We start from the raw sequence: 144,179 nt of genomic DNA on the forward strand, positions 1-144,179 counted from the left end.
AGTAGCAACCGACAGCCCCTGCCATACCGGTTTCCTCGCAAATCCTCATGGCCCCCTAATGATGCATTATGTTATGCATGACTCCTAAAGAAGGTTCACATTTGGGACTTTGCAGCTACAAATCTGGCAATGATACCTTGAGGGAACTGTTCTCTGAAACTGTTAGAATTATGTCTTAACCGGAGTCATATGTGAGCGGATTTGCAGATCTCTAGGTTGCTGTGCTATTGCTCACAATCACTGCTGGTGTTATTTGTTGCACATTATCCAAAACAAGAAACGCATGGAGGACGAACACGGAATTGAAGGTAGAATAGCAGGTTGCTAAGAAGATTAACATGGCATAGGTGAAAGATTACTGGGTTTTCAGTGCTTCTCTGGTTTGTTGTCTGTTGGGATAACAGTGACATCTTGTGGTTGTATAAGAGAACTGGCAGTACATTCTAATCCTGTGGTTTATTGTTGACTGTCTATGTAGGAAATGCTAAACAGATTCTATTTCTGTTAGTGTGAAAACAGTCAATCTGAATATTAAAATTAGACCACAGCAGGAAGAGTTTAAGAGTTTAAAGCTGTTTCTTTGGTACCAAAGGAGAATGATGCACCATGGTACACACCCACCAACTGCTCCAAATATTTGTTATTTTATGCAATTAAACTGTGGCTACATAATTAAGAGGGAAAATATTGAAATCAATCCACAATAGTTCACCAATCCAATCACACATTTGTGTACTAATGCTAGTAGGACAAATATGTGCAGACTAATGAAATGACAAGTTTGTAATCTGAAGCAGCAGAATGTAGATTTTTGATTGCTCTGTTGTAGTGGAGATGCAAACATGTCACATAAAAACTGACGGCTTTGACAAATAAGGGCTGTGCAGACTAAGATGCATTATTTTCAGACATTCAAATTCAACAACAGATTGCTATTTTTTTTTCTAATCAGCAAACAAGGGAGAAATCAACTGTTTCCCCCGTGCAGCATTTGAAAGCTTTTATCTAGCCAAATGCCTGAGGGAGAAACTGTCAGACACTTGTTTTGTTCATGAATAAAAATCTCCACTTCAAGTTATTTATATGAATACTTTAAGGATATTTCTCAAAAACTCAAAGATTATGAAGTCATTATAAATCCCCCTGTGGGCAGGGACCCAAAAAAAATGTTATGCTCATTTGTCTTTTCATTGTACATATCGTGTTCATTTGAATGTTTTTTATGCACAACTTACTGATGTGATACAAATAAGAATAAAATAATTAAAGAATATGGAACACATGAGTCAAAGACTGAGTGCTATCCTCTGTAATCAAGCTCCCTTTATGATAACAACCATTAAGAGGTGTATTGCACAACTCACCGCCCAGAAATCCTTTCAGAGCTTGCTCATTGCACCTTTGACACTGTTTCACACAGGAGACTCATAAACAAAGCAGACAGTCTGCAGCTAGGCCTTAAATAGTAAACTGGATTAGATAATGGCTGTGTAATAAGCAATACAGGGGGCAGTTAATGAAGCTTACCCTGTGGAGAAGGTGTCTAATGGGCTGACAGAAGGGTCAGTGCAGAATCACTGTTCTGTTCAGTATTTTCTTAGATAATGCAGCAGAGGGGTGAGATGGGAAGACATAACTTTTGCGGATGATGCCAACAAGCTAAATAGGAGTTTCCTCAGACCTTTGTTTCCATCTAGTCTTTAGGATAACTAAACAAACCCAGTTCTTAAATGAATAGTGTACAAGTGCAGTTCGTTAACATTTATCCTGGCTTTCTTGAGGTTCTGTGCAATTTATTAAGTTTCAAACAATTCAGTACTATCCTGACCTGAGGAAGAAGGTTCCAGCCTAAGAACAAAGTTAAGCAAAAAGGGGACAATTCTGTAACTAGGTGCCCACTTTCACAGGCTGTGACCTCATTCTGTAAGAACACTTTACTCATTTCCTGCCCGCAGTAGCTCAAGGAGGAGAAGCAGAATCTGGAGCCCAGGAAGCAACAGAAGTCTCCCCCCAGAGCAGTTATGACACAGGAGGACTTAACAGTAGTCAAATCTAAAACACTTTCACTGCAGAAAAGAGGGGGACAGGATTTATAGCTGGCTGGTGGCCAGAGCCCCCTCTATTAATGAAGCCTAAGACTCCAGAGAGATGCTTTATCCGGACAGCAATTACCAGCCTGAAAACGTCTCTCTCCACAGTAAGCAATGTTATTGTTTCTGAGCTTTAATCTGATTCTCAGCCTCTGGATCTGGCAGCTCAACTTAGGGTTTTGGAACAGCAGGTTAATGCTCTCCAACAAACAAATGTTCCATGCATATGGAATGTATGTCTGTGCAAAATAAAACGGAAGCTCTAGAGAGCTCTGCCTGGATGCCTAACCAGCACTTTATGTAGTCCATTTGCAAGACCATATGTACTTTTTACCCACAGACTTAGCACCAGTTCTCAAAGCAAATGTACCCATGTACATTAGTTTTCAGGCTTACTACAAGCATAAAGACTGTGCAGTCACTTGTACCAGGTTTTTCTGCAAGTAGAATTTTGCTGGAAAATGATGTGCAAAGTTTGGAAAATGCAACCTAGGCACTGTCTGTTTTCCACCAATCTAAACCCAACCCTGGGGATGCCTCTTTCTTGCCCGTCTAAATCTTTTCTTTTTTCCCCTTACTTAATCTTTTTACATCACCAATTGTATCTGATATCCTGGAATGACAATGCCATAACAGGACTCTGTAAGCCACATTGAGCCTGCAAATAGGTGGGAAAATGTGGGATACAAATGCAATAAATAAATAACCTTTTTTAAGTACCTCTAAGAGCTATACTAGGAATATAAGTTAAGATGACGTTTTCAAAATAGCTTTTTACACCATAAATGTATGAACAAGTTCTCTGGTATTGGGGGGGGGGGGGTCCCTGATATGCCTGTATGTACTCCCTCACCCCCCCCCCCCCCACAAACACACAAACATTCCCAATGTGCTTGTCAGTAATGTCCAGTCCTGCCCTAATCTGCAGAACGTACAGTATGCCCGGAAAAGAGAATCCCAAAGTCAGCTGGTTTGTGCTGGGAAATATTAATGGTTAAAGGCCTGATTTACTAAGCTCCACTAAGGATTTGCAGTTACTTTATGGTAATTTTGGCGATTAGCATGTGTTAACTGTTGGGTCCATCCCCAAGATTTTGACTGCAGTTAGCTACATGTGATAAAGTGGTCCTTGACTTAGATGCTTGGGGAGGCAACATTTCCCATGCACACCCATTTCCCAGCCCATTAAAACATGGCCTTTTTCCCAGATGCGGTAAAATGTGGCCCAGCGGGCGCCCAAAAGATGCACCCACACTACTGCAGGCCACTTTTTACCGTGGCTTTTGTAAAAGGACCCCTAAATCTGTTAGGACACCTTAGTAAAAATGTAGTAATTAGATGCTAGAGGAAATTAAGAGACCTTTTACCAAGCTGCACTAATAAATGAGCGTAGCACATCCTAACACAGGACTTTCCCGTGCGCTAAACTCATTTCTAGCACAGCTGTAAATTCAGCCTTTTTCAATTATTTAATTTTCTGGCCATGCACTAATGATGGTTAGTGAGCGGAGGAAAAAGCCTCAAAAAGCTCCCGGCTAAATGCCACGGGATCAGGGCTGCTTCATCATTGGCAAAAAACCTCTGTTGGATAATGTCACATTCCTCACCTCCGTAGCCGGTCTGACGTTCTCTTCGGCATCGCTGTGCTGGACTGACGCTTCTCTTGGTGGCGCGGTGCTTGCTCCGATGTTGCTGGTGTTGTCCGCCGTTCCCGCCAGTGCCGTGCGCACGCCAATGTCTTTCCTCCAGCACTCCAGCTTGCGGGCTACTCTGGGCCGTGGCCCCGCCTCCTTGCTCTGGGGGGATTGGCCTTTGGCCTCTGCAGGTGGCCTCCTGCTCTCCTTTCCTTCACTACTATTGGCCTATGACAGCTCTCCTCCCCAGCTGATTCCTGCTGACGTCAGACGCCAGCACTATTTCTGAGAAGCTCTTCCTCTGCTTCATTGCTTCGGCTTCTACTTTAGTAGGTGTTTCTAACTCTGTAGTCCGTTTCTTATCTACTGGTCCCTCACTGCTGACTTTGCTTGTACCTGGATTACCCTTTTGCCTGCCACCTGCCTACTGACTTGCCTGTACTTGGATTACTTTCTTGCCTGCCTGACTTTCGCCTGTGCCTGGATTACTCTCTTGCTTGCCGCCTGCCTACTGACTTTCGCCTCTACCTGGATCACTCTTTGCCTGCCGCCTGCCTACTGACTTGCCTGTACCTGGATTAATCTCTTGCCTGCCGCCTGCCTGCTGACTTTCGCCTGTACCTGGATTACTCTCTTGCCTGCCACCTGCCTACTGACTTTTGCCTGTGCCTGGATCATTCTTTGCCTGCCGCCTGCCTACTGACTTCCGCTTGTACCTGGATTACTCTCTTGACCTGCTGCCTGCCTGACCGATACATTCATCACCCCGCTTCCAGCTCCGTTCCGTAAGTCCTGCAGGCCGCCCGCACCTAGGGGCTCAACCTCTGGGGAACGGCGGTCAGCGCAGGTGAAACCCTGGGATGTCCAGCCGCCAAGCAGAGCCTGGTCTGAGTACCGGGCTCAACAGTGCTTTACTTGGTACAAGAACTCACAAGTCTGACAGCTAAGCATTATATAGAGAATCCTGTTGGTTTGTGGTTTCAATGAGAAGATTTTGATTCTCTTCCTCATTAGATATTTTGTTTTTACATGCACTAATGATAACATTAGCGAGTGGCCACTGAAAAAAAATAAGGGCCTTTTTGAACCCAACCACGCTAGCGATTCCAGCGCTGCAATAACGATGAAGCCCATTCAAAGTGAATGGGCTTTGTTGGTATTGCTGCGCAGGAATCACTAGTTTAGTTCGGTAAAAGAGGCCTTTAATGTGGAGCTCTTAGCATCTTTATTTAGGAGGTGCAAACCCCCAGATTATATATATAGCGTGCCTAGCATTCTGCTCTGAAATCCAAGCATATTCTGTAACAACGCGAGTAACTTAATTGGCTTAACAAGCCAATCAGCGTTGTTAACAGCACTTAACAAGCTCAAAACACTGCTGCAAGACTAATACTGGGGAAATCTCGCTTTGTTCCACCAGCTCAACCACTACGCTTTCAACTACACTGGCTCCCTGTCAAAGACCGTATTACATTTAAAATCTGCTCACTTACACACAAGATAATTTATGGAGATGCACCTGATTACATGCTCAATCTAATCGATCTACCATCTAGAAACGCCCTAAGAACTGCAAGGACCTACCTCAATCTACATTACCCCACCTGCCGGAATGTTAAATACAAGACCCTTTATGCTTTGTCCTTCCTCTACATCAGTCCAAAATCCTGGAATGTTCTGCCAAAACCACTTAAAGAGCTCATCGACCACCAACTGTTTAAGAAGTCCTTAAAAACATTCTTATTCGACAAGGCTTATTCCGCTGGCAACTCCGATGTTTAACCTCTCACGCTTGTTGGCTCTTCATCCCTGATATTTACCCCGTGTCGTCTCAGGTACCTTCCCCTCCTGTCACATTCCGATTCTGTGCCATCAATGTATTGTATTGTATCCTCTTAATTTAATGTAAGCCACATTGTGCCTGCTCATGTGGGAAAATGTGAGGTACAAGTGCACCAAATAAATAAATAAATAAATAATTAGCACTAATTGGCAATAATTAGAATATATGCGTACAACTCCCTAAGTGTATTCTGTAACGCACTGCGCCTAACTTTTAATACAAGCAGGCAAAAATGGGCATTCTCTCTTGTCAGTTCTACTGTGATCACTCTTGAATCTCTTTGGCCTGTGATTGATAGTCTGGAATAATGTTTTAACTGGTTGATTTAAGACATTGGAAGAACAACTAACTGGGTTGTGCAGAACCGTTTCAGATCATGCTCTTGCTAGTTCAGATTAAGGCAAACGATTTGATACTGTGGAGTTGTAAATAGAGAAACTAGAAAATGTGGCGGTAGCTTTAATTAAGGAAAATACATCTACTCAAAGGAAATAGGAAGCCTTTGAAAATCTGTCCAGAATTAAAAAATCTTCAATTTATAAACTTCTCGAGACAAACTGGGCTGAATGCTGAAGGCATGCTGAGGAAATACATGACTGAGATTTTAGGCATTTCATCTGACTACCTTTCTTCCACAACTAGAGTGTTTTATATTCCTGTATCTCCTAGAGGTGGAAGGGATGATATCAGTGTGGGATCGCCAGTGGCGATCCTAGGTCGGCTGCCACCTGGGACGGATCACTGCTGCGCACCCCCCCCCCAGGTGCAGCACGACAACCCCCCGGCGCAATGACACCCCCCCGGTGCATCAAGCCCCCCCCCCCAGCGCAATGACACCCCCCCCCCCGGGGTGCATTCTTGGCTGCTTGAGGGTGCAGAGAGCAGCCGCGCACCTGTCGGCTCCAATGGCTCCCTGCTCCCTCTGCCCCGGAACAGGAAGTAACCTGTTCCGGGGCAGAGGGAGCAGGGAACCAGCGGAGTGGGCTTACCGCTCGCTAAAAAGGAAGTACCGCTAGACTACTGCAGCGTGCAGTCATAACCGACGCTACAAAAATATATATTTTTTTGTAGCACCGGTGTGTACCCGGCGGTAATCAGGCAGTGCTGGGTTAGCGTGGGAGCCCTTACCACAACTTCAATGGGTGGCGGTAAGGGCTCCCCCCCCCCTCCGACCTGACCATGCAGCAAGTGCTTCACTTGCCGCATAGCCATTTCCTGAAAAAAAGACCTGCCTTATACCTGATGGCCCCATTTTGGTCACAGCTTCGTAAAAGGGGCTCAGAATTAAAAGCTTTATGGGGTGGCAGATAAAATGTGTCTAAAAATACACAAAAAAAGACAGAGCTAATTTTTATTGCTCAGATCCCATTTTCTTCTAAAGTTCCTATATAAATGTTTTATATAGTTTAATAACTATGGAAATGTGTTTTTTGAACCATTATAATTAGTTACTTTTCTTAGCAATAGGGAGAACTTGTCACCTGTTGAAGGTAATCCTCTGACAGTAATCCCTGCTTTTTCTACATAGAAAATCTGCTGAAATTGTTTGGAGCTGAGCAGCCCGTTTTATACTATGCCTTTTTTTCCTATTGTATTTAAACTCGTCCCCTCATTTTCCCCCTAATTCTATAAAGGTCACTCAAAATTGTGAATGCAAATTTGCACGCACACCCAATTTTAATTAGATTTCATCCACCAACTGCCTGTCTGCCCTCTCTCTCTCCCCCTTCCATCCACTGTCTGCCCTTTCTCTCTGCCCCTTCAATCCACCATTTGCCCTCCCCCTCCCATCCATCCAGGGTCTGTCCTCCCTCTCGCTCCCCCTTCAATCCAGGATCTGTTCCCTCTCTCTTTCTCTGCCCTCTCTTTTCGGCCCCCAGTTCCAGCCCCATTATCCCAAATGCCCCTAGTTCCAGAACCAGCCCACATCTCCCACCTGCCCCCACTTTTCAGCCCCCAGTTTCAGCCCCACTATCCCACCAGTCCCAAGCTTCAGCCCCCAGCCACTTCTCCCTGTCCCCTTTTCAGCCCCCAGTTGCAACCCCAGCCCTTTTTCCCACTAGTCCCGAGCTTCAGCCCCAGCCACTTCTCCCTGTCCCCTTTTCAGCCCCCAGTTCCAGTACTAGCCCCCTTATCCCACCTACCCTCCTTTTCAGCCCCCAGTTCCAGTCCCCTTCATCCACATGCCTTGCATTAGGGCCCCCCCTTTTCAGACCCAGACCCATTCTCCCACCTGCCCCAGGAATGCCCCATTCTCCCTCCTGCCCCCTTCTCAGACCCCAGTTCCAGCTCCAGGCCCCTTCTCCCATCTGAGCCCCTCCTCCCAGACCCAGTCCCCTTCTCCCATCTGAGGCCCCTCAGACTCAGTCCCAGTCCCCTTCTCCCATCTGAGCCCCCCCCCCCAGACCCAGTCACCTTCTCCCATCTGAGCCCCCCTCCCCAACCCAGTCCCTACCTGCCTACCAGCTCTGTCGACAGATGACCCTCTTCTCCTGCATCCGACACCCAGCCTTTTAAAAAAAATCTGTGAAGCGGCGGGGCAACGCATTGCCGCGTGTAAAAGAAGCAAATCGACTCATCGGCCCTTCCTTCACTGTGCTCCGCCCTCGCGGAAATAGGAAGTTACATCGGAGGGCGGGACACAGTGAGGGAAGGGCCAACACGAGGCAATTTGCTTCTTTTACACGCAGAGCAGATGCGAGGCGCTGCGCTGCACCGCCACTTCACAGATTTTTTTAAAAGGCTGGGTGCCAGGTGGCAGCAGAAGAGGGTTGTCTGCCGACGGAACTGGTAGGCAGGTAGGGACTGCGGCACCAGCGGAGCACCCCTTCACCTGCTGACACCCTGGGCGGACTGCCCCCACCGCCCCGCCCTTGGTACACCACTGCATCTGCAACCCCCTATACTTAAACACTATTTGATAAACAGTGCCTAACTTTAGGTGCAGCTTATAGAAAAGCGCTTAAGTGGGGGGTTTTTCTACGCTAAATTTTAAGGCGTGATTTATAGTTCACTCTTAACTGTAAGGAGCATTCCACACCTATTCTCCGCTAATGTTCCACTCAGTAATGCCCCCTAACCAAAAATCTATAATGAACTTACCGTGTGCTATTGGAGTTTTTAATGCAAAGGCAGGTTAGTGCATCTTTGCATTAGCTGTTACAGCATGTTAAACCACATGTTAACAGCTAATGCTGCTTAGTAAAAAGGCCCCATCAAACTGGAAGAAAAAAGGGTGGAAAATAGATACAAGGGAGAACACAGTAAAGACAAAAATTAAAGGGGTCGATATTCAATGTGGAAACTCAAACGACTGAAACCATTCTTCCCGAGGGATACATTCCGCAACCTGGTACAATCTATGGTAATAAGTCATGTAGATTACTGCAACGGAATCTATGCGGGATGTAAAGAACAAATCATAAAGAAACTTCAGACCGCCTAAAACACGGCAGCCAGGCTCATATTTGGAAAAACGCGATTTGAAAGCGTCAAACCCCTCCGAGAAAAACTGCACTGGCTCCCAATCAAAGAATGTATTGCTTTCAAAATCTGTACACTGGTTCATAAAATTATCTACGGCGAAGCCCCGGGGCATATGACATAGACCTGCCAACTAGAAACACAACAAAATCAGCACGAACATACCTGGATCTCCACTACCCAAACTGCAAAGGACTCAAATACAAATCGACTTATGCATCCAGCTTCTCCTACATAAGCACACAACTATGGAATGCATTACCCAAAGCCGTGAAAACAACGTATGACCACCTAAACTTCCGGAAATTACTAAAAACTAATCTGTTTGAAATGGCAAACCCTACCGACCCAACCTAAATACCTAAACCCTGCAACACAAGCGAAACCAAAGAGCGTATGGACAAAACGTAACTCCCCCTCTCTACGATCCACTATTGTGTCTTGTACACATGAACCTTATATACCATCACTTTGTAACTGTTAGACCGGAACTGGCGATCGCCAACTCGGTACTATGTAAGCCACATTGAGCCTGCAAATAGGTGGGAAAATGTGGGATACAAATGCAACAAATAAATAAGATATTCAGCTGGCAACACTTAACAATCCCACACACGTTTGAATTCCATTACCGTTTTCATCTTCACCACCTCCCGCAGGAGGACATTCCACATATCCATGGTCTTTCTTTGGTGTTTCTGGGACATAGTCCGTAGAAGTCCGCCCGGTTCTGTCCTTATGTTCCAACTGCTGGAGTTGCTGTCAAAATCCACTTCAGCCTATCCAAACCTGTCTTGTCATTTGCAGGATACAGACTGTGAAAGTCTGCCCTTCACTCTTGGTCCAAATTACTGGAGTCTCCGTTGAAGCCGTCTCCAGCCCATCCTAAACCGGATTGCTTTATGCAGCACTCAGCCCGTACAAGCCGGTGCAGCACCGGCCTTAGTTGATGCAGCCAGAGTTGCCATCTAAGCACCACTTATTTATTTATTTAGATTTTCCTCACACCTTCAGTAGTAGCTCAAGGTGAGTTACATTCAGGTACTCTGGATATTTCTCTGTCCCAGGAGGGCTCACAATCTAAGTTTGTATCTGAGGCAATGGAGGGTTAAGTGATTTGCCCAAGATCACAAGGAGCAGCAGTGGGACTTGAACCGGCCACCTCTGGATTGCAAGACCTGTGCTCTAACCACTAGGCCACTCCTCCACTAGCAACATTCCATCTAGAATCTCAAATAGAAGCAACATTCCAGAATCTCAAAAAGTGGCAACATTCCATGTAGAATCTTCAATAGTAGCAACATTCCATATATTTATTTAGATTTTGCTCACACCTATTTCAGTAGTAGCTCAAGGTGAGTTAAATTCAGGTACTTTGGATATTTCTCTGTCCCAGGAGGGCTCACAATCTAAGTTTGTACCTGAGGCAATAGAGGGTTAAGTGACTTGCCCAAGATCACAAGGAGCAGCGGTGGGATTTGAACCGGCCACCTCTGGATTGCAAGACCAGTGCTCTAACCACTAGGCTACTCCTCCACTCCTTGACATGCAAACACATATGCAACCTTTTAAATGTTGTTTTTTTAAATACAGTTGTTTTCTAATTATTTATTTATTTATGACATTTATAGCCCACATTATCCCAAAACAACTTTGAGTTCAATGTGGCTTACAATAAACAGTGTTGGATACATAACCAAGAATAATGCATAAAAAAGTAATTTGTTGTAATTAGAGATCCTCTGTGTTCATCCCACACCTTTTTGAATTCCGCCAGTTATTTTCTCCACCACCTCTGTCAGGAGGGCGTTATACCCAGAAATTCAATGCTGGGTCATGTCAGGGATTCAGTATTGAATTTCCAGGTTTGTGCAGCTGGAAAATCTAGGTAAGAGAAATATTCAGCACAACCAGCTATGGGTTATAGCATACAGCAGGGGCGTAGCTACTATGGGGCCCTGGACCTCCCTGCCGACGACCCTCTAAACCCCCCCCTCCCGCAGACAACCCGCCGTCGCTGTCTGCTACATTTGCTGGCGGGGAACCCCAACCCCCGCCAGCTGAAGTCTTCTTCCTTCGTTTTGTTTCTGAGTCTGATGTCCTGCACTTTGTACATGCAGGACGTCAGACTCAGAAACAGAACGAAGGAAGAAGAGGACCTCGGCTGGCGGGGGTTGGGGGTCCCCCGCAAGCAAAGGTAGGTGACAGCGATGGGAGGCGGGGGGGGTCAAAGTTGGTGGTGGTGGTTCTGGCGGGGGGGGGGGGGGGGGGTGTCGGCAATGGCGGCGGGAGGGGGTCGGTGGTGCCAGGGGGAGGGGGGGCTAAAATGTGCACCCTCACCTTGGGCTCTGGACCCCCCTCCCGCCGAAGTCTGCCTACGCCCGTGGCATACAGATAAGACTGACTTTTATATGGTCCATTTAAGCGGTTACCTTGACCAGTTAAATGCTAAATATCAGCACTTAACCAACCAAGTGCTGACTCCTTCCCTAAACACCACCAAAGTAGGCCGTTTCAAGATAGGTGCTAACTGGAGATTTTCAGCAGCACTAACCAGTTAAATCCCTCTGAAAATGACTGGTTAGCACCGAACAAGTGATTTAACCGGCGAGGAGCCATTTCTGGCTGGTTAAATCTCTTTGAACATTGACCCGAAAATGTTTATTGACATCTTATGAGGGCTTCATGCACCTTGGTGAAAGGGCCCCTAAAGTTTTACCTTAGGCAACGGAGAAGTGATTTGCCCAAGGTCAGATGCGGTTTGGATGTGTAAATATTCCTCTCGCACAGAAAAATGCCATAGCGCCCGCATTTTTCATACATATGTCCACCCGTGAGAGAATTATAAAAATCCAAATATAAGAATGTGTTATGAATCACCGAAGGCCGGTCCAGAAGACAAGACATTTTAAAATGAACTTTTATTACAACGAGCGGAGAGAAGCGAGAGGTTTTCTCTCTCATGAATCTCATTAACAATGGTGCTGCACCAGTGCACTGAAAATGAATGTAGCAGAAGCGAGCTGCTGACATTTGTTACAGGAGAAGCTAATGTAAAAAAATTACACAGCAGATCAGTTTCAAAGGGAAGGACTTGTTTTCGAGCTTTTTCCTGGCTATGCCTCAGGAGGCTTTCTTTGGGGGAGGGGGGGAGAGAGACTTGGTGTCTACGATGCAGAAAATAGGGCAACACCATACTAAGTGATTAATTTAAAAAGATACAAATATAATAGGTATGTTCAGGGCTGCCGAGAGACTGGGCCAGGCCCGGGGCAAGGCCGTCCCTGGGGCAAGGCCGTCCCTGGGGCCCCGCCCCTGCCACCCCATCCCCGAGGTCGCAGCCGCTCCCCCCTCCACCGCTTCCCCCCCCCTGAGGGCGCCGCCGCTCCCCCCTCCGACCGGCCCTCGCGGAAGTTACGTCACCCGGGGGCGGGACACAGGGAGGGAAGGAGGTCCGAAGGGAGGCGTTCTGCTGCCTGCAGCGCTGCTTTCATGGAGGTCAGACTGCGATTTCAATGCAGGGGGCAGACGGTTGATGACGGAGGGCGGGTGGGACTGCGGCGCTGGGCCCCCCTTGGAGGCCCGGGGAATTTTGTCCCCCCCCTGCCCCCCCTCTTGGTGGCTATGAATATGTCTACAGTGCTATAGCAGAATGGAGGACTAGACTAATGGTTAGTGCAGCAACCTTTGAACCAGTAATGCAGCTGCTTCGATTCCCCATGCAGCTCCTTGTGACTCTGGGCAAACCTCTTAATCCTGCATTGTAAAATGCTTTGATTGTAACCACAGAAAGGCAGTATATCAAATCCCTTTGCTATTGAATAAACACAATACTATATAAGGGGGATACGTGTTCAAAAAGAAGTCCCTCCCCCAAAGAGCTTACAGTTCTATAGAGTAATCCCAGAAATATAATGCCAATTGAATAATGGCATTAGGGCACACCTGTTATAGAGTACAAGCAAAAGCAGCCTTGGCACACCGAGTTGTAGGCATGACTGCTTACACCATGTCAATGGCAGGTATAATTTACTGTAATAAGTGCGCCTTGCAGCGCCCGCATCTCTTAGCATTCTATAAGATGTGTGTGTCGCTAGGCAGAACACCTATAACATGCTCGTGCTCTGCGCACAGGTACAGCTTGCAGCTGTGCATTAAAGGCTAGATTCTATATATGGTGCCGAAAAAAGGACTATTCAATTAGGCACGGTTTATAGAATAGCGCTTACACCCGGGACCTGCACCTAAGTTTAGGCGCGGCTATTTGCACCAACTAAAATGTGGCGCAAATGTACACGCTTACGTTAGGCGCGTATCCCTGTTTTTCTATGACCACGTACGTTAATTTTAGAAACGCCCCCTTTCCGCCCATGACCTTTCCCATTTCCGCTCCCCTTTTTTCGGATCCAGTGCTTAAATTTATATGTATAAAGTTCAATTAAAAAGACAATTATTGGCGCCAATTAGCTTTTCATTTTCAGTATTAGTAGCCATGTAATGCTGGGCAGACTTATACGGTCTGTGCCGGGGCTGGAGGTTGGGCGGCGGGGATAGTGCTGGGCAGACTTATACGGTCTGTGCCAGAGCCGGTGGTGGGAGGCAGGGATAGTGCTGGGCAGACTTATACGGTCTGTGCCAGAGCTGGTGGTGGGAGGTGGGGTTGGTGGTTGGGAGGCAGGGATTGGGCTGGACAGACTTATAAGGTCTGTGCCCGAAGAGGACAGTACAAATAAAAAAGTAGCACATATGAATTTATCTTCTTGGGCAGACTGGATGGACCGTGCAGGTCTTTTTCTGCCGTCATCTACTATGTTACTATGTTATGTTACTATGTGCTAATTTTCCCATTAGCATGTCAGCCTCCACCACGCGGCAATGTAGTTGCGCTAACCAGTTAGCACAGAGCACGCCCTCTCTCCACCCCCAGAAGCACCATGCACATATCCAAAGAGTACCACAGGACGCTTCAGTACACCCCACAGTGTAAGCCATTTTTTGCTGCAGTAAGAACGTGTTAACGCATACTGCATCTTAGTAAAAGGGCCCCCTAAGGCTGTTAACAAGTGTAATGTGACTTATGAAGATAAGGCACAATAAAGTCGTTAGTGTGTGACAACCATTAGTAAATGTATTTATTTGTTGCATTTGTATCCCACATTTTCCCACATATTTGTAGGCTCAATGTGGCTTACATAGTACCGGAAGGTGTTTGCCGGCTCCAGTGAGAACAGATACAAAGTGATAAAGTGGCAGGATAAAGTTCATGTGGCAAAGTCACATTTAGGGAAACGTGCAGCGGAGGAATTGAGTTATGTCCATTACGTACTTTAATTTTGCTGTGTCGCAGAGATCAGGCATTTAGGTTGGATCGGCAGGGTATGCCTTTTTGAATAGGTTAGTTTTTAGTGATTTCCGGAAGTTTAGGTTGTCATGCATTGTTTTCAAGGCTTTTGGTAATGTGTTCCAGAGTTGTGTGCTTTTGTAGGAAAAGCTGGATGCATAAGTTGATTTGTATTTTGAGGCCTTTGCAGCTTGGGTAGTGCAGATTTAGGTACGTTTGTGTTGATTTTGATGTGTTTCTAGTTGGTAAGTCGAATAAGTCTGTCATGTATCCAGGGGCTTCACCGTAGATTATTTTGTGAACCATGGTGCAGGTTTTAAAGGTAATGCGTTTTTTGATTGGGAGCCAGCGTAGGTTTTCGCGGAGGGGTTTTGCGCTTTCATATCGCGTTTTTCCAAATATAAGCATAGCTGCCGTGTTCTGAGTGGTCTGAAGCTTTTTTAAGGTCTGTTCCTTGCATCCCGCGTAAATTCCATTGCAGTAATCTAAGTGGCTTAGTACCATTGATTGTACCAGGTTGCAAAATGTATCCCACGGGAAGAATTGTTTCAGGCGTTTGAGTTTCCACATAGAGTGGAACATTTTCTTGGTTGTGGATGCCACTTGGTTCTCTAGCGTTAAGTTACGGTCTATTGTAACGTCAAGGATTTTCAGGCTATCTGAGATAGGAAGGGTGTAGTCTGGGGTGTTGATAGTTGTGGGGTTGTCCGCGCTGTGTTGGGATGAGGATGAGACAATGTGTTTTTTCTTTACTGAGTTATGACTCCATTCAGTCTCTGTTCTATTTGCCTTTCTGCCTCCTAACTCACCCCACCTCCTTTATTCTCCCCTCTACACCTGCCCATTGTGCTTTTTGGTTATAAGTATGAAGTTTATGCCTCAATCATTTCAAAGAAATTCCTGAAGCTGGGAATTTGCAAGGGAAATCCAAATAAATAAATATATAGATGGCTCCTTCCCAAGCTAAGGATACCTGAAAAGGCCTAAGGAGCCTCTGATAGCTGTAGCAGATACACAGCTTAACCTTGATTCTTACAACTGTTTGCTGTAATTTTAAAATTTTGTTTCATTACTGCGAGGGTACCACTGTGCTGTTCGTCAGCAACAAACTTTCCAAGGTGTTTTTTAAGACCACATTCATTTCGACCTTTTTTGACCTACTGGATGGTTTTATACTCCAAACTAAGCTTAAAGACTCCAGAAGAAGGCATTTTTTTGCCAAAACAAAGTACTGTGTCAAGTCTTCAACCACCAATAAACATTGCTTTTCTGAATCCTTGAAGTATCGTTGGTATGTCCATGGAAAGCCACTGTTGACTTCCCACTGTCTTTGTGTCTTGTGCTTCTTGTGGGATTCCAGTGTTCCTCCACTTCAGTGGACCTCCTTTTTGTCCTCCTGATACACTGTAAACATGTCCAAAATATCAAACATCAAATACTCTCATCATATTAAGTAGCTCTATGTTAACTTTAATAGCTGTCATTTAAGTAAAAACACACAAGGAGGAAAAAGCCTCAACAGCTATCTGTTTAGCAATCAAAAATTGGCTACAGTCCTATCACTGGCATCAAAAACCTCCCGTGTATTTTACTTTACTTCTTTCATTTCATTAAATTAAAAAAAACTAAAACCAGTCATGCCTCATGTAAGGACATCACTCTGAAGAAGCAAAAAAACTGTACTTAGCTTGTATCAGAGTTAGTCGTTCTGCATGTAGCTACTGCAACTGCCCAACGATGGTCAGCGTTCCATCCACCTGCTTCAGGGACGTGTGGGATATTCTGGAAAACATACAGCAAAACTTGGCTAAAGAATCATTTTTTAAAAAAAAAAAACACACACATTAATAAAGCATACGCTAACTAGTGCTATTATGCTCGGCAGTGGCGTAGCCAGTATGGGGCCACGGGGGCCTGGGCCCCTGTAGATTTGCCCCTGGACCCCCCTGCCGCCGACCCGCCCGACCCCCCCCCCTCCCACTGCCAACCCGCCATCACCTACCTTTGCTGGCGGGGGACCCCAACCCCCGCCAGCCGAGCTGAGGTCCTTCCCGATCCCGCGCAAGGCTTTGTTCTAGTCTGACGTCCTGCACATTGTACGTGCAGGACGTCAGACTCACAGAAACAGAACGAAGCCTTGCAGATCAGCCAGCGTCAGCCGAGGTCCTCTTCTTCCGGTGTAAGGCTTCGTTCTGTTTCTGTGACTCTGATGTCCTGCACGTACAACGTGCAGGACGTCAGACTCACAGAAACAGAACGAAGCCTTGCAGATCAGCCAGCGCCAGCCAAGGTCCTCTTCTTCTGGTGTAAGGCTTCGTTCTGTTTCTGTGACTCTGTGTCAGACTCACAGAAACAGAACGAAGCCTTGCATATCAGCCAGCGCCAGCCGAGGTCCTCTTCTTCTGGCGCAAGGCTTCGTTCTGTTTCGGTGACTCTGACGTCCTGCACGTACAACGTGCAGGACATCAGATTCACAGAAACAGAACGAAGCCTTGCAGATCAGCCAGCACCAGCCGAGGTCCTCTTCTTCCTGCGCAAGGCTTCGTTCTGTTTCTGTGAGTCTGACGTCCTGCACGTACAACATGCAGGACGTCAGACTAGAATGAAGCCTTGCATGGGATTGGGAAGAAGAGGACCTTGGCTCGGCTGGCGGGGGTTGGGGTCCCCCGCAGCAAAGGTAAGCGACAGCGGGTTGGCGGTGGGAGGGGTCGACGGCGGGGGGGAGGGGTCAAAGTTGGTGGCGGGGGGGGGGGTTGGCAATGGTGGGGGGGTTCAGCAATGGCAGGGGGGTTTCTCACTGCCAGTCAGCCCTGACAAAATGGCGCCCATTCCCGTGCTCTCCTGCATCAAACTGCGCACCAGTCCTGCTGGAGAGCTGAAAGTACCCAGCATATTCGGATGCTGGACCAAATCTGGATGTGCTGCCACTGACCATTTCCTCTGCGTTCTGTGGGATTCCTGACTTGCATGCACTGCAACACAGTGATGCCGGCCAGCAGGTCCCACAGTGGGACCACCACTTAACTTCCTCTGTGGGAGTCACCATTCACTCCAACAGTCACAAGCGCAACACAATATGGTGCCCACCACGCAGTGAGTCAGGATCCCTCCCCTACACCAAGTAGAACTTGCAGCCTTCCAAGTTAAACTTTAGTCAGACCTACCATTTCCGCCTGCCCCCCCCCCCCTTCCAAGATCACAGTCTCCACAAGTCTTACCCCATATGAGAAAGGATCAGGCCTGTCCCATGCTCTCCAGCAAACCTTCCTTCTCCTTTTTATTTTTTTTTAGGTTGTTTTTATGGAAAAGGAGAGCTCCACAGGAATCAGGGGAGAGGTGAAGGGAGAGAAGTAAATTCATGGGGCACCAGAGACAGCGATATGAAGACCTCCAGATATGATTCTGCAAATTCAAGCCACTTGCAGAGCTCAACTGAGGACCAGTTGACCAAATGAACCAGGATCAAATCACTCAGCTGAAAAGTATGTCCATCCACCGGCTGTAGATAAAAAATACTGAGGAGCTACACTGGATGCCAAGAGAGAGATGTCTCAGTTGTTTTCAGTTCTCTATCTCCACCTGTTTGTTGACAGACAACTAGCCCACAGGTTCTGGAATAGTGGGAAGCTATATATATATATATATATATTTCTCCGAGGACAAGCAGGCTGCTTGTTCTCACTGATGGGTGACGTCCACGGCAGCCCCTCCAATCGGAAACTTCACTAGCAAAGTCCTTTGCTAGCCCTCGCGCGCCCGCGCGCACCGCGCATGCGCGGCCGTCTTCCCGCCCGAAACCGGCTCGAGCCGGCCAGTCTTCTTTTGTCCGCACTCGGTACGGTCGTGTTTTCGCCGTGTCGAGCCCCGGAAAGTCGACCTCGCGCGTCCAATTTGTTTGAACGTGTTTTTTTCCTTCGGGAAAGCTTTGTCCTAGTCGGGAAGTGCTCCGGAAACCCCCCGCCGGGTTTCGTGTAAATCCTCCCCGTACTTCCAGCTTTTTTGCCCCGGTAAGTTTTCTTTCGTCGTCGGGGTAGGCCTCTTTTCGGCCTCGGTCGAGATTTTTTCTCTCCCTCTAAATTTGGTGCTTCAAATTTCGCCATTTCGGCTTTTGATTTCGCCGGCGTGATTTTTCCGCCCATGACATCGAAGCCTTCCAGCGGCTTCAAGAAGTGCACCCAGTGCGCCCGGGTTATCTCGCTCACTGATCGACACTCGTCGTGTCTTCAGTGTCTGGGGGCCGAGCACCGCCCTCAGAACTGCAGTCTGTGTTCCCTGCTTCAAAGGCGGACTCAGGTAGCGAGACTAGCCCAGTGGAACGTGTTGTTCTCGGGCTCTTCGTCGGCATCGGCACCGGGATCTTCGAGTGCATCGACGTCGTCAGCGTCCAGACCATCTTCCTCGGCCGCCCCTGCATCGAGTGCATCGAGGCATCGGGCCTCTGCATCGGCGCCGAGACATCGGATAGCTGCATCGACGTCGGTGGTACCAGGACCTCGTCTGCTGATGTCGTCGGACGGTGGTGCATCGGGTGGAGTGCAGGTGAGGGCTGTCCATTCCCCTGCTGGTGGCGGTGAGCCCTCGGGTGGGTCTCCGCCTACCCTGAGGGCTCCTGCGGTACAGCCCCCCCGAGATCGACCTTCTTCAGTCTCGGCCCCGAGGAAGCGACGAGTGGATTCGACGTCCTCCTCGTCGGTGCCGGGGAGCTCCGGTGACATGCTTCGGAAGAAATCGAAGAAGCATCGACACCGGTCTCCTCCCCGTGTCGGCACCGAGAGCTCTGGGTCGCCGAGGGATTCGGCACCCAGCAGGCATCGGCACCGAGAGGACCGCTCACCCTCTGTTCAGGAGGTGTCGATGCGCTCCGCTCTGGACAGCCCGGAACAGCCTCCACGCCCGGAACAGGTACTGACGTCGACGCCTGCATCGACCTCTCAGCCTTTCTCTGCAGCCGCTCTAAACGAGAGCCTCCGGGCCGTTCTCCCAGAGATTCTGGGAGAGCTGTTGCGCCCTACCCCTCCGGTACCGGCGGTGCTTGCGCCACCGGTACCGTCGAGCGTGGCGCCGGCTGGCCCATCGCCCAGGTTGAGGTCCCCGACGTCGGTACCGCGTGCGGTACCGACCGCGGCCACCTCCCAGGAAGGCTCCCCGACTACGTCGGCGGAGGGAGCTTCGCCGATGCGGGCGAGGGAGTCTACCTCTCGACGCCCCCATCGTGGACGGGGTTCCACGGAGTCGAGCAGGGCGAGGTTGCAGACACAGGTCCGTGAACTTGTGTCTGACACCGAGGGTGAGGCCTCGTGGGAGGAAGAGGAAGATCCCAGATATTTCTCTGACGAGGAGTCTGGGGGTCTTCCGTCTGATCCCACTCCCTCTCCTGAGAGACAGCTTTCTCCTCCCGAGAGTCTGTCTTTTGCCTCCTTTGTCCGGGAGATGTCTACGGCCATCCCCTTCCCGGTGGTTGTGGAGGACGAGCCCAGGGCTGAAATGTTTGAGCTCCTGGACTATCCTTCTCCACCTAAGGAAGCGTCCACTGTTCCCTTGCACCATGTCCTGAAGAAGACATTGCTTGCGAACTGGACCAAACCATTAACTAATCCCCACATTCCCAAGAAGATCGAGTCCCAGTACCGGATCCATGGGGACCCAGAGCTGATGCGCACTCAGTTGCCTCATGACTCTGGAGTTGTGGATTTGGCCCTAAAGAAGGCTAAGAGTTCTAGGGAACATGCTTCGGCGCCCCCGGGCAAGGACGCTAGAACCTTAGACTCCTTTGGGAGGAAGGCCTACCATTCCTCTATGCTCGTGTCCAAGATCCAGTCTTACCAGCTCTACACGAGCATACACATGCGGAATAATGTGCGGCAGTTGGCGGGCTTGGTTGATGCTCTTCCCCCTGAGCAAGCCAAGCCTTTTCAGGAGGTGGTCAGGCAGCTGAAGGCGTGCAGAAAATTCCTGGCCAGAGGAGTTTATGACACTTTTGATGTTGCGTCCAGGGCCGCTGCTCAAGGTGTGGTGATGCGCAGGCTCTCATGGCTGCGTGCCGCCGACCTGGAGAATAGAATCCAGCAGCGGATTACGGACTTGCCTTGCCGTGCGGATAACATTTTTGGCGAAAAAGTCGAGCAGGTGGTAGAGTCTCTCCACCAGCGGGACACCGCATTCGACAAGTTCGCCCGCCGGCAGCCTTCAGCTTCTACCTCTACAGGTAGACGATTTTTCGGGGGAAGGAAGACTGTTCCCTATACTTCTGGCAAGCGTAGGTACAATCCTCCTTCCCGACAGCCTGCGGCCCAGGCTAAGCCCCAGCGCGCTCGCTCTCGTCAGCAGCGTGCGAATCAGCAAGGCCCCGCGGCTCCCCAGCAAAAGCAAGGGGCGAGCTTTTGACTGGCTCCAGCAGAGCATAGCCGACATCCAAGTGTCAGTGCCGGGCGACCTGCCTCTCGGAGGGAGGTTGAAAGCTTTTCACCAAAGGTGGCCTCTTATAACCTCCGATCAGTGGGTTCTCCAAATAGTCCGGCAAGGATACACCCTCAATTTGGCCTCTCAACCTCCAAATTGTCCACCGGGAGCTCAGTCCTACAGCTTCCAGCACAAGCAGGTACTTGCAGAGGAACTCTCCGCCCTTCTCAGCGCCAATGCGGTCGAGCCCGTGCCATCCGGGCAAGAAGGGCTGGGGTTCTATTCCAGGTACTTCCTTGTGGAAAAGAAAACAGGGGGGATGCGTCCCATCCTAGACCTAAGGGCCCTGAACAAATATCTCGTAAAAGAAAAGTTCAGGATGCTTTCCCTGGGCACCCTTCTCCCCATGATTCAGCAAAACGATTGGCTATGCTCTCTGGACTTGAAGGATGCCTACACACACATCCCGATACTGCCAGCTCACAGACAGTATCTGCGATTTCAGCTGGGCGCACGCCACTTCCAGTACTGTGTGCTACCCTTTGGGCTCGCCTCTGCGCCCAGGGTGTTCACAAAGTGCCTAGCTGTGGTAGCAGCGGCGCTTCGCAGGCTGGGGGTGCACGTGTTCCCATATCTCGACGATTGGCTGGTGAAGAACACATCCGAGGCAGGAGCCCTGCAGTCCATGCAGATGACTATTCGCCTCCTGGAGCTACTGGGGTTTGTGATAAATTACCCAAAGTCCCATCTTCTCCCAGTGCAGAAAACTCGAATTCATCGGAGCCCTGCTGGATTCTCGGACGGCTCGCGCCTATCTCCCAGAGGCGAGGGCCAACAACTTGTTGTCCCTCGTCTCGCGGGTGCGAGCGTCCCAGCAGATCACAGCTCGGCAGATGTTGAGATTGCTGGGCCACATGGCCTCCACAGTTCATGTGACTCCCATGGCCCGCCTTCACATGAGATCTGCTCAATGGACCCTAGCCTCCCAGTGGTATCAGGCCGCCGGGGGTCTAGAGGACGTGATCCACCTGTCCACGAGTTTTCTCGAATCCCTGTATTGGTGGACGATTTGCTCCAATTTGACTCTGGGACGTCCCTTCCAAATTCCTCAGCCACAAAAAGTGCTGACCACGGATGCGTCTCTCCTGGGATGGGGAGCTCATGTCGATGGGCTTCACACCCAAGGAAGGTGGTCCCTCCAAGAAAGCGATCTACAGATCAATCTTCTGGAGTTGCGAGCGATCTGGAACGCTCTGAAGGCTTTCAGAGATCGGCTGTCCCACCAAATTATCCAAATTCAGACGCCCCCTGTGTCAGGAAGCCGTCAGCATGTGGCTCTGGGCTCGCCGTCAAGGCATGGTGCTCCAAGCCACATATCTGGCAGGCGTAAACAACAGTCTGGCCGACAGGTTGAGCAGGATTATGCAACCTCACGAGTGGTCGCTCAATTCCCGTGTGGTGCGACAGATCTTCCAGGCGTGGGGCACCCCCCTGGTGGATCTCTTCGCATCTCAAGTGAACCACAAGGTCCCTCAGTTCTGTTCCAGGCTTCAGGCCCACGGCAGACTGGCGTCGGATGCCTTCCTCCTGGATTGGGGGGAAGGTCTGCTGTATGCTTATCCTCCCATTCCTCTGGTGGGGAAGACTTTGTTGAAACTCAAGCAAGACCGAGGCACCATGATTCTGATTGCTCCCTTTTGGCCGCGTCAGATCTGGTTCCCTCTTCTTCTGGAGTTATCCTCCGAAGAACCGTGGAGATTGGAGTGTTTTCCGACCCTCATCACGCAGGACGAAGGGGCTCTGCTGCATCCCAACCTCCAGTCCCTGGCTCTCACGGCCTGGATGTTGAGGGCGTAGACTTTGCCTCTTTGGGTCTGCCAGAGGGTGTCTCCCGCATCTTGCTTGCTTCCAGGAAAGACTCCACTAAGAGAAGTTACTTCTTTCATTGGAGGAGGTTTGCCGTCTGGTGTGACAGCAAGGCCCTAGATCCTCGCTCTTGTCCTACACAGACCCTGCTTGAATACCTTCTCCACTTGTCTGAGTCTGGTCTGAAGACCAACTCCGTAAGGGTTCACCTTAGTGCAATCAGTGCATACCATTACCAAGTGGAAGGTAAGCCGATCTCAGGACAGCCTTTAGTTGTTCGCTTCATGAGAGGTTTGCTTTTGTCAAAGCCCCCTGTCAAGCCTCCTACAGTGTCATGGGATCTCAATGTCGTTCTCACCCAGCTGATGAAACCTCCTTTCGAGCCACTGAATTCCTGCCATCCGAAGTACTTGACCTGGAAGGTCATTTTCTTGGTGGCAGTTACCTCGGCTCGTAGAGTCAGTGAGCTTCAGGCCCTGGTAGCCCAGGCCCCTTACACCAAATTTCATCACAACAGAGTAGTCCTCCGCACTCACCCTAAGTTTCTGCCAAAGGTTGTGTCGGAGTTCCATCTGAACCAGTCAATTGTCTTGCCAACATTCTTTCCCCGTCCTCATTCCTGCCCTGCTGAACGTCAGCTGCACACATTGGACTGCAAGAGAGCATTGGCCTTCTATCTGGAGCGGACACAGCCCCACAGACAGTCCGCCCAATTGTTTGTTTCTTTGATCCCAACAAGAGGGGAGTGGCTGTAGGGAAACGCACCATATCCAATTGGCTAGCAGATTGCATTTCCTTCACTTACGCCCAGGCTGGGCTGGCTCTTGAGGGTCATGTCACGGCTCATAATGTTAGAGCCATGGCAGCGTCGGTAGCCCACTTGAAGTCAGCCACCATGGAGGAAATTTGCAAAGCTGCGACGTGGTCATCTGTCCACACATTCACATCTCATTACTGCCTGCAGCAGGATACCCGACGTGACAGTCGGTTCGGGCAGTCAGTTCTTCAGAACCTGTTTGGGCTTTAGGATCCAACTCCACCCCCCGAGGGCCCTGTTTGTTCTGTTCCAGGCTACACTCTCAGTTAGTTGGTAAATTTTTTAGGTCAATCTCAGTTATGTCCTCGCCGTTGCGAGGCCCAATTGACCAATGTTGTTGTTTTGAGTGAGCCTGGGGGCTAGGGATACCCCATCAGTGAGAACAAGCAGCCTGCTTGTCCTCGGAGAAAGCGAATGCTACATACCTGTAGAAGGTATTCTCCGAGGACAGCAGGCTGATTGTTCTCACAAACCCGCCCGCCTCCCCTTTGGAGTTGTGTCTTCCCTTGAAGTGTATTGTCTTGCTACATACTGGACTGGCCGGCTCGAGCCGGTTTCGGGCGGGAAGACGGCCGCGCATGCGCGGTGCGCGCGGGCGCGCGAGGGCTAGCAAAGGACTTTGCTAGTGAAGTTTCCGATTGGAGGGGCTGCCGTGGACGTCACCCATCAGTGAGAACAATCAGCCTGCTGTCCTCGGAGAATACCTTCTACAGGTATGTAGCATTCGCTATATAGCTTCCCACTATTCCAGAACCTGTGGGCTAGTTGTCTGTCAACAAACAGGTGGAGATAGAGAACTGAAAACAACTGAGACATATATATATATATATATATATATATTATATATATATGATATATATAATCAGCGTTTTGTGGCACAGGTACTATTATTGGGTATCTTTTCTGGTTGAATCAAATACATGCGGAGGAGTGGCCTAGTGGTTAGAGTGGTGGACTTTGGTCCTGGGGAACTGGGTTCGACTCCCACTGCAGGCACAGGCAGCTCCTTGTGACTCTGGGGAAGTCACTTAACCCTCCATTGCCCCAGGTACAAATAAGTACCTAAGCTGCATTGAGCCTGCCATGAGTGGGAAAGCGCAGCGTACAAAAAACAACAACAAAAACATACATTTGTACAGTTGAGGAAGAAAAGAACAAAAACAGAATGGAAGATCCAAAGTAGCCAAGGAGAGAAATGAAAAAGTACCAATGGAAGTAAAATTAAAAGCCCTAAATATAATATGAATGGCACAAAAGATTTTCCATTGGTAAAAAAAAAATAGTTTTAAGAAGAATCATTACAATGTACACAAACCAGATTACTGAAGCTCAAGTTTTGTCTTTGAAGCAAATATTGACTTTGGTTTCACCTTGATCAATATTTAGCTCAAATACCGATCTTGACACGCGTCTCAACAGAAGTCAGTGTTTGCTGAACGCCTCACAGGTGTACAGCTGAACTTGTTAAACATCTTATGAGGAACTGTTTTCTTCATAAACCCTTGTTGTTTATACTAAAACAAAATAGGGAATCAATTAAAAATAAGGTGGAGATTAAGCAGTTGTTTTCTTGTGATTCACCTATTTGTTAAAATCCTTTCACGAGCAGAACTGTATCAATAGCTAAGAAAACATACCTTTGTGCCAAGTAGCATTTCAAAGCTGCATGTAACAGTAACATTCACCCATATGTAATTCAAAGCATATACTATGCAGTAAGAACGTGTCTTTGGAGACATGAATTCAGTTCAGTAATGCACCATTAAAATTGCTGGGTCAATCTTCAGCTGCTGCAGTCAGTGGCTTTTTAAAATACTGGTTGTGGTGGTCAAAAAATCTGGATATTTAGCGGGTCGTTCACAAAAGATGTGTGCAATTTTACAGAATATCAGGGATTCATGCCCAACTTGCACACCAAGATTTACTAGTAATCAGGGCCGCCGAGAGAGGACAAACTTCCCCGGGCCTCCAAGGGGGGCCCGGCGCCGGGGCCAGGCCGCCGGCGCTGCAGTCCCCGGTCTCACCTGCCTGCCTCCTTGGCTCCGGGCCCCCTGCATTCGAAGCGGCAGTCACAGATCTCCTCTCTTCTGGCCTTCCCTCCCTGTGTCCTGCCCTCGCAGAAACCGGAAGTTACATCAGACAAGGGCGGGACACAGGGAGGGAAGGCCAGAAGAAAGGCGATCTGCGACTGCCGCTTCGAATGCAGGGGGCTCGGAGCCTTGGAGGCAGGCAGGTGAGACCGGGCACTGCAGTGGCGGGGAGAGCGACAGAGGGCGGCAGCGGCAGGGGGAGCGACAGGGGGCGGCAGCGGCGAGGGGGCGGAGGCGGGGCACCCTTGCCCCGGCCTAGTCTCTCAGCAGCCCTGCTAGTAATCATTTCTATAGCACTACTAGACATATGCAGTGCTGTACACATTATCTGCAGGTACTTTGTCCCTAGAGGGCTCATAATCTAAGTTTGGGTACCTGGGGCAATGCTTCTTCAATGATCTTCGGTTCAAGTTCCTCTGCGTGCGTCTGATGTCAGATGCATGCAGAGCAACTTGGACACAAAATCACTGAAGAAGCAACGCCTCGAAGGCCCGCATAGGACTTCGGCTGACGGGGGTTGGGGTCCCCCCGTCAGCATAGGTACTGGACGGCGGCGGGGGACGGTTTTCGCCAAGAAGGGGGGGGCTCGACTGGGTCGCGGAAAGGGGGGCATGAAAACGGAGGGACGGCAGAGTCTGGAACAGCGAGGGAGGGAGGGTGGGGGATGGCCTTGCTAGCGCCCGTTTCCTTCCCTTTTGAAACGGGCATTTTTTACTAGCTTTTTATGATTTTTAACCGTGAAAATGATCGCTCACCACTTGCCACACTGACAGGAATTGTCAGCAATATTCTTAGAAACAAATTGCTATACATTGCAAAATAAGATAGCAGATGTAAATTCTCAAAGTGGACATATTCCAAACACTAAAATGAAAATAAAATGATTTTTCTCTACCTTTGTTGTCTGGTGACTTTCTTTTTCTGATCATTGATAAATCTCTGACACTAAAGTTTATTAATTTCATTAAAGCAAAATATATTTTCACATATCACATACTCTTCCCTATCCAAGGAGAATCTTTTATATAAAAACAAACACCAAAAAAAAAACAATCAGATTTTCACTTACCAGCTCTTCTACACTACGTCAGCTAAACTTCCTCTGAAACTACTGTTGGAACCATCAGCCAATGAAATGGCTTTTAGCTGTAGCTATCGGGTTACCTGATAATTATGCAAACATCATTGCAGTCATGCCCTCCTCTCGGTGTACAAGCTCAGAGAAAAAAAAACAAAAACTTTGAACCACTTACAGATTTTAACAATTACACTATTTAGTTTTTATTTCTCCCCAGTCTCACTTGCACACATCCCTCCAAACCTGGCTGTTCTCTTTCATTTGAATGTTGTTCAAGCTCACCCTGAATGAGGAGTTCATCCCACACCAAAGACATAAATAGCACTGGTTGTATTCATTCAAACAACTTCAGCACAGCCTGCCTGCCTCAGTGAGCACTGTGGTCGAAGAGGGGAGGGCAGGGGAGAGAGGAGAATCACAGCTTCAGGTAAAACATTTTGCAAGTGAGCTGACCTCAGGAAATGGTAGGCGCATAGGCGGTCGGTGGCCCAACTGTTTGGGGAGGCTAAAGGGGGCGGGGTTAGGGATGGGGGCAGGGGCAGGGGCGGGGCTTACATCCATAATTGTCTGACAACATAGAAAAAAATAAGTCACAATGAATACCTTTTATTAAATTTAGATATTAAATATGTATCATATGTCAAAGAATAAAGTGGTTGCTCAAAGCATGTACTAACCACAATTGCTCAACTGCAAAACACTATGCACAAATTTGTGCAAAAACACACTCATAAACCTTACTGTACCATAACACTGGGCAGACCCTAATAAGCCAATATACCACCCATATGGAAAATGCAGACCGTCAACAATATGAAACAAGGGATCATAATATCATAATTCTCATGTAGAGCCACAAAACACCCTTTTAGGGTGGAAAGTGTTCACAATGAGCTCCTTTTATGTAGATCCTTCAAGAGGTAGTGTGTCATGATTTAGGCTCTAAAACCCTTTCTGATGATTTGGTGCCTCTTCAGTAAGGCCAATACACAATCTCTCCACTGCAAAACACTATACACAAACTTGTGCAAAAACACACTCATAACTTTACCAAACCATAACAGTACTAATTCCAAGGACAGGACAAGCTACAATCTTATGCATGGAAAAGAAGCACTGTAATTACACCGGGCTCTAAAACACCAGTGCACCACCTAGTGAAACAAAAAAAACACCAAAAAGGGCTGAAAATACTACACGCTAGCAGAATACTGCACCTTGATCACATGAAAAACACATGACACAACAGATTTGAAGGCAAAATACTGAACTGGAAAGTTACCTCAAGAAGTCAGACTCAGCATGCAGCAATACTAGAAAAATTGAAACTTACATGCAAAACATCACAGATGCACATTTCCAAAAGCTGACATATTCCAGTTAATAAATTCTGAATAAAATACTTTTTTCTACCTTTGTTGTCTGATCATTTAGTTTTTCTATTCGCTTTGGTCCCAGTGTCTTCTGTTTTATGCAGGGTCTTCTTTCTATTTGATATTTTTTCTCTCACCACGTCCACCATCCTCCTGTGTCCTTATGTGTCCTGTCTACCATCTGTAGCCCTGTCCCTATCCTTCAGTATCCCGATCCAGCTCTTAAATTCAACAGTTTCCCCTCCATCTATATCCAGCATTTCTCCTCACTCCCCTCCATCCCCATGTGCATATACTTCCCTTCCCTCCATCCATGTCCAGCAACTTCCTTCTTTCTCTCCTACCCTTCCATCCAGTGTCATCCCTCTTTCTCTCTCCATTCTTCCACCCATTACCCTCTCCCAATCCTTCCGTCCATTGTCTCCCTCTATCTCCCCTTCCTTCTAGACAGTTCTCTCTCTTGACCCTTTTCCATTCAGCATGTCCTCTCTCACCCCATCCTTCCAGTGTCTTTCCTCTGTCCCTCCCTACCAGTGTCTTCCCTCATTCTGCCCCCTCCTTCCAGCATTTTTCCTCTTTCTCCCTCCTTTCATCCAGCCAGCATTTCTCAGTCTGACAGCTAGGGTCTCCCCCAGTTTCTCCCCAGCAGCTTCTCTCTCTCTCTCTCTCTCCTGCCCATGTCCCCTCTTTCTCTCCCCATCTTTTTCTGGCTCTCCTCTGCTCTTTTCCATGGCCCCTCTTTCTCTCCCCATCTCTTTCTGGCTCTCCCCTGCTTTTTTTCCATGTCCCTGGCTCTCCTCTGCGCTTTTCCATGGCCCCGCTTTCTCTCCCCATCTCTTTCTGGCTCTCCCCTGCTTTTTTTCCATGTCCCTGGCTCTCCCCTGCTCTTTTCCATGGCACCTCTTTCTCTCCCCATATCTTTCTGGCTCTCCCCTGCTTTTTTCCATGTCCCTGGCTCTCCCCTGCTCTTTTCAACAGGCCCCTCTTTCTCTCCCTATCGTTCTCTGGCTCTCCACTGCTCTTGTCCATGCCCCCTGGCTCTCCCTCTCTCTCCTCCTACCGTTTCCAGCCAGTGGCCACATTCTCTTCTCTCCCTCCGGCCCGGGCCTCTTAACAGCAGCGCTTACAGAAGAAAAAAAAGAAGAACGGAGCCGCAGCAGCCTTCAGACATGCGCTGTCGGCTCTGCCGGTCCTCTGACCCCGGAACGGGAAATTGACGTCAGGGGCCAGAGACCGGCAGAGCCGACAGCGCATGTCTGAAGGCTGCTGCGGCCCCGCGCTTCTTTTTTTCTTATGTTATGCTGGCTGTGGGTGGAGAGTAGCGACGGCAGGTCTCGTTCCTGGCTGCCACTGCGCTACTCAACAGAAGATTTCGTCGAATCTTGTAGGCGTGGCCGCGGGGAAGTTCACAGCTGGGCTGGGGAGTCTTAGCCTCCCCAAGCCTCTTATACGGGGCGCCTATGGGTAGGCGCCCTCCAGAGGTCGGCGCCCCCCTGCGGTGCTTACCCGGCTTACCGTGTTAGCATGGCCCTGGGCATAAATACCTGAACTATAGAAAATAGAAGGAACCCCTTAACAATTAAACCAGGAAACCATAACATTAGAATACTACAATGAAAAAAGGAACAGTAAGCAAGACAATGAAGTGATAAGTTTATATTTTAAAGCGATTCCCCTGACCCAAAGGAACTACTATTTTTCTATTACAAACTACAAGAAAACAGGAATCTTGATAGAATCATGTTATTAAAGCTGCCATAGAGTCAGCACTTTTCTTCTTCCTGGTAGCATGGCATGGTTCACTGATCCATGCGACACTTGCATGAAGAAAAAGGGAGAGATACCTGTCCGCAGTGAAATGCATCCTTAATTCAAGCTATGGGTGACACGGAGGCAAGGGTAGGAGAGGAAGCAAGGATTTGGGACACTACTAACAAAATTTGGGGCACAGATACCATGCGTCCAGGCTCAGTGACACACCTAACAATTACAAATTAGAAAAGATAGATAAAATGATGATAAACTCCATTAGTAATCCAAGTATTTGCCCACAAGCAATGTCTATTGGATTCTAACAGTTTATTATAATACAGACAATACATTGGACTAGATCCAACAGCAATATAAAGCTAAAGAGACTAAGTTCTACACGAAGACTGTACAACAAAAGAGCAGAACTTTGGAGGTTAAGTACATAAGTATTGCCATACTGGGACAGACCAAAGGTCCATCAAGCCCAGCATCCTGTTTCCAACTGTGACCAATCCAGGTCACAAATACCTGGCAAGATCCCAAAAAAGTACAAAACATTCTATACTGCTTATCCCAGAAATAGTGGATTTTCCCCAAATCCATTTAATAATTGTCTATGGACTTTTTCTTTAGGAAGTCGTCCAAACCTTTTTTTTTTTAAACCTCATTAAGCTAACTGCCTTTATCACATTCTCTGGCAGGCAACGAATTCCAGAGTTTAATTACACGTTGAGTGAAGAAAACGTTTCTCTAATTCGTTTAAATTTACTACTTGGAAGCTTCATTCCATGCCCTCTAGTCCTAGTATTTTTGGAAAGAGTAAACAAACGATTCACGTCTACCCATTCCACTCCACTCATTATTTTATAGACGTCTATCATATCTCCCTTCAGCCGTTCTAAATCCAACAATCCCTTGGACTCAGGGCCGATCAGGGCCATTCCAGCGTCACACAGATCCGGTGATCCCATCAGCATTCCAAAGACCCAAGGATACAGCTGTAGCCAAAGATTTTGGCACCTATGACAGACCTTTAAATTGGAGCCATTCCAAACTACACATTAGCAATATAATACACCTCACCTTGGTCACACATGCAGAACACAGATAGAGCCTCACCACATACAGAATAAGTGAGCACAAATTAGAAACATAAATATAATGCAGCCAAAATTTGAACAGGAAACTCAACAATGCCAGACTGTACACAGTGCAAAACCACAGAAACAAAAAACAGAAATGCATTTATTTAGATTTTGCTCACATCTTATTCAGCAGTAGCTCACGGTGATTTACATTCAGGTACACTGGGTATTTCTCTGTTGCTGGAGGGCTCACAATCTAACCTCCCTGTTTACTAAAGCTTAGCTTGAGTTATCTGCAGCAGGGCCCGTTTTATTCCTATCGGCCCTGGTGCAGATAACTCAAGCTAAGCGTTAGTAAACAGCCCCCTAAGTTTATACCTGAGGCAATGGAGGGTTAGGTGGCTTGCCTAAAATCAGAAGGAACAGCAGTGGGATTTGAACTGGCCACCTCTGGAGGTCAAGACTGGTGCTCTACTACTACTACTTAACATTTCTAAAGCGCTACTAGGGTACGCAGCGCTGTACAATTTAACATAGAGGGACAGTCCCTGCTCAACGAGCTTACAATCTAAAAGACAAGTGAACAGTCAGTCCGAAAGGGGCAGTCAAATTGGGGCAGTCTGGATTTACTGAACGGTAAGAGTTAGGTGCCGAACGCAGCATTGAAGAGGTGGGCTTTAAGCAAAGACTTGAAGATGGGCAGGGAGAGGGCTTGGCGTAAGGGCTCAGGAAGGTTGTTCCAAGCATAGGGTGAGGCGAGGCAGAATGAGCGGAGCCTGGAGTTGGCGGTGGTGGAGAAGGGTACTGAGAGGAGGGATTTGTCCTGTGAACGGAGGTTTCGGGTGGGAACGTAAGGGGAGATGAGGGTAGAGAGGGGCGGCAGACTGAGTGCATTTGTAGGTAAGAAGGAGAAGCTTGAATTGAATGCGGTATCTGATAGGAAGCCAGTGAAGTGACCTGAGGAGAGGGGTGATATGAGTATATCTAACCACTAGGCTACTCCTCCACTTTTCCTGTATTAAGCAATATAGCGAAGATACTTACCTGTAGCAGGTATTCTCCGAGGACAGCAGGCTGATTGTTCTCACATGTGGGTCGACGTCCACTTCGGCCCAGGAAACGGCAAATTTTTCCCAGAAAAAAAAAAAAGTTTTGCCAGAGTCTTCTGGCATACGAAGAGCGTGCACCGCGCATGCGTGGACAACTTCCCGCCTGTCGCGCAAGCATGTCCCCTCAGTTAAATCAAAAAGCAAACAAATAAACTAACAACTATTCCAAAGTGGAGGTGGGCGGGTTTGTGAGAACAATCAGCCTGCTGTCCTCGGAGAATATCTGCTACAGGTAAGTAACCGCTTTCTCCGAGGACAAGCAGGCTGCTTGTTCTCACATGTGGGGTATCCTTAGCAACCAGCCTCACTCAAAACAATGAACATTGGTCAATTGGGCCTTGCAACAGCGAGGACATAACATAGATCTCTACCAGCCCTTGCTGGAGCAAACCCTGACCCTTGAGAAGTGGAAGCACGTCCTCCACCAGCAGATGCTGGAGATCCATACCAAGGTCTGCAAGCCAATCTGACACCATCAACAAGACCATATGAGGATGACGCACAATCCTGAGCAATAAGTGACCAATGAGAGGCCATGGAGGGAACATATAGAGAAGCTCCACTACCAGCCAAGGCTGTACGAGGGCATCTATCCCTGAGAGCCTGGTACGGCGACTGAAAAGGTACACTGAGAGAAAAGCCAGACAGACTGAATGAGTCCACATTTATAAGCTATAAAAATAATCCATTACCCCTGCTTAGCTGCTGGTTCTGAAGGCCGCTCAGCATGTAGTCTGCTCTACCACATGGCAAATGCACACAGGGCTGTCTGATTGCCCCGGCCTACCTCAGACCAGGGCTCCAACATCTCTGCTGACACTGGCTCAGAACCACCCTGTGTGACACGCCCCCAAACGCTGCTGACAATCCAACAATCCCGCTCTGCCCACTTTGCAAGGGAAGCCAATGGAAGGGTGCGATTTTCATGCCCCAAGCTTCCTTTGCATTCTATGTGACCGCATCGCCCGCACATACCTTACTACAGCCCTGCCCCGGTTCTCTCTAGGTGCACCTAGAGGGAAATTCTCTACTTACGGCCCCTTTTACCTAGCTGCAGCAAACGGGGGCAGCGCGGGCATCGGTGCGTGTTTTACACACGAACCAAGGCCCCCTTTTACCGCAGCTGGTAAAAGGGTAGTCTCGCCTTCCTGCAGGAAATGGCTGCATGGCAAGTAAAGCACTTGATGCGTGGCCATTTCGGAAGCAGCCCTTACCGTCACCCACTGAGGTGGTGGTAAGGGCTCCCGCGTTAACCCGGCAGATTACCACTGGGTATACTCCGGCGCTACAAAATAAATACTTTTTTTAGCACCAGAAATGACGGCACGCTAGGGGTGGGAAGTACTGCCGGGCTACTGTGGTAGCCCGGCAGTACTTCTGTATAGCGAGGATTACTGCTGCTTAGCCTGGGGTTAATATGTAGGTCATCAATGAATTTAAACCTAGAGCTTTTATACCTTTGGATGTTGTCTAGCAAATAAACAATGCGCTTGATTTTGCTGGCGGACATTGAGGCAAACCCTTCTAAAGTAACAAAATAGCCCAAAAATAAAATGCAACAAAAATAAAATCCCGTTTATTATACCCGCCTATTAAAGACATTTCTAGGCTGGTCATCATTAATAAAACCAAATAATACATGTGAAACACAGTAAAAATGCAGCTCTGAATGTAATACCTTCATCTTAGGCAGAACAAGCTAAAAAAAAAAAAACGGATCACATAGATTTCCATTGGAAAAGGCTTATTTCCGATCTGAGGAAATATTTTGCTCATTTCCGATCTGAGGAAGAAGGGCAACCTTCGAAAGCTAATCAAGAAATGTATTAAGTTATGTCCAATAAAAAAGGTATCATCTTATTTTCTTTTCCATGTTTTATTTGGTTCGATTTCTATAGATTCTACATGGAATGTTGCTATTCCACTAGCAACATTCCATGTAGAAGTCGGCCCTTGTAGATCACCAATGTGGCCGCGCAGGCTTCTGCTTCTGTGAGTCTGACGTCAGACTCACAGAAACAGAAGCCTGCGCAGCCTTCTACATGGAATGTTGCTAGTGGAATAGCAACATTCCATGTAGAATCTCCAATAGTAGCAACATTCCATGTAGAATCTCCAATGGTATCTATTTTACTGTCATAGTAATGCTTGAATGTTTTCACTTATATACACTGTCAGCTAGCACATTTGCTTATTTCCGATCTGAGGAAGAAGGGCAACCTTCGAAAGCTAATCAAGTAATGTATTAAGTTATGTCCCATAAAAAAGGTATCATCTTATTTTCTTTTCCATGTTTTATTTTGTTTGATTTCTATTGATAACCATTGGAAAAGGCAAAAGGTAAAAAAACGGATACAGCGGGATCCTCCCGGATTCGATGGGAACATTTTTCAAAGTTCATTTTTCTTTTGGTAGTCGTTTACATATGAACATTTTACATCTATCCTCCAAATTTTTTTTTGTTGTTGTTTTCTCTGTTGATGGTATTTTAACGCTGGAGATTATTGATTATTGTCCCTGACCTCCATGTATGAAAGCCGGATTTTCCGGATCTTAGGCCGTTGTGTAATGCAAGTTTATGACAAAATATTAGAAAGAAAAACCCCCGATCACAATTGTAGTGTCCAACCACCCAGTCCATGCCAACATTTACGCCCTAAAACTTTCTTTCCCTGTACAGTGCGCCTCAATATCCCGCAGGCAGGAGGAGGCCAATCCCAAATCGGTGTTCCTTAATGGGGGGGGGGGGGGGGGCAGACAGAGGCCTATATTGGATTATTTGTGCCCCGCCTCGCCCCCCCCCCTTTTTTTTTCTCCTTCCAAACCTGTGATAATGAATTTGATAACCGTGCTCGGAGAAGTCCAAAGAGATAGTCTCTGAACCACTGTGAACAGGAGAAAGGTTGCGGCCGATTTCCCACATGAACAGATCGGAAGCAACTTTACCCGTCCTCTCCGGACTTTTTTGCTTTAATAATTAATTATTGTTATTGTTCGGGGGCGGGAACGGCCCTTTTCTCTCATCCCCGAGATCATCGCAGCGGCGACTCGGCCTATTAGAGGCCAAGCAACTTTTGACGGATAGATCCTCGCCCAATGATGTGGCGGGATAGGGCGCGAGCGCGGTCACCGGGGACAGGCCCCGCCTCCTCTCCGTTCTTTCTTTCACCTCCGCCCAGTCGTCCCGTCCGGCAGCTGTGGTGATTGTGAACGGGACCGGGAGGTTGTGGTGTCCGGTGTGCGAATAAACTTCCAGGAGTTGAGCGAAGTTTTCGGGTTTTTTTAAGTTAAGTTTGGGATGTTCCGTCATACCTTTTCGTTCCAGGGGTGGTCGGGGTCGCGCGGGCTGCCGTTGGCCTCCTCGCGCCTCTATCTCTATTGTGGTGCCGGCGCGCGGCGGAAATAAAAGGCGGAGCGAGCGCGTAACAGGGGGGACACGAGACGAGGAGGTTCGGCCGGCGAAAGTTTTGCTGGAAGCCTCCTGGAGGGGGGGGGGCGAAGGGCAAAGAGGGGCTTCTCGTACTGTTTCACGGTTGGTCCACTTCAGCGACCTCCCCCTCCCCCAATTCTTTTTTTGCCGTCGCCCGATCGGAAGAATCTCTCGGGGTGTTGTCAGCCCCGCGGGCAGAGCTGACCTTGGGCCGGTGAGGGGAGTGCGTATCGGAAAGTTTGCGGGGGGGGAGGAGGTAGCCTAAGCCCCCACCTCTCTCTCCCTCCCTCCCCCGTCACTTGTCATTCTCTGTCCATGCGGGCGGCAGCTCCGTGAGGCGTCGTTTCGGTCCCCTCCGCCGTCATGTCCGCGGTGGTGCGGAGCCTGAGCCGCTGCCTCCTGCCCGCCGAAGCGGCCCGCGAGGGGGGCGACGGCAAGGAGAGGAGCCGCCACCTGGCCAGGGAGGCTCGGCGGCGCAGCCGGGAGATCGACGCGCTGCTGTCCCGGGAGAGGCGTGCCGTCCGCCGCCTGGTCAAGATCCTGCTGCTGGGGGCCGGCGAGAGCGGCAAGTCCACCTTCCTGAAGCAGATGAGGATCATCCACGGCAAGGAGTTCGACCGCGGCGCGCTGCTGGAGTTCAGGGACACCATTTTCGACAACATTATCAAGGTGAGGGTGGCCGCAGGTCAGGCAGTCCGCTGCAGCCCCGAAAAAACTAAATCGGTGCCTCTGGGCCACCTGGGTCCCCCCCCCCCCCTCTTCTCAACCTTTATCCCTGGAGGAAATGGGGGTGAGGGAATCCTTTCCTTTTGTCAAGGATCCTTGGGCATCTGAGCTATGTTGAGGTACTTCTGGGAATCTGCCACCTTAGTCCCTCCTTTACTCACAAGGGATATACTGCAGATATGTTCCTTGCCCCCCCCCCCCCCCCCACAAAAAAAAAAAAAAGACTTGCCGTTCTGATGCTATCCCAAAGCATCTCTCTCAACTTTTTAGCGTCTTATGCAGGTAATTTGTTTCTTTTAGGAAGTCAACTTTTGTTGCATTAGTTGAGAGAGCCTTTATTTAAAATAAGTGTTTACCTTTTAAAAAGTTCATAGATACAAAAAGTAATGATCGTGAACTTGGACTTGCCACTTAGCCTTCCATTGCCTCAGGTAAACATGTAAATTGTACGGGGGGAAATATAACTAGTGTACTTGAATGTGTAGTAACATACTAGATAGCAGATATAGGGGCTCATTTTCAAAGCACTTAGCCTTACAAAGTTCCATTGTAACCTATGGAACTTTGTAAGGCTAAGTGCTTTGAAAATACACCTCAAGGTAAACAGCATGTATTGCAATGTAACACATTTTCTTGATCTATCATTTTCAGGTCATAGACAGTAGTAGAAGTGTGCCCTTACGGAGTTTAAAGGGGGTTTGGACACATTCCTGAGGGAAAAGTCCATTGAACATTATTTAAAAAATATTTTTTTTTAGGGGGGGGGGGGGGGGGTTGCCAGGTTCTTAAAACCTGGATTGGCCGCTGTCAGAGACAGGATGCTGGGCTTGATGGACCATTGGTCTTTTCCCAGTATGGCGGTGCTTATGTACTGCTCTTATTTCCCAATTACTGGAGCTACTACTGAAAACAGAGGCATGCATTAAACATAAATCCCTTTTGTTTTGTTAGGGTAACAACAGTAGTTGGGAAGTAGGACCAGTGCTGGTTAATTAGTAGGGAGAGACAGAAATATAGAGGATCATTTTCAAAGCACCTAAGTATACCTTGAAGTGATACCTGTGTAGATTGCTGGATTCAACTCTGGCCTCCATGCTGGGCAGACTGGATGGATAGTACAGGTCTTTATCTACTGATATTTGCTATGTTATCATTATTGTAGCACTAATGGACGCAATCTATCAGCTCTGTATAATGGTGATAAGTGTTCAGGTACAATATGTCTTGGTCCAAAGAAGTTTGCAATCTTAAGTGGGCACCTGAAGCAAACAGAGAGAGAGAGAGTGACTTGCCCAAGGTCACAAGACCCCTAATTCTGTAAACTTGCATGCACAACTTTACGTGTTAGAGCAGTGTCAGTTAACATGTACAACTTGATGTAATTATTGGATTGTAATTGGCACTAGCAGTTGCTCACATAACTGCCCTTGGTCCAGATTTTACAAATTGTGCATTCAGAATCCATACTGTGCAACTGTAAGGGGTCATGGGTGGATCAGGGGCATACCTGGAAGTTATGCACACAGTTTCAGAATATTATGTTACATCAGCCTTTGAGCACTATCGTAGGTGCTCACACTTAAAATTAGGCGCATAACTTCTGACTTACCTCTCTGTTCTATAACAGTAATTCTGCACATAATAGTTGTTATAGAATCTGTGCTTAGCGCACATCATCCTAGTTCCTAACTTTAGGCGACCTGTAGAGGCTTACCCTCAAGGAGTGTTGATGGGATTCTGACCACTGACTCCCTTTGTTCTTAGCCTGTTGCTCTGACCATTAGGTTACTTCCACTCTGCTTCAGGGGTTCTCAACCCAGCTGGTCATGTTTTTTAGATTATCCACAGTGAATTTGAATGAGACAGATTTGCATGTGCTACCTTCCTTGTGTTCAGAATCTACTTAATGCATTATCATTGTGAATATCATGTTTTGGAAAGAAATAGAAGAGAAAAAAGTGGGTGAGTTGGAGTTTAAAGACTTTTTTATTTGTTATATTATAAACTGCTTTAATGTACAAGAGTACATCAAATTTTTATAATAAAAATGATTTATAAAAATAAACCTTTGGCATGTTATATGGAGGAAAGCAAAATACAAATACAATTTCACTTCCCCTCAGACTAACCAAGGGATATTTGCAATTCTATATAAATCATGTGACAATATAATTTTCCTTAGCATCCCTCCGGACTGGCCGAGAATGTGACTGATGGGTTGGGCACACCTTCCAGCAGGTGGAGACTGAGAAAACAACTGACTCTAGAGAGAGCCAGTAAGAGCCCTTGGCAACAAGAGAAAGATCCAGTAGTGTTGCCAGGTGGGCAGTTTTACCGGCCAATTGGGCGGTTTTCCGCGACCCGCCGCGGGAAATTTTTGCCCGCGGCGGGTTGCGGTTTTTTGGGCTTGTTTTGTGTCTTTTGGGCGGTTTTTTAAGCGTTTTTTTCAGCCACGGGGGGCGGGGTTAGTGATGTTCTGGGCGGGGGTGATGACGCGGGGGTGGGGTGTCAGGGGCGGGGTTTGAGTTTGGGCAGGATTTGGGCTCCTTTGGGTGGGAAAAAAAATTTCCACCTGGCAACCCTGCCAGCAGATGGAAGGTGGTGAGCCCTACAGTCTCATTCTTTATATTACACTAGTAAAGAAGGCCCGTTTCTCAGAGCAATGAAACGGGCGCTAGCTTGTTTTTTTTTTTTTTTGGGGGGGGGGGGTGACTCACATATGGAGAGCAGGAGCATGGCCATCCAAATGGATTTCTTCTGTCAGCGCTGTTCGTGTTGTCGGTGCTGCAGTATAAGTGAGCGGTTTTGTCTTCATTGCTGCTAGCGCTCCGTTTCGTCCAGTGTTAGTGCTCCGCCCTTGTCATCACGTAGTGACGCAAGGGCGGGGCACACACTGATGGGGAAAGTGGCTATCTCGACGCCTCAACTTCCGGTGGGGAAAGCTGATCTCGACGCTTCAACTTCCGGTGGTGGTTTCATTTAGAACGTTGGGGTTGTGAATTATATAGATAGATTCCTTATATATTTTCTATTTCTTGCTGTAATTCTTTTAGTTGGTTTTAATTTATTTCTTCTGTGCGTCTGTGTGTGTGTATATATATATATATATATATTTAAAAAAGCCTGTTATTTAGAGGCAGAGGCCCGTGGGGGTCTCTTAGTGACTCGGGGGTGTCAAACTCGGGTGGCCGGGTACCTCCCCCCATGTCCTCCCTGGTATTCTTTTAAACTGTGCTTGAGTAAAAGAGAGAGGAAATCTCAGCACAAAAATGCAGTTTCCTCAAGCTCTTCAGGGGAAGAGCTTGTGAGGCAGGGAGAGGCAGCCACGAGAAAAAAAAAAAAGACTAGCTTTGCTTTTTGGTTCTCTGTCCTTTGCTTTCTCTTTAAACAAGCAAGACAGCTTCTGTTTTCTCTCTGTGACAGTTTGCTGCTGTTTTTTCTGGCTCCTGTTTTGGTTCGCAGTTGGCTTAGGCAGACGCGATGGCAGAGAAGCTCTGCTGCTGTTCAGTCTGAGCAACAGGGAGTCGGCTTGAGCAGTGCTTGTAAGTTTTGCACCGCGGTAGATTCCTCGTCAGAGCAGGGGCTGTAAAAATGTTGGCGACGTTAGCGGGGGGGCTCCGATCTGGCAGTTTTAAGTGCAGTCGGGTCAGCCTTGCTGGCAGCACCGATTTCAGCATGAAACGCCGCCATTTTGTCTTCCCCTCTAAATGCTGCATCCCTGCCTGCTTTACCGGCCTCTCTACTGGTTCTGCCTCCTGTTTCTTCAGCAGGTGAAGGTGGCTTCCCGCCTGACTTTGTGGTAAAAATGTACTAAGCTTTTTTATTACACAAAGCTGCTCCAGGATAGGCTCCAGTAAAGAGGTCTCAGGAGGGCCAACCAGCGGCTGCTAAGCGGCCCAGGCAGTTTGAGGATTTAGAAGAAGATTTTTCTTCTGATTTGGACCAGGAAATGCCTAGGTGTTTCCGGAAGGTCATTTTCCTGAGGACCTCGGTCAGCTGGAAGATGGTGCGGAGCCTCTCCCTGCGGGGGAGGATCCTTCATTGCTGAGAATTTTTCATAAAGATGACCTGCAGGAGCTTATTTCTCAGGTTTCTACTATCTTGCGATTTGAGGAGCAGGAGACTCCAGTGATGGAGTCCAGAAAGGTATTCATAGGCCAGGTAAGACTTTTCCAATGCATCAGGATATTAGAGACATTCAGGCACAGTGGGAGGTGCCGGATTCTGCCTTTCATCTTGCCAGATGTATGCTCAGGCTTATCCTGTTCCGGAATCAGACAAGGATCTTTTACGCCCTCCAGTGGTGGATGCCGTAGTGTCTGCAGTCACTAAATGAAATACGGTTCCCGTGGATGGCGGGAAGGCTTTGAGGGATGTCCAGGATCGCTGTGTAGAATCCTTGTTAAAGAATAGTTTTGATGTTTCTGCTCTGGCAGTGCAGGCTGCTATCTGTGGTTCTGTAGTAGCGAGAGCCTGTTTTTGTTGGTCTAAAAAGGTCTTGGACCATTCTTCTGATGATTTTTCAGTGATAGATGCCAAAGTTGGAAATGGGTTCGGCCTTTTTGGCAGATGCTCTTTATGACTTGCTTCGGGCCTCTTCTATGGCTCTTTGTGTGACGGCCCATCGCTCTCTCTGGCTTTGTGGCTGGTCTGCGGATGCGGGCTCTAAGTCCAAGCTTAGTAAATTTCCTTTTAAGAGTTCTTTTCTCTTTGGCGATGAGTTGGATAAGCTGCTGCATAGCCTAGGTGAGGCTAAAGTTCCGAGGCTTCCTGAGGATCGTCCCAGTGGTCGTGGTGTTTTTTTCCGGTCGTGGTAGGGGCCGTGCTTTTCGGTATAGACCAAGCAGAGTAGTTCCGTTTCAACGATCCAAGTTTTTTTCAGAGGACCCTCTCCTTTTGGCAGAGGGGCGCCTCGGGCCGAGGTTACCAGAGGAGCTCCATTCCCCGTAGCTCCTAATTCGGAGATGGGAGGTCAGGCTGAGTTTTTCTCCCCTGAGTTTGTGCTTACTTTACACAAAGCCTTCATGCTGAAAAGAGCTCTGCCGCAGGTGTCTGATCTGCGTTGCTACTTGGTCTCCCTCCAACTGATGGTGGCCCGGGGCAGATGTCAGAAGTGGATGCCCCTGAGTGTTGGATGCACGCTAAGCATAGATGGGTAAATTCCCCGTCTGAGAGTGGCGCAACTCCCCCCCCCCCCCCCCCCCCCCCCCCCCCCCGTTGTCGGGCCTTGGGGACTCTGAGGGATCTGGCAGGCCTTCGTGGTCTGAGGAGCCAGAGGAAGGAACCGGTTTGCCACAGGATCTGGATGATCCCACTGCGGTTCGGATTTTCCACCGCGATGAGCTGCCAGCACTTATCTCTGATGTCTTACAGGCCCTCTCAATTGATGATCCTGTTCAAGGCGAGGCCTCCTCTGGTAATCCGAGGATGGCGAGTACTAAGAAGCCTGCTCGAGCCTTTCCTTTGCATGACTTCATCCAAGAGCTTTCTGCTCAATGGGCTGACCTTGAGGGGCCCTTGAAAGTGGCCAGGGCGATGGGGCATCTTTACCCTCTGAGTGAGGAGCACTTGGCCCGTTTTGGGATGCCTAAAGTGGATGCCTTAGTCACCGCTGTGACAAAAAAGACCACCCTCCCAGTAGAGGGGAGGGGTCGCCTTGAAGGACATTCAGGACCGGCGCCTGGAATCAGCGCTAAAACGGTCCTTTGAGATTTCAGGCCTAGCCTTAAGGGCGTCTGTTTGCAGTTCTTATGCTGCTTGAGCCTGCCTTTCTTGGTTACAACAGGCAGTGGAACAGCCCGTGAATGGTGTGGAGTCCCTTGCTGAGGTTGCACCGCTCATGGAGTCAGCCCTGTCATTTTTAGCTTGACGCCCTCTATGATCTGGTCAGAGCCTCGGCTAAACAGATGTCTGTGGTGGTGTCTACCCGCCGTCTTCTATGGCTACGGCATTAGGTGGCTGACATGGCCTCTAAGCAAAGGCTGGTGAAGTTGCCCTTTTAGGGACTTCTGTTTTTTGGAGAGGATTGTTAAAGACCTGGGGAATGCTAAACCCCAGCGGTTACCTGAGGATAGGTCGTGGCCTTCTTCCAAGTGTCAGGTGGGTCCCTCCTCCTCTAGACCTCACTTCCGTGAAGTTATAAGGTATCGCCCGGTGCGCTCTGCTGGGTTTACTCAATGTGCCCATTTTCAGCAGAGGAACTCCTTTCACTCGGACAAGCGATCCGCAGCGGCCGGTGCTAGGCCTGGAGTTCAAGGGCGACCCTCTCAATGATGGTGCGCCGGTCCACTCCTCCTTTACAGCTGTAGGAGGACGCCTTTCCCTCTTTCTAGAGGAGTGGACCAAGATTACCTCGGATCAGTGGGACCTGGACCTGATCAGAGAAGGTTACCAATTGGAATTAAATACCCCGGTGAGAGATGTGTTTTTGGAGTCCCGATGCGGTACTGCCGTCAAACAGGCGGCGGTAGAGGAGACCCTACAAGTCTTGTTGCACCTTGGGGCGGTGATCCCTGTGCCTCCTGCCGAACACGGCTGTGGTCGTTACTCCATTTACTTTGTGGTGCCGCAAAAAGGCGGGTCTTTTTGGCCCATTCTTGACTCAAAGGAATTTTCGCATGGAAACCCTGCGCTCCGTCATTGCGGCGGTACAGCCAGGAGAGTTCCTCACGTCTCTGGACCTAAAAGAAGCTTACTTGCACATACCTATTTGGCCCCCGCACCAACGGTTCCTCCGATTTGCAGTGGTGGGAAGACATTTCCAGTTTCGGGCCTTGCCTTTTGGCCTTGCCACAGCTCCCCGAACCTTTTCAAAGGTAATGGTGGTGGTAGCTGCCTTTCTCAGGCGAGAGGGTATCCAGGTTCATCCGTACCTAGACGACTGGCTCATCAGAGCGGACTCGGCAAAAGAGAGTCGTCATGTCACAGCCAGAGTGGTCTCAGTATTGCAATCTCTGGGCTGGGTCGTCAATATACCCAAAAGTCACCTGACTCCCTCTCAATCTCTAAAATATTTTAGGGGTCCTATTCAACATGGCCTCGGGGTTTGTTTATCTACCCGACCAAAGACGGTTCAAGCTTCAGAATCAGTTCCGTCTGCTCCTGAGGATGCCTTGCCCGCGAGCTTGGGACGTTGTCCAGCTGTTGGGATCGATGATGGCCACCTTAGAAGTGGTGCCATGGGCGAGAGCGCATATGAGACCTCTGCAGATTGCCCTGCTTCAACGATGGTCTCCGATGTCCCAGGATTATCAACACAGACTCACGTGGCTACCTGCGGCCCGACTCAGTATGGAGTGGTGGCTCTCAGACAGCATGCTGCGGTGTGGTGCCTGGTGGTAACGGATGCCAGCCTGAAGGGCTGGGGAGCACATTGCCAGGGAAGCTATGCCCAGGGTCTGTGGACACCCGAGGAAACTGGGTGGTCCATCAATCGCTTAGAACTGAGAGCGATATTTCAGGCACTTCTGGCCTTTCAGAAAACCCTGTAGGGACTGGCTGTCAGAGTTCTGTCGGACAACACGACAGCAGTGGCCTACATAAATCGACAAGGCGGCACTCAGTGCAGAGCACTGGCCGCGGAGGCCGCTCTAATTTGCCACTGGTCCGAACTACATCTGCAGCTTCTGTCAGCAGCTCATATAGCAGGTCAGAGCAATGTGCAAGCCGATTTTCTAAGCAGACATCAAATTGACCCAGTGGAGTGGGAACTGGCAGACAAAGTGTTCTTCAGATCTGTGTCAAATGGGGAAAGCCCGTAATGGATCTTATGGCGTCATTCACAAATGCCAAAGTCCTGTCCTTTTTCAGCAGACGGAGAGATCCTCGCTCGGCGGGGTTGGATGCCTTGGCTCAACCCTGGCCTCCTGTATGTGTTTCCTCCTTGGCCCTTAATAGGGCGGCTCCTCCTGCGAATTCGGCTACATCAAGGAGTGGTGATCCTCATTGCCCCGGATTGGCCCAGGTGGCCGTGGTATGCGGAACTCCGGCGGATGCTGATGGAGGCTCCCCTTCCTTTGCCTCTGGTTCCGAACCTGTTGACGCAGGGCCCGGTGACCATGGAGGATCCATGCCGCTTTGGTCTTACGGCATGGCTATTGAGAAGGCGCAATTGAGAGACAAGTGCTATTCTAACAGTCATCTCCACTCCCTTGCAGGCCCGCAAGCGTTCCACTTCCAATGCCAGCTCTTTCCAACCTGTTACAGTGAGGACTGGTTCAAATGGAGGATTTCTACCACTTTGCTCTTACGGCTTGGCTCTTGAGTGGGTGACGTTAAGATTTAAAGGTCATTCTCTGGAAGTTATTGGTACGCTCTTGCGGATGAAGAAGCGGTCTACTTCTGTGGCTTATGGCCGGGTGTGGAGGATTTTTGAATCCTGATGTGCGGAAAGAGCGGTGTCTTGTTTTATGCTTCCCTTCCGCAAATTTTAGTCTTTCTCCAGGACTGCCTTTCACAAGGGTTGGCGTACAATTCCTTATGGGTACAGGTGATGGCTCTGGCTTATTACAGAGGCCGTCTTCTTCATTCTAGTTTGGCATCACACCCAGATGTGGTTTGTTTTCTGAAAGGAGTGCACCATCTTTAACCACCGGTGTGTTCTCTGTGTCCATAGTGGAATGTCAATTTGGTATTGAAGGCGCTTCAGAAGGCGCCCTTCGAACTTTGAGGGTGCTTCAGAAGTCGCCCTTCGAGCCGTTAAAAGAAGTCTACTTTGAAGGATCTTACCTTGAAGGCTGTGTTCCTCGTTGCCATTGGTTTGGCACGCCGAATGTTGGAACTCCAGGCGTTGTCTCAGGAGCCATTTCTTTGGTTTTCCCTTGAAGGGGTTACGGTCCATACTGTGCCTTCCTTTTTGCCTAATGTGGTGACACCTTTTCATCTCAACCAGGCATTCTTGCTTGCCTTTCGGAGAGAGGCATATCCGAGGGATTTTTCTTTGCACCTTTTAGATGTGCGTCAAGTTCTTCTGTGTTACTTGGAGGTCACTAACGACTTTCGTAGATCAGATCACTTGTTTGTGTTTTTTTGCAGGTTCCCAGAAGGGGAAACGCAGCATCCAAAGCCACCATTGCCTGTAGGGTTAAGGAAACTATTGTGTCAGCATACTTGTTGGAGGGTGAACTGGTTCCTCTACACTTTCGGGTGTACTCTATTAGGGTGCTTGCATCTTCTTGGGTGGAGGTCCGCCTGCTTCCGGTGCTTGAGATTTGCAGGGCGGCAATGTGTTTGACACTTCGCATTACCGTCTGGATATGGCGCGGTGCTCTGATGCAGCCTTTGGGGCGATAGTGCTTTCTGTGGGGGCCTCTGGTTCCCACTCTACTTAAGGGACTGCTTTGCTACATCCCACAAGTCTCTGGATTCATCTGCTGCTGGCGTTAAGGAACAAGAAATTATGTTTTACCTGATAATTTTCTTTCCTTTAGATGCAGCAGGTGAATACAGAGGCCCATCCTGTTTGTCAGCTAAGTTTTCTGAACAGCCCACTTCTTTTGCCGTGGAGTGCTGTGGGAAGTTTTGCTGCTGTTCGAGAGTTATTGTTAGAGGTTTGTGGTGTTGCTGTTGATTTACATGTATTTTAATCCACTGGATTTGTTACCATGGGGGAGGAGAAAGTTCTTACAGTGTGTCGTCTGTTGTTTCCTTCTTCCTTACTAGTCCAATACTATCTGAGCTAGGAGCATGATGTCCCATGTACCACTTCAGTTCAGTGTTCTCTATGTTCACCTGCTAGTAGATGGACACAACCCACAAGTCTTTGGATTAATCTGCTGCATTTAGAGGAAAGAAAATTATCAGGTAAGACACAATGGGGCTCATTTTCAAAGCATTTAGCCTTACAAAGTTCCATAGTAACCTATGGAACTTTGTAAGGTTAAGTGCTTTGAAAATACACCTCAACGTCTTGTTGCCAGGATCAAAACTTGCTGCACTAACCATTAGGCCACTCCTCCTATTTGAGGTGCAGTCACACCATGAAGCAATACAAAGGCAGCATAATAATCTAATTTTTGTTTTCCATTCCCTTCCTAATAATTACTAATGTTCTATTTGCTTTATTAGCCTCTGCACAAAGGGTTTTATGTATCATCAACAATGGCACTTAGGACCTTTTCCTGGGCAGTAAGTCCTAATGTGAACCTTGTATCATATAGCTGTAGTTTGGGTTCCTCTTTCCTATAGCCATCACTTTGCACTTGCTCCCATTAAATGTTATCTGCCATTTGGATGCCCAATATCCCCAGTCTTGTAATGTTCTCCTGCGATTTAACAACTATGACTAACTTTGTGTCATCAGCAAATTTAATTACCTCACTAGTTATTTCCATTTCTGTCATTAAAAAATATGTTAAAAAGGAGGGGTTCCAGCACAGATCCCTGGGGAACCCCACTATCTACCTTTCTTCATTGAGAATACTGATCATTTTACCCTACTGTTTGTTTTCTTTCTTGTAACCAGTTCTTAATCCACAATACTACAATCTTCCTGCCCTGTGACTTTCTAATTTCTTCAGGAGTCCTTCATGAGATATTTAGGAATTTCAAAATGCATTTGACAGAGAATATCTATTGGCTCACTTTATCCTGAGTTTTATTCACCCCTTCAGAGAAATGTAACGGATTGAGGCAACATTTTCCTTGACTAAAATCCATATTGGCTTTGTTTTATTAATTCATGCCTATGTATATGCTCATTAATTTTGCTCTTTATAATAGTCTCTACCACTTTTTCCTGGCACTGAGCAAAACTCCCTTGCAGGATTCAAGACTATTGTTTTCCAGGTGAAGCAAAACTCCTACAAGATTCAAGATTATTGCCTTCCAGGTGAATCAGAGTAAAATGTGAAGAGGGTGTGCTTCTCTTCCTGTTCACAAAAGTTGGTCTCATTTGACCCCATTTCATTCTGCATATTCACAAACAGTGTACTTGTATCCCTCTTGGTGCTAATTCAAACTATGCTTACAGGTTCTTCCTTCGCAATGTGCTTCTTGGACCAAAATGTTGAGTGGCCATAGAGTTAAATCATTTCCACTAGCTTGTCATGTCATGCTCAGACTCAAACTTTCTTCTCAAAGGCCCCTGTCCCCACAAGCCTGTTTTAGTAATTACTGTACCCTCTGGGAGTTACTGGTATGAACCCAACTATACCTATGGCCTGCAGTGGCATTAGGTCATGCTTCTGCTATTTCAATTACATTTTTGGCAGCTAAAAAACCTCTGTGTTCACCTTATTTATGCCTCCTTGAAATCCTTTACTATTTTAACATGCACTACATACTCTGGTGTTTCATGCAGTGAATGGGAGAACGTCAAATAGGGTGGTGGGTTTAGTTTTCATAGTGTTGTTTTTTTATTTCTATCTGTGAGTCTATGCCTAGTTCTGCAACTTCTCTCTGGGGAATAATTCATTTCTTGATCATTACTTATCTTAGGTATTTTCCCTCTCTTGCCTCCTCTTCCAGAATATACTTATTTTGGCTCCTAACTCTCATTTTATATGGCTTAGACCCTGCAACATTTTCTGCTGATTTTTCTATGGGCCCCCTCCAACTTGTCTGTATTCTTTTGGCGGAATGGCTGTCTGAATTGGACACGGTATTCTGGATCCAGGGGTGGGCAGCCATGATCCTCAAGGGCCACAGCCCAATTTGTTTTTCAAGATTTACACAATGAATAGGCATGAGATTGATCTGCATATACTGTTTCCATTGTATGCAAGTAGATCTCATGCCTATTGTGCAAATCTTGAAAACCTGACTGGGCTGTGGCCATTGAGGATTGTGGTTGGCCATCTCTGCTCTAGATGCATCATCACTTTTCTACTTGCTTTGGGGTATCTTTAAATATTCTGTCTCCTAAAGTTGTCATGCAAACATAAGAATTGACAAGCTGGGTTTCACAGCCATTAGTGGGTACTTAGAGAAAATGTAGAAGAAATGATGCATTTCTTGCAATTGTGTTTTCAGAGTGCATTAACCCAGTGACATTCCTAACTTGAATAGGATGGTCTGTCTTCTATAAATTTGCCTAACCCCTTTATTTCTAATATATAGCTTGTCTCTACAACAACTTGAGATAATGAATTTCATATATTTCACTGACTGCAGAGTTGGTATTTCCTTGTTTTTAAAACTTGAGGTACGTTTCATCAGTTATACTCTAGTCCTTATTAGACAAACTGTTCCTCTTATTATTCTTGGCAAACTCTTTGTTTTTTCTTACCTCAATTACACCTCCCTTCAATCATCTTTTCAAAGTAAAAGGACAGTTTATGAACCTTTTCCTTGCATTGAAGTTGTTTCAGACCCTTCATCTTTGTTACTCTGTCTTTTTTTAGAGTAAATTTTGAGATGGTGACTGGAAGCACATGTTGAAGGGCTTTTTCATTATGATGTCTAAAAGCAAGAAGCTGCCAAAAGAATCGATCGGACCACTAGATGACAGAGGGGTAAAAGGGACACTCAGGGACGACAAGGCCACAGCAGAGAGATTAAATGAATTCTTTGCTTTGGTCTTCACCGAGGAAGATATAGGAGAGAGACCGGTTCCAGAAATGGTATTCAGTGCTGACGAGTCAGAGAAACTGAATCAAATTTCTGTAAACCTCGAAGATGTAATGGAACAATTTGAAAAATTGAAGCTTAGCAAATCACCTGGACAGGATGGTATGCATCCCAGAGTATTGATAGAATTGAAAAATGAACTTGCAGAACTAATGTTAATATGTAATTTATCTTTAAAATCAAGCTTGGTACCAGAATATTAGAGAGTGACCGATGTAATGCCGATTTTTATAAAGGGTTCTAAAGGTGATCTGGGAAATTAGTGAGCCTGACGTTGGGGCTGGGCAAAATGGTAGAGACTATTATAAAGAACAAAATTACAGATCATATTCAAAAGCATAGATTAATGAGACAAAGCCAATATGCATTTAGTGAAGGGAAATCTTGCCTCACCAATCTTTTACATTTCTTTGAAGGGGTGAAGAAACATGTGGCTAAAGGTGAGCCAGTCAATATTGTGTATCTGGATTTTCAAAAGGCATTTGACAAAGTAGCTCATGAAAGACTCCCTAGGAAATTGGAAAGCCATGGGATTGGAGGTAGTGGCCTATTGTGGATTAAAAACTGGTTAAAAGATAGAAAAAAGAGAGTAGGATTAAATGGTCAGTATTCTCAATGGAGAAGGGTTCATAGTGGGGTTCCGCAGGGGTCTGTACTGGGGCTGCTGCTGCTTTTTAACATATTTATAAATGATCTAGATATGGGAATGACTAGTGAGGTAATTAAATTTGCTGATGACACAAATGTATTCAAAGTTATTAAATTGCAAGGGTACTTCACAAGACTGGGAGACTGGGCATCCAAATGGCAGGTGACGTTTAAATGTGAACAAGTGTAGAGTGAAGCATGTGGGAAAGAGGAACCCGAATAGCTACGTGAGGCAAGGTTCCACATTGAGTCACTGACCAAGAAAAGGATCTAGGTGTCATCGTTGACGATACGTTGAAAAGCTCTGTTCAGTGTTGCGGCGGCAAAGAAAGCAAATAGAATGTTATGTATAATTAGAAATTGAAAACAAAAATTAAGATGTTATTGCCTTTGTTTCGCTCCATGGTGTGACCTCACCATGAATACTATGTGCAGTTCAGGTCTTTGCATCTCAAAAAAGATATAGTGGAATTGGAAAAGGTACAGAGAAGGGCGACAAAAATGATAAAGGGGATTGGTTGACTTCCTGTGAGGAAAGGCTGAAGTGGGTAGTCTCTTCAGCTTGGAAAAAGTTGGCTGAGGGAGGAGATATGATAGAGGTCTATATGCTTGAAGAATCATACTGGAATGGAAAAATTAAAACAAAATCATGCCATTCTCTTCGAATCAAATGGAAAATTTGTTTCAAAGAGAATGGTATGGTTTTGTTTTAATTTTTTTTTTGTTTTTAAGAAAATTCATGTGTGTGTGTGTGTATATATATATATATATATATATATAGATATATATAGATAGATAGAAGATTACCCCACCTCAAACATCAAATTATATGAATGTGTATTAAATTTATTTATTTGCTGCATTTGTATCCCACATTTTCCCACCTCTTTGCAGGCTCAATGTGGCTTACATTATGCCGCAATGACAGCTGTCATTAACGGTAAGAGAATAACAGAGTATTGTTACAATTAAGGTACTTTAGTTGTCAAGGGAATTGAGAGTAAAGAAATAGAACATATCAGATATGCATAATGTAATACAAAGTATAGTGTAAATAACAATATGATTAAAGTAATCAAATTAAGGAGATCAATATTGAATTAGTTCTGATGCAGATGTGATGTAAAATATTTATCATTTTGTGCTTCCTGCTGCCAGCAGTGTAAAATGTGAGGGGCTTTAAATTCTGGAGCCAGGATGCACCCACTTTGTTTTTGGATAGATTTTAAATCTTCTACCTCATATGGAACTACTGTTGATTAATCTTAATTGAGAAATAAACCAAGCCTACAGATTAGCATGCTAACCTCTAAACATCTGAATACAATGTATTAAATAGAGCACAACCGTACATGGAAGCAGTTAATATAATTTATAGTTCTAGGGTGAGTAAATGGTATGGGCCAGCATAAATTTAATTTTATGATGTCCAATCTGAGAGCTTCACCCAGCTGTTGAAAAAAAAAGAGTAAATTAAAACCACTTAGCTTTTTGAACATTATTTTTAATGCCTGACAACGGTTTTGTTTACAAATGTAAACTATATGTTGATTTTTTTTTCTTTTTTTTTTTTTATAATTAGGGTACAGACAAATGTTAGCAAGATAATCTTGGAAGCACGGGCAGATAAATGAGTTAAACTAAATTTAGTACCTTTTCAGAGAGAGAACATAATTCACTATAAAAGTTTTTCTATATTCACCAAATGAGGGAAAGATATTTTGAATCAGTTCATAAAATAAATAATCTCAGGGTTACAGGCAGGCCTGATTTATTTTTCTTATTTTATTTTTTGTATTACTAGAAGGCACAGAGCTTTTTGTCTATTAGTTTGCAGATTCTCAGATGAAAGGCAGTGGCCCCCACTTCTTGAGACTGCCTAGGGAAGACAGCACTGTTTACAATGTCGGTTGTATGCTGTATTTAAGGGAACAACTTTGCTTTTTAGATTGGATGTACTTGGGTTCCCTTTAAAATGGAGAGAAATTTTCCATTAGTAAATTCAGAGAGAAATGTCTTTAACCATTAATTCATGGGGCTTTCCTACGCTGATGTGTAAAATTGGTTTTCCTCTCTGACCCTAAAAATTTTATAGAGATTTATTTAACAATGAGTTTAGCTAAGTGATGGTTTGACTTTCGTCCATCTTGACTTGAGAATTTGAACTCCAGCTTTGGTGGTTTCTGGTTATGGTTCATGTCTTTGGGCTAAACAATTTTCTCCTTCGCTGCACTCAGCACAATTTAAGATTTTAACTGGACAAGCTCGTTTTGTAGATGCTGCGTACCAAACTTAAATCTCTTCATTTTGATGTTGCTGAATAGAATGAGTAATTTTAAATAGCATTTGCTTGATGTCAGGTGCAGCATTACTTCACCTTGCCTCAGGTAAGACTAGTGTTTGTTTTATTTCCAAACTTGGATGTAGATATAACTAGTATAAGAATGGCTGCTTTCTTTTAAATGGTGTTTTATTAAAAGTGAAGGCCATCTTTGCACAATAAAGAGCTCTGTGTACTAGATGAGAGAGAGAGAATTGCAAGCCAAGAACAATAGGTTCACTTCAACAAAAACAGTTCTTGCGATTTTTAAAGTGTTCCTTCTGGAAAGCGAATACCTTAAGAGACAGCTACCACCACGAGGTCATTTTTATATTTGATGTACTTTTCCTATTAAGGAATAAGTTTATTGATGGTGACAAACTAGTTGGCTATTGTGGCTAGCAGCAGTCTCTTGTGTCAGATTAATTAGAAATTGTACAGCCAGTGACATCACTGTATAAGCTATGGTGCTCCCTGGAACAATCCAGTATTTTTCTCTACTTTCCAGCAGCCTTGGCCGATAGTGGAGCCACTAGTCTTCCCACCTCTGCTGGGCTGCTTGTTGCTCAGGATTGCTCGCACCATCCTCATCTGGTCTTGCTGATGGTTATAGATTGACCTCGCAAACCTTGGTATGCAGATTGCGGTTCTCTGGTGTCTGCTAGTGGAAGACCCACTTCCCAAGTGCCAGGGTCTGCTCAGGCAAGGGCTGGTAGAGATAAAATATCCAGATCCTTTTTTTTTTTTTTTTAAAGCCTTATAGCAATTGAGAGGTGGTGACTAGAGAATCGTGGTCTTTCCACCATCGTGATTTCTACCCTGCTTTGCTCCAGAAAGTCCTCTACATTCCTGGCTTAAGTCAGAATTAGCGTGTGATTGAATACTAGTGCGGGGAACGATTCTTAGCTTCCTGGAGGGCTCAGGTTCCCGATGTGTTAGGTTTTCTGCATCAGGGCCTTTAGGCGCTTCATGGGTTTAGAAACTAGAATAATAGGATTGATTTTGCTTGCTTCAACTTTAAAAGAAAATTCATGTGTTTCCTTACAAATAGAAAGTTTAACTGAAGTCCTACTTTTTTGCCACAATCATTTTGCACACCTTGCACCTGAAAACCAGGGTTGTCAGATTTGGAGAGGAGGGGCAAGTGCAAAGGGGCAATGATGTTTAAAGCAGAAGAAAGAGTGATGTCCCAGAGGCTCTCAATAGGAAGATGAAAAGGGAACTCAGGCGAGAGAGAAGATGGACAAAAACTAGAAAAGATATAGGGCCCTGTTTACTAAGATGCACTAGCGTTTTTAGCATGCACTAAATGATAAAGACACCCATATATTCCTATTGTTGTCTTTACTTTAGCACGTGCTAAAAACGCTAGAGCGCCTTTAGCACTGTTTAATAAACGGGGCCCATAGTTTTTAACATCACAGTTCTGAAAAGGTTCTTGAGTGAGAATTGTTCTTAGATAAGTGCTTTTATTATGTTTAGTCTCCAATACATTACCTACAAAAGCAAATGGCCTAATCTTCATAGCTTTATCATTTTGAAATACTGAACACTTGAGCTTGCAGAGTGCTGTTATAGAGCAAATACCACAAATTGTTACTCTGTCTCTGTCTGCTGGCTGATGAGCACAACCCCACAGATTCTGGACTGGCCTGGTAGGACAAAAGGAAAGAAAATTAATGGGTAAGAATAACTGATTTTTTTTCCCCTAAAGGAGAAAAGCAAATGTTGCATATTATGCAGAAACACATCTGAGCTTATGCAGGGTATATATGATGGGGAAAATAACAGCAATTCAACATGATAGATCAACCAAATTTGGAAGTCTTACTATTTTGAAAATATAATTGTGAGACCAATGGTATGAGCTGATGCAGGAAGAAAGATTATTTGTGGGGGAAATAAAAGCAGAGTAAAATCACTATTCTAAAGGGTGGTGCTGTAGACATGCAAAATTCATGCAAATCACTGCATAGTAAATTGCTCCTGATTTAGTTTTTACTATTTCTGTAGTGCTAAATCTTTACACCAGCTCAATGCTGGTGTAAATATGTAGCACGGGAGCAAATGGTGATCTGAGCTGAAGTGCACCACTTAAGATCACCAGACACCACAAACATCGGTGGCCCATGTGCACCTCTTAAGTTGTGAGGCAGGAGTGATGCCCCTCCACATTCCCTTTGCTTGCCGTCATCATTGAGCTTTAATTTTCTCTTAAGGATTAATCTTTGTTTCCTAGTAGACTTTTGGTATGATCTGTTAAAATCATGAGTACTTACTTCTGAAGCTGGGGTTCTCTGAGGAAGTGATAATCTCTTTATTTAGCTGAAACCATTAGATTTCATTTGAAATATTGAATATGTAATGTTTGAATCATGGGACAAGAGTAGGAAATACATGACAAGACCCACTACCAGACAGGATTAAAAAAAAAAAAAAAAAAAAAAGGTTTTAGAAACAGTGTTACTGTGTGTGACAGATAAAATGGTGAGCTCAATATAAAACAGACAAGATAGAGTTCTGTAAATTGGAAAATGTTAGCATACGAGTATATGAAAAGCAATTTATATTCCATAAGAATTTTTTTTTGTAGTCACTAGTTTTGACTGGGAGGTAGCTGTGTCCTATAGAAGAACAGATCTTGTCCGTCCCCTTCCGTGCTGAACTTCTCACCCTGCAACAGATGGCATTTATGGTTAAAATACTAAAGGAGCACTGTTCTCATCCACTACAGTATAATGCTCCATGCTCTCAATGATTTTTGAAAAGGTGATGGTTGAAATTTTTTAAATGTAGTTACAGCTATCTGTCAGATGTCTCCAAAATGCAGCTGGAGATTTTTGATTCATGCATTTTTGTGGAAAGCTTTTGTATTTCAAATAGGAAGAGGTAATTGTTCCAAATTCTCCATCAAAAATTGATTCATATTTCCGTGTATTCTATGTGTCACCACATAGGTGGGTAACCCTTTTTGTGGCTTGGTTGTAAGAAAAACAGGACCGGGTGGGGTCGCCAAGGGGATTCTTCGGCGCCCTTTTTTTTTCCATTGTGGGTCGAGGACGTCCATGTGTTGGGCGCGCCCAGGTCCCGCCTTAGCTACGCCTCTGATGCGCCCCCTTGAGCTTTGGCCGTCCCTGCGGCGGAGGGCAGTTGGGACGCCCAGGGTCTGCTTTCGATTGTGCCGATTTGGATGACCCTGTGAGAGGGACGCACATCTTCCGATTTGTGTCGAAGGACGGGCGTCCTTCTCTTTCGAAAATGAGCCTCTATGTGGTTTACAATTTCTATTACAGGTACTTTGCACTGTCTCTCATGGGCTCACAATCTAAGTTATATATTAAACTGTAGTGATGGAGGGCTAAGTGACTTGCCCAGGGTCACACGGAACTGCAGAGGAAATTGAACCTGGTTCCCCAGGATCTCAACCTGTCAGCAGCAGGAATCGAACCCAGGCTTCCCAGGTCTGCAACCTGCTGTACTAACCATTAGGCCACTCCTCCACTCATGACCTTTGAAACCATTGGGCGTGATATTTCTGATGCCCTTCACATCACAAAGATTTTTAGCAATTGTTTGCTTTCCCCTCACATTATATGCTGTTTAAAAAATTACAATAAAAATAAAGAAGCCTATGAACTGTATTTTGGATGTAAAGTTGGCGATCAAGACAAAAGCTGTGCTCCAACTATTCTTTGGTCAATCATATGCAGTTAATTTATTGCATACGGTACACAACATGATTAATACGTTTCTGTGGCATTTCAGTTTAATTAACTATCAGGCCATGCAATAACTAGCTATTCATTAACTTCTCCTAGAAGCAATACATTAAAATAGAGCTAAATGACATCTTCCTTAGCGTTCCTCCGGATCGGCCCAGTGTGTAGCGCTGGGATCTGCACAAAGGAGTTCCACCAACTGAAACCAGTACACAAGTTGGACACAGATCCACAGTATTCTAGAACACGGTGTGCATCTTAAGGGAACACCCCTGACCTGCCCATGTCCGTCCCATCGTTTCACCCCTTCACAGATCCACGCTAAATTTAAGCAGTATTCTATAAGTGGGTGTGTAAGTATGTGTTTGCATGGGTCTGCCATTTTCTGCCCTGTTTCAGTACCTTGCATCCATTAGATTGCTTTTCCATGCTGAAAACTCGATGCAGAAGTAGTGCCTAAACTTGGGCGCCATATATAGAATTCCCCTGTTCATGTTTGAGTCATATGATCCTTTGTGCTTGCAGTTAGGTTTTTACTACACTCTCTTTTTTTTTTTTTTTTTTTTTGTAGTGATATTTATTGTTATTAGATGGAAGATAAAATGTTAGTCATGCCTTCACAATACCTTTCAGGTTTTATTTTTCCAGACAGTTTCTATACTGTACTGCTGAGGTTGTTTAAAGCCTGTGATTTCTCACTTTTTGCATGTGATCAAGTTTGACATGTTTTTTTTTAAACATCTGCTAAAGGAGAAATTGAAGTGAGATAATTGTAGCTAACTTGGATTTACAGTTAAAATGTCAAAGTGAGAGAAACACCTAGACAGTTTTACAGGACAGTAATGCCTGTGTGGGCTTAAATTTTAGTTGCATAGTTGCATAATTTCCATCTTTTTTTTTTTTTTTTTTTTAGATTCTTCTTTCACTTTAGGTTACTCAAGAAACCCTTGTCCATTTGGGCTGGAGGAGCTCTTAATACTGCTCCTAATGGCCAGTATTTGCAGCTTCCTTTCTTCCCTACTGGATTCAAGTGGGTTGTCTCTGGAGAATTTGCCTAACCCCAGCTGTCCTGAAGGAACAGACTTGGGGGCCCTTTTACTAAGCCATGTAGGCGCCTACGCGCACCCAACGTACGCCAGTTTGGAGTTACAGCCCGGCTACCATTTGACCCTTGTGGTGGTAATTTCATTTTTGACAAGCATGCACTACGCGTGCCAGAAAATAATTTTTATTTTCTGACGCACATCAAAAACCGGGTGTTAATCATCATTCTACATGCTTAGACGATTACCACATGGTTAACGCAAAGCTTTTAAAGAGGCCTTTTTTACAGGCGCTCTGAAAAATGGATCTGCGCATGCCCAAAACACATGCCTACACGAGCGCAGCCCTTTTTTCGGCGCACCTTAGTAAAAGGACCCCTAGATCCTAAATTGATTCTTAGTCTGATCTAGGACAGTCGTTCTGAGCTAGAAACGTGATTGCTAAGAGACGTCACACAGTCCACCCATTGAGTCCTGGCCAAGCAGGGGAGGCAATAGATGGTGCACAATTTTGGTGTCCCTTGCACCCCTGTGGCCCTGATCAATAGTGCTGCTCCAGCAGTGCCTGTTAACTTATTAGTGAATCAGTAAGCATTTGGCTTGGAATATTGAATTTGTTATAGTTCTAAGTTTAAGCAAGACTGTGAACAAATTATAGAAAACTAGTAAAAAAGGCCCATTTCTCACACAAATGAAATGGGCACTAGCAAGTTTATCATGTAATGGCGATTGTTTTTAAGGGAACCGTTAGGAGGCGAGTTGTGGTGTGAGTTCCACGCTCGCCCACTTCCCGTCACCCTGCTGGTTATGATGGAGTTTGAGCGGCACAGGAATCTACCTCGCAGCCATTCTGAGTTTGACATGGCGCTCATTAATGTGTACGGCGTACGGGCTCCGAGTTCTATGCCCTCCTCCCCCTCCCTCCCTCTCCTCCCCATCTCCTCCCCTCCCCTCTGAGTTCCAGGCCCCCGCCTCTCTCCCTCTCTCTCCAAGTGGCAGCATGACCTGCGCTGCCTACCCTCTTCTCCCAGTCCTCCGCCTGCCCCTTGCCTTTCTGCATGCCACCCAGCATTTAAAAACTCTTATCTCAGGGTCCAGCGGCAGCAGTGAAAGGCGAGCAGGCTCGGCGCTTCAGCCTGCCTTCCCTTCTCTCTCAGTTCTGCCTCTGGTCCCGCCCTCATTTTCCGTTTCTGCAAGGGCGGGACCAGAGGCAGAGCTGAGAGAGAAGGGAAGGCAATCTGAAGCGCCGACCCTGCTCGCCTTTCCCTGCTGCCGCCGGACTCCGAGGTAAGAACTTTTCAATTCTGGGCGGCACGCAGGAAGGAGTGGAGCAGGCAAAGGACTCGGAGAAGAGGGCGGGCAGCGCAGGTCAGGCTGGCTGGGAACTTCAGTTCCGGGACTTCGAGCAGGTCAAATATTGGGGGTGCTGGAGCACCCACGGAGTCGGTGCCTATGCTTCCATGTCCAGCAATTCTTCACTCCCCTCCATGTCCAGCGATTCTCCTCTTCCCTGCCATCTGTGTCCCGCGATTCTCTCCTCTACTGTTCTCCCGTCCCATCCATTCTCTCCCCCCCCCCCTTTGCGAGTCTCTCCTCCCCTCGATTTGTACCTGAATGTTCTCTGGCTGGCTGGCGCTGGCTTCCCTTCCCTCACTGTTCCGCCCTCTGACGTCATTACGTTTTGACGCGAGGGCGGGGCAATGAGTGCTTATGGATGTTACGAACCCAGGCATCCAGACGTAGAACATTGGAGGTGCAAATTATTATATAGGATGTAATGTGTAAATGCATTGTGTGTGCCTGATATCGTAAGTAATTTGATTTATTTAATACTAGTAAAAAAGGCCCGTTTCTGAAACCAATGAAACGGGCGCTAGCATGTGGCTTTTTTTTTTTTTTTTGTGTGTGTGTGTCACAGAGTTATTTTGTGTGAGGGTGTGGTGTGTGTGCAGGTTGTTGATGTGTGTCTTTTTTTTTTTTTTTTGTTTGTTTTGTTTTTTGCTTGGGGGTTGGGGGATGTGCTGTGCTGTCCTTGGTCGCTGCTGGCTGGGTCGCGGGTAATCCTTCCAGCTGGGCCGCAGCTTGTCCTGTTCGCCCACGTCCCAGATGGTGACGGGCACGTTGTTTTCCGGCTCCTCTGACTCCATGTCAAGCGATCCCAAATATAGTCTGTGCTATAGGCCCTCTGGCACTCTTCAGTACTGGCATTAGGCATTTAAAAATTCCCCCCCCCCCCCCCCCGTCTATTTTTGCACATACCCACAGCAGGAATATTCTTCTCTCGTTCCAGCGGTGGTTCTGTGCTCTCCGTGCTGCACAGATAATGAGCCATTATGCTGGGGAATGCTCCTCTCTTATTGTCACGTAGTTTCCTCTGGTTGGTCCATCTTACGTTGCCTAGTGTTGCCTGGGAACGGTGTTGTGATGGTCCATTGTGTTTCAGAATGTTGAGGGTGTTTTTTCTGATTGGTCCGTCATGCGAGGGCGGGGCAGAGAGACATGGTCAGTGTTGTGGTTTCACCACCATGAATCCATGAACCCTTCAGGGAGTGACTTCAGAACGTTGTCTTCAGAACGTTGAGGGTGAGTTTTATTATAGTAGATAATAAACATGTATCCTGTTACATTTTTTGGATTGCGTTTTGATTGTAATCCGTTGGATTGAGTTTTGATTGTAATGCGTTAATGCCTCATTAAAATGGTAATATGCAACCTTTTTTTTTTTGTTTTTATTCATTTTTCAAAATGAACAAGAGAACCAACCTTTACATGGTGGTATACCATGGCTCTTCAGCGTATGGCATCTTAAAATCGAAAAAGATGGGTCATGCCTTATAATGAGAAAAGAACTATCTTCCCTCCCATTCCCTAGGAGTATGCAATATTTTTAATGTTTGCAGACTACAAGCATATTGTAAAGCCAGATTCTTTATCTGAACATGCCAATAAGATATTCAGCCCCCTTTATCAAACCTATAGTAATAATTTGTGCCATTAATTTGTCTTTCTATTTCTTGGATATAGTCATTCCTGTTGAGGATGACTATACCACCCCCTTTGTCAACTGACTTAATAGCAATGCCCAGATTTCTGGACAGCGAGGAGAGGGCTTGATGTTCTTTTCCTCAAGTTGTAGTACAGTTTTTTTTTTTTTTTCTTTTCTAATTTCACAATGTCCTTTAAAACGCATTGTTGAAACGTATGTATAATAGGGTCAGGGGGACCTGGAGTCAACCACAATGAAGTATTTCTAACCATGGATAATTTGTAACTGTCTGGTAAACCGAAAGAGATCCACATGTCTGAAACACATTATACTGTGTTTAAGGAACAAAAATGAGGCCTTTGTATAACGCACTAACTTCAGAATCACCAAGTGCATAGTCTGATGAATTGAAAATTGGTAAATTTATCTCCAGCTGGTTCTTGGATAGTGACATGTCTTTCTCCCTCTCCCCCGCCCCTCCCCGAAATTCCATGTATCTCGTTTTTTATTTGTTTTTAACTGTTTTGTTTTGTATATTGCTATATGTTTATAGACCCCTGATACAGGCAATGTTGCCAAAACGTGACAAAGTCAAGCCCTTCTTCAGTAACGTTCAGTGTAGTGTACTCTTGGCTAGTCCTCCTTCTCTGGCCCATCTTTGCTTGCTTGTTTTGCTTCGTTGGGGAGGGGAGGGGGGTAACAAGGGCAGTTGCCTTGACCCCAAGCCTGTCAGAAGAAGTTCATGCTTTGGGATTCTCTCTCAACATTGCAGATTTTTCTTTTATGAGCATATGTTGTTTTTTTTTTTTGTTCATGTTTTACACTATAATGAATCGTACTGTCTTCTTTTTGTAGGGTACCAGGGTTCTGGTTGATGCACGAGATAAATTAGAAATTCCATGGCAGCACACAGAGAATGAGAAGCATGGAATGTTTCTTATGGGATTTGACAATAAAGAGAGGATGCCTGTGGATCCAGCCATGTTTCAGCTGTATGTACCAGCACTCCAGGCACTCTGGAGTGACTCGGGAATCAAAGAGGCTTTTAATCGCAGGAGTGAATTTCAACTGGTGAGTATTTAGTTAACCTTACCAAATTGTCCAAAGCTGCTTATAGTACTAGTTCACAAACATATATTGCAATAGTATACAATAACTGTAACAAACCCAATAATCTAAGCAGTACAAAGAACTGTATTAACATAAGATATATAAAAACTTCACATGGATTAATGGCCCACCAGAATAGATGAGATTAAACAAAATAGAAAATTCTCTCCTCACCCTCCTTTCTTTTTCTTTTTTTTTTTTTTTGTCATAGTTCCCTGCCATTACTTCCTTCTTGGAAGCTGAAAGAGGGAAGGGAAGAGATTTTAGATTAGGTCATACATATTTTTTCAAGTTTGTAGTTCAAGGCAAATTATATTCAGGTACAGTAGGTATTTTCCTGTCCCTACGGATTACATGTCTTGCTTGAGGTCACTAGGATCCATAATGGAGTTTGAATAAGGATTTCCTGATTTATTATCCTACTGCTTTAATTAGGATCGTCTTCCACTCCAGGGTGGATATAATCTGATGTTCCTCCATTTGTAGAACGATATTTGTGTAATACACCCAAGTACTATAAACAGACTGAAAGTGCCGCACACTGCCCGGTTACCACAGAGTTAGTGTGGTAGTTGGGCCCCCCCCCCCCCCCCCCCCCACACACACACACATGAAATAACCACGTATCAAGAGCTTTACTTGCTGCATGGCCATTTTCTGCAGGAAAGAAAGACTTCCTTTTTACCCACTGCAGTAAAAGGAGACTTCAGCACGCATGAAAACCACGTGCAGACGCCAGCCAGTGCAGGCCCCCTTTTAGGGATGCTAGTGAGTTATTTTGTTCTTGTATGATTTTAGTTATTTTCTGCTCGAAATATGGCACCAATTGGAGTGAGTTTGTGGGATAATCCTGCTCTTCTATGATTTTAGGATTTTTTTTCCAATTAGTCGATTGTTCATTGGATTTGTTTTTGATCCAGATTCTTTCTTCTACATTTATGTTTCATTAGTAGGAGATCTTTGGAGTGGAGGAGTGGCCCACTGGTTAGAGCACCGGTCTTGTAATCCAGAGGTGGCCGGTTCAAATCCCGCTACTGCTCCTTGTGATCTTGGGCAAGTCACTTAACCCTCCATTGCCTCAGGTACAAACTTAGATTGTGAGCCCTCCTGGGACAGAGACATATCCAGTGTACCTGAATGTAACTCACCTTGAGCTACTACTGAAAAAGGTGTGAGCAAAATCTAAATAAATAAATAAATTTGTTAAACCATGGAGATGACTTCTAGTTTGGTCGGGATTTGTTTGTAATTAGTGCAAGTTCGTCTAGAACAGTTTTGCAAGTGTCTTTCCATTGTTGAATTAGAGAAAACTAAGTTACCAAGTTGCTTATTTGACCAAAATTTTGAGGGTTCAATTTTACATCTGGTTTGGAAGGTATGTGATGTCTTAGTAGTCTTAGATGAATGGGTGGATTCTTATGTCTGCTGTAGTACTGAAGTCTAGATATTCCCTACGATCTTTCAGTTTTTCAAAATTACCAGGATCAAATGGGTATCTTTGAAGCACCAATGAAAACTTTTAGCTTTCTGTACTCCAACTATTAAGGAAATATTAAAAGGAGCATGGTCTGACCATATCCTGGGGTGTAATAGTGGTTCTTGTTTTCCAGATAATAGATTACCATCCTCCATCCACAAGTCAATCCTCAAACAAGTATCATGAGTGAGAGAATAGTAAGTGTAATCTTGTCGATCTCCATATATCAGTCAGGTGTCATTGATGCATAAAGTGAATCAATAAGGCTCTGTTAGCTACGCATACAGTACTGCTTTAGCTGAATTATCAAGCACTGTGTTTAGATTTCTCTCACAAGTTTGATATGTTTAGAGCTTCTGAATTCAACACATGAAGAGCCTTGGCACAAGCTAAACACTGGAAGCACTTCTTAGACGCCCAACTCTGGTATGTCCTGAATATATACATGGTGTAACAGACTCCTGATGCAGGCCAGTTGGGCCGAAACACAGCTGTGTCGAGTCATATTACCATATTACCATAATAAATCCATTCAGTTTTTTTACTATTGATGTGTCGTCTTTTTTTCTTTTTTCCTTTTTTTCTATTCGTCCATAGTTCTGGTTTTTGCAGTTCCTTCTATTAATTTTTTGTTTTTAATTTTTATTTTTATTCTTTATCTTCCACTGTTTCTTTTTTGTTTTTTGGATATTTTTTCTTATTTTTTTTCTTTTTTTGCGTCATCTTCGCTGTTTTTGATCACTGAATAGAGCTGGGTCAGATAAAATACTGAAGACTGCCTGAAGCATGAATGTCAGGAGGGGAACTTCGTAGCTTCTCTATTTCCAAAGAAATTCTCTTCCAATACAAGGCATGCTCATGAGCCTTCTGTCATTTGTCATCTTACAAGTTTGACACCACCAGTCTGGGAGTCTGCATTTGTCTATTGCCTTTGATATGATCTCAAAAGCATTATATTCTGCACTCCTTGCCTTGAAATACTACAAAATAGAATTTCATTTCACTTATTGCTTTTGTAAATAAGCACAAAGTGATGTACATCAAATAAAAATAATCTTATATGGTAGGAGCAGTGATGACAAAAAAAAAAAAATCAAGTAGCTACAACAAATTCATCACACAAAACAGTGTAAAGTATTCCGATCCTCTTAAGGAAGACATCCTGTTTAATGCTATGCAGTGGCGTAGTAAAGGAAGATGGCAGCCAGAATATGCGATTCACCCCTGCTGCCCCCACCCCCTACTGCTGCTGAAGTTGATGATAATATTTACAACCTTTGGAATCTTGTATGCACTCATGCACATACTTGGCCTGATATTCAGCACTAACTGACCAGGAATGGCTCTTGACTGGTTAAATAGTGCTTAGCCGGCTAAATGCTAATATTAAGTGCGAGACAGCTGGTTATCTCTGCTGAATATTAGTGCTTACTGAATAGTGGCTAGCCAGCTATATTGTGTATGTTAAAGCACAGGCCGGCTAAGTTTAGCAGGAAAATCAGACCATATAAATAGCAGTCCTATCTTTGCCTGCTATTAACTTAACCAGCCAGTACTGAATATTCACATAGCAACTTTCTTTAAATTAGTCCCTTTATTTTCTAACTGTATCTTTCTATATGCTTCATCGTTGCTTACACCCTTTGCTGTCTATTAAAATGTTTTATGTATTGTAATGTAGCATGCTATGCCATACTTTGTATACTTTGTACTGTTTGAATATTTTTACTGCTGAAATTGTCTATGTTTGACTTACTCTTGCTGTATACTGCCTTGAGTGAATTCCTGCAAAAATTCGATAAATATAGGCCCTAAATTTCCAAGTAAAGAGAGTACAACAGTCCAGGAGAAACATGAGACGTGTGAGATGTAAAAGTTGAAGGCACGTCGGGCTGACCTAAAATGGATACCTGGCAACAACAACACCCCAAACAGATTGCCCATTCTGTTTGGCTATTTGCAACTCATATTTGAGAATAGACTATTTTTTTATTTGATACAAACATATGCCAAGAGACTACAGTAGCAACAGGCCCTCAAATGTGGCCAGATCACGTGCTTGTCTGGCTTGTGATTTAAAGGATTCAAAACCAATAAGGGGACACTGTATTAGATACTAAACGATTCACTATTGAGCATTTTAGGAGCTATACCACTTGGCCCTCCAGGAAATTAAAAACTCTCTGGAATTAAATGATAATAGAACAGTGGAATTTGGAATAGCTTTGGGGCTGCCTTAACCCAGTAGTTAAGATGAAATTTATTATATTTGATGGGGAGAGGGGATGGGTAGGAGAAAAAAAAAAGGTAGAACTAGGAAGGTAGAAGAACAGCTTTTCAAAATAAAGATTTTGGAGAAGCAACACAAAAGGAATGGAACTGCAGAACCAAGAGGAGTTGGAGAAGACAATATAACTTCCAGTGCCTTAAGCAACGATATGAGTGAGGTAACAAGGCCAGCAAGTTTCTAGCGCATATGCTGAAAATAACCAGAAGTGACCGGGGGGGAGGTTAGCGAGAGAGATTTGGAGTCCTGGAAAAAAGCTAGGTTTTTGTTTCCCCCATTGCACAATATTTACTAGGGTTTATTTGGGGCAGAAGGGATGATAAAGGCATATTTAGAAGGAGCAGGCCTACCACAAATTGCAGAGTATGATAGGGAAAGATTAAACATTTACAAATCTAGAAATACTGAAGGCCATCTGGGTATTGGAAGAAAAGTCACCAGCACTTGGTGACCCTCTAGAGAAACTCTTAAATAACTTTAATGCAGGGAAGCAATATCCCATCAACAGTAAAAGAGGGCAGGGACTCCAAAAACTTCAGGTCATATCAACCTATTTCATTATTTAAGTTTATTAATCTTTGACAACAATTTTGGTGGATAAACTTGTAACAGTGGATCTGAAACTGAACCACCCAGATAGTTATAGTTTATTAAAAAGTTTGATATACTAATTCAAAACAAAGTGATCAAAGTAGTTAACAATTAAAAATACAATAAATTAAAGTTTTTAAAAAAGGAACGCCATTTCGAATAGGACAATACTCACACAAGAGAGAAGAATTATAACAACAAATAACAGCAAATAGTAACAACCAAGGTGCCCAGATCTGCGACAACAGGTCATGGGCCTGAAGACCAGCTGAAGTCTTCAGTAATTGCCTAAAAGAGAACTCAGACTTCCTTAGCGTCCCTCCGGACCGGACCAGGATTGGACTGATGGGTTGTGCTCGCCTACCAGCAGGTGGAGACTGAGAAAAAACTCTGACTCTAGAGAGCCAATAGGAGCCCTGGCCATGTGACCTTAGCCTCAGTATTTTCTCAGTCTCCCAGCAGGTAGGAAGTGAGCCCATTAGTCTCTCTTCTTTTCTCTTTAGATATTACAGATATTTGTGATAATTCTTCTGTGCCTGGAATCTTATTTAGAGGCTTGACAGGGTTTCCTTTCTCTTCTTTCTTTGACAGCCTCGGGGGTGTTAAACTCGGGTGTCTCGAGTCCACCCCCCTTCCTCCCCATCTCCCCGGCTTAGCAGGGAAGGGCCGTCCCTTTCTCTGGAAAGGTGTACCGTCTTTGGGAGAGGCAGCCACTTTTAACAGGTAGCTGCTTTAAAAGAATTAAATCAAATAAAAGGAAATTCAAAGAAGCAGCCTTTCTTTCCCCAGACTTCTAACGAGCAGGCAGCTCCAGTGTTTTATTATGATTGAGGGGTTATTAAAAAAAAAAAAAAAACAGAAGAAAATAATTCAGTGTCTGTGACTTTAAACAGCGATTTTTCTCGTCAGATTTAATTTCCTCCATTTTCTTGCGTTTTGGCAGCGGCAGTTTAAAGAAATGAAAAAAAAAAAAAGAAAGGTGCGAACTGCATAAGCGCGGCCACCTGTTTTTTCTGATATGGCTTAAAAGTTCAAACAGCTGCTGTCGGTCAGGCGCAGTTCACGCAGCCGGAACGTGTAAATTTTGCTCTCCCTTCAAGGTTTCTTCGGGTCCAGTGCTGCCTCCGGTTTTTTCGGGGCCTTTTTCGCCGGCTGTTGTTTCTTCGCCGTTCCACTGGGCTTCACTTGTTCGGAGGTGTTGGGCGCGCTGTCGACGATCACCACAGGGCCAGTGGCGCAAACGGCGGCCATTTTGTTTCTCCCTCCATCTTATCAGTCGGGGATCTCTCTGCTGAAGGTAAGGCTGCAGTTCATAGAGCAGTTCGGCTCCAAGATGTGTACACTTTTGTATGTGCTGAACGGCGTATTCTAAAATGCTCTTCACATCAGCAGGCAATATTTGATTGAAAGGGGGCTCCTTTCATATATGGATATATAACAAGCTTTTCTTCTTTTAAATTTCTATGTATCACGGGGCTGTTAACACTAGTTTTTTCTGGTGCTCAGTCATTTTTCATTGCCTGGTGGAAAATCTACATCTTATCATAATATTATAATTCATTTCAAGCATTTTCCTCAATAGCTGTAGTATTATACAGTGTTTTAAGAACTTTAGAAACTTTCTCTATAGGCATAGAGTAAATTTCTGTCTTTCTCATTCCCTGGTGAATAGGACTACATTGTCTAAGAGTCAATTGATTGGTACTTTGCAATTCTGACCATAATATCTTAGTTCCTTTCAAGCATTTTACTCCATGCCTATGATGTTATATAGTGTTTTAAGAACTTAACAGACACTCTCAATGGCTGTAGTGTTATACAGTGTTTTCTTTTTCCGACTTTAAGAAGCCTTCTCTAGAGGCATACAGTATATTGTTCAGATGCCATGGGGATATATCAGCTCTTTCATATTCTCTGAGGGACAGTCCTGTCTACCAAGCTCCCAGTCACTCAGCTGCCTTAGCAGGCATGCTTTATTCATGTCTTCCCTTCTTTTCCAACTGCCTTGAAGCCTCTCATATTTCATTTTAGCTTTCTTCTGGTTTTTACAGGACATATGGTCACTTAGAGAATAAAGTCATCCTTTCACTTAAAGATAGTGGACGGTCCTCAAACCATCTACTCGTGTTTGTCTCTACTCTATCAGTTCAGCATTGGCAGATTATAAACATCCTGGTTTGGTCCAGTATGCCTATACATACCATCTGCTATCTCTTCCTCTTCCTTAGAGACCTGATGTTATATCAAGCTTTCTTGAATTCAGATACAGTCTTGTCTACACTGCCTTCACCAAGTGGCTGTGGCACAACTTCACTTTTTTCGTTACAGGTAATTTCCAAGTTTGTCCTTTTTCATTTTCATTCTATGCGCCTTCACTCCAGAGTGTTCTTTCAATTGGAAGGGGATTCACTCACTTCCTGTGTATTTATACCATAGGTACATAAGTATGGTTATGCTGGGTAAGGCCTAAAGTCCATCAAGTCCAGCATTCATATCTAATGGGCATAGGTACATAAGTTTTGCCATTCTGGGGAAGCTCAAATGTCCACCTTTCTACAGCCAGAACAGCATTAAAGAAAAAAACAAAAACTCTCACGAGAGTATCGAACAGAAATCTCTGCTCCAAAAGCAAGGCTTTGCAGTAATTCTGCAAACTAACGCATACAATATTTGCCATGGCTGTTCACCACTAGGAACACCGGGGACCCTGGGCCTAGGTTCGGTGTTTTAACCTGAAACAAGCTCAACATTCATATCTATTGGGTGTGAGTCTGGTACTACTACTACTACTTAACATTTCTAGAGCGCTACTAGGGTTACGCAGCGCTGTACAAATTAACAAAGAAGGACGTTCCCTGCTCAAAGGAGCTTACAATCTACATCTCAGTGAGGGAGGACGCATGACCGTGGTACGTGGATTAGTGGTATGTGGATTAGGGAGATCCAAGAAATTACAGGCCGGTGAATCAGACGTTCATACTGGGACAATTTTTTTCTGTCCGGAGCGTACTACCATAGCTGGTGGACTCCTATATTCAGAACTTTCTATATTCAGAACTTACCCAACTATGGAACGCCATAGAGATAGGGTTGGAGTTTGTAGCCCTATTTAACTGGTGTCCTTGGTCACCCTTCCTCTTCTCCTCAGGATCCAGAGAATGGCTAGTTTTTTGCTTATGCATTAACCGGTCATTTTCAGCAGTACTCTCTCTTCCGTTCTTTTATAGATCTAAGAGGATGTTCATTGCGCTCTTAGGGTCATTTCATTCTTACCTAGACGACTGCCTAATTGGAGAAAGTCTTAGCAGCAGAGTTCTCGGGTCACGCACCGGGTGTTGCATTTCTTACAGTCTCTAGGTTGGGTGGTGATTGCTTTCTCTACCTCACCAGCTCTCCCTCCACTAGTCCGTTCCCCTCTCTCTCCTTCCCCTCATTCCCTTTCCTCCTTTCCTGAAGTTACTATTGAGGAAACTACACTTCTCCTTTCTTCCTCAAAATGTACCACCTGTTCCTCTGATCCCATTCCCACCCACCTTCTTAATGCCATCTCTCCTACTCTTATTCCTTTTATCTGTCACATTCTCAACCTCTCACTTTCCACTGCGACTGTCCCTGCTGCCTTTAAACATGCTGTGGTCACACCTCTCCTTAAGAAGCCTTCACTTGACCCTACTTGTCCCTCTAATTACCGACCCATCTCCCTCCTTCCTTTTCTCTCCAAATTACTTGAGCGTGCTGTTCACCGCCGCTGCCTTGATTTTCTCTCCTCACATGCTATTCTTGACCCATTACAATCTGGTTTTCGCCCTCTCCACTCAACCGAAACTGCGCTTACTAAAGTCTCCAATGACCTATTACTGGCTAAATCCAGAGGTCAATATTCCATCCTCATTCTTCTTGATCTTTCCGCTGCTTTTGACACTGTCGATCACAGCATACTTCTCGATACCCTGTCCTCACTTGGATTCCAGGGCTCTGTCCTTTCCTGGTTCTCTTCCTACCTCTCCCTCCGCACCTTTAGTGTTCACTCTGGTGGATCCTCTTCTACTTCTATCCCTCTGCCTGTCGGCATACCCCAGGGTTCTGTTCTTGGTCCCCTCCTCTTTTCTATCTACACTTCTTCCCTTGGTTCATTAATCTCATCCCATGGCTTTTCCTACCACCTCTATGCTGATGACTCCCAAATCTACCTTTCTACCCCTGATATCTCACCTTGCATCCAAACCAAAGTTTCAGCGTGCTTGTCTGACATTGCTGCCTGGATGTCTCAACGCCACCTGAAATTAAATATGACCAAAACCGAGCTTCTCATTTTCCCCCCCAAACCCACCTCCCCGCTCCCCCCGTTTTCTATTTCTGTTGATGGCTCTCTCATTCTCCCTGTCTCCTCAGCTCGAAACCTTGGTGTCATCTTTGACTCTTCTCTCTCCTTCTCTGCTCATATCCAGCAGACCGCCAAGACCTGTCGTTTCTTTCTTTACAACATCCGTAAAATCCGCCCCTTTCTTTCCGAGCACTCTACCAAAACCCTCATCCACACCCTTGTCACCTCTCGTTTAGACTACTGCAATCTGCTTCTTGCTGGCCTCCCACTTAGTCACCTCTCCCCTCTCCAGTCAGTTCAAAACTCTGCTGCCCGTCTCATCTTCCGCCAGGGTCGCTTTACTCATACTACCCCTCTCCTCAAGACCCTTCACTGGCTCCCTATCCGTTTTCGCATCCTGTTCAAACTTCTTCTACTAACCTATAAATGTACTCACTCTGCTGCTCCCCAGTATCTCTCCACACTCGTCCTTCCCTACACCCCTTCCCGTGCACTCCGCTCCATGGATAAATCCTTCTTATCTGTTCCCTTCTCCACTACTGCCAACTCCAGACTTCGCGCCTTCTGTCTCGCTGCACCCTACGCCTGGAATAAACTTCCTGAGCCCCTACGTCTTGCCCCATCCTTGGCCACCTTTAAATATAGACTGAAAACCCACCTCTTTAACATTGCTTTTGACTCGTAACCACTTGTAACCACTCGCCTCCACCTACCCTCCTCTCTTCCTTCCCGTTCACATTAATTGATTTGATTTGCTTACTTTATTTATTTTTTGTCTATTAGATTGTAAGCTCTTTGAGCAGGGACTGTCTTTCTTCTATGTTTGTACAGCGCTGCGTATGCCTTGTAGCGCTATAGAAATGCTAAATAGTAGTAGTAGTAGTAGTAGTCATTTGATCTCTCATTTGATCTCTCATCAGATATCTCTGATTTTCTCTTTGTTTAGTCAGGTTGGCGCACAGTCTTTTGTCTCCTCTGCAAACATCCCAGTTTATATTTTTCTTGGTGACCTTGGGCCTTCGGCCATTTCCTCGCTCTATTCTGCAGAATGCAATTTTACTCTCTAATGCCCAAGAAGGAATTTTCCTTCATACTATTGCGAATCTCAGGGTCATCAATCGCGCTATTTAAGTGTCATCTAGTTATCTCAAGAACCTTAGTTCTGTCATTGGGATGCTTCGTGCAGTACACTTTTTGGCAGAAGCTTTTTTGTATATATTTTTTTTTCTGGGGGACCTCAGCAATTCGTTTTACCTTCGGGTGAATTTTGTTTTCCCTACTGACAAACAAGGCGGAGAGAGCTATGTTGGGCAATGGGTTATGTCATCCGCCAAGGAGGAGTTAAGAGTATACTCTTGAGTTTGTACTCATTTTTTTCTTAGTTGTCACCCTGCATTTAGGTGAATGGACTCTCATTTTTTCAGCCTTACTTCCTCACTGCGACACTTCAGGGCTATCTCTTTTTGCCTTCAGGCTCATGAACATTTCTTGCTTCTTCCGTTCAGCAACAGTCTTGACGGAGACAGGGACAGATGCCAACGTCCAGCAGGGGTTTTTCAGCCTTCTTTATGCGTTTCTTCCATCATCTCACTAGGTGTTTACGCAGAACCAAGGCACCCTTCTACATCCGGACCCCCAGTCACTCAAACTTATGGCGTGGTTACTGGGTCTGCAACATCTTTGATATTTTCGCAGGAAGTACTTCAAGTTTTAATTGCTTCCAGACAGAAATCTACATTAAAGTCCTATGAATCAAAGTGGCGACGGTTCACTCTGTGGTACTCCTCTCGCCACTTCATTCCACAAACAGTATCCATTTTGCATGTTTTGGAATATCTTCTGCATCTTGCGAAATCTTGTCTGTCTTACTCATCCATTAGAGTTCATTTGGCAGCTCTATCAGTGATGCATGATACTGTTGACAACCGCACGCTTATGCAGCATCCACTGTCAAAGCGGTTTCTTAAAGGAGTCCTGCACCTGTACCTCCCGCTTCATCCACCAGCTAGGTGAACTAGGTGAACAGACTCTTAAAGTTCTGTTTTCTAGTAGCCATAACTTTTTCTATAAAGTTTTCCTCTTCAAGCAGTGTTTCCCAGTAGCCATTGCAGCAAGTAGATCTATGTGTGGAATACTTCTATGGTTGGTAACTTCTTTTCGGTCTGCTGTAGTTTAAAGTTTTCACCTTTCCCAATCGGTTTTTTCTTATTGGTTTTGTCCTTCTAGCCAGTAGGCGTAAAAGTTTTTCATTGTTTCTAACCCGCTATATCGCGAAGGATCAAGGAAATGAGAATGTCTATTTCTCTTCTCGCTGAGAGGGCAGTTCCACAGCGTATTACAACATATTCCACAACTTCAGAAGCGGGCTCTATTCTTACTACGGCGATTTTTGGTGCTCTCGGTGCACATTGGTAAGTTGGCAACTTAGTCCTAGTTTCATTTTATTTTGCTCATTGGGACACACTACATGTTAGTTGTCGCCAGGTGGCCTATGCAGCATGAACATTTCTCTGCAGTTTTCATAAGGTCCCTCCCTTCAGATTACTGCTTTGGTACTTCCCATCAGTCCAATCCTGGTCCGGTCCGGAGGGACGCTAAGGAAGGAGAAATTAGATCTTACCTGCTAATTTGCTTTCCTTTAGTCCCTCCGGACCGGACCAGGCCCCTCCCATGTTCTCTCTACTCTTTAGCTTCTTTTATTAAGTAGGAAGTGTATTCAGTAGGAAGTGTATTCATTCCTTTACGATTCGTGGAACAATACTATATATATACAGAACTTTACGTGGTCTATACCACTTCTCTGGTGGTTGCTGGTGAGCTCAATTGCTGGAATCTATCTATAAAACCTTAAATACGCCATACCACTTCTCTGGTGAGAGTTGTGGCTGAGCTCAGTTGCTGGAATATCTATAAAACCTTAAATATGATTTACCACTTTTCTGGTGAGAGTTGCTGGTAAGCTCAGTTGATGGAATATATATAAAATCTTAAGTGGGCCATACCACTTCTCTGGTTAGAGTTGCTGGTGAGCTATAAGACAAGTGAGCCATACCACTTCTCTGGTGAGAGTTGCGGGTGAGCTATATTATATGTGAGCCATACCACTTCTCTGGGGAGAGTTGCTGGTGAGCTATATTACATGTGAGCCATATCGCTTCTCTGGTGAGAGTTGCTGGTGAGCTATAGTACAAGTGAGCCATACCACTTCTCTAGTGAGAGTTGCTGGTGAGCTGTAATACATATCGGGCCATACCACTTCTCTGGTGAGAGTTGCTGGTGAGCTCTGATACTTGGCATTGCCGAGTGCTTTGTGGCTGCTAGGATTCCATACGGCACAGAAGGTCTTTCTTTCTTTCCTGCTTTGCTATTCAAATACTGAGGCTAAGGTCACATGGCCAGGGCTCCTATTGGCTCTCTAGAGTCAGAGTTTTTTCTCAGTCTCCACCTGCTGGTAGGCGAGCACAACCCATCAGTCCAATCCTGGTCCGGTCCGGAGGGACTAAAGGAAAGCAAATTAGCAGGTAAGATCTAATTTCTCCTTAATTGACCGGGAGGAGGGGAGAGATTGATAAAATAAAATGCTGAGGAACGTATGGTGGTAGTAGTATATTTTTATTGCTATGTTATTTTATTTTGTATGTGGTTTGTTTCTCACTTAGACTGTTCCAGATATAGCAGGCTATAAATAAAGTTTTATTATTGTTATCAGGAAAGCATGCACCAACATGTGCAAAGAAGAAAATAGCTCTGAATTGATCATAGTTTCTGAAGTCATGAATCCAAGTTTAATTGAGCGATTTGTGTGTCAAATGTCAGTTTTGAGTCGGATAATGCCATGGTATCAAAATGAACTTGGGATGGGTCTGTTGAAAAGAACAGGAGTAACAGAAGGATACCAGAGCGATAAGCAATGGAGAGCGTCAATCGCATAAACTCCTGATAATGGGCCCAAAAGTAGGAAGGCCAGGTTTATGCTCCTTGCAATTTATGCGAGGCAGCATTTGACAGAGTAGAGTGCTTTTATGATATAAATCTTTAAGAAAATTACTTTTGGCGACCAGGTTTGTTACATGTGTTGAGAAGCTATTATAGCACCCCAGAAGCCTATGTCAAGATAAATGTGGGTTTATTTGGAGAGTCTTCATCTAGGAAAGGGCACAAGACATGGCTGCCCCCTTTCCCCACTTTTATTTGCCTTATCCTTGGAACCTTTGGCAGAGAAATTAGATGGAATCTGGATTTAATGGGTGTTCTGATTTAAAGACAAATCCTATAAGATTGTCTTGTTTGTGGATGGTATCTTATGTTGGCATGGCCTAATATACCAGTGCTTTTGAACAAATGTAAGGTATAAGATACTTTAGCTGGCTTGCAAGTTAATGGAAATAGAACAGAGATCATAAATCTCTTTCTTTAATAGAGCAGGCAGTAGAGCAGCTGAAGCATAATTTCTTTAAGTAGGTTCAACACTGACTTCAAATTTCTAAAAGTAAAACTAACACTTTACTTTTTGTGCTGTTCAGGACAGTAGGGAGAAAGCAAGCAGGGGTGTATATTGCAGGGGGAGGGGGAGCCATGCAAATAGCTACTTCCACTGCTGTCTGCTACTCACATCAGGGTAATTTTTGCAAGTTCTTCATTGTGCATTTGCACAGAATTCCCCGTGGAGTGTTTGCTTGGATTTTTCTTTTTACTGACCTTTTCTGCAGAACAGACTGGCCAGTACATATGCTAAGGTGTACCCCAGGTCCTCTTCCAATTCATTCAGCTTTTCAAAACACAGTTCTCAGAAAATTTACAAATGGAGCAAGAGATCCCAGTGTTTACTACTACTATTTAACATTTCTAGAGCGCTACAAAGTGTACGCAGCGCTGTACAAACACAGAAGAAAGACAGTCCCTGCTCAAAGAGCTTACAATCTAATAGACAAAAAGTAAAGCATTTAAATGTAAAATATTTAAGCAGTCAAGCACAAGAGAACAGTCACAGAAGGACTGAAGATGTTGAAGGGTGGTCAGTGTGATTAGGTGTAACTCTGGTTGGAGTAGTGGGAGAAGGTGATAGAAGAATAGAAATGGGTGAGGTAAAAGTAATGAGTGGGTTGATAGGGAGGTTATATAAGACATGTCACTCTAGGGGTGGGTGGGACTAAGTCTAAAGCAGGAGAAGGTATTCTCTGCAGCCTATCTGTGAGATGGAAAATGCTCTCTGAAGCTGCTGCTATAAGTTGTTTAGTATTTCTTGTGTCAAAATAGCTTATAGGTTTTAGCGTAAGACTGAGTTTGGTAGCCGTGTTAGTCCACTCTTAAGGTTATCAATAGAAATCAAACAAAATAAAACATGGAAAAGAAAATAAGATGATACCTTTTTATTGGACATAACTTAATACATTTCTTGATTAGCTTTCGAAGGTTGCCCTTCTTCATCAGATCGGAAATAAGCAAATGTGCTAGCTGACAGTGTATATAAGTGAAAACATTCAAGCATTACTATGACAGTCTGACAGGGTGGGAGGATGGGGGTGGGTAGGAGGTATGCATGGGGACATCAAAGCATATCATTGATATTCTAACAGGATGGGTGTGGATAGGTGAGGGGTGGGGTGATCAACAGAGACATACAGCTTTATGGTTTATAATGGGCTAGGAACCCCAGATCCTTGTTAAGTCCTTTCTGTTGGGTGTTAAAATATTCAATCATTCTGACTTCAAAAGTCTTACGTTCTTGTATGGTAATTTTAAAGTTACCTTTCAGGATTCTCACTGTGACGTCACTGGTACAGTGTCCTGGTCCTGTAAAATGTTGACCAACAGGTGTGGGAACCCTACTGGCACCAGCATTGTTCATGTGATGTCTATGTAAATTGAATCTTGTCTTAAGCATCTGGCCTGTTTCTCCAATATAGCATCCTTCGTTACATTTTTTACACTAAATGATATATACCACATTGGAAGATGAGCAAGTGAAAGATCCCTTTATGTTGAATATCTTTCCTTTGTGGATGATTTTGGGATCCTGTGAAATATTTTGGCATAGTTTGCAACTGGATAAATTACAGGGAAGTGTGCCCTTCTGTTCCTTTTCAGTCTGTGATGGAAGTTTACTTCTGATTAGCTTGTGTTTTAAGTTGGGTGGCTGTCGGAAGGCCAGTACTGGTGGGGATGGGAATATCTCTTTCAGTAATTCATCCTCCTGGAGTATAGGTTGTAGATCTCTTATGATTTTCCTCAGTTTTTCCAGCTCTGGATTGTATGTCACTACAAGGGGGATTCTGTCTGTAGATTTTTTCTCCTTGTACTGTAGCAGATTCTCCCTGGGTGTTTTGAGGGAGGAGGCAATGTTCTTGGAGATTATTTTGGGGTTGTATCCTTTCTGTTTGAAGGATGCAGTCAGACTTTTAAGGTATCTTAAAAAAAAAAAAAAAGAAACTTAAGAGAATATTTCTCTTTGGGGATTGTACTTTAAAAGAGTTAAAACAAATAGAAGGAAATTACGAGAAGAAGCCCTTTTTTCTTTCCCCAGATTTTTCCTGGCAGTCAGCTCGGGTTGTGATTTATTATGCTTGAGGAGTTTTTTCTTTTCTAGTTCAGCTGTGCAAAAATAAATAAATAAATAAAAGATGGGAACAATTCAGTGTTTGAGACTTTAAAGGGCGATTTTTTTTTATTTTCACAATTATGTTCCTCCGTTCTCTGGCGTTTTAGCAGCTGTGAATTGAAAAAATAAAAAATGGCGCGAACCGCTTCGGCGCGCGCCCGCTCTTCTCCGATCGGTCTGAAAAGCTCAGGATGTGCTGCGCTGTCTATTAGCGTCGGAGGAGAGGCTAAAGCATGTTTTTGCTCGGCACCGGAGGGTAACTTTTTCGTCCTCTACCAGCGGCAGCGATTTCCTGCTTCTTCGTTTGCGGTCGCATTTCCTTTCATGTCCTCCGTGTTTTTTCTTCTTTGATCCTCGTTCTTTTACTTTTGGCGCGCTAGGTAGCCATGTTTGCCTCCAGCTGCAGTTTCCTTTACGAGGCAGCGTTTCTCCGGTTCGGTTTTGTTTTTCTCGGGAGTGTAGAAGGAAACGGAGATGTTGTTTCTGGGGTAGTCTGGGGATTTGCAGCAGACGGGTATTTCCCTCGGGTCTTTTCTTCTTTGGCCCAGGGTCTGGCCATGGGTCAGTGGCTGCTCCTCTATACTATATGTTACATAAAGACTCATGTAAGCTCTATGGAGCAGGGATTGTCTTTCTATGTAAGATGTTGTGCGCTGCGGGCATCTGGTACCGCTATACAAATGTTAATACTAATTATAATAATAATATTTTGCTTGTCCCTTATGTTCTTAATATCAGGTCACCCTTTAGGAGATACCTGTATGTTTTGGTGTCAATATCTTTTGCTTTTGTATTTGGTCAGTCTGTTTGATTTTTGTGTGTGAGTAGATAGCGCACAGTGAGGACCTCTTTCACAGTATTTTTGCCTTTTCTCATGTCAGGTATCTGATTTTTGTGGCAATTCAGGTAGCTGCACTTGCTGTAAAAAAAAAAAAAAAAACGGTGCAGGTGTGCATTCCGGATAACGCAAGTGCCCAGCTCATCAGGAGCGGTCCGAGTTCACCACTGGAAGGCAGACTGGGCATCATAATATTGGTAACGGTAGCCAGATTTAAAAAAAAAAAAAACCCCCACTGAGAATTTCCTTGCAGCAGTAGCAGTCACAGGCAGTTTTTTCTGCCTGGTATGGATTGTACTTGTTGGATGTATATTTTTTCTCATAACTTACTTTCTATGGGTACATGTTTAATTTGTTCAATTCTCACCTCTCTGGTTTCAGGGGAGGAAGTAAGATGTGGATGACACTATTTGCGCATGTAGCTATCTGCTCCTATGTGGCCAATAGTTTAGCACCTACCTTTATCAGGTGAGGCTTGGTAGTTCAGGACCCTTGTTTTTTCAGAAGGGCCTATATTTTCTCTGTTCAGTGGGGAAGGCTATTCCTTACTCTTGGTCCAGTTTCGTTTCCGGGTATGTTTACCGGCTACCTGTCACTATCACGGTACTGCAAGCTCTGTAAGAGACAAGTAGGAGTTTGTAGTTCAGGATTCGTGTTTCCACTTTCTACAGTTGAGGCGGAATCATTGCAGAGTTTTCGAGACGGTTATGCCTCTAGCTTTGTCAACTTTCTTTCAGCCGTCTTTCTAGAGTCTTCCTGTCCTCACTGCACTGGTAGTGCGGTAGGGGGCAATCTACAGCGGCTCTTGGACCCTCAGGATTTTGGATTTGTAATCCTCCTATTTTGTTTGTTGGCGGTTCTTGGATCTTCAAGTTTTTGACTTTGCAAGCAGCCTATTGTGTTTGTTTTCAAGGTACCGCGTTCTGCATGTCACATGTTTTTTCTATGGAGTCATTTGAATATGGCATACTGTTTTTAATATCCTTGGATCTGATGGCAACTTACCTACATATTCCTTTCAGAACCGCTTGCCAAAGGTTTTATGCGGTTTGAGATTCTGGGACACCATTTGTTTTTTTTTTTTGTTTTTTTCGCTTTCTTGCACTGCTGTTGTATCTCGCAACAGTCACTCCCACTGTTACCAAGCTTTTGGTAGTGGTGGCAGTAGTTCTTATGGAAGAGAGAATTCTACTTTCCAGTATCTACATGTCCGGCTCATCAGGAAAACTTTTTATCAAGCAAGTTGACCGGTCTTAGACTGAGCGGCTGGCTACTAAGGTGGGGCAGATTCAAATATAGTTCCTAGGTTGCGTTCTTTGTTTGACATTATATTCAGGTTACTGTCCATGACAGCGATTTGTTGGAGTTCTTTCCTAGGCTATGTTTTTCTTGACATTTTTCTGCTATTCTCTGTTCTGGTGTTTCAACCATAATGACCACTACCACCACAGTACTAAGGTTACCACACCTGTTACTAGTAGTAATGCTGGCTCATTCTTTGTAAAAGAACACGCTAAAGCATCCTTACTGCACGTATGTCTCTATAATATGCACAGTGGACATGTTTTATCGTTCCTTGGCAGTTTCCGTGGCGGGGGTGCCTGTTGGTTAGGCAGGCTACCCCATTTTCAGTGGGCAACTTGTCACTTCTTCAATATCTTCAAAATTTGAATAATTTCTTTACTTCTAGAGGCGTTTCTTTCTCTGTGAGAGTCTGTCGGACGATTCCTTGACAGCCTATGTATTTTCTCAAAGATCAATGTAGAGGCTACGATTCATATGGCAGAAGGCGACTTTATTAGCATGGGCAGTTTTTCGCCTTACTGTCGCTCTGTTTTTCATGTGGTTGGAGTTTAAAAAAAACAACGAGATTTATTAAGTGCATTTTTCTCTTTTGTTTCTCCCTAGTTTCAGAGGAATGGACTCTCACCTTATGAGCGTGGTCAGCTGATAGTTCCTTAGTGGGACGCTTCAGTTCTGCAACCTTTTGCTTTTGCTCTGTCCTCACAGGCTCCTTGCTTAGTCTCTCACTGAACTGTCTCGTCAGCGGCAGGGGTAGGTGTCCTATGGCAGCGGTAATCTTCTCTATCTCTTTCCTCCGTTTTTTCTCTGGAGTCGTCTTTTACAAGAGATAGAGACACACGGGGGCCCAGTAGATCTGGCAGCTCCATATTGGTCCTGAGATCCGGGATATGCGGATCTTTAGCGTCTTTCTTGGTGTCTATTCTACATCTTCCTGTTCGCAAGGCCCTGCTGTTCCACAGTCCCATCTTTCATTCAGAACAGGTTTGTTTTGGTCTTCTTCTTTGGTTTTTTTCTACGGCCTTGTTGAGCTAAGACAGGATTTGCTGCGTCAGTAATTGTAACTAGGCTGCAGTTGCATCGTCGGACTGCGTCTCTCTCTCTCTCTCTCTTCTTTACCTGCAGGTTGCAGCTGATTTTTCTTCTGGTTCCTTCTTTTCTGTCTTCCGGAAGGTCATGTTTTCATCTTTCTCAGTCAGTTTTTTCTTGCTGTTATGGGGTCTTCTTCGTGATCTTAAGATAACAACAGATTCAATGATTTCAACATTAACGGGGATCTTGCCAATTAAGGGAGCTGTTACATGATATTTCACAACTATTTCCCATTTTTCGGCGTTGGGATTGTCCTGTCCTTCTGTTACATGGTGTTTCACCACTATTGAACATTTTCGGCGCTGGGATAGTCCTTCTGTCCTTCTAGCCGATTGGTGTAACGGATTGGTCGTTTCTGCTTCACTATATTTCGCTGCATTAGGAAATTCAGACCTTCTAATTGTCTTCTCTCCAGGGGTACAGTTACAGTAATGAAATTCATTTCTCAACTAGATAATCGGTTGTCTCTTTGCAGAGGGATTTCTTTTGGGGGCCCTCAAAGTCCTTTGTATATTGAATGGTCCCTGTCGCCAGTAGGCGGTCTTGGCAACTCCAGTATTTCCTCAGGGTTTTCATAGGGTCCCTCCCGTAACATTACTGCTTTGGTACTTCCCATCAGTCAAATCCTGGTCCGGTCCGGAGGGACGCTAAGGAAGGAGAAATTAGATCTTACCTGCTAATTTGCTTTCCTTTAGTCCCTCCGGACCGGACCAGGCCCCTCCCAGGTTTCGTCTTTTGTTTTCAACAGAATAATAAATAAATAAAACAAACAAACCAGATGCTTCTATATATAGTGACCTTTAAGTGGGCCATGCCATGTCTCTGGTCGGAGTTGCTGGTAGGCTCAGTTGCTGGAATTTATATGTAGCTATAGGTATGTATGGGTTTATATATATAAAGAACTTTAAATAGGGTCTTACCTTTTTCTCTGCTGTGAGTTCCTGGTGAGTTATAATTCATGTGAGCCATCTGGTGGGAGTTGCTAGTAAGCTTTACTGCGAGAGGGACATACCTCTTCTCTAGTGAGAGTTGCTAGGGTGCTCAGTTGCTGGTATGTATATGTAAAACTTTAAGTGGTCTATACCACTGCTCTGGTGGGAGTTCATAGTGAGCTATAATACAACTGAGACATACCTTTTCTCTAGTGAGAATTGCTGGTATGCTATAATACAAGTGAGCCATTCCACTTCTCTGGTGAGAGTTGCTGGTAAACTATAATACAAGTAAGCCATACCACTTCTCTGGTGAGTCGCTGGTGAGCTCTAATAAAAAAAGGGGCCATACCACTTCTCTGGTGAGAGTTGCTGGTAAACTATAATACAAGTAAGCCATACCACTTCTCTGGTGAGTCGCTGGTGAGCTCTAATAAAAAAAGGGGCCATACCACTTCTCTGGTGAGAGTTGCTGGTGAGCTCGAATACAAAAAGGGGCCATACCACTTCTCTGGTTAGAGTTGCTGGTGAGCTCTAATACTTGGCATTGCCGAGTGCTTTGTGGCTGCTAGGATTCCATACGGCACAGAAGGTCGGTCTTTCCTGCTTTGTTAGTCAAATACTGAGGCTAAGGTCACATGACCAGAGCTCTTATTGGCTCTCTAGAGTCAGTTTTTTTCTCAGTCTCCACCTGCTGGAAGGCGAGCACAACCCATCAGTCAAATCCTGGTCCGGTCCGGTCCGGAGGGACTAAAGGAAAGCAAATTAGCAGGTAAGATCTAATTTCTCCATAGTAATGCTTGAATGTTTTCACTTATATACACTGTCAGCTAGCACATTTGCTTATTTCCGATCTGACGAAGAAGGGCAACCTTCGAAAGCTAATCAAGAAATGTATTAAGTTATGTCCAATAAAAAAGGTATCATCTTATTTTCTTTTCCATGTTTTATTTTGTTTGATTTCTATTGATAAGCGTAAGGCTGGAAATGAGAAGCTTTAGTAAAATGGTAGAAAATTTCTCAGTGTTCTGCATTGCTGTTGCAACTAATATAGCCGATCTCCCTTTTCTAATAGAAGCAGAACAGACAATCCAGGATGGTTAATAGTTCCTGTTGGAGTTCTGCAAAACTGTACAATGCAATACCTTTTTCTGTGCAAAATTCCTGAAGGGCTGGCTTATGTGAGTGTTTAACTGTCTGCTCATTCAGCCAACAGGAAGAGAAGCCAGTAGAACTGTCACTGTTTGAAGTGAGCGAGATGCCATAAGCATGTGGGGAGGATGAGTGGCTGATGCAGGTGCTGTCATCTTTCTGCACCACAGTGTTCATGAGTCTTTGAGAACCACACTGTACTTGAGGAACCCCCCATGGCTTTCGAGCTGAGTACCACAGGGTACAGGAAACAGATTGAGTAATAGGGACAGGGGATTCAGCTGACAGCTGGAAGATGTAGTGAGGATGGGGAGAGATAAAGGGGGAATTAGTATGAGGTAGGGATGAATTGGTGGAGGAGGAGAGAGATCAATAGAGATTTTCAAAACAGCTAATTTGGTCCTTTTTCATACTTAACTGGAACTATTCAACTCTTACATATATACAATGGGTTGCTCCTCGACAGTTGAGACGGTTCTCTGATTCTGGAGTAACCCTAAGCTTGTTAGTTACCCACTTGAGAGGCTGGTTTAATTCTGCTTCTTGATAGAAAAAGCAAATTTGCTTTCCTGTTCTCCGTGGAAAGCAAGATTAATCAGATGCACAATTCTGCTCACCTTATCAGGACCTGATTTCGAGCTTTAACTGAGGAGACTGCTGCAGCACATGAAGGACTGTGCATTATCAGAAATTTACATTGGTTCTGAGGTATTGAAGTTCTGAGGGAAATATATTGGTGGCTTATGCATGCATTTCTGGTCTCTTAGTTTCTTTCCTAATTAGAAATGTGTGTTTAATTTAGCAGGCATACAGAATAAAGGTTTGACAAAGGCAGGGCTCAGTAAATCTCTGGCACCAAATTCACCATGATACCTTTAAACCATGGCACATGGGGGGGGGGGGGGGGGGGAAATCTACCTTGCATCCAGTTTGGCTCTCATTAGGTTTAAGCCACATACTGCGTGAATATTCTGTGTAAACTAGTGAGATTTAAGACCGTAAGACTACAGAGTTTGGCCTAGAATTATAACTTCATTTGGGGTATTACAGCATTTACCATCTTTTGTTGGAATGGGGAGGTTGGAATATAAGTGGCCTTTTTTGGGGACTTCTGGTACACACTAATCATTGCTGTTTTGTTGAAATCCCCAGTTCCCAGATAGGAAGCATGACTCAGAGCTGCTGAACAACAGAAACATGTCCTGTTTAGGCTTCCTCTACTTTCCCAGTTGTCCTCTTGCGTCAGGCTTGTGACTCACAGAATGAGATAGGTTGGGAGATGTGATTTGCAAAACTGATGACTCATTTGATTGATAAAAAGTGTGTGCCTTTTTGATATGCAAAACATTTGGAATGAGTTTGATACTAAATCTGCATTTAGTAGGGTTTTTATGGTATCTTCATGTGGTTTTAGCAGACTTTCTGGCTTGTAAATGTTAAAATCCGTAAAAATCATAAATCACAATAAACTTGAAATCTTTAATATGAAAAATACATTTTAACAGAATTCCATGGTCTTAAATCTGGCGGAGGTTTGGTGCGATTTCATCGTGGGCGTGGAGGCGGGTGCGGACCAGCTCTGGATCACCCAGTGGGGTCCAGCACATTGTGGGTGGCTCGTTTGGCCCACTGACTGCGGGTATCTGTCTGGCTTCTTCAGCGCTGCGGGTTTCCCCCTGGCGTCGGCCTGCCGCTCAGTCGGTTGCTGGACGTTGTGGCGGCACTGTTGGGGGGTCTTCTTGGAAAGTGCTGTCCTGCTGATTCCAACTGCGAAAACGGCCTGATTTGACAGTTTGTTGGCTTCCACTTTTCAGCTGTTTATCGTTGAAGATGTCAGGGAGTGAGCGGGTCGTTGTGCCATGGGAGCAGGTGGACAAATAAAGGAGCGAATGTCAACTCCATTTCCATCATGCAAGGTCATCTTGGTGTGTCCAGTCCATTTACATCTCTTCCAGCCAAAAGAGGTTCAGCCTACTCCAAGGAATCAATATATAACCTGAAGTCCTTCCTAACAACATATCTACGGACCATTTTAGACTCTCTTATCCTTTCCCTATTTTTTTTTTCTTCTTCTTTCCCTGTTTCTTCTATTCTCTCTATTTTAATTGTAACCGTATCACCACTGATCTAGCGATAGCCTATATCAGTACATTGTAAGCCACTTTGATCCTGCAAAACTGGGGGGAAAACTTGGGGTATAAATGTGCAAAATAAATATCATTCAGAAGTTAAGTAATAAAAACTGAGAGCTTAAGAATAGCGTTTATTGTAAATCAGTGCTATATTACATTTTCAATATTCAGGTTCGGTAAAAGTAGTGCTGTCAGGTTATTTTAAGAAAATGATATCAGCTCAGCTTGAACTGAGGAGCTAGCAGTTCCAAAATGGTCTATAGTATTGTGAGAGAGCATTAATGATGGTATACTTGAATCAGAGTTCTTAATTCTCCTTTGAATTGAAACATTTTTGTTTGCACTTCAGAAAAATAGAATGGGCTGCAAGTTAAGCTTGTTGAAAATTGTCTGTTCAGCTGGCTGGTGATCCATTTTTTTGTGCATTCTCTGCTTACATTTAGTCTTATTTTAAAACTAAATGATTAAAAATTATGAAGACTTTAAGTTCTTGGAATGATTGTGTTCTCTGTTAGACAGGATGAATTGGTTACACAAATGAGTGACAATTGACAGTGTTAGTGCCATTGTATGATGTCACCCTACTTGTGTAGTATATTTTTCCTGCTGGCTGTGGAGACACACTAACCCCCCCCCCCCCCCCCCCCCTGGTAATTTAGTTTTCTGGTTCTTTTCTTTTCCCATCCAACACCCTATTTTAGGCTTTCTTTTCCCCTCCCTTCAAATGCTCTTCCTGCTGCTTTACTAGCTTTGTAAACAATTGCAGAAGCTCAGCCTCTTTTTCTGTTGATGTTATCTGTATTGTCCCTCTCGTGTATGCTTTCCCAGTATCCCACAGCATAGCAGTAGATGATTTACCATTATCATTCAGCTCCATGAAATTTCCCCAGGCCTTCACTAGTTTGTTTTACTGTTAGCTTTTATGTTAACCCAACTTCTGTTGTTTCAGGATACCCTCTCCTCTGTGCTCCAAATCCAGCTGCATCATCGCTAATGCATAAGACATACTAATAGTCCATTCGTGTTTTCTCCACCCCCCCCCCCCCCCCAATCTTTTCCTCACCAAAGGTAATCAGTAGTCCTATATTGTGAAAAGCGTGTATTCCTATGAATCATCAGCAGATGAATCTAGAAACTGATCTTCACTTCTTCACGGTGGTGGTGAGTGAGTTCTCTTTCCCTCTTTGGGCTGTTGGCGTTCGCGGCATCATCCTGGGAGCATGGAGTCTGAAGCAGTCAAGCGCTTCTCCCGCTATGGCAAGCGCTGTTTGGCAACGAGTCTCTGCTCTGTGGGATGCATGGAGGGCCTTTCTCTTTCCGGCGGTGCTACTGCAGTGGAGGCAGCATCTTGGATCCTACCACTGATTCACCAGCTGAGCGCACTGCAGCGAATTCTCAGGTTTTTGAGTCCTCATGCTCTGTCACGCTTTTGGAGTGCTGTTCTGGCATATTTTTTTTTTTGTCAGTGCCTTCTTTGCCTGCACCCAGGGGAACTTGGTGGGTGGGGGTCTTGCCCAGTTCTTTGTCTTTCTGGAGAGTTTTTCTCACAATTTCATTGTCCTTTTGCATCAGGCTTACTTTCTAAAGTGTGCCCTTCCCTCAGCCTTCCCTTCAGCCCTTGGGATTGCCTATGACTGATCCCTCGGGGGTCATGGATCACTTGTTGAACCTGCCCATGGATGATCTGGTGCAGAAGAGACTACATCTGACTTCTGTGTCCGAAGTGGGGTCGGTGACCCTGGCGTCTGCCTCCATTTCTCTGGCAGCCTGTTCAGGGGAATCCCTGCAGCCCTCTCATCTGGATGATTTTGAGGAGAGGGAGATTCCCCAGGAGGAGTCTGATGACCCTACAGCTGTCTGTATTTTCCATAGGGAGGAATTACCCTCTCTTATTTTGAGGGCCTTGGAGGCCATGAACATTTCGGATCCGGAGGCACAAGCTGCAGCCCTTGAAAGCCCTCTTGAGCCTTTCCTGTTTATGAGGCTATACAGGAGCTCATTACGGCTCAGTGGACTGACCCTGATTCGGGCTTGAAGGTGACGAGGGGCTATGGCACATCTTCATCCTGTGACGCCCTCTCAGTTGGAACTGTTTGCCTTGGCCAAAGTGGATGCTCTGGTGGCGGCAGTCACAAAAAAGACCACTATCCCAGAGAAGGGTGGTGTAGTCTTGAAGGATATGCAGGATAAGGAGACTGGAGGCTTCGCACAAGCTCTCCATTGATGTGTTGGCTCTGGCTTTGCAGACCTCTGTTTGTAGTTCTTATGTGGCCAGGGCATGCCTTAGCTGGCTTCAGCAAGCACTGGAGCAAAACAGCGGTTCCTCGTTGGCATTTCTCACTTCACAGTTAGAATCTGGGCTGGCCTTTTTGGCGGATTCCTTGTATGATTTGGTGCGGGTCTCAGCCAAGGAAATGGCCCTGGCAGTCACAGCCCATTGTCTTTTGTGGCTATGTCACTGGTTGACAGATATGGCATCCAAGCAGCTCCTCACCAAGTTGCCCTTTAGGGGTAATTTGCTTTTTGTGGAGGATCTCAATAAACTGGTTAAATATTTGGGCGATTTCAAGTCAGTGCTTCCCGGAGAATAAGGCGAAGACTGGCCTTTGGTCGGGGTTTGAGACCTTGGCTCCGGGACTTGAAGTACCATCTGGGCCGATCCTCCTCTGGATTCCAGCATTCTCATTTTCAGCCACGATCTTCCTTTCGGGGAGACTAGAAGTGACAGCTCAGCAGCCCGTCAGGGCGTGGCTGGACGATCCTCCCAATGATGAAGCGCTTGCCCGCTCTTTACCGCTTCTGGTAGGGGGTTGTCTGTCTCTCTGTTCTTTGACAAGTGGTCCAAGATTACCTCGGATCAGTGGGTCTTAGATATTGTCCGAGACAGTTGCAGGTTAGAATTTGCCTTGCCCTTCGCAGATTTGTTTTTGGAATTCTTCTGCAGAATGGCTTCCAAACAATCCACTGTCCAGACCATCTTGCAGTCGCTCTTACTCGGAGCCGTGGTGTTAGTGCCTCGCTCCGAGGAGTGACAAGGACGATTTTCCATTTACTTTGTTGTCCCTTGGAAAGGAGGCTCATTCTGCCCCATCTTGGATTTCAGAAAGGTGAATCAATTTCTAAGGGCTGGGCACTTCTGCATGGAAACCCTTCAGGTAGTCATAGCAACAGTGCAACTGGGAAAGTTCCTCACAGCGCTGGATCTCTAGGAGGCCTACTTGCATATCCCCATTTGGCCTCCTCATCAGTGGTTTCTTTGTTTTCCAGTGCTCGGCTGTCACTTTCAGTTCTGTGCCCTTCCCTTTGGCCTGGCCACAGCCCCCAGGACTTTCTCCAAAATCATGGTAGTGGTGGTGGCTTTTCTGCAGAAGGAGGGTATTTGTGTACACCTCTACCTTGACGACTGGCTGATTTGAGCGGCTTCTGAACGGGAGAGTCACCAGACCACCGATTGGGTGGTGTCCCTTCTGTAGCCCTCGGATGTCAGCAATGTTTCCTCTAAGGAGTGGACTGGTGTGTGCAAATTTAAGTTTTAAAAGACAGTTTTTGAGTGCCAGTATTAGCATGCATTTCTGTATATAGCACAAAAAAATAAAACATTTTTGTGAGCAACCATGTAAAATCTGTGAGCGACACTCCTAAAATATTTGAGCAATCGCTGATGTGCTCCGCTTAGAGGGAACATTGATTGTCAGCTTGGCGAAGTCATTTTGTCCCGACCCAGTCTTTGGAGTATCTGGGAGTGTGCTTCGACACGACTCAGGGCAAGGTGTTCTTGTCAGAAGCTTTGCGGCAGAAGCTCCAGATGCAGGTTTGCCGGCTTTTGGCAGGATTGTGTTCCGGTGCTTGGGTCTATGGCAGCCACTCTGGAGGTGGTTCTGTGGGCCACGGCTCTGCAGCACTAGTTGCTGAGCAGGTGGTCTCCAGTTTCTCTGGAGTATCACCGTCATCTACCTTTTATTTTTTTTATTGTGCTTTATTAACCACCTTTATGAAGAGATTCACTCAAGGCGGTGTACAGCAAGTACAGTTTAACATACATCTTACAATTTTGTTAACAGCATAACAATAGTAAAATAACCAAGAATAAACATAAATGCAATAAATGAGGTAAACTTGAAAACAGTAATTTGAAACCTAATAATAGAACTACCATGAAACAGTATCAAAAATATACACATTTAACAGCACTGGAATTCATATACCAGAGAGATAATACTAATGATCCACCTAATCGTGCATTAGAACATTTAAAGTTTGTTGTTTGCCCATTCCTGACTTGCAGTTAGGCAGACAGTCAGTTTACTCAGAGCTGTGAGTAGATCTTGTTCAATGGGTATGAGTAGTAGCACATCATCAGCATAGATACAGAATTTTGTAGTAGATGTATAATATTGTATTAGACTTGGGGAACCTGACTAGACACAATACAGCTTTTAAATGACTTCATTTTATTTAAGAACAATGGAGGTCTTTTACAAAGTGTTGATAAGCCCAATGCGGGCTTACTGCACGCTAAAACGGAACTACCAACGGCCCAACTTGGCTGCCGGTGGTAGTTCCGGCTGGAGCACGCACCATTTCTGGCGCGCCGTAAAAAAAAAAAGGTTTCTCCAGCGCGGCGCTAACTCTGAGGTAATCGGGTAATCAGGTGGCGGTAAGTGCTCCTGCTGCATGGCCACACTGTAAGGGTTATCTTACCACGTGACTTGGGGGGGGGAGGGGGGCTTTATCCTACAGCTTAGTAAAAGGACCCTAGTGTTGTTCAACACTCATATCACTCAGGTGGAAAGGTAACTTACTCCATAAACTTGACCAACTGCACCACCTTTAGCAGCAAGAATTGCAAAAAAAAATGCTTCCTGAAGCTTGCTGTCAGACTTTCACATTGTTGTTGAGGATTCTTAGCTCACTCTTCTTTGCAGAACTGCTTTAATTCAGGCACATTTGTAGGTTTTTCACTTTCAGGTCCTGGCACAGTATCTCTATTGGGTTCAAATCCAGACTTTTGACTAGGCCGGGCCAAAACCTTAATTTTGTTTTTCTTCAGCCATTCAGATGTAGACTTGCTTTTGTGGTTTGGATCACTGCCTTGCTACTTAACCCAATTATGCTTATAGAGCAGGCTTGCCAACCTATGGCGTGCAGGCCAGATCCCGGCCCACCAAGTGCTTTTTTTCTGGCCCTTGGAAACTTGGTAATTCTTATGGTGCTTACAGCAGGGATTCCTGCTTCCCCACCGCATTTCTGCTCTCTGTGGCTCAAGCTTGCAGAGATCCAAGTCACGGTGGGGATTCAGGAATCCCACTGTTTTCTTCTGCAGCCAAAGCCAAAGAAATTGCATGAATGCTGGGGGTGGGTACATGAGTGAGAGAAACTGGGTGAAGGTTGGTGGTGGGGTTACATAAGCGAAAGCAAGACTGGGGTAAAAGCTGGGGAGGGGATGATGCACTGTCATATTTTGCCACCATTTGACAAAATGTGGCAAAATACAACGGTGTGTGTTTTGACCCTCCAAATGTTACAAAATATAAATTGTGGCCCCTGATAGAATAAGATTCGACAAGCTTGTTCTAGAGGATATCCAAAGCAGGGGAGGGGGGGGGGGGGGGGGTTTTTCGGCTGAAAGTGAATCTGGGGACAAAATTTGCAGCTCAGTTTTAGTCAAAACCAAAACTGGCCACTGATTGCTGTTTAAAGATCAGATACTATTTAGTGTGACATATATATGCAATAATAGGGGAAACCAGGAAGGGGAAAATTTTTCAAATCACTGTACCCCTCAAATATATAAAAGCAGCGTGTATAAGGTGCCTCCTAAAGTTTGTTTCTGAAAGCCCTGATCCACCAGTGGCCACATAACTCTACCTGCTACTCATGACAACATTGCAGTCTTAATCATAACCTGTCCAATGCTTGTAAAGGAACACTCCTTCCAGCCGCACTTTATTCCCAGGGCTAATTGGCTAAAGGCTAGGGCAAAACAGTGGGAGAAGAAGAAAAGAGAGGATTCTACCTTGGAGAACAGCACTAATGATGGCCAACACATGGAGGTAGCTTGGAAATTCCTGGTAAGGATGTGCACAGGGGCTGGATTTGGATTTTTGGCCTTTGTTTCATTTTACACATTAATGATAAATGCTTTAATGTGCATTAAAGAACTTTTAATAAAAGGAAATCAACTTTAATAGGTTAGCACTCAAATTGATTTTGCACATAAGTAGAGAGGTGTGGTAGCCGTGTTAGTCCACACTCTTACAAATCAAGTGCATGCTAATGAATGCACATCACAAGTTTCTGCTTTCTGGAGCAGTATCAGCAGAAAGTGCAAGAAAAGAGATAGTAACATAGTAGATGACGGTAGAAAAAGACCTGCACGGTCCATCCAGGCTGCCCAACAAGAGATGGGAGAACTCTGCTCTGGCTGAGCACCCGAGATATAGCATGTGATGATGGCTAGTTATGGCAAGGAGACTGCAACTGCTGGCACTGCTATATGGATTCCTTGCACCCTATCTTGGTCTCTATTGTGGCTGACCCTGAAGAATGTGTTTGGTGCAGCTGAAACCATATGAGTACCGTTTAAAAAAAAAATCACTGGCTATACCAATTTTGTATATTGTGAGCTTACCACAACTGGCCTCAAATTTTAAAAATAGTTGTGCAGTGCTGGCCAGCTCAATCTCCTTAAATAGGATTCTCATGTCCAACAGATGTTAAGTTTTTGCTGAAGAACCTGGGAAGCTTTCTGTTGAAACAAGATGCCTTTTGAGAATTAGCACTGGTATTTCTCATTTCTTGCATGGTAAGCTGTTCTGGTTTAATTTACACTTTCCTTCTTATAGTAATGCTTGCACAGCCAGTTTCTTTTCAAAATAATTTTTCTTGCTAACTAAACTGCCTTATCTGAGTCCTGTATAATGTATCTTGTTCAATCTTTCTAGTAAGATGTTTAGTTGATTTTAGGATTTACAGTGGGGGAAATAAGTATTTGATCCCTTGCTGATTTTGTAAGTTTGCCCACTGACAAAGACATGAGCAGCCCATAATTGAAGGGTAGGTTATTGGTAACAGTGAGAGATAGCACATCACAAATTAAATCCGGAAAATCACATTGTGGAAAGTATATGAATTTATTTGCATTCTGCAGAGGGAAATAAGTATTTGATCCCCCACCAACCAGTAAGAGATCTGGCCCCTACAGACCAGGTAGATGCTCCAAATCAACTCGTTACCTGCATGACAGACAGCTGTCGGCAATGGTCACCTGTATGAAAGACACCTGTCCACAGACTCAGTGAATCAGTCAGACTCTAACCTCTACAAAATGGCCAAGAGCAAGGAGCTGTCTAAGGATGTCAGGGACAAGATCATACACCTGCACAAGGCTGGAATGGGCTACAAAACCATCAGTAAGACGCTGGGCGAGAAGGAGACAACTGTTGGTGCCATAGTAAGAAAATGGAAGAAGTACAAAATGACTGTCAATCGACAAAGATCTGGGGCTCCACGCAAAATCTCACCTCGTGGGGTATCCTTGATCATGAGGAAGGTTAGAAATCAGCCTACAACTACAAGGGGGGAACTTGTCAATGATCTCAAGGCAGCTGGGACCACTGTCACCACGAAAACCATTGGTAACACATTACGACATAACGGATTGCAATCCTGCAGTGCCCACAAGGTCCCCCTGCTCCGGAAGGCACATGTGACGGCCCGTCTGAAGTTTGCCAGTGAACACCTGGATGATGCCGAGAGTGATTGGGAGAAGGTGCTGTGGTCAGATGAGACAAAAATTGAGCTCTTTGGCATGAACTCAACTCGCCGTGTTTGGAGGAAGAGAAATGCTGCCTATGACCCAAAGAACACCGTCCCCACTGTCAAGCATGGAGGTGGAAATGTTATGTTTTGGGGGTGTTTCTCTGCTAAGGGCACAGGACTACTTCACCGCATCAATGGGAGAATGGATGGGGCCATGTACCGTACAATTCTGAGTGACAACCTCCTTCCCTCCGCCAGGGCCTTAAAAATGGGTCGTGGCTGGGTCTTCCAGCACGACAATGACCCAAAACATACAGCCAAGGCAACAAAGGAGTGGCTCAGGAAGAAGCACATTAGCGTCATGGAGTGGCCTAGCCAGTCACCAGACCTTAATCCCATTGAAAACTTATGGAGGGAGCTGAAGCTGCGAGTTGCCAAGCGACAGCCCAGAACTCTTAATGATTTAGAGATGATCTGCAAAGAGGAGTGGACCAAAATTCCTCCTGACATGTGTGCAAACATCATCATCAACTACAGAAGACGTCTGACCGCTGTGCTTGCCAACAAGGGTTTTGCCACCAAGTATTAGGTCTTGTTTGCCAGAGGGATTAAATACTTATTTCCCTCTGCAGAATGCAAATAAATTCATATACTTTCCACAATGTGATTTTCCGGATTTAATTTGTGATGTGCTATCTCTCACTGTTACCAATAACCTACCCTTCAATTATGGGCTGCTCATGTCTTTGTCAGTGGGCAAACTTACAAAATCAGCAAGGGATCAAATACTTATTTCCCCCACTGTATGAAGTAACTTTTGGTACACACTTCAGAAGGTGATGTATGACCAAGCTTATAAGCAGTTATGTTGGCATAAAAATAGATAAGACTAGATAGCAGACACGAATCCAGTTGTTATCAATCTTTGTGGTGGTGATCCCCTGTTTGCTGTTCCAAATATAATTGTGCGACCCCTGGAGGTGCAGAATAATTATGCACCTATGGAGATCCTATCCAGGTCATGACCACAAGCACAGGTGCAGTTTGGGAAGTTTTACACTAATGTGTTTAGGGATTAACTTCTGTATTTTGGATATAAATTTTTTTGAGCATGCATTCTTTTTATTAGTTTAGTTTTTCTTTTCTTATGGTCCATTCCAGATGAGTTGAAATAAGTGGGTTATGTCCCCAGCAGATGCAGACACGTAGGCTGGTGCAGCAGGATTGCTAAGCCTCAGGCATTGGTGTCCTGACTATCCTTCTCTGGCAAATGAGATGTTGAACATTTAGTGCCAGTTCCATTTAATGTTAATATGAGCAATTTTAAATTTACCAATTACCCCTGTTGGAAGATGGTGCAAATTAGAGGGCGACGGAAACAATTTTTGTAACGTTTTGGCCAAAACTGAATCTGCAGCCAAAATTGGCTGCCACTAGCTTGAATCAACATTAGGTCCTGGCTCTGCCCCCACTCTCTTCCCTTCCTTCCCCCAAAGAAGAGGAACCATCTGTGTTCATCCCTTCTCCTCCATGAACAGGAGAAACTGTCCCTCGCCCTCCAGGCTTACCTTATATCCTGGTGGCCTAGTTGGAGCAGGCACAATCCCCAGTTGATCCTGCCCATGCCATCTCGGTTATTAAAATGGTTGTCATGACCTTCAGCTGCAGTCTTGTCAGTAGCCAGTTTAAGATTGGAGCCAGTGTAGGAGAGGAGGGGAAGGATGAGGAGGAGAGGGGTTACAGGGCTCCTCTGGTTTGGAGAAAGAGGGGGACAACCCAAAGCTTGTTTAAGCCAAAAATTCATTGGCATTTTTTGGCCAAAACAAATTAAGGCCAAATACAGATTTTGGGCTGATTTCAGCACCAAAATCTAGTCAGCTTCTACTGCAAATCAGTCATCAGGGACAATGTCTGCTTTCTGCATGGGTTTTCTTGAAATAATTATGGTTGCAAAATGTTGTCATAACAGTAGGCACTAAACACCTTTTACAAATTCAGTCAACCAATCTAGTAGTCCTGTATTGCAGTAATGTCATTTCCTTTTCATCCTGCTAGATCAGTCCACATGGGATGAGCTATGTTCCTTTCCAGTTAGCAGATAGAGGTAGAACACAAAATTATTTCTCCCTTTTTAACAGAATTTGTGGAGTTCTAGAGAGATGGACTAGGCTGAACCACACGTGGGTGGTTCACATTGCTAATATAAATTTGGTAGTTCTCTCTCTTTTCCTTCTTGTACTAGACTTTGCCTATACCTTTTCTTGAGAAGAAATTGAAACTCTGCAGAGGAGGCTCTTTGCCTGTATTTGGAGACATAGGTCCACTACAGTATCTAGGAGGAGACCTGCCTTTCTAAAACGTGGGGGGGGGGGGGGGGGGGTTGGGTTTTCCACGGACGCACAGAGGAGCATGACGGCTGAAACAGATGTTGCTCCTGCTGTGGAAAGCAACATTTGGCATCAGGTGTCTGCCCTGTGGGATGCATGGATGGCCTCAGTAGCTCTAGCGGTATTTCTGCGGTGGAAGCACCACTTTCCCGTGCTTACATGCTGAGAGCACCATCTTGATACCGATATGCCAGCTGAGCAACATGTGGTGAGCTTCCCTATTTTTGAATTCTTCACGCCCTGTGACGCTTTAGGATCTCAGTTCAGACGGTTTCATTGCGGGGCTGACTCTGCCTGAGTCAGTTGGGGCTCCGGGAGTGATTTCTGGGTCATTGACCTCTGGGGGGGGGGGGGGGTTATTTCCCCAGAGTTTGTTCTCCTTTTATACCAGGCCTATCTACTGAAACATGCTCTTCCTCAGCCTTCTCGGTAGATGGGAATTTCTGTGGCTGACCCCTCAAAGGTCTTGGGGCAAATCTTGAACCCCTTTTAGAAGATCCCGCTTGAGGCAACGATTGACCTCCATGTCTGTGGTGGGGTTTATTAAGGAGGTTTATTAAATAGGAGTGGAAATGAGCCTATCTAGTCCCACTGTAAGCAAGGAAGCCAATTTAGTTAATCTGTTTCCACTCCCCTGCGCAGCCGTCATCTCTAGTACACTCAAACAAAGCAAGCAAACCTATGAGCTGCTGCATCCACGTTGTCTCGTTTTTTATTGTTGGTCCATCTGTAACAAGTCTAAAGCTGTTTCAATTGGATAAGCAGTGCCTTAAAAAGGTGGAGGACAAAAGATTATTATTTTTTTTTTAACTTATTGGACAGCTTTGTAATTTATTTGAAAGCTTCCCATATGTAGATATAAATATCATGAAATAATTGAATATCATTAAAACAGCTTAAAAATGTATTATAGTTGGTAGAAACCGTAATTTTAAACTCTGTATTTTGTGCTCATTTTTCTACACTAGAAACTAAATAAATAAATACACTGTATACAATACAGATGTCCAAATTTCAGTGGGGATAGATATCCTGTTTCCTGATGGGCTCATCTTAACTGTTGAAATCTGCCTTGGGAAGCCTGGTGTTATAAAGATGATGGAATATATTGAAATTAAATGGAAGTAGAATTAAACTGTCCTTTCATTGGGGCACATGGAATCACATCTTCATCTGTTTTGTAGAAGTTTACCTTTTAGATACACAAATAGATTTTTGAACATGTTTCAGGGGCAGTGGTTTTATAGGTCAAAATATAAATATTTTGTTTCATGCAGTTCTTTTGTTTAAATATAAATGGGTTATAAGCCCCTAATTCAGCCCATTGGTTTTCTTATATTTTGTTCTTGTGATAACTTATACCATGCCAAAACTGAAAACTCTTATCTCTAACTGGTCGATAATAAAAGGAGCTCATTGTGAACACTGTCCACCCTAAAAGGTTGTTTTGTTGCTGTACATGAATTGTGATATTGAATAAATAAGTGTACGTTTGTGTCCCTAGTTATGCATCCTAAGCTTATATAATCCTTTAAAAAAAAATCCAGTTAATATTTTAACTTATTAGTGGAGCATAACCACAGAGGCATGGTATGGTCACATTTTCAATATGGTAATACTAGGGGCCCAGCTAAGGAACAGGTTATTTTGAGTTAGTATTCACTGGACCAAACTTGCTTTCCTTGTGCCATCACTACCCAGCCAGGTAGGCAGTGTCTTGAAAGGTGGAGGATAAAAGTTTTTTTTTTTTTTTAACATTTATATCAAACATTATCCCAAGCAAAGTCGGGTTCAGTGTCTTACATTTGAAAATACAGTGAGACAGAATAATAGAATTCAGTTATATCATGGGAACAAATAGATGGATATGTCTGAAACATTTAACAAAATTGAGATTAGCATATATACCCAACTGGGCATTTAAAAGTTTGTCCTTTAATGATACCACATGTTCAGAAATCCATAGCCATTAGTATAGACAGTTATTCAAAGATTATCACAGGCACGCACCAGAACAGGCAGTCCATCACATTGCAAAAGTAAACAACAACTTCTACAGAGTACATCCAAAACTTAATTTTTATTTCCTTATTTCTGTTTTCCAAAATTTCAGACAGAAGATGTACAGTTTCGTATACTGCACAAGCCGGCATGTTTGAAAATATAGTGAGATTAATAAAAATGCTACCAGCAGTAAAGAACAACTTGGATGCAGCAGCTCATAGGTTTGCTTGCTTTGTTTTGAGTGTACGGGGACGACGGCTGCACGGGGAAGGGGGAAACTTAGACAAACCTAAATGGTTTCAGCATTTTTCACTTGGTCTCATGTCAAACCTCCTTGGGCCGGTGGACCCAGTTTCCCCCTCCCCTTCTCTGGCGGCCTGTTAGGAAAGTCTGTGTCCCTCTCGTCTGGATAACTTGGACGATGGGGAGACCTTCAGGAGGAGCCTGATGACCCTACGGCCGTTCGTATTTTTCATAGAGAGGAGTTGTCCTCTTATTTCGTGGGCTTAGGAAGCTATGAACATTTCTGATCCGAACATACAAGCTGCAGCTTTGGTGAATTTGAAGACGGCAAATATGTGGAAACCCTCCCAAGCTTTTCCTGTACATGAGGCCATTCAGGATCTTATTACGGCTCAATGGTCTGACCCTGATGGAGGTCTGAAAGTGGCGAAGGCTATGGCTCGTATCTATCCTGTGGCTCAGGCACAGACGGAACAGTTTGCCCTTCCTAAAGTGGATGCCCTGGTGGCAGTGGTTACTAAGACCAGCGTGCTTGTCTGACATTACTGCCAACTCCAGACTTCGCGCATTTTGTCTCGCTGCACCCTAAGCCTGGAATAAACTTCCTGAGCCCCTACGTCTTGCCCCATCCTTGGCCACCTTTAAATCTAGACTGAAAGCCCACCTCTTTAACATTGCTTTTGACTCGTAACCACTTGTAACCACTCTCCTCCACCTACCCTTCTCTCTTCCTTCCCGTTCACATTAATTGATTTGATTTGCTTACTTTATTTATTTTTTGTCTATTAGATTGTAAGCTCTTTGAGCAGGGACTGTCTTTCTTCTATGTTTGTGCAACGCTGCGTATGCCTTGTAGCGCTATAGAAATGCTAAAGAGTAGTAGGTGGGCTTTCAATCTAGATTTAAAGATGGTCAAGGATGGGGCAAGACGTAGGGGCTCAGGAAGTCTATTCCAGGCACAGGGCGCAGCAAGACAGAAGGAGCGAAGTCTGGAGTTGGCAGTAGTGGAGAAGGGAACAGATAAGAAGGATTTATCCAGGGAACGGAGTGCACGGGAAGGGGTGTAGGGAAGGACGAGTGTGGCGAGATACTGGGGAGCAGCAGAGTGAGTACATTTATAGGTTAGTAGAAGAAGTTTGAACAGGATGCGAAAACGGATAGGGAGCCAGTGAAGCGACTTGAGGAGAGGGGTAGTATGAGTAAAGCGACCCTGGCGGAAGACGAGACGGACAGCAGAGGTTTGAACCGACTGGAGAGGAGAGAGGTGACTAAGTGGGAGGCCAGCAAGAAGCAGATTGCAGTAATCCAAACGAGAGGTGACAAGGGTGTGGATGAGGGTTTTGGTAGAGTGCTCAGAAAGAAAGGGGCGGATTTTACGGATGTTGTAAAGAAACAAACGACAGGTCTTGGCGATCTGCTGGATATGAGCTGAGAAGGAGAGAGAAAAGTCAAAGATAACCCCAAGGTTTTGAGCTGAGGAGACAAGGAGAATGAGAGAGCCATCAACAGAAATAGAAAATGGGGGGCGCGGGGAGGTGGGTTTGGGGGAGGGAAATGAGAAGCTCGGTTTTGGTCATATTTAACTTCAGGTGGCATTGAGACATCCAGACAGCAATGTCAGACAAGCACACTGAAACTTTGGTTTGGATGCATCCCTATCTGTATGTTTGGCTGATTTGAGCAGCGTCAGAGCAGGAGAGTCACCTGGCCACCAGTCGAATGTTCCTGCTGCAGTCTCTTGGATGGATTATCAATTTTGTGAAAAGTCATGTTGTTCTGACCCAGTCTTTGGCATATCTGGGCGTGTGCTTCAACACAGCGCAGGGCATAGTTTTCTTGCAAGATGTCCAGTGGGAAAAGCTTCAGATGCAGATTCTCCGCCTGTTGGAGGTGGCGAGTCCCCACACTTAAGATTATGTTCAGGTACTGGGATCTATGGCGGCCACTCTGGCTGAGGGCTAACATGCGTTCTCTGCAGCACTTGTTGCTGAGCAGGTGGCCGCCAGTGTCTCTGGAATATCACTGTCTGCCTTGGTTTCCCCAGGCATGGCACAGTATGTAATGGTGGCTTCACGGCTCCACCTTACTGTGGGATATGCCTCTGGCCTCCCCGTCATGGGTGGTGGTAGTGATGGATGTCAATATGGCCATTTGGAGGGGGGAGGTGCATTGCCTCCATCGACATGCGCAGGGCTGTTGGACAGGGAAGGAGGCCGGATGGCCAATCAGTTAGAACTGCGTGCTGTGAACAGCGCTCTTCATGACTTTCAGGAGCTGTCGACAGGCAAGGCAGTTTGAGTTCTCTTGGACAACACGACTGCAGTGGCTAACATCAATCAGTAGGGTAGCACGCACATTATGGCGATGGCTGTGGAGGCTTGGAGTCTTTTGGAGTGGGTGGAGACTGATCTCCTTTGTCGGTGGCCCACATTGCGGGTCAGCTGAATGTTCAGGCAGACTTTCTCAGCTGCAATCTCCTGGATCAGGCGGAATGGGAGCTCTCGGATGCGGCTTTTTTCCGGATTTAGCAGATGTGTGGAACGCCAGAGGTCAACCTAATGACAATTTGCCAGGACGCCAAAGTTTCCCATTTCTTCAGCAGCCATCGGGAAGTCTGTTCCTTAGAGTTGGACGCTCACCTGCGGCCCTGGCTGGAGTCTATTCTGCTGTACGTTATTTTTCCTATTTGGCCCCTAATAGGGTTAGTTCTGCACAGAATTGGAAAGCACCAGGGAACAGTCATTCTGATTGTGTCGGTTTGGCCATGGCGCCCTTGGTATGCGGACTTGTTCTGTCTAGACTGCTTCTCTTCGGCTCCTATCTCTTGCATCAGGGTTCAGTACTGATGGCGGACCCCTTCTGCTTTTGTCCTAAGGCCTTGCTCTTGTGAGGTCGAGATTAAGGAAGAAGGGGTATTCAGACGCAGTCATTGCTACTCTTCTTCACACCAGGAAATGATTTTCTAAACGATCGTCTACTGCAGCGTATGCTCGGGTGTGATGCACCTTTTGAGGCTTGTTGTGCAGAACGTGCCTGGTCCCCCTTGCGGACGACGGTGTCCTAGCTCTTGGTCTTCCTGCAGGTGGGTTTGTAGAAGGGTTTGACATATAACTCTCTGCGAGTTCAGGTGGCTGAGCTTGCCTGTTTTCATGGGTGTGTCGGGCTTCTCCTTGGCAGCACATTCTGATGTGGTTCATTTTTGGCAGGGCGCTTTTCACCTATGCCCTCCGATTCATCATCCGTGCCTGCCTGACCTGGAATTTGAATTTTGGTTCTTAAAGCTCTTCAGCAGACACCGTTTGAACACTTGTGCAAGGCTTCCGACAAAGATCTTACTTTGAAGGCGGTTGTTTTGGTGGCTATGGCCTCTGCACGCCAGATTTTTGAGATTCAGGTGGTGTCATGTCGGGACCCTTTTCTCCAGTTTTCGGAATCGGGGGTTACATTTTATACGGTTACCCTTGTTTTTACCCAAGGTCCTTTCAACCTTTCATCTCAGTCAGTCTCTTTTTTTCTACCTTCTTTTTCCAGAGAAAATTACGTGGAGGATTTTGCAAGGCGGGTCCTCCTGTGTTATTTGCAGATGTCAAATGACTTTCGGTGTTCAGATCATCATCTTTTCGTGCTCCTTTCGGGGCCCCAACGGGGCAATGCAGTGTCCAAGGTGACTTTTGTGCATTAGCTCAAAGAAGCCTATATTTTGGAGGGCCAGACTTTCCCCTCCTGCATTGCAGGCTCATTCCACGTGAGTGCAGGCAGCCTCATGGGTAGAGCGGGTTTTCACCCCTCAGGAAATTTGTTGGGCAGCCACTTGGGCTTCCTTACATATGTTTTTGAAACATTACAGATTGGATGTGGCTGCTCACGCGGATGCCAGGTTTGGTGTGGTGGTGCTGTTTAAGGGAGTGGTGGCTTCCTACCCTGTTTAGGGGAGTGCTTTGGTACATCCCACCAGTTTTTGGATTCATCTGCTGCTAAGGAAGGTAAAATTATATCTTACCTGATAATTTTCATTCCTTTAGTTGCAGCAGACGGATCCAGGATCCCTCCCATTCAGCCGCGCTTTTTTTATTTGTTGGTTAATGGGTGTCTGTCTTGTCTGTGATTTTCTCAGGTTCAGTTTACAAAAAAAATTAAAGAGAACAAGCGTGTTCTTCAGAAAGTTTTAGATTTTCTACGTTTGTGAGGAAGGCTTCCAGTGTGTTCTGGTTCTGCTTTGTGATGCGACATGTACTGACTGACTGAGGGGCTAGTCGTCCAGGATCACTGTCTTGTGGACAGTATTCTGTATCTCTACCTGCTGGTAGATGGACACAACCCACCAATTTCTAGATTTATCTGCTGCAACTAAAGGAAAGAAAATTTATCAGGTAAGACGTTGCCATATGGCACTAACACTTAAGACATGGGAAAAGTTGTGCATATCAGCTTTGAATAAGAAAATTTTTTCTTTTCATGCAGCAGTTGCCTCCAGAGTTAGCTGCCCATTTTTAGATGTTGGGCAACAAAGGACTGAGTTCTGTTGCTCAGTTATTTGAGGGAAATGTGATGCTTAGTTTTGAAGCTCTACGGCTGTGGTCTTGGGCCCCAAGAATTATGTATGTGCATGTAGCTGCAGCGTTATTTTGACCCTATGAAATGCATGTGAGGATTTGGGTCAAAGCCAGGATTTCATTTGGAGAGTGCACTGTGGGAGAGGAGGCGGGGGAATTTGAGATATGGAAAACAGCCTTTTGGACTTCATGCTGTAGCAGGGGTGGGCAGCCTTGGTCCAGTGGAGGCAGTGCATGCAAATAGATCTCACGCATATTCATTGGGGAAATTCTGAAGACTGGGTTGTGGCCCTGACGAACTAGACAAATAGCTCAATGGGGAACTTAAGCTATTTATTGTAACGTTGGTCTCCGCTAACGAAGTGGAAAACAGATATAAGTTGATATGTAGATAGTACCTTACTCCAGTCAGATTAAATAAAATCTACAAATTTCAGATTACTGCTGAAGGCAGTATGAGCAGGTTGGCACATTGCTACATTTGATGGAGTTGACAAGGGGTGCAAAATTGTCTATGGTGTGTCTAAGAAATACTCCCAAAATGTTCATACAGTAGTACTTTGGGTATAGTAAGCTGAGCATATTTTTCCTAATATGTTGTATTACAAATGCTCAGTCCTGAACTGTTTGGTAAGCAAACATGTTTTCAGTGAGGGTGCATGGAGTGATTTGATGATGCTTGGGTTTCATACATTGCTTGGACCAAGGGTAACACTGGGATTCACCCAGAGTGATGGCATTACCTTTGTGTAAATAGAAGGTTATAGTTCACATCTCATTTCAAGGCTTCTACTACCTACTGTACTTGGTTGTAATTTGCCTTGAGCTACAACTGGGAAAAGGTGAGAGCTAAATTGAAAATCCCTTCCCCTTACCTTTTTTGTGGTGAAGGCTGTGGGGTTGGGAGGGAGGGAGGATGGACCAGGTTATTGTTCATCACTTTCACACAGACATTATTTTGGAGCATGAAATTAAAAAAAAAAATAGCTTAAAAAAAGGGGGTAGCATGCAGCTTTGAGGATTCTGCTACTTTACACTATTAAACAAGTGGAAAAACTGGGAGAGAAAAAAACTTAGCTTCTCAGTAGTAGTAGTTAAATCTTGACATTCCTTAGCGTCCCTCTAGACCAGCCCAGCTGAATTGATGGGTTGTGCATGCCTTCCAGCAAGTGGAGACTGTGAGAACATTGTTTCTTGAGAGAGCCAATATGAGCCCAGCTCAGCCTTATCAAATCTCAGTATTCTCAGTCTCCAACATGAAAGACTGTGAGCCCTTCAGTCTCCTTTCTTTACTTCATATTCTTATATATCAATTCTTTCCATTTATTCTCTCTGTGCACCGCAGGGGATTATTTGCTGGCTTGAGACTGAGACCCGTGAGGTTTTTCTTTTGCCTCAGTAGTGTACACTCGGGTAACTGGGTCCCTCCTCTCTCTTCACACTCTGTTGTTCGTTTTCTTTGCGGCGCTCTTCATCTCGGGCCCCCTGTCCGTCGACCGTGTCCTTCTTGGCATCTGAACCTTGTGCTTCGTTCTCTGCAGGCTCCTCTGTTCGAGCCCCTAAACAAGGTCTTGGAAAAGGATCTTACTTTTAAAACGGTGTTTTTGGTGGCCATTACTTCGGCTTGGCGGATATCAGAAATTCAAGCCTTTTCTTGCAGAGATTATTTTTTGCAGTTTTCTGAGGCTGGGGTATCTATTCGGACAGTGCTGTCGTTTTTGCCTAAAGAGGTCTGTTTTTCATCTCAGTCAGTTGCTTTGTCTTCCTTCGTTTCGAAGAGAAGATTATCCGGATGAATTTGCGTGCCTTCGCCTTTTGGATGTTCGGAGGGCGCTCTTCAGGTATTTGCAAGTTTCTAACAAATTTCAGCGCTCTGATCATCTTTTTGTCCTTTTTGTTGGGCCGAAGAGAGGAGAAGCTACCTCTAAGGCTTCTATTGCTCGGGAATTAAGGAGGCCATTGTGTCTGCATACATCTTACACGGTCGGTGGCCTCCGATGGATTTGAGAGCCCATTTGACTCTGGCGCAGGCGACCTCTTGGGCGAAGACGTCCATATTATCTCTGGATGAGATCTGTTGCGCAGCTACTTGTGCGCCCCGTCATACTTTTGTGAAGCATTACAGATTGGATGTAGCAACTCGAGAAGATGCGCGTTTCGGGGCAGAGGTGTTTTCAAGGGGAGCGTTGGCTTCCCGCCATACTTAGGGATTGCTTTGGTACATCCCACCAGTTCCTGGATTTATCTGCTGCTGGTGACAAGGAAGGTGTTTTCTTTCCTTTAGCCACAGCAGATGAATCAGCCGACTTTGTGATTTTTGTTTTCCCAAGCCTATTGTGGTCTTTTTCACTCTGTGTTCTCTTTTACAGAATTCAGACAGATAGGGGAGCACTGTGTGGATTTCAAGTCATTTGGCAAGAGAAATCTGTTTTGAGTTTTATTTGGTTCTCTGTTTTTCATAGTGAGGATGGTTATTGAGTTCTACTTGATGTTCTTCCTTTGCCTTGGTTACTGCTTGCGAACGATACATACTAACTGAGAAAGGGGCTGGCCTTCGGGCATCACTGCCTTCAGTTTATTTATCTGTATCTCCACCTGCTGGTAGACGGACTTAACCCACCAGTTCCTGGATTCATCTGCTGTGGCTAAAGGAAAGAAAATTATCAGGTAAGACATAATTTTACCTTCTTGCTCTCCCTTCTATTGTGTGTTTACCTGTTCATTTGGAGCACAGTTAGCTTGGTGGGCATGTCACATAAGCTGCATTGCTGTGGAGTCTCGGCTGACAGTGTTTGTAGGATCTGCACCACGTCAGAGAAGGAGCTTCTGACGGTTTCTGTTACCGCTGGGGTGAGTGGTCTTGATAGTTCCTCTGGCTCAGCGGTTTTGTCTGTGCCGGGTCACAGCGCTTCTCTGCTGCCATCCGTCACCACATAATGATAAGCAGGCCCAGCTACCGACTGTACCTTTGGGAGTGCAGGGAGGGCCCCCAGAGGGGGGGGTTTCCTTTCGGACTTCATTTTAGCAATGTATAAGGCATATTTATTGCGCCAGTCTTCTCCTCAGTCCTCCTTGTCAGCCGAACTTGTTAGGGGCCCTGTTCCTGGTGCTAAAAGATCAAGAATTTCCTGGGATGACCAGGAGGTTGAGGAAGGTATGGATTTGGAATCTCTAGGTGAGGGTGATAATTTTGTGCTTGACTCCACAAGATTTTGAGAAGGGAGAAGATTCCTTTTTGGGAGGGGCAGAAGATATGCCGGGGGAGATTCCTCAGTGTCCTGGAAGACTTGCAAGAATTGATTTCTCTGGTTGCAAGAGCCAGCTGCACGGTGGACCCTTTAGTTAAAAGGGAATATAAGTCCGGTAGGTCGTTCCCTATGCTCAAGATAGGGACATAGTGCAAGTGCAGTGGGATGTCCCTGACCCTCCCTTTAGGCTGGCTCGTTCTATGGTTCGCTTATACCAAGTTCCTGAACAGGACAAGGATTGGGTCAAGCCTCCAGTAGTGGATGCAGTGGTATCTGCAGTGACTAAGAAGAAACTTGGTAGATGGGGGGGGGGGGGGGGGGGTACAGCCCATAAGGACCCGCAGGACTGGAGGATAGAAACCTTTTTGAAGCATGCCTTTGATGATCCAGCCTTGGCAGTTCAGGCAGCAATCTCAGGAGCTCTCTTGGCCCAGGCGTGTTCCAGTGGTCGGAAAGGGTGTTGGATAGAGAGGTGAATGATTTCTCTTATTGATCAGGAAGTAGTAAAGATTGAAATGGGCTCGGCCTTTCTGTCTGATGCTCTGCGATTTGCTTTGGGCAACTGCAAAATCCAGGGCTTTAAGAGTGTTGGTTCGCAGAACTCTTTGGCTTTGAGGTTGGTCTGCAGATGCAGCCGTAAAGTTGAAACTAAGTTTCTCTTTCAAGGGTCTTTTCTGTTTGGAGAGGATTTAGACAAGCTAGTCAAACATTTAGGAGATACTAAAGTACCTTGGCTTCCGGAGGGCCATCCAAGGTCAGTTGGCCAGGGGTTTTCTTCGTTACGAGACGGGGCATGAAGCTAGATGTTTTTGAGCCTGCAGAGAGACCTTCTTTCAAAGGACCTGTTGTTTTCAGCGTAATCAGTCCTTTCGAGGTGGTTGGCATGGAGGCAAGGACTGTCCCTTTCCTTCCCAAGCTTCTGGTCATACGGCACAATGAAGGTTTGCGAGTCCAGGCTCCAGTACTGGTAGGTGGTTGATGAGGGAATTTTACTGGAGGTGGACCCAAATTACTTCAGATAAATGGGTTCTCAAAATTATTCGGGAAGGTTACGCTCTCAAGTTCACTCATGCTGCTGGAATCTCCCTGTTCTCTGCTGAAGGCTCTAGCAGTGAGAGACACACTAGCCAGATTGGTCGCGTTACGAGCAGTTTGTCCTGTGCCAGTTCAGGGCATGGGCAGATATTCCATCTATTTTGTGGTTCAGAAGAAGGAAGGTTCTTTTCGTCCTATTCTGGATCTTAAAAGAGTAAACAGGGCTCTTCAAGTGGCCCCATTTCAGATGGAGACCCTCAAGTCGGTCATCGTATCCATTTGCTCGGGAGAGTTCCTCACGGCTCTAGATCTCACAGAAGCTCATCTCTATATACCCATTCGCCAGGCGCATCAGCGCTTCCTCTGTTTCACTGAGTTAGGCCTTCACTGAGGAGTGGCCTAGTGGTTAGGGTGGTGGACTTTGGTCCTGGGGAACTGAGGAACTGAGTTCTATTCCCGGCACAGGCAGCTCCTTGTGACTCTGGGCAAGTCACTTAACCCTCCATTGCCTGCCGCATTGAGCCTGCCATGAGTGGGAAAGCGTGGGGTACAAATGTAACAAAAAATAAAATTAATTTTCAGTTTTCTGTACTGCCGTTCGATCTTGCCCCTGCTCAGACTTTCACCAAGGTGATGGTGGTAGATGTGGTGGCTCTGCACCAAAAAAGCATCTTGGTACATCCATACCTGGACAATTGGTTGATCCGAGCAAAATCGTATCAGGAGATACGTGTCAGGTTACAGCGCAGGTAGTCCAGTTCCTAGAATCTCTGATTTGGGTAACCAGTCCTCTCGAGCCATTTGGTGCCATCACATACTTTGGATTATCTAGGAGTGGCGTAGGTGTTTCTTCCAAAGATGCATAATCTCAGGATACATCTACAGTTGTCAATCTCCGCAGTCACCTGAGTCATCCTGCTTGGCTTTATCTTCAGGTTCTAGGGTCTATGGCGGTGATTATCGAAGCGGTACAGTGGGCCAGAGCTCACATGAGGAGTCTTCAGAATTCACTACTGTTCAGGTGATCCTCTCCCCCCAGAGAGATTCGTTGGAGGTCAGGTTACCTCTACTATGGGTGGTGCGGTTGACCAGTTTGGCAGAGGGACGGCTGCTGGACTCTCCTCAATGGATAGAAGTGACCATGGGTACCAGTCTCAAAGGCTGGGAAGCTCTGTGCTTAGATCAGCCGACACAAGGGCTGTGGTCGGAGGAGGAATCTAGTTGGTCCATCAGTCTGTTGGAGACCAGGGCGATTCGACTTGCACTGGTGCACTTTCGAGAGTTCATCAAGGGCAAAGCAGTGCGAGTATTGTCAGAGAATGCAATGGCAGTGGCCTACCTCAACTGGCAAGGTGGTACAAGGAGTCCCAGACTAGTGCAGGAGACCCAGACAATTATGCAGTGGGTGGAAAAGCATGTCCTGGATCTGTCAGCCTCTCATGTGGTGGCAGTCCTTAGTGTGAAGGTGGATTTCCTTAGTCGGCAGTCTCTAGATATGGGGGAATGGTCTCTCAACACTGAGGCGTTTGACTCTGTAGTTCAGTAGGGTTCCCCGGTGATGGACTTGATGGTGACTCGGCAGAATGCCAAAGTTGTGCATTTCTTTAGTCGCAGGAAGGAACAGACCTCGGAGGGATTAGACACGGGCCACCGGCTCTTCTGTATGTGTTTCCACCCTGGCTTTTACTCAGCAGAGTTATTCAAAGGGTGGAAAAACATGCGGGCCTGGTGATTCTGATACTCCCAATTGGCTGAGACAGCCTTGGTATGCCGATCTAAAGCGCCTTCTCGTAGAGCCAGGCCTTCTGTTTCTGGAGACAGTCGGACTTTTGTCCCAAGGGCCAGTATTCATTCTAAATCCAGCAAGATTTTATCTTACGGCTTGGCTCTTGAAAGAACTAGGTTGAGGAAGTGTGATTTACTTGGCGGAAGTCATAGGGACAATGTTATGCTACCACTCTACTTTGGTGTATATCTGGGTCTGGCGGATTTTTGAGGCCTGGAATGATGAGCGGGGAGTTTCTCCTTTACAGTGTTGAATTTCCTTCAGAATGGCCTGGATAAAGGTTTGGCCTTGGCTTCTCTGAAAGTTCAACTAGTGACTTTGGCATCCTTTCGAGGATGAGTGAAAGGTAGGTTCTGTGTCCGCCCCGGAGTTCTGCTTTTCCTTCGTGGTATCTTAATCTGGTACTCTTGACACTGGTTAAGGCTCCTTTTGAGCCGTTATCCTCTATATCTATCAAGGACCTTACCTTAAAGGCGTTGTTTCTCGTGGCAATTTTGTCTGCAAGGCAGGTGTCCAAGTTACAAGCTTTATCCTGTAGGGCACCTTTTTTGGAGTGCTTGCTGGACCGCGTAGTGTTGAGGGCTTATTGACTTTTCATATCAATCAGTCTCTGGTTCTGATGAAATTCTGGGGAAATTCGTAGGGTCGGAGGAGCAGAGATTTTTGCGTAAGCTAGATGTCCTTAGAGTGTTGGAGTATTTAAGGCGAACTGGGGACTTCATAAATCAGACCATCTGTGCTGCTTGGTGGTGGTCGTAGAGGTTTGGCGGCATCTAAAGCTACATTGGCTAGATGGATTCAAGAGGTCATTACTTTGGTGTATATTCTAAAGAACAGGCCTATTCCTGAGGGAATTAAGGCTCATTCTATGAGGGGAGAGGAGGCATCTTGGGTGGAGTTTTTCTTGGTTTCTCCGGTGGATATTTACAAGGTGGCCACGTGGTCCTCTTTGCATTCCTTTGTCAAACATTACAGAGTGGATGTTCAGGCACGTCGGGAAGCAATTTTTGATCAGTATGTGTTGACAGCGGGCCTGTTGGAGGTTCCTTCCTTAACGGACTTCTTTGTTTACTTCCCATCAGTTCAGCTGGGCCGGTCTGGAGGGACACTAAGGAAGATGAAATTAGGTCCTACCTGGCAATTTGCTTTCCTTTAGTCCCTCCATACTGGCCCAGCTCTCACCTTGGATAGCTGTAATTAGTTTGGCGGTTTGTTGGTTTTCTGGGGGGGGGGGGGGGGGGGGGGGGGGGGGCATAGTAGTAGTGTGACTCAAACCTTTAAAAAAAAAACAGTTTTTGTTCATGCACAAAGCTACATTCAGTTCTTACTTGGTGTTGGTCCATTGCCAGCAAGCTTATTGCTCTTTGTGTATGAGTGGCTGTCGAACCCAGCGGGGCACAGATGGTTTTCTCTCTTTCTTATGCTTTGTTACTGATATACTGAGGCTTGATAGGGCTGAGCTGGGCTCTTATTTGCTCTCTCAAGAAACATTGTTGTCAGTCTCCACCTGCTGGAAGGATTTTTGCATAGGTTGTCTAGGTAGAAAAAGGAACATCCAAATTTGAATGTTGTGTTTGGAAGAGTATTTTACAAAAAGCTTCCTGAACAAGGAGCCTTTGATAAATGAACATCAGAAAATTCTTGTAGTTTGCAGCTCTTCCAAAAGGAACAGCAATTTTACAAAGGAGCAAGTTCAAAAATGAATGGCATCATTCAAAGTTTTGAACATGTAAGTGCTGGTACTTGTGCACGTGAGCAACAATTTTGAAGCTACAAAACTCTGTGTTCTATTTTTCAGGTGGGTTTTAATGCTAGAGAGATTAACATGACTTGGGCAGGGGGGGTGGGGTGACAGCTATCTCTAAATCCTGGATCCAAATGAGCATTTGGTTGGTATCTGTGCACTGGAGCAGGTGTAAATGCTAACTATATGTGCTTTTTTTTCCCCAAAAAATACACTCATTTATCGTGCCTACCCAAACCACACCCAGAGTACATTCCTTTGAAAACTGCATGTAAAGAGTGGCTTTCTTTTTTTCTTTTTTTTTTTTTTTTTTCAATTTTGAATCTTTATTAAAGCTTAAGCCTACAAAATTTATGCAACAATATAACACTCATCAAAAAAAAAAATCACTGAAGAGCCGACAACAGTTAGTGAGCATTGTAATATCTATCAGTCCACATAACTATGAACCCCCCCTTTCCTCCCCCCCCCCAAACTAACCACTACAGAATGGGGGCTAGATGCACTAATCAATCGTTAGAGCCCTTCCCTTACCGATTCCCTTAGCGAATCGGTAAGGAACGGGTATGCATCAAGGAATAGGAATGCAAATGAGCTGCTCGTTGTAGCTCACTTGCATTCTCTATTCCATCGTTAAACAGTCAGCCAATCGGCCAGTGGAGCATGCGCAGAGCAGCCAAGCGTTATGCTGGCTGCTCTGCGCATGCCAAGGATGTCCTTTATGGACGTCCTTCACTATTAAAAAAAAAAAAAAAAAAAAAAAAAACTCCCTCTCAAAAGACGTTCTTTTTACAGGCTACAAGCTGTACAGTTCAGAGGCAAGAGAATAAAAACTAACCTGACAATACGAAGGAGCCTTCCAGCCCAGAAAATCAGGACGAGAGAGGGGACAAATCAAAACATTTTGGACGTCCCTCCTCCAGGTCTCTCTTAGCCAATCACAGCGCGTTTAGCTGATACTGGTAACAGCTTAACGCGCTGGGATTGGCTGAGAGAGACCTGGAGCTGATCAGCTATTACTTGTTCTGGAGTGCTGTTTTTTGTTATGCTGTTTTGATAAATGTTCAATAAAGACTTCATACAACTTAAAGTGGGAAAAAAAAATCCAAGTGCTCGTCTTTTTTTTTTTTTTACAAAACTATTAGTGGGATCACCACCTCTGGATTACAAGACCGGTGCTCTAACCACTCAGCTACAAGTCTACTTGCTTGGATGTCCCTCCCTTACTTCCGGGTCTCTCAGCTGAGTGAAGCATGGCCAAAAAGGACGTTTTTATTATTGGGGGGGGGGAGGGGAGGCTGCCCAAAATGTACGTTTTTATTTATTTTATTTTTTTAAGTGAAGCTTTATTTTAAAAAATCAAACAGGCTCCAATGCTGCAAACTCTTTTTTGGACATCATTCAACCCTGGAATAATAAAAACGTCCTTTTTGGCCGTGCTTCACTAAGCTGAGAGACCTGGAAGTAAGGGAGGGACATCCAAGCAAGTAGAGTTGTAGCCGAGTGGTTAGAGCACTGGTCTTGTAATCCAGAGGTGGTGGGTTCAAAATTTTTTTTCCACTTTTTTAAGTTGTATGAAGTCTTTTTATTGAACATTTATCAAAACAGCATCGGAGCCTGTTTGATTTTTTTTTTTTTTTTTAATATAGTGAAGAACGTCCATAAAGGACGCTCCTGACGAGCACTTGGCCGTTTTCGTCCCCAGTTTTTTTTTTTTTAACATTTTAATATATATATATATATATACTTTTTTACATTTTAATAATTTTTCCAATACCACGCAGCCCCAACGAGAGGTACAGACCTCTCATTAGATTTTCTAGCATTAAGACAATTGTAGTGCATCTCATTACAATAGGGTTTCTACATGATTTGCTCATCTGCATTCCGTTTTAGTTAGCTGCTACCGTCGTCGGAAAAAAGTGTTTAGTGCATGCCAGGGTTTACTACTTGCTTGTTAAGGGCTCACTAAGTTTAGTGCATCTGGCCCTGAGTAAGGAAGAGTCCAGATGAGAAGTCCATTGCCCATAAGGGTCCCAAATGCGAGAGTTGCGGGCGATTTACATTTGTAAACCTATTTTCAGGTGCAAATAACCACACAAGCTTCTAAAATGACTTCCTCATTGCATTTACGTGTATGATTTTTTTTTAAATATGGAACAGATTGAAGCTTTGCTGTTTTGAATCTTCTAGTGTATTTGTATCAAATATTAATAAGCATTCTTCATTTTCATAGGGTGAATCAGTGAAGTACTTCCTGGATAATTTGGACCGGATTGGGGAACTGGTGAGAATTATTTCCCTCTTTTTATGCAAGTGTTTTAACTATTTTGATGGTTGCTTTGAATACAGTGCTTTGAATTCCACCTGCATAGGATTTACTAAGAGTAAAAGTTTTGGGATTTTCTAGCATAGGCTTAACTTCTGTTTTTTCTTTAAAAACCTGAAAATAAGCTTTTATACATGTGTAGGCAATCTGGTTGATTTGATACTATAGCATTTAACTTTAGAAAAGGTGATTACGACAAAATGAGAAAAAAGGTGAAAAAAAGACTGAAAGGTGCAGCTCGCAGAGTAAAAAACTTGCATCAGGTGTGGATGCTGTTTAAAAACACTATCCTGGAGGTACAGGACAAATATATTCCGCGTATTAGAAAAAGGGGAAGAAAGACCAAACGTCAGCCGGCTTGGCTAAACAGGTAAAGGAAGTCATTAGAACCAAAAAACAATCATTCAGAAAGTGGAGAACCGACTGAAAGTAACAAGATAAAACATAAGGAGCTTAGTCGAGATCAGGTGGCGGGGCTGGTGGTTGGGAGGCAGGGATAGTGCTGGGCAGACTTATACGGTCTGTGCCAGAGCCAGTGGTGGGAGGCGGGGCTGGTGGTTGGGAGGCGGGGATAGTGCTGGGCAGACTTATACGGTCTGTGCCCTAAAGAGCACAGGTACAAATCAAAGTAGGGTATACACAAAAAGTAGCACATATGAGTTATCTTGTTGGGCAGACTGGATGGACCGTGCAGGTCTTTTTCTGCCGTCATCTACTATGTTACTATGAATGCCAAGCCATATGCAAAGCAGAGATAAGGAGGGCAAAAAAGGACTTTGAAAAAAAGTTAGCGTTAGAAGAGAAAATACATAGTAAAAATGTTTTTAGATACATTAAAAGCAGGAAGCCGGCTAAAGAATCGGTTGGGCCGCTGGACGAAAATGGTGTTAAAGGGGCGATCAGGGAAGACCGAGCCATAGCGGAGAAATTAAATGAATTCATTGCTTCGGTCTTCACCGAGGAGGATTTGGGAGGGACACCGATGCCGGAAAACATATTTGAAGCAGGCGAGTCGGAGAAACTAAATGAATTCTCTGTAAACTTGGAGAATGTCATGGGTCAGTTCTGCAAACTGAGGAGTAGTACATTGCCAGGACCTGATGGTATTCATCCCAGAGTATTAATAGAACTGAAAAATGAACTTGTAGAGCTACTGTTAGTAATATGCAATCTATCCCTAAAATCGAGTGTGGTACCGATCCGGGAAATTATAGACAGTGAGTCTGACGTCGGTACCGGGCAAAATGGTAGAGGCTATTATCAAGAATAAAATTACAGAGCATGTACAAAAACATGGGCTGATGAGACAAAGTCAGCACGGATTTAGTGAAGGGAAGTCTTGCCTCACCAATCTACTGCATTTTTTTGAGTGGGTGAACATACATGTGGACAATGGGGAGCCGGTGGATATTGTGTATCTGGATTTTCAAAAGGCGTTTGATAAAAGTGCCTCATGAAAGACTCCTGAGGAAACTGGAGAGTCATGGGATCGGAGGTAGAGTATTACTATGGATTAAGAGCTGGTTGAAAGATAGGAAGCAAAGAGTAGGGTTGAATGGTCAACCCCACTCTTTTCAGTGGAGAAGGGCAGTTAGTGGGGTCCCGCAGGGGTCTGTGTTGGGACCGCTGCTTTTTAACATATTTATAAATGACCTAGAGATGGGAGTAACTAGTGAGGTAATTAAATTCGCAGATGACACAAAATTATTCAGAGTCAAGTCGCAGGAGGATTGTGAAAGATTACAGGAGGACCTCGCGAGACTGGGGGATTGGGCGTCCAAGTGGCAGATGAAGTTCAATGTTGACAAGTGCAAAGTGATGCATGTGGGTAAGAGGAACCCGAATTACAGCTATGTCATGCATGGTTCCGCGTTAGGAGTTACGGACCTAGAAAGGGATCTGGGAGTCACCGTTGATAAGACATTAAAAACGTCTGCCCAGTGTGCTGCCGCGGCTAAGAAAGCACACAGAATGTTGAGTATTATTAGGAAAGGGATGGAAAACAAACACGAGGATGTTATAATGCCGTTGTATCGCTCCATGGTGCTACCGCACCTCGAGTATTGTGTCCAATTCTGGTCGCCGCATCTCAAAAAAGATATAAAGGAATTAGAAAAGGTGCAGAGAAGGGCGATGAAAATGATAAAGGGAATGGGAACGACTTCCCTATGAGGAAAGGCTGAGAAGGTTAGTGCTCTTCAGCTTGGAGAAAAGGCGGCTGAGGGGTGATATAATAGAAGTCTACAAGATAATGAGCGGAGTAGAGCGGACAGATGTGAAGCGTTTGTTTACACTTTCAAACAACAACAAAACCAGGGGACACAAGATGAAGCTAGAATATGGTAGATTTAAAACAAATAGGTTTTCTTTACTCAGCGTGTAGTTAGACTCTGGAACTCGTTGCCGGAGAATGTAGTTACAGCAGCTGGCCTTACGGAATTTAAAGGGGGTTTGGACAGATTCCTGAGGGAAAAGTCCATTGAACATTATTAATTTTTTTATTTTTATTTTTTTGGGGGGTGGGGGTGGGGGGGGTTGCCGGGTTCTTGAAGCCTGGATTGGCCGCTGTCGGAGACAGGATGCTGGGCTTGATGGACCCTTGATCTTTTCCCGGTATTGCGGTGCTTATGTACTTATGTAATGTAATTTAAAATGTCTTCATCTAGTGGAGGGTAATTTTTATAACAAGGTGCATAGGTTGTGAGCACAAAGGAACTATCCTTGGGATTCTATATATGGCACCTTAATTTCCGCGCAGAAATCAAAGCGTATTCTATAACGATACACATAACTTGGTTAACTAGCTAATCAATGCTGTTAATTGGATGTTAATAAACAACTATCAGCACTAAGATTTACGCGCACATCTCTCAAGGCGTATTCTATAATGTACCATTAAATTAAAGCATACTTTATAGAATACGCTTTGGTTTCCGCATGGAAGTCAAGGCGCGATATAATTCAGTAGCAGTAACACCTATATTAAAGGCAGGTTAAATATTGTGTATGTAAAACGCATATAAATTCTGACTGTGTTGCGCCCAAACCTTTCCCCTATGCATGCCTACTGTACAACCACATTCCGGCTTCCACAGTATACACTTTAAAGGCAGGCCTTGATAAATTTTTATTAAATCTAGGAGCCAGCAGTTGAGATCTCTCTCAGTTCTCCTTCCCTACCCCCTCCAATACTGTCCACAGTGAAATTTTTGTTGTGGGAGGGGAAGGGGCGAGGATAAGTGTGAATTCCCCTCCCAGATCAGCTCTAACTCTTTAAGAAACTGATTTACTAAGGCTCTTTTCGTATTCTGTGTTTGTGAGCAAAGAAACTTCATCTGCAGCCGCCTCAGTTGGAATCTAAACCTCATTTTCTGGGCAATGCAACGATCCTTTGAGCCTTTAGACCTCACTTTGAAAGCGGTTTTCCTGGTAGCTATCACCTCAGCGTGGAAGGAGAGGGAGGAATTGAAGATGACCCCAAGGTTACGAGCTGATGAGACAGGAAGGATGAGAGTGTTATCCACAGAAATAGAGAATGGGGGAAGAGGAGAGGTTGGTTTAGGTGGAAAGATGATAAGCTCAGTCTTGGTCATGTTTAGTTTCAGATGGTGGTGAGACATCCAGGCAGCAATGTCAGACAGGCAGGCTGATACTTTGGCCTGGATTCCTGCTGAGATTTCTGGTGTGGAGAGGTAGATCTGGGCGTCATCAGCGTAATGATGATACTGAAAACCATGGGATGAGATCAGAGTAACAAGGGAAGAAGTATGTCTCTATGCTTCCCCCCCCCCCCCCCCATGCCTACTGTCTCCATTCTTTGTCCCTATCCCTCCCCATGTCTAGCTTCTTTCTCACTAACCCTCCCTGCCCACCATGGTCCAGCATCTTTCGTATTTTTCCCATGTGGCTCCAGTATTTCTCCATCTCTTTCCTCTCCACCTTCCACCCAGTATCCAGCATCTTTCCTCTTTTTATGGGTCCAGCATCTCGGCCCTCCATCCCCCTACAGGACAGCATCTGTCTCCTTCTCTTCTATTCCCTCTCACCCCCACCACTGCCCAGTGCAGCATGTGTCCCTCTATAGATCCAGCATCTCTTCCCTCCATCTCCCACAGTTCCACATCTCTCATTCTCTCCTCTCTCTCTCTGGGTCCCCTTGGGTGGTTTGGCATCTTCTCCCCAGTTCCTCCCCCCATAGTTCCATCATCTCTGCCCTCTCCCTATTCCCCCCCCCCCCCCCACCCCGCAGGTCCAGATTTTCTCTTGCCACCTCCCCCTGCCAATCCAGCAACCCTCTTGAGCTCCCTCCCTCCATCCTGCAGGTCCAGATAGCACCTTTCCTTCTCCTCCTCCCTGCTCCTTCTCCTCCCATGAATCCAGCAGCTAGCTCTCCCTCCTCCCTCTGTCCATCCTGCAGGTCCAGCTAGCACTTTTCTTGCTTCTTTCTGCCCACCTGCCCCCCCCCCCCCCCCCCCCCCCCCCCCCCCCCCCCCCCCCCCCCCCCCCCCCCCCCCCCCCCCCCCCCCCCCCCCCCCCCCCCCCCCCCCCCCCCCCCCCCCCCCCCCCCCCCCCCCCCCCGGTGGATCCAGACACCTCTCCTGCTTCTTCCTCATCCCCCTCGGCACTTACAAACCTGTTGTCTTTGGTAGCTGCACCATCCACAAACACACACTGTCTGCAGCCAGCCCTGGAGCTGTGTAGCATCCTATTTGGAAAATGGCAGATGAATGGTTCCAGGTCCAGCTGCAGGCAGCGTGTGTTTATGGCTGCTGCATCCGGTGAAGGAGACGGGTTTGAAGCGCCACAGGGAAGGGGGGGACGTGGGAGAGGTGTTTGGGCTCACCCTACAAACCTTAGGTGCCAAGTCTGATTTTTATGGCGACCTGACACTTGGGGTTTGTTGAGCCCTGCTTTAAGGCATAACATAATTTTGTAAGAGCCCATTTATGCACATAAGATAATTTTATGTATGAAAATGGGGTTTATAAAATTAACCTCATTAAGTAGAAAGGCTTTTGTGTATTAATGAGATAATTCTCAAAACTACATTCAAAGTCCAGAGGTGGTAGTACTCTCTCTTGGCTTTGAAACAGTTTTTAAAGGGGATGTGCACACATGTTTTCCTTTTAAAAACAAACAAAAAACTAGGATAAAACACTTCCAGATATTTAAACCTTCTGTTTCCGCCCAAACTCCACCCCTGTAGATGCCTGTTAGCAAAGTATGTGCCATCATGTCATGGCAACAGTCAGTATTTTGGCCCATTTACCTGTGTAAATCTGCATTTTATCCATGAAAATGGTTTATAAAACTACCCTCTAACCCCCAGATTCTATGTATATGGCAACTAAATTTGTGTGGACAAATTGCTTAATGAGCCAATCAGTGCCTGGCTGATGATGTTCCCAGAATTTGTGCGCTTTGTTAGAATAGTTCCCATCGGTGCCTAACTTAAGCAATGGCATTTACACCTGCTAAAAGCAGGTGTAATTGCCAGAGCTTAAGTTAGGCATCATTTATGTGCTTAGCCGCTCTTCTATAAAGGGCATAGATCCTTTATAGAATAGTGCTCGGTGCTTGTGCCACTTATAGAATTTAGTCCTAAGGGGGCAATTTTATAAGGGGTTTTGCATTCTTCAGGGCAGGTGTAAATGTTTTCTTGCACTTTGTATTGATCATATATTTTATAAAATATGCACATAAATCGTAACTTTGCCCCTGTTCCATGCACGCTTCACCACCAGGAATGCCTACATGTTGTATGCATATAAGTATGTAACTATCTTGTTACCATGCATACTGTGACATGTATAGCAGAGAGAGTAATTTTATTAAGAATGTTTACATGTGGAAAAACATTTTGAAAACTACCCCCTTAATGTGCAGAACTGACTGCTGATTGTATTTTCCTTTAATAGGGTTTCAGTATCTCTTGAGTGTTTTTTTTTTCTTCTCCTTTACACATTCTTTTCCATGTCTTCTACAGAATTATATTCCCAGCAAACAAGACATTCTTCTGGCTAGAAAAGCCACTAAGGGGATTGTGGAGCATGACTTCATTATCAAAAAAATCCCATTCAAAATGGTGGATGTGGGAGGACAGAGATCCCAGCGTCAGAAGTGGTTTCAGTGTTTTGATGGGATAACTTCCATTCTGTTCATGGTGTCATCCAGTGAATATGACCAGGTTCTCATGGAGGACAGGCGCACAAACCGATTAATGGAATCTATGAATATCTTTGAAACAATTGTTAATAACAAACTTTTTTCCAATGTTTCCATCATCCTTTTTCTCAATAAAATGGACCTTCTTGTGGAGAAAATGAAGATTGTTAGCATTAAAAAGTACTTTTCCGATTTCAAGGGGGATCCTCACAGGCTGGATGATGTCCAGCGTTACCTAGTTCAGTGTTTTGACAGAAAGAGGCGAAACCGCAGTAAACCACTCTTCCATCATTTTACAACAGCCATAGATACTGAAAATATTCGCTTTGTGTTTCATGCTGTGAAAGATACAATCCTCCAAGAAAACCTGAAGGACATTATGCTGCAGTGAAGGAGGGAACTGTACCTTAATGTCTTTTAATTTATTTCTAGGTTATAGATCAAACATTTTATTCAGCGGGCCTGGCATGGGTTGAAGAATCTCAAATATAGTGATGCTAGGATCCATGCTTCTATTTTCCCAGCTCAGGAATGCTGCAATCCAGCCAGTCTAAAGACAGAGGGTCTTTAAAGACTATTGGCGACTGAATCATCTTGTCTCCTAAAACTACTGAACACAATCTGGTTAGGTTTTCTGTTTCTGGCTTTTTGAATCATAATATGCTATTATGGCAAAATATGCAAATTTGTTTTGAAGGAGGACTTCAAACCGGCTACTGATAAAGTATGTTTTCTACAGTTCAGGATAATTGAATTGAGCTGAAATTACATCTGATCTTGTAGACTTATCGATGGTTATAACTGAGAATAAATTGTAAGGAAAAGACAATGATTTGATTCATGACCCACTTTGATGGAGCTATGCCCTTGGCATGCATGTATAAATAGTTTTTGCCCATTACTTAATCTCTTCTAGTCCCTGGTGCCTAGGTACATATTCTGATTGTGTCATACTCAAATATATAGAATTTGTTTTTGAAGAGATTTTGTCTCTACTGTTCTAGGAGTAAAAAGGGGAAACAAAATGAAATGAGAATAAGATCATGCCTTATTTTGGAAAAAGAGTGCATGCCCCTAAAAGGAGTGAAAGCAAAAAAAGGTTTATAGATGGATTATATTTCATAATCAGTTTTTATATAACTTGCCATGGCCATATTGTTCTAAGAATGGCTGCATCAAGGAGTATAAAAAATTGCCTTAAGTTCAAAATGCCACTCCAATTTACCTGAAATGCTCTCATAAGAAGCTCTAAAGGAGTCGCTGCTTAGCCTTACTAAGTAATTTCTGCTTAGCATCTCTGCCGAACAAAGATACTAAGCAAAACATGCTGTGGCAGGTTATATGAAAATTATTAAATAAAATCATCTATAACTTAAACTTTTTTTGTGCTTTTGTTTCTTTGAGTTCACTCTTTGTTTGGTGTGGTGCACCCACTTCTGTGTGTTGGAGTTTCTTGTTTATTTTTTTTTTTTTTTTTTTTTGCCAGGCCTTATTTTGCACAGTTGTGCAGGTTGTTGCACAATAGAACAAATTCTAAACAATAATTTGGATTTGTAGGGTGTGTGCTGGATTATAGTAAACTCAATCATGTTTTGAACTTCCAACCACATTGGCAGCATACTGTTAGGGTCTGGTGTCTTATTTTACTGGTAGCTCAGCACTGTTTCTCTCACTCCTGCTTTTACTAGAATTTAGGATGTTTTGTGCTGTAAAGTAATTTTTTGAATTTTGTATCTTTATACAAGATCTGGCAAAACTTTTACAAAGCTATTGTCAATATAGCTGTTGGCTGGTTCTTAATATTTAAATTTTACAGGAGTAAGATGTATTTTCCAGGTTCACTTGGACAACAAAAACGTTACTGTAAATCTGTTTTAAGGTATATCTGTTGGATTATCTTGTACAATGATCAGTAGTCTTTGTTAATGCACATATTATAAATACAGTCTCATCTAACATTGTCTATTTCAGATTATCTTGAATGTGAAACGACAAAAGTCTGAGTGAAACTGACAGCTGTTCAGATACAGTTCTAGCACCATGACTGTAAAATGTCTTTTTTTACATTTCTAGGTGCCTTTTCACTGTAAAATGTTATATATATATAGATATATATAGTAGGTATGTAGCTAGTAAGACCTTTATTTCATTGTTTTTGTGGAACCTTAGAATTTTAAGTATCCTCACTTCCAAATAATTTTTCTCATTCTGTCTCTATGATGAAAAGTGTATTTAAAAACTGATTGGTGTAACCTGGTACATCTAGTTTTTAAAGGCAATTGGTTATTAATAAAATGCATCCTAATTACATTTTATTAACTCACATAAAGGTCACGGATTCAAATTCTAAGCATTCCTGTTTTCTTAATATATTTTTCATACATATATTACTGCAGGTATGTTAGACATTGTCAGATATTTGGTATCCTCTTTTGATTTTATCCAATTTTGTTGATAAAACATATTTTATAATCATCTAAGTTTGGGGTTCTGGGAGATACTTGGTTTATTACATTTGATACACCACCCATAATAAAATATCTAAGTGGTTTACAAGTTATAAAATAGCACAAATAAAATAAGTACATTTTAAACATATATTTGTTTTTAAACGCCTTTGCAGAAAACACTTTGAAATTCAGTTTTGATGGGAGATTTTTATCCTAAAACATGGGTCTCAGTTCTTTTTCTTAAAGATAAGACCCTGAATTGTTTTCCATTGTGGCTGCCAGCAGTTCATAGGTCTTTGTGTGGGTGGATGTACAACACTTCCTGATGTAGGACAAATCTGTTGTCTTTTAGTTCATCCTGCTACAGAAAGCAAACTATGGCATTGGAAAGAATATTGTATCAGTAAGTATGAAAACAATTGGTGGTAGTGTAAATCTGTGAAGAGCTGCCAGCAGGACAGAACAATTTCTATTTTTAGGCGTTGACATTTTCAACACTGAAATTGTGGGACCTGAAACATGCCCTTTGATTCACATGTTTACTGGGCAGTTTGCTTGCCCAGCTTGTAAGTATAGAGAAATGTGTAACCATTAGACAGCAGTTTTTAAGTCTGAATTGGAGCAAAATGTGTATTTCAGGGCCCATACAGAGACTGAGTCAAACTAGGCTGTCTTTGAATAACTGCTCTTCAGTTCAACATTAACGTATGCATGACATGGATCTTTTTTTCTTTAATACCAAAGTATTCCTCTGCCAAATTTCTCTTTCCATTGTTTATCATGAAGTTGTACTTACACTATGTACCCAAAAACCTGTGGCTAAATATACTAGAAAAGACCTACAGTTAGTGTAATCAGATTTATCCTGAAGAAAACTGTCTGGATTCTGACAGCAGTGTATCTCTCTATATAATGTTCTTTATGACTAGCAAAACATAAAGGGATCATTGGGGACAGTAAATTCTATTTTAAATTGCCTGTTTGCCAGTATAATAGGATTTTAGACATTGAATGTCCAGAGCTACTATCTAACTTATCTAATTTTACTTTTTTATTTTCTTTATTTTGGCATAGATTCAACTTAGTGGTAAGCACGGCTACAACGTTAAGTTCAACTCGGTTATCTTAGTAAAAAGAAAATCTATTATTGCATCTAAATACATTTTGGCAAGGTGTGAAGCATAAGAACATGAGAATAGCCATACTGGGTCAGATCAATGGTCTGTCTAGCCTGAAATCATGTAATAACATAGCTGGGAGATGTTAGGACCATTTGATGGTCATGGTCCTACAGTGTTGTGAAGATTAGAAAGAGAGTTTATGAAGATGTCTAGCTTTAAGTCATTTTATAAACATCTGGTAACTCTATTTTGTAATAACACGGGATGCAAAAAGAACACTTCCTCCTCTGCTTTTGGCTTTTCAAAATTCTATAATATATGTCCAGGGATCAGTGAAGCATCTTATTCAAATCCAACCCTGAAATAACAGAGTAGAATCATAAAATATTAATATATCCGGGTTACTAACACTTTATATTAAAAAAAAAAATTCTTTAAAATATTTTTGTGTGTTCAGAAAACAGTCATGACCTCCACCATATGATTCATTTTCAGGATTCTGCCAGTAGTTAGTGGTCAGATTTGTAATTGTATCCAGCCCTTAGTTATTTTGTTTCTGTAGTAGTTTTCACAGCTAACTTCAATAGATCCTGTATCCATGAAATGCAGTGTTATCTGTATCTGCCCCACAGTGCAAAAGAGGGTTTAGCATAGCAGGATCAAATATGGCTGAATAAGCAACGTGTCCTGGAATGTCAGTCCTCCCTGAAACATTATTTCTTTCTCTTGGTGACAGACAGGGGTTGTTGAGTATGAAATGTTGACTGTATGTTGTTAAGAAAGCAGTGGATATGTTCTTGGGGGAGGGGGGCTAAATTACTAAATTGCAATAATGCTTGTAGCATGCCTCAAGCCCAGTTTTGAACAGGATTGTGAGTCCAGATCCTTGAAGCAAAATTGTAAAGCTGTGGAGGAAGAAAAAATCTGCTCAACACTAGGCATTAATTCACAAAACAAATGCAACGCAGAAGAAGCACACAGCATGGATCATGGTCTATAATACAGTAATAACAAAATTCTAAAATTCTGATCAGAAATTCAATAGAAAGATGACCTTTTTAGAGAGAATAATTATTAGTGTCTGAGATTTCCCCCCCCCCCCCCCCCCCCCCCCCCAAGAGTGAGGCTTTCGGAGATCGGCTGTCCAATCAAATTCTAATTCAGACAGACAATCAGGTTGCTATGTATTACACCAACAAGCAGGGGCACTGGATCTCACCCTCTGTCAGGAAGCTGTCTGGATGTGGCTTTGGGTGCGCCATCACGGCATGTTTCTCCAGGCCATGGATCTGGCAGGCGTAAACAGTCTGGTTGACAGGTTGAGCAGGATCATGCAACATCACAAGTGGCTGCTAAACATGGCCGTTGTCCACAAGATCTTCCAAGAGTGGGGCACCCCCTCGATGGATTTTTTTGCCACTCTGATCAATCACAAAGTCCCTCAATTCTGTTCCAGACTTCAGGCCCACGACAGACTAACGTCAGATGCCTTTCTCCTTCATTGGGGGACAGGCCTTCTGTATGCTTATCCTCCCATACCTCTAGTAGGGAAGACTTTGCTGAAACTCAAGCAAGACCATGGAACCATGATTCTGATTGCGCCCTTTTGGCCCCGTCAGATCTGGTTCCCTCTTCTTCTGGAGTTGTCCTCCGAAGAACCGTGGAGATTGGAGTGTTTTCCAACCCTCATCACCCAGAACAAGGAATCGCTTCTACATCCCAACCTCCAGTCTCTGGCTCTCATGGCCTGGATGTTGAGAGCTTAGAAATTGCCTCCTTGGGTCTTTCAGAAGGTGTCTCCCGAGTCTTGCTTGCATCCAAGAAAGATTTCACGAAAAAGTGTTATTCTTTCAAATGGAGGTTTGCCGTCTGGTGTGACAGCAAGGCCCTAGATCACTTTTCTTGTCCTACACGGACCCTGCTTGAATACCTTCTACACTTATCAGAGTCTGGTCTCAAGACCAACTCCGTAAGAGTTCACCTTAGTGCAATTAGTGCTTATCATCAACGTGTAGAGGGTAAGCCTATCTCTGGACAGCCTTTAGTTGTTCGCTTCATGAGAGGTTTGCTTTTGTCAGAGCCCCCTGTCAAACCTCCACCAGTATCGTGGGATCTCAACGTCGTTCTCACCCAGCTGATGAAAGCTCCTTTTGAGCCACTGAATTCCTGCCATCTGAAGTACTTGACCTGGAAGGTCATTTTCCTGGTGGCACTTCAGCTCGTAGAGTCAGTGAGCTCCAAGCCCTGATAGTGCATGCACCTTATATCAAGTTTCATCATAATAGAATAGTCCTCCGCACGCACCCTAAGTTCTTGCTGAAGGTGGTGTCGGAGTAATATCTGAACCAGTCAATTGTCTTGCCAACATTTTTTCCCCGTCCAAACACCCACCCTGGTGAGGACAAGTTACACATCTTGGACTGTAAGAGAGCATTGGCCTTTTACATGTAGCGGACAAAGCCCTATAGACAGTCCGCCCAGTTGTTTGTTTCTTTTGACCCTAACAGGAGGGGAGTCACCATTGGGAAAACGCACAATCTCTAATTGGCTAGCAGATTGCATTTCCTTTACTTAAGCCCAAGCTGGGCTGACTCTGGAGGGCCATGTCACAGCTCATAATATTAGAGCCATGGCTGTGTCGGTGGCTCATTTATAGTCAGTCTACATTGAAGAGATTTGCAAGGCTGCAACGTGGTCATCAGTCCACACATTCACATCTCACTACTGCCTTCAGCAGGATACCTGACGCGACAGTTGGTTTAGGCAGTCGGTGCTACAGAATCTGTTTGGGGTTTAGAATCCAACTCCACCCTCCTAGGCCCATTTATGTTCTGTTCCAGGCTGCACTCTCACTTAGTTGTGTTTCTTTTTAGGTCAATCTATGTTACGTCCTCGCTGTTGCGAGGCCCAATTGACCAATGTTCATTGTTTTGAGTGAGCCTGGGGGCTAGGGATACCCCAATCGTGAGAACAAGCAACCTGCTTGTCCTCGGAGAAAGTGTAGATACATACCTGTAGCAGGTATTCTCCGAGAAAAGCAGGCTGATTGTTCTCACAAACCCTCCCTCCTCCCCTTTGGAGTTGTTCTATTCTCTGTTTTGCTTTTTATTAAACTGAGAGGGCACGCTCGTGCCGCGGGCAGGAAGCTGTTTTGCTCGTGCGCGGTTCGCTCTGCCCGCACGCCGGTGCGTTCGAGAAGTTTTTGTTTTTTGCTAGGGATTTGCCAGTCTCCTGGGCCATCATGGACGACGACCCAATTGTGTGTAAAATAAAGCAACAGGAATTATAGGATTTACAAGACAAGGGGAGGCACTGTGGATAATCTGGAATGAGGGTGTGGGTTATCTGCATTTGGTGTAATATATAGACTTTTTTTTGCAGGCAAAATAGAATTAATTGAAGATATTCACAACATTTGTATGAAAGCAGAATGCCATTGCTAGATGATTTCAGTTTGACAGATGTTAATTGGGAAATCCCAGCAGTGGTGTCATCTAAAAGCAAGGAGATCCTGGATTCTCTACAGAAAACTCTTTTGGCAAGTAGGTAGAAATCCACATGGAAGGGTGGGCATAATGGATCTGGTACTTTGAGTGGAGAGAGTTTGATGTCATAGTTGGAGATCTGAGATACAAGGATCACTGGATGGTGTGGCTCAGCATTAGAGTACAAATGGAGAAGGCTCATTCAAAGATGAGGGTCATAGACTTAGAAAAACTTTTAACTTTAAGACAAGGGAAGTCAATTCAATAGGAAAATCTAGAAGTAGAAGAGCATTGGATAAAACTATCAGATTTGCTTGGAAAGTGAACAAGTTAAAACAGGAAAGGGCTGCAATCCTTTTGAAAGAAATAGCTGAAAGGGAAAAAATAAGGAAGCAGTACAGTACAGGGGGTGATGTGAAATAGTTCTGTGCAGAAAAGAACAGGACTTGGGGTGATTGTATTTGATGACCTTAAACTGGCCAAACATAGTCAAGGCAATGGGTAAAGCCTGAAGAATGCTTGGTTACATTAGGAGAGGAACAGCTGCTAGGAAAAAGTAAGTAATAGTGTCTCTATACATTTGAGACTTCAACCTGAATACCATGTGCAATGCTGAAGATACTTCAAAACAGATAAACTGGACAGAGGTGATCCAGAGGGTGGTTATTAAAATGGTCAGTTGTCTTCATTGTAAACTATATGGGGACAGACTTGCAGTTCTAAACAAGTATACCCAGGAGAGAGGGAGGAAAAACAGATGATAGGAGTCCTTTTAATAAGGTACGCCGAAAAGTGGCCTGCGCTGGTGTAGACGTGTGTATTGGTCGCACGCATGTTCATTTTTCAGTGCATCTGCAAAAAAAGGCCTTTGGGGAGGGGGGGCTGAAAATGGGCATGCGGTAAAATGAAAATTGGCATGTGTCCATTTTGGGCTTGAGAACCTACTGCCACCCATTGACTTAATGTTAAGGTCTCACACGGGAACTGGGTGGTAATCGTCAGCATGCATACAATTCCGATTACCGCCCAGTTAGTGCCATGTGCCAGAAAATTTCTGGCCCACCTACTGACACGTACAAAATGAAATTACCGCCCGGCCCATGTGGTAGCCTGGCAGTATTTCCAAATTGGCACCTGTTGGGCGGGGGTAGGCGCCTATGCGGCTTAGTAAAAGGGCCCCTCAAATATTTCCCCTTTGATCCTGAATTTCTGGGGATCTTGGTAGACATTTGATTTTCTGGTCTCCTTCCAGTTCTTCCAAAAACAAACTCCTCCAATTAGAGGTATCAGCTCTGTACAAGCTTTGATTGTTTGGACACTCCTAAGAGCAAATGTCTTCACTATCCAAGGGATGGTAATTAGTGTTGAGTTTAGCACCCATAGTAATTTGAATAGTTAGCTCCTGTGATTATCATGTCCCTTCCCATAAGGACTTTGCCATTAGGCTTTATTTGTGTATATATAGTGTTTCAAAAAGGAACCATAGATTGTAAAAGCAGACTGATGTTAAGTAGACTCAGTTTACAGTGTGCATAATTTTAAAAGTACATATTTTGTCTTGGTTTAAAATATTAGTGAATTCAAATACTTTGTGCATATGAAGTTTATAAATCTGGTTCACCATATCATGTGACATCCATGGATTTCTTTTTAAATCTTTGCCTCGACAACCTGGACTATGAAAAACAATTATCTCTTGATTTAATTGCTATCTTTAGAAATAAATCAAAATAGAGAAAAGAAAGATGATAGTCCAATAAAAACAAAGGTATTTTACGTTCTTTTCTTTTTATTTCTATTTATTACCTTTTAAAAGTAGACTAATATGGCTACCGCACCACGTTACTATCTTTAGAAGAATTTGAAAAAAACAAAACTAAACCCTTGACAATAGAATACAAATGGGCTTGGATAGGATGTGAATTATAATTAAAGATCTAGTTTGCATTACTGGAACTGAACATCCCTTAAGACCAAGTTTGGCAAGGAGTTCGTTCTTGCTGAAGGTTCATGCCAATTATTTTAGGCATAAATTAAGTTGAGCTGTCATAGTCTTCCAGTAACTACTGATAAGAAATTTTCAGTTCAGTCATGCAAACCTGCTTTGGCAAAATGTATACAATATTTGGTTACACTTCTCTCCTGTGTCCCCAAGATTGCCATCTAAGAGACAGTGAAGACACTAGGGGCCCTGTTTACTAAGGTGCGCTAGCGTTTTTAGTGCGTGCACAAAATTAGCACTTGCTGTGTAGGTGGCCATAGGTTTATTGTGGGTACCTACACAACGTATGTTAAAAATGCTAACACTCCTCTAGCGCGTCTTAGTAAACAGGGCCCTAAGTTCTGTAAGGATTATTTAACCATTTGGCAGTTTCTTTTTTTTTTCCTTTTTTAGTCTTTGTACATTTTTTGTTGAATCTCTTATCCTATATAATAATTCTCACCTCCAACGTTCTGACTTGCTGCCTGGGACCGTGGCTCATTCTGAGTTGGTCTGCTAGGCTCCGTAGATCAGGCTGACATCACCGTAGCCATTATGATGTCAACTTCAGAACCCGGGGGGGGGGGGGGGGGAACATGCCTCACAGCTCATCCATGTCCAGAGGAGGGTCGCTGGACATGGGTGGCTGGAGGGGGGGGCAAGGGAGAGAGGAGGGTCGCTGGACATGGGTGGCTGCAGTGGGCGCAGGGGGAGAGGAGGGTTGCTGGACATGGGTGGCTGCAGGGGAGCCGAGGAAAACCTTGCTAACGCCCATTGCATTTGTGTCAGAAACGGGCCTTTTTTACTAGTTTATAAGAAGATGTTGTTAAAAATTTATTGATACGTGTTTTAATAATGTTATCTGTGGTAATGGTTTTTTTTTTTTAATAATGTTATCTGTGGTAATGTTTTTTTTTTTTCTCTCTCTCTCTCTGCTAGGAGTTGTTTTGCACCAGCAGGTTATTTTTTATTTATTTTTTTATTTTATTTGTACCCAGCGCTTTTTCCCACTCATGGCAGGCTCAATGCGGCAGGCGATGGAGGGTTAAGTGACTTGCCCAGAGTCACAAGGAGCTGCCTGTGCCAGGAATCGAACTCAGTTCCTCAGTTCCCCAGGACCAAAGTCCACCACCCTAACCACTAGGCCACTCCTCCACAAAGCCAGTAAATGTTGGAAGTGAGACATCTCAGAAATTGCACACTGAATTAAAGGAGCATGGAACATATCAAGCTACACTAAATGAAGCAGTGGGATTTTCAGTTTCTTTTAATTATCAGCAATTGATATATGTATGTTTACTAAGCGGCACTATGGGTATGTTAGCGTTTTTAACTATCAAGAACTAAATTAGGGACATACTGAACAACTTGATGAACTACAGTTTTTTTGTGGGGGGGGGGGCTTTATGTCAGGGCCTAAAGAAATGATGATGAAACAGAGCAACCACAGTCCTCGGCCCCAACCCAGTTTGATTTTCAATATTTCCACAATAAATATACATGAGATCTATTTGCATATGATGGAAGCAGTACATGCAAATGAATCTCATGCATATACATTGTGGAAATCTTGAAAACCTGACTGGGTTGTGGCCCTTGAAGATTGTGGTTTCTCACCCCTTTCGACAGATTTTAAGTTGATTTGCAGGGTTACAGGAAGATAATGCAAAACCTTTAATAATGGAGAGGCGTGATCTTGAAAACATTTTGAACAAACTACCAGAGGATTGTTCTTAGACCAAGATGCATTCCCTTGCAGTACTCTGTGACAATATGCTGCCTGCATAATTCGCCTAAGATCAGAAAAAGACAAATTTTTCTTAACCAACTGAAGCAATAGTAAAGTCCTTTTGACTATAAAATTCACTTGGTCCTACATTGTGAGGGTGGAATCGGACTCCCAAGCTGTAAGTCTTAAATACCAAAACTAGGGTGATCATTGATCGATGGGGGTGATTTGTGTATTTTGAAATCCAACCTATAAAAGCTTTCATCTGGGTTCATTTTAAACAATTATCCTTTGGCTAATTAGCGAGACTCAAGATTTTGAGTCAAATGTGGATTCCAGTGACTCTTCCAGAGGAGAAAAATAATCTGGCATCATTAGCTAAAATTCATTTATCCCATAACCTAATAATGGCATACAAAGGCTTCAAAAAAGTATTCAATAGGATAAATGAAAGGAGGAGCCTTGATAATCTCCACAAAAAAAGGTGTTTACTTTTGCTGTGGGTCCACAGAGAATAATGTGAACTAATTAGCCATGACCTTACTGAGTCTAGGTGACAGATGAAGTAGCAACAAAGAATGATTAGCAAGGTCAAAATTGGAGAACAAATCCCAATATAAGAAATTCACTACCTCTGTTTTGCAACCTAAGTCATAAATCATCTACTGTTTTTATGTAGACACCTATTCTGACTCATGTCCTCTCATTCTAATTTTTTTCCCCCATTTTGTGTCTGTAGGGGGAAAAGCTTTGTATATCTCACCCTTGGGCTTACTGCCACTTTAGTGAAAAGGAGTCCTAAGGCGGGCGTTCCTCTCACTATACAGGAAGTACCGCTGGGCTACCACTGCAGCCCAGTGGTACTTCCCACCCCTAGCGCACTGTCATTTCCGGCGGTACAAAATTTTATTTTTGTAGCGCCAGAGTGTGCCTGGTGGTAATCGGACAGTGCCGTGCGCTGCCTGATTACCGCCGGGTTTACACGGGAGCCCTTACTGCCACCTCAATGGGTAGCAGTAAGGGCTCCCTCCCCCAAAATGGCCGCGCAGCCATTTCCTGTAGGAAAGCGAGACTTCCCTTTTACCACCTGCGGCAAAGGGGGGCCTCAGTGTGTGTGTAAAACACCCTTTTGCTGCAGCTTGGTAAAGGGGCCCTTAGTTACTTAAACTGATCAAACTCTTTGGTTCTGATTCCTTTGCTGTTTTCTTAGCAGTGTTCCTTCAATGTTCGAAAAGGAAAAGCATGGTTTTCATTCTTTAAAAAAAAATAAACTTGTGTATAAACCACTAATTGTTTTGGTCTTGGATGTTGTAAAATGGGGACCGTTTTTGTTTTGTTTTTTTTTGGTCTGATAGCGGAGGGAGATTTTCTTCCTTGATGTGTGTGTTCCAGACATCTTCAGTGATTATTACAAGTTGCCAGTGGTTGGAGGCAGCACTTTTCCTACATTGTCATTTTGTCTGACATCTTGCAGGGACAGAGCTAGCTCTGCTCCTGGTGAAGTCATTGGCTAAGTGGAGTGAAGAGCAAGAGGCAGACGCTGGAAGCGCTGTGCTGACAAAGCATGACTAAGGAGCTCCTTAGGATGGACTTTGGGTTTTCTAAAGACTTATGTATCTTAGGTAGAATGTATAATACAGAAATGTGAGGTGATCGGACGATCAAAAACTCAAATTCTTTTTTTTCTTTTAGTATAGGGGCTTATTTTCAAAACAGAAGAGCATCCAGAAAGCAGCACAAAGTGGCAGATGTGCTTTTTTTTGTGTCCAAAACATATTTGTTTTGAATTTTGGTGAGAAGTGACGTCATTTGCACTATAATACGTCACTGTTACTTGGTGTTTGTTTTTTTTTCTTCTGGATCTAGAGTTGGCTGTCAGTGCTACAGTAAGGTAAGTGGCGGTTTGATTTTCAAGATTTTTTTTTTTTGTTTTGTTCATCAAGGTCCTGTTTAAACTTGGCATTTTCTGAAGTGTAATTCTCTTTTTAAATTGTTACATTTTTTTTTTCATATTTCAGACTCATCAAATTTAGGCCCCTGTTCACAAAGCTGCACTAGCAGTGCGGTACTGTCGACACAGCCCATTCACTGTGAATGGGCAGTGTCGGCAATGCTGCGTGGCTTTGCAAACGGGTTAGTGTGCTACTTTGGGTATGTAGCACACAATATAACTGTTTTCCAAGCAAAGCTACTTGGAGGCACAACGCATCATGTTTACGCTATCTAAACTCTGTGCTAATATTTTCTGTATATTAGCACAGTTATGCTTGGTGTTAATGCACTTGCCTGGACCCTAAACATTCTGTAGGCTCCTTTTACAAACAGAGCTACCAATTAGCGTGTGCTGAATGCGAAGAAGCCCACAGGAATTGAATAGACTTCTTTGCATTCAGTGTTCTGCTAATCGGTAGGCCACTTTATAAAAGGAGCCTTATATGTTTTGGGGTTTTTTTTAATTTTTGTACTTTATATGCGTTGATTTGTTTAATTATAAATTTGGTTGCTGTTTTTAGTTGTATACCCCTGAGGCAGCCCCCAAACGTGGACCACGTCAGGTATAGTTTGTAATAAAGAAGTTTGGTACTTTTCATCTGTATCTGTATTCTTTTGCATTCCTCTCCCTATGCACCCAAACATCCTTCTAGCTTTCGCCATGGCTTTTTCTTCCTGTTTCGTCACCTCAAGATCGTCACCTATGATCACACCCAAGTCCCGTTCCTCTTTTGTGCCCAAAAGTTCTTCACCCTTAAACTGTACCATTCAGTTTTTTGCAGCCCAAATGCATGACACTTCATTTTTAGCATTAAATCTTAGCTGCCAAATTCTGGACCTTTCTTCAAAAATGTTGTTCCAAGTTTTATTCAAATTTATGCCTCCAGTGGTGATACCTTCATATCAGTTAACAATAAAAAAAGTTAAATAGTGTAAAAAGAGTATAACGGTATCAAGAAAAAGTGAAGATTACATCATACTTAAGACAAAATGAAAGGTAAAATGAAATAAAAACAGATTTATGTCTTCCAGTCTCCAACCAAGCCACCTCAGCCATACATAAGAATTTAAGGAAACCTGAATTACCAAATGCATGTAAGAATAAATGTTTTAAGTCCCCTTTTAAATAATTGATACAATGGTTCTAAATGTAGGTTTAAAGGTAGTGCAACTGGGTAGATGTCCATAATATTTCTATGGGCGTCTACACAGTGTGTGCTAATTTTTAGCACGGGCTAAAAATGCACACCTTACAGGGCCCTAAATGTGTTAGGACTAGAGAACGAATCAAAATTTTCAGTGATTTCTGTGTTAGTAGAGATTGAACAGAATGAATGTTTAAATTTATAGAAACATTTCTTGGTCACTAATGAAATACGTTCATTTGATAATCAGAATCAATAATAATCCCCAGAATTTTCAATGAGGGGACAGAGACACACGGATGCCAGCAATTGAAATTGTGATCATTGAAATTTGTGTTCCTTTCGTAGAGAAAATGATACCTTTTGTCTTGTTTGGATTTAACTTGAGTTGATAATACTGGGCAATTTTGAACTCAATGTTAAGTACTTCCTGAGTGTTCTTTATATTTAACGAACCAAGTTTCCTGAATATTGTCTGTGTATGCATAGCTAGTGAGGCCCAAGGATTGAATAAGGGTTAAAAGGAGTGTTAAAAAGATATTAAATAGAACTGGTGCCAGGATATAACCTTGTGGCATTCCGCAGGCAAATTTAAATGGTTTTAATTCAACCTCTTCCCATAGTTACAGAGTATGTTCTAGCAGAAAGGTAGGATGTAAAGCCAGTCAGATTGTACCTTTAATGCCAATATCCTGCAGTCTGTGAATAAGGAGATCGTGACTTACTAGATCAAAAGCTGCTGAGAGCCAATACTCCAAGGATTTGATTTCAGAAACAATTTTTTGGATAGTTAGATCGGGGTGTCCAACCTTGGCTCTTGTCAGGTCGGATTTTCAAGATTCCCACAATGAATCTCATGCGTATTTATTGGGGAAATCTTGAAAACCTGATCGGATTGTGGCCCTCGAGGACTAAAGTTGGACAGCTCTGTATTAGATATAACAGCTGTTTCTAACATGGTGTGTCATGGCCTGTTATATCATTTGGTATGACTGGGTATAAACAGGAAAGTGCTAGAGTTGATTTAAGTCATTTCTATCTGATAGGTTGAAAATTTGCTCAAGATATTTCAGAATGGGGGAAGGTGGCCTCAGTGATTCCCCAGGGATCAACGTTGTCTCTGATATTTTTCAATATTTACATGACTTCTCTATGCAAACTCTTCTCAAGATTAGGCATCTTGTATAGGCTATACGCGGATCATACACATTTTTCCCCCCTATTAAAGGGTCCTTTGGTGATACAATGGACTTGCTAAAATTGTGTGTCTCCACAGTTTTTTACATTCTAAATGTGTTTATCAGTATCCTACAATTCCTCTTTTAAACCCAATTTTTAAGTTATCAAGCACAAAGCAAAATAATGTCACCCAGAGAAATGTCCGCTTCTCTCAGAACTTCTCAGAAAGAAAGTTTAAGTGGGATCTTTCCTCTCTACGCGGGCTGCAAAGAACAGCTCATAAAAAAAACTCCAGACTGCCCAAAATACAGCAGCCAGGCTGATATTCAGCAAAACACGCTTCGAAAGTGCCAGACCTCTCCGAGAAAAGTCGCATTGGCTCCCAATCAAAGAACGGATCATCTTCAAAATCTGCACCTTAGTCCACAAAATCATGTACGGCGTAGCCCCAGGATACATGACAGACCTTATAGACTTACCAATAAGAAACAAAGTCAGATCGTCAAGATCCTACCTAAACCTACACTACCCAAATTGCAAAGGACTGAAATACAAAACAACTTACGCAGCCAGCTTCTCCTACATAAGCGCACAACTATGGAGTGGGCTTCCAAAAGCTGTGAAAACAATCTATGACCACTTGAACTTCAGGAAATCACTAAAAACCTACCTCTTCAAAAAAGGCCTACCCCAACGACCCCATGTAACCCTCTTCACCTACCAACACAGCATGACTATGATCGAACAGGACATCACGCAATCTTCATCTATTCTGACCCTCCACTTATACCTCATACGATCTGGACAGACTTGTACGGTCTGTGCCAGAGCCGGTGGTTGGGAGGCGGGGATGGTGCTGGGCAGACTTATACGGTCTGTGCCCTGAGGAGCACAGGTGCAGGTCAGGGTGGGGTATGCACAAGGGGTGGCACATGTGGGTTGTCTTGTTGGGCAGACTGGATGGACCGTGCAGGTCTTTTTCTGCCGTCATCTGCTATGTTACTATACAACTTTGTATTTGTTATCCACCGACTGGGCAAACACCTTTGACAGTACTATGTAAGCCACATTGAGCCTGCAAATAGGTGGGAAAATGTGGGGTACAAATGCAATAAATATATAGTTTAGATTCTAAGGAGACTGCTTCAAACAAACCTAGAATTATAAAGTTTCTCATTGATTCTATTCATGCTTATATTTTGTCATTGTACTATTTAGACTGTTAAAAAAATTGTGCATTTTATGCCAAGCTGTACCTCCTGTACACTGCCTTGGGTGAATCTCTTCATAAAGGCAGTTAAGCCCAATAAATAAATAAATTTAAATAGTGAAACTAAAACTGGCAGCCTCCATTCTTTGCTTGAAGTGACAGACTGATGTTATAACAGCAAGTTCTGTCTGATATTTATGGAAAGAACACATCATTATAGCCACACATTCAAATGGACTAACAGTAAACACTCTACTACTGACTCTGGCTTAACCACCCCAAAACTTGAAGCACAGGATCTGCTGAACTAATTTTTTCAATCTATTACTTAGCAACCTAATTCTGGGTTGTCTTGATTTTTGCTGCGCAAGTATTTTTGCCTGTTATTAGTAGCTACCAAACTAGCAGCATAAGGAATGTCTCCCTGGGGTTTGGCATCTGTTCTTGCCAAGCATGTGATCTCTGTGGCAGGAGAAATAGGAAAACAACTAGATAGAGGCGTGCTGCTTTAGATGATATTCACAAGGGCAAGCTAAGCAGCAATGTTTTTCACTGAAATTAGTCTTCATCTTAATGTGCGCAGTTAACCTAGCCAAGTCCTGACAACATAACATCAGATGGTGGTGGTTAGTATTTCCAGCCTGTATTTTCAACATGGTCAGTTGGAGATAATTCTCAAAGTAGTAAGCTGCAAAAGTAAGTTTCAGAAACTAATGATGATGATGTTGATTCAGTACTGTAGGGTCCTTTTACTAAGCTGCCCAAAACTGCAGGAAAAAAAGCCCTGCGGTACCGTCAGGGGCCTTTTTATGCAGCGGGTAAAAAGCCCCAAAATATGGCCATTGCTGTTTTAAAAGGTACAGGGGCCTCAATTTTTACAAAAACGAGGGAGGGGCAGGCCCCTGGTTTGCCCCTGCGCCCAGCTTTGTCTCTCTGCAGCCCTGTCGCAGCTAAGCCTCCACCTCTTTTTATCTACTCTTGGACAATGTAAAATTTTGTAACCAAGAGGGAACAGGCCGGATACAATAAGAGTCCCCATCTTGAAGCCAGGTCTCAGTAATAATAATAATTTCTTTAAAAACCCCAAACAACCTCTGAGTCTCCTATTAGATTCTTTATAATAACATGCTTATTGCAAACAGATCTAGCTTTGAAATATAGACAAAGAACAGGAAGATAAGAAAGAGTACCCCCTAAATATGCTTTAGGTATATAAGAGAGCGTTCTAATGCCAATCTTTGGCTTAATTTTTTTTAATGTTTATAAAAATGGTGGTCCCATTTATAACTTATATAGTTTGAAGATTGGATGGATGGATTAAATAATTTCTTATTCAGTCTTCTGGTGTGACTCATCCCTATATCCAGCCTGAGTAGAATTAAAATGGCCTCCCCCACCCCCAAATAAACATAACACAACTATAACTAATGCATATTGACTGAAAAAGACAAAAAAAAAGTAAAAGTGGAACAAACAATGTGCATAAAACTAGTGATCGGAGAAGTCTCTCCAAAATTGCCCCCAGAGTTGCCCCCAAAAGGGCACACTAAAGGGGCATTACACACCCCTTAGGTGGCACGCCTGAAGCAATATGCCTATGCACTACAGAAAAGCAGGCTAGTACTGATGATGCAGTTGAAGGGAATGGGGCTAATGCTGCACCGCCATACTTCCCAGCGAGTGAGAAGAACTTTCAGAATAAAGACTTTGTCTCTCAGGATGATAATATGCTCACAGATGGTCTTATTATGCTGCCAGTTTGTAAAAGAGACATCTTGTGGCAGTGGTGACCAAACCTGGTCCTGAAGGCACCCTACACAGAAAGGCAAAGTGGGGTTCACGCTCTCCACAGCAATCGAACACAACCAGGAAATGGGGTGGAGAGGGCCCAATATCAAGAGATCAGTCACCACATACAAGGGTAAGATGCTCCAGAAAAACCTTTATTGGGACCCAACACGGTCCGTGTTTCGGCTATATCAGCCTTCTTCAGGGGTCAATCGATGAATATATGGTGATTTATCGATTGGAGCATTTAATGATCATTAATAAGAATCACAGAAACCTATAGTGCTGGAAGCCCGGGTCTCATTCTTGCACAGGAACATGAATTTAGTGTTCTGTGGTAGACATTGAAAGTACTCTTCATCCTCCACTACGGTTCCATCTTCTGTCAGAACAATGGTAATGGGTTCCTGGGTGCCATCAAGAGCCAGAAGCACACAGCCTTAAAAACTTGGTTCAAAAATGAGAGTCCAGAAGTAATAACATTGAATTGCAATGGTCTTTGCTCCGTAGCTCCTGCAGGGAGACAGCAGCCACACCACGCTGCTCGCGACTGCCTCTGTGTCTGATCAGCCATCTTACCCTTGTATGTGGTGACTGATCTCTTGATATTGGGCCCTCTCCACCCCATTTTCTTGTTGTGCCTGAAGGCACCCTAGCCAGGTCAGGCTTTTAGGATATTCACATTGAATTCTCCACTGCATGCAAATCTTTCTCATGAATATTCATAGTGGATATCCTGCAAACCTGACTGGCTGGGGTGCCTCCAGGACCAGGCTTAGGAGGAATCTAAGAAAATACTCTTTTACGGAAAAGGGTGGTGGATGTGTGAAATGGCCTCCCGGTGGAGATCATAGAGACAGAGGCATATTTTCAAAGCACTTAGCCTTCCAAAGTTCCAAAGGTTTCTGTGGAACTTTGGAAGGCTAAGTGCTTTGAAAATATGCCTAATAGACTGTTAATTTTAAAAAGTGTGGGATCCCTTAGGACAGGGGTAGGCAACTCCGGTCCTCAAGAGCCGCAGGCAGGTCAGGTTTTCAGGATATCCACAATGAATATGCAGGAGATAGATTTGCAAGCACTGCCTCCATGGTATGCAAATCTATCTCCTGCATATTCATTGTGGATATCCTGAAAACCTGACCTGCCTGCGGCTCTCGAGGACCGGAGTTGCCTACCCCTGCCTTAGGAAAAGGAGTAGCAAGTGGACAGACTGGATGGGCCTTTTGGCCCTTATTTGCTGTCATGTTTCTAGGTTTGGGAACCATTGGACTATGGCACTGTAGCAATATTGTCCAAAGTGATGGTATGAAAGGTCCCTACCAAGAGGAACTTTAAGCTAAAACAGTGGGAATTTTCTCCAAGGCACACAGAATGAAATTGCCTTTCTCAGAGGACAAGCAGACTGTATTATTCTCACAAGTGGGTCAACAATCCGTGTCGGCCGGCATAATAAAAAAGCAAAACTTTGCTAGAGCCTTCTGGGGTAGGAAACCTTGTCAAAATAGAGAGACTCAAAGGTCCTCTTCTTATAGACCTTTTCAGAAAGACTATAGAAGAAAGTTTAACTTTAACCCTCACTGGGTCTCCTAGCCTCAGTTTCCCACCCATTTTAAAATCAAAACTGAAGTTCCTTTTAAACAAAATTCCTAACACTCCTGTCCTGAGCCAAAACAGTCTGGAATGTATAAATAAGAAACAAGTTGGTATGAAGTGTGATAAAAGAAGTTGCAGAATAATTTTGATTCCTGTCCAAGCCAAGGATATATTTGTTTGAGAGCCCGAACAGCCAAGAAGATAAAGAAGCATATGTTAGTCATAGGGGCGAGAATTCTTGTAGCCCTATGGGTGAGGTTTTTCAGGTGTCTGCAATTTATTTCAGAATGCTAAAAGGTTGGTTTTCACCCATTGTTGGACATCAACAGACCAAAGAATTTTGCTTTCATTATATTTCAGGGATTGTATTTGCTTCTCCTGTTTTTATTTTCTTTTGTAATCCATACTAAACCTTTTCATAATGTAGCCAACTAAAAGTCCATTTTATTGTTATAGTACAGATACTGTTGTCTTCTATCAAGCAAGGAATTGATCCAAACTGTTTTTGTGCTGTTTGGATTTACAGGGAATGCATATCTATATTCCTGTTGCTCAAGGTAACCAAAGTTTCCACTAATAGTAAATGGACAGCATGTTCAGAATATAGCCCTCCTCGTTAACCTTGTATTAGCTCCAAGGCTCTGCACAAAGATAATTACTACTCTAACAAATTTTCTTTCTGTGTGGAAGGCAGCCCAAAACATTCAGCAATTGAGATGCCCTCCCCCCCCCCCCCCCCCACCTAAAAAAGGCACATTGCCCTCCATGAAGTTCAAAAGAAAAGGGAGAGACATACTCTAAGAAATCTGTTGCAACTCCATTAGGCTGAATTTACTAATACAGTTTTCCATTCCATAAGAAAGGAGAAATTGTGCTACCTGATTTTCTTTTCTTTAGTCAGTGGCGCTGTTTTGAAATCCCACCCTTGGAAAGCGAAGTTGAATTCGTATGGTGTTTAATAGCTGATGTAGAGGTTAACACTAGAGAAACGGTAACTGATTGGGGGTGAGTGGTGGATGGGCTAAGCTCGGGTCTAAAATCTTGTTTGGAAAGAAGGTTGCCAGATCAGCTATCTTGTTTTGAACCAGTAGCAGAAAGCTGGAGCGCACCACACTACTACTACTACTACTATTACTACTTATTTCTAAAGCGCTACTAGACGTATGCAGCGCTGTACGCTTGAACATGAAGAGACAATCCCTACTCGACAGAGCTTACAATCTAATTAGGACAGACAAACAGGACAAACGAGATAAGGGCATATTAAAATGAGGATGATAAAATAAGGGTTCCGAACAAGTGAATAAGGGTTAGGAGTTAAAAGCAGCATCAAAAAGGTGGGCTTTTAGCTTAGATTTGAAGATGGCCAGAGATGGAGCTTGACGTACCGGCTCAGGAAGTCTATTCCAGGCAATATGGTACAGCAAGATAAAGGGAACGGAGTCTGGAGTTAGCAGTGGGAGGAGAAGGGTGCAGATAAGAGAGATTTACCCAGTGAACGGAGTTCCCGGGGAGGAATGTAGGGAGAGATGAGAGTGGAGAGGTACTGAGGAGCTGCAGAGTGAATGCACTTATAGGTCAATAAGAGGAGTTTGAACTGTATGCGAAAACAGATAGGAAGCCAGTGAAGTGACTTGAGAGGGCTAAAAAGTGCCTTTGGGCGCTTCATGGGTTTAGAAACTAGAATAATAGGATTGATTTTGCTTGCCTCAACTTTGAAAGAAAATTCATGTCTTTCCTTACAAATAGAAAGTTTAACTGAAGTCCTACTTTTTTGCCACAATTGTTTTGCACACCTTGCACCTGAAAACCAGGGTTGTCAGATTTGGAGAGGAGGGGCAAGTGCAAAGGGGCGATGATCTCACCTATCTGCATATCTCCATCATTATTGTGTTATACCACAGCTTGCACTCTCTCTGCAATACCTTGTAATCCCTATTACTATGTAAGCCGCACTGAACCTGCCTCGCGTGGGAAAGCGCGGGGTACAAATGTAATAAATAAATAAAGAAGGCTTCTTAAATCAGGTTCCTAATGCACTCTCCTGAAAACACTGCCACATGTTTCATAAACTACCATGCTTCGCCAAAGCAACCACCCTTCTGTACGATTTGCATTGGCTGCCAATAAAAAATAGAATATCATTCAAGCTATGTACCTTCATTCACAAAATTTGGTATGGTTCTGCCCCAATATACATGAACAACATCATTGAATTATCTTCACGTAATGCCTCTAAATCATCCAGAGAAAATCTTATCCTACATTTCCCTAATTGTAAGAAAGTAACCTACAAAACAATCCATACTGCTAACTTTTCATATCAAGGCACTAAAATTTGGAACTCCATACCTAAAACCATCAAATGCACTGATTATTATTTGTTATTCTGAAGTCTGTTGAAAACTCACTTCTTCAGTCTAGCCTTTAGGGAAATAAGCACTCTTCTCAAATAAACTCATGGCATTAATTTTTACCTCATCCCACCTCCCACTACTTTTGCCTATCCCAGCTAATCCTAGCCCTTACCTTTTTCCTCCATATTTCAATTATCTAGCTTAAGTGTTTAATTACATCTGCTCCTAACTCAAGTTTTACTGGTCTAACATTATATGATGTTTTTTACTCTCTCAATTTATTTTGAACATGTTCACGCTTTTCTAATTATTATGTAAGTCAAATTGAACCTGAGTTCTACTCAGGCTAAAGCTGGATATAATTGTCATAAATAAATAAAATTTTAAATCTTCAGCTGTTGCCACTTTGGGAATTTTCACTAGTTGTCGGTCAGTAGGGTTTCGGAATTAGTTGGTTCCTTTTTTGGCCATCTGTTGTTTTTGGGCTATTGGCTGAGTCATTTTGTCTGATTGTTTGAACTCTGCCTTTCTGGAAGTCGATATTTCTAATTAGGTAAATTGGGATGCAAAGTATTGGTATTATGTTGTCTCCTGTGGTGGGTAGTAAAGTTAAAATAGCTAGCCCTACTAGGAGTCTTGTGAAGTACATGTTGTCTTTATCAGAGAGAGGAATTGATTTCTACCTTGCATACATCTAGTACCAGTATAGCAATAAATAGTAATAGTAGTGGCAACAAAAGGATAAGTGGCTTATCCGATGGAGGGTACCCTATACCAAAGATTTTGATAAGCAGTACTGGTAAAATAGGGCTGCTTTTATTTATTTATTTATTTATTTATTGCATTTGTATCCCACATTTTCCCACCTTTTTGCAGGCTCAATGTGGCTTACAATGTATTGTGCTTGGTGGTACTAGATAAGAACTTAATCAGTTATTGTTACATAGAGATTTTGAATAACATAGTAGAAGTTTAAAACAAGCAGATCTTATAAAATAGTTTTGTGTAAAGGTGTAGGAGATGCATGTATTTATGTTTGTTCTGTGTAGTATGCCTTATTAAAAAAAATGGGTCTTCAATGATATTCGAAAGTTTGTTAGTTCGTAGATCTTTCTCAGGTTGTGCGGCAGTGCGTTCCATAGCTTGGCACTCAAGTAGATAAAGTTTGCTGTATGCGTAAGTTTGTATACCTAATAGATTTGATAATGATAGAATCTAGCTCGTGGTTTCATCCTTACATGAGATGGGGAGCCATTATTTTAGAACTTTCCACTAAAAATTCTGTTCTCCGAGGACAAGCAGGCTGCTTGTTCTCACTGATGGCTGACGTCCACGGCAGCCCCTCCAATCGGAATCTTCACTAGCAAAGGCCTTTGCTAGTCCTCGCGCGGCCGTCTTCCCGCCCGAAACCGGCTTGTGCCGGCCAGTCTTCTTTTCTCCGCGCTCGTGGTACGGTTGTGCTTTACCATTCGTGCCCCGAAAAGTCGGCCTCGCGCGTCGTTTTTCGACCTTTTCTGTGAGAAATCCAGAAATTGTTTGGATTAACCATTCTTGGTTTTTCCTTTCCTCTACTTCGAGTTTTTTTCGCCCCGTTAAGTTTTCTTTCGTCGTCGGGGTAGGCCTTACTTAGGCCCCGGTCGAAATTTCCCTTTTTTCTGTGCCAAATTTCGCCATTTCGTCTTTCGATTTCGCCAGCGTGATTTTTCCGCCCATGACATCGAAGCCTTCCAGCGGCTTCAAGAAGTGCACCCAGTGCGCCCGGGTAATCTCGCTCACTGACAGGCACGCGTCGTGTCTTCAGTGTCTGGGGGCTGGGCACCGCCCTCAGGCCTGTAGTCTGTGTTCCCTTTTGCAAAGGCGGACTCAGGTAGCGAGGTTAGCCCAGTGGAACATTTTGTTCTCGGGCTCTTCGTCGGCATCGGCACCGGGGGTATCGAGTGCATCGACGTCTTCAGCGTCCAGACCTTCAACCTCGGCGGCTACTACATCGAGTGCATCGAGGCATCGGCCCTCTGCATCGGCGCCGAGACATCGGACAGCTGCATCGACGTCGGTGGTACCGGGACCTCGTCTGCTGATGTCGTCGGACGGTGGTGCTTCGTCTGGAGTGCAGGTGAGGGCTGTCCATTCCCCTGCTGGTGGCGGTGAGCCTTCGGGTGGGTCTCCCCCTACCCTGAGGGCTCCTGCGGTACAGCCCCCCCGAGACCGACCTCCTTCGATCTCGGCCCCGAGGAAGCGACGGCTGGAATCTACGTCCTCCTCGTCGGTACCGGGAAGCTCCGGTGACATGCTTCGTCCCAAGAAGTCGAAGAAGCATCGTCACCGGTCCCCTTCCCATGTCGGTACCGAGAGCTCTGGGTCGCCGAAGGAGTCGGCATCCAGCAGGCATCGGCACCGAGAGGACCGCTCACCCTCTGTTCAGGAGGTGTCGATGCGCTCCACTCTGGACAGCCCGGAACAGCCTCCACGCCCGGAACAGGTTCTGACGTCGACGCCTGCATCGACCTCCATGCCTTTCTCTGCAGCCGCTCTGAACGAGAGCCTCCGGGCCATTCTCCCAGAGATTCTGGGAGAGCTGCTGCGCCCTACCCCTCCGGTACCGGCGGTGCTTGCGCCACCGGTACCGTCGAGCGTGGCGCCGGCTGGCCCATCGCCCGAGGTGAGGTCTCCGGCGTTGGTACCGCGTGCGGTACCGGCTGCCGTCGCCTCCCAGGAAGGCTCCCCGACTACGTCGGCGGAGGGAGCTTCGCCGATGCGGGCGAGGGAGTCTACCTCTCGACGCCCCCATCGTGGACGTGGCTCCACGGAGTCGAGTCGGGCACGGTTGCAGACACAGGTCCGTGAACTTGTGTGTGACACCGAGGGTGAGGCCTCGTGGGAAGAGGAAGAAGACCCCAGATATTTCTCTGACGAGGAGTCTGAGGGTCTTCCTTCCGATCCCACTCCCTCTCCTGAAAGACAGCTTTCCCCTCCTGAGAGTCTGTCTTTTGCTTCCTTTGTCCGGGAGATGTCTACGGCCATCCCCTTCCCGGTGGTTGTGGAGGACGAGCCCAGGGCTGAAATGTTTGAGCTCCTGGACTATCCTTCTCCACCTAAGGAAGCGTCCACTGTTCCCTTGCACTATGTCCTGAAAAAGACATTGCTTGCGAACTGGACCAAGCCACTAAGTAATCCCCACATCCCCAAGAAGATCGAGTCCCAGTACCGGATCCATGGGGACCCAGATCTGATGCGCACTCAGTTGCCTCATGATTCTGGAGTTGTGGATCTGGCCCTAAAGAAGGCTAAGAGTTCTAGGGAGCATGCTTCGGCGCCCCCGGGCAAGGACTCTAGAACCTTAGACTCCTTTGGGAGGAAGGCCTACCATTCTTCTATGCTCGTGGCCAAAATCCAGTCTTACCAGCTCTACACGAGCATACACATGCGGAACAATGTGCGGCAGTTGGCGGGCTTGGTTGATGCGCTCCCCGCTGAGCAAGCCAAGCCTTTTCAGGAGGTGGTCAGGCAGCTGAAGGCGTGCAGAAAATTCCTGGCCAGAGGGGTGTATGACACCTTTGATGTTGCGTCCAGGGCCGCTGCTCAAGGTGTGGTGATGCGCAGGCTCTCATGGCTGCGTGCCTCCGACCTGGAGAATAGAATCCAGCAGCGGATTGAGGACTCGCCTTGCCGTGCGGATAACATTTTTGGAGAGAAAGTCGAACAGGTGGTAGAGCAGCTCCACCAGCGGGACACCGCATTCGACAAGTTCTCCCGCCGGCAGCCTTCAGCCTCTACCTCTACAGGTAGAAGATTTTTCGGGGGAAGGAAGACTGTTCCCTACTCTTCTGGCAAGCGTAGGTACAATCCTCCTTCTCGACAGCCTGCGGCCCAGGCTAAGCCCCAGCGCGCTCGCTCTCGTCAGCAGCGCGCGCCTCAGCAAGGCCCCTCGGCTCCCCAGCAAAAGCAAGGGACGGGCTTTTGACTGGCTCCAGCAGAGCATAGCCGACATCCAAGTGTCCGTGCCGGGCGACCTGCCAGTCGGAGGGAGGTTGAAAGCTTTTCACCAAAGGTGGCCTCTCATAACCTCCGATCAGTGGGTTCTCCAAATAGTCCGGCAAGGATACACCCTCAATTTGGCCTCAAAACCTCCAAATTGTCCTCCGGGAGCTCAGTCTTACAGCTTCCAGCACAAGCAGGTACTTGCAGAGGAACTCTCCGCCCTTCTCAGCGCCAATGCGGTCGAGCCCGTGCCATCCGGGCAAGAAGGGCTGGGATTCTATTCCAGGTACTTCCTTATGGAAAAGAAAACAGGGGGGATGCGTCCCATCCTAGACCTAAGGGCCCTGAACAAATATCTGGTCAAAGAAAAGTTCAGGATGCTTTCCCTGGGCACCCTCCTTCCCATGATTCAGGAAAACGATTGCCTATGCTCTCTGGACTTGAAGGATGCCTACACACACATCCCGATACTGCCAGCTCACAGACAGTATCTGCGATTTCAGCTGGGCACACGTCACTTCCAGTACTGTGTGCTACCCTTTGGGCTCGCCTCTGCGCCCAGGGTGTTCACAAAGTGCTTGGCTGTAGTAGCAGCGGCACTTCGCAGGCTGGGGGTGCACGTGTTCCCATATCTCGACGATTGGCTGGTGAAGAACACATCCGAGGCAGGAGCCCTGCAGTCCATGCAGATGACTATTCGCCTCCTGGAGCTACTGGGGTTTGTGATAAATTATCCAAAGTCCCATCTTCTCCCAGTGCAGAGACTCGAATTCATAGGAGCTCTGCTGGATTCTCGGACGGCTCGCGCCTATCTCCCAGAGGCGAGAGCCAACAACTTGTTGTCCCTTGTCTCGCGGGTGTGAGCGTCCCAGCAGATCACAGCTCGGCAGATGTTGAGATTGCTAGGCCACATGGCCTCCACAGTCCATGTGACTCCCATGGCCCGCCTTCACATGAGATCTGCTCAATGGACCCTAGCTTCCCAGTGGTTCCAGGCTGCTGGGGATCTAGAAGATGTAATCCACCTGTCCACGAGTTTTCTCGAATCCCTGTATTGGTGGACGATTTGGTCCAATTTGACTCTGGGACGTCCTTTCCAAATTCCTCAGCCACAAAAAGTGCTGACCACGGATGCGTCTCTCCTGGGGTGGGGAGCTCATGTCGATGGGCTTCACACCCAAGGAAGCTGGTCCCTCCAGGAACGCGATCTGCAGATCAATCTTCTGGAGTTGCGAGCGATCTGGAACGCTCTGAAGGCTTTCAGAGATCGGCTGTCCCACCAAATTATCCAAATTCAGACAGACAACCAGGTTGCCATGTATTACGTCAACAAGCAGGGGGGCACCGGATCTCGCCCCCTGTGTCAGGAAGCCGTCAGCATGTGGCTCTGGGCTCGCCGTCACGGCATGGTGCTCCAAGCCACATATCTGGCAGGCGTAAACAACAGTCTGGCCGACAGGTTGAGCAGGATTATGCAACCTCACGAGTGGTCGCTCAATTCCCGTGTAGTGCGACAGATCTTCCAGGCGTGGGGCACCCCCTTGGTAGACCTCTTCGCATCTCGAGCCAACCACAAAGTCCCTCAGTTCTGTTCCAGGCTTCAGGCCCACGGCAGACTGGCATCGGATGCCTTCCTCCTGGATTGGGGGGAGGGTCTGCTGTATGCTTATCCTCCCATACCT

At 44.8% G+C, this 144,179-nt stretch overlaps 1 protein-coding gene across 1 annotated transcript; it reads left to right on the forward strand.

Moving 5' to 3' along the window:
• Positions 1 to 35,112: 35,112 nt before the first annotated feature.
• Positions 35,113 to 120,026, forward strand: GNA12 (G protein subunit alpha 12). Its single transcript, XM_030212164.1, has 4 exons — positions 35,113 to 36,059; positions 60,255 to 60,470; positions 110,232 to 110,282; positions 116,311 to 120,026. The coding sequence occupies exons 1-4, from the start codon at positions 35,754 to 35,756 to the stop codon at positions 116,878 to 116,880; spliced, it is 1,143 nt and encodes a 380-aa protein (XP_030068024.1). The 5' UTR covers positions 35,113 to 35,753; the 3' UTR covers positions 116,881 to 120,026.
• The last annotated feature ends 24,153 nt before the right edge of the window (positions 120,027 to 144,179 follow it).

This window comes from Microcaecilia unicolor, chromosome 8 (assembly GCF_901765095.1).
Source record: "Microcaecilia unicolor chromosome 8, aMicUni1.1, whole genome shotgun sequence".
NCBI classification, from domain to species: domain Eukaryota; kingdom Metazoa; phylum Chordata; class Amphibia; order Gymnophiona; family Siphonopidae; genus Microcaecilia; species Microcaecilia unicolor.

Coding starts and splice junctions, on each gene's coding strand:
- GNA12 (XM_030212164.1), top strand. CDS start 35,754: ATGTCCGCGGTGGTGCGGAGCCTGAGCCGCTGCCTCCTGCCCGCCGAA. Junction 36,060..60,254: donor TTTTCGACAACATTATCAAG/GTGAGGGTGGCC, acceptor TTCTTTTTGTAG/GGTACCAGGGTTCTGGTTGA. Junction 60,471..110,231: donor GCAGGAGTGAATTTCAACTG/GTGAGTATTTAG, acceptor TCATTTTCATAG/GGTGAATCAGTGAAGTACTT.